The sequence below is a fragment of the Ochotona curzoniae genome, unplaced genomic scaffold, assembly GCF_017591425.1.
Source record: "Ochotona curzoniae isolate NIBS_2020 unplaced genomic scaffold, NIBS_Ocur_1.0 scaffold_4763, whole genome shotgun sequence".
NCBI classification, from domain to species: Eukaryota; Metazoa; Chordata; class Mammalia; order Lagomorpha; family Ochotonidae; genus Ochotona; species Ochotona curzoniae.
In genome coordinates this window covers 15704-159882 of record NW_024467123.1, presented here as the reverse complement: position 1 = coordinate 159882, position 144179 = coordinate 15704, and the positions used below count along the sequence as shown (strand labels likewise).

General features: G+C 45.4%; 3 protein-coding genes and 1 pseudogene across 3 annotated transcripts; 1 reads left to right on the top strand and 3 right to left on the bottom strand.

The window, feature by feature from the left end:
• Positions 1-28712: 28712 nt before the first annotated feature.
• On the bottom strand, positions 28713-29403 carry LOC121149790 (annotated as a pseudogene).
• A 22377-nt stretch (positions 29404-51780) lies between these two features.
• On the bottom strand, positions 51781-74876 carry ZNF248 (zinc finger protein 248). The gene is made up of 5 exons (XM_040970400.1): positions 74538-74876; positions 73700-73739; positions 55930-56056; positions 54884-54979; positions 51781-53637 (listed from the first exon to the last, which is right to left on the bottom strand). Exons 2-5 carry the CDS (start codon positions 73712-73714, stop codon positions 52139-52141), a joined length of 1737 nt encoding a protein of 578 aa, XP_040826334.1. The 5' UTR covers positions 73715-73739; positions 74538-74876; the 3' UTR covers positions 51781-52138.
• Positions 74877-89706: 14830 nt separating this feature from the next.
• Positions 89707-105793, bottom strand: ZNF25 (zinc finger protein 25). The gene is made up of 6 exons (XM_040970426.1): positions 105694-105793; positions 103246-103329; positions 95542-95668; positions 95171-95266; positions 92230-92293; positions 89707-91784 (listed from the first exon to the last, which is right to left on the bottom strand). Exons 2-6 carry the CDS (start codon positions 103258-103260, stop codon positions 90719-90721), a joined length of 1368 nt encoding a protein of 455 aa, XP_040826360.1. The 5' UTR covers positions 103261-103329; positions 105694-105793; the 3' UTR covers positions 89707-90718.
• An 11852-nt stretch (positions 105794-117645) lies between these two features.
• On the top strand, positions 117646-139628 carry LOC121149813 (zinc finger protein 33B-like). The gene is made up of 4 exons (XM_040970402.1): positions 117646-117757; positions 128753-128897; positions 129103-129198; positions 136441-139628. The coding sequence occupies exons 1-4, from the start codon at positions 117749-117751 to the stop codon at positions 138510-138512; spliced, it is 2322 nt and encodes a 773-aa protein (XP_040826336.1). The 5' UTR covers positions 117646-117748; the 3' UTR covers positions 138513-139628.
• Positions 139629-144179: the final 4551 nt, after the last annotated feature.

The window sequence follows — 144179 nt, the reverse complement described above, 5'->3', positions numbered from 1 at the left end:
CTGAAGTGGATAACTAGACTGCTCAATTCTCATCACCATCAAGCATCCTTGACTCAGAACAGGACACACAAGGCATCCCCTGAAGGGACAATGGTCCAAACCACTCCTGCTAGGATGGCACTCATTCATCCTGTACTTGAGGGAGAAAAAACTAACTTACACTCTGAAACAAGAAGGGGAAGTCTGCAGACACACACACCACTGAAATAAAAACTACTGGGAGATTAAGGAAACCTGTGAGGATACTCTCCTGCAGACAAACAGGTTCATACTTAGGATTTTCACTGTGACACAGTGAGGGAAAACATCTGGCAATGATGAGATCTCATAAACGTGCGGGGTTCACGGCAGCAGCTTCCACTTCTGATCCAGTTTCCCGCCAGGGCCTTGAGAGGAGGCAGCAACAGATGACCCAAAGGTGGGTGCCCCTGCCACAATTTTGAGACACCTGCAAGAAGCTCCTGCATCTCAGCTTCAGCCTGAATAAGCCCTCTCCAGTGTGGCCATCCGGAAGTGATTCAGCAGATGGAAGCAGTGTGCATGTGCGTGCATGTGTGTGTGTTTGTGTGTCTTTATTTCTATACATAAAGCTTTCCAAAAAATAATCTTTTTAAAAAATGCATCCTCCTAGGACAGAAGTGCAATAATAGCAGAAACAATAATGGGACATGAGAAATGAAGAAAGAGAACCACATGCTATGTGCCTGGTAAATACCACAATCTCCTCAAGACATTCTGAGGATGGACATAAAAATTTAAGGAATTCCTGACACAAGTTAACTAGAAAGTATCCCAAGAAGATGCTGTCAAACTCTCAGTGCATATGCAATATGGCATACTCAAAAATATTCAACTGACAGAAAGCAACGCAGACTGGGTGGAATGGAGAAATGAAACTAGAACAAAGCATAACTGAAGCTGAGTCCCAAATCTTAATGCCTCTGACGGAGAGAGACTCAGCCACAGTCTTTCTTCCTCAGCACCCATTGCCTCTGTCTCTGAACTACTGGCAATCCTGACTTAAAAGAACTCATTACATTAACTTAGGAGCATAAACACCTCTTGGCCCTAAGCAACATGTATCGCAAGACTCAGAGTTCAACTCTCACCTCTATAATAAAGATCTCAAAGCTACACCTCACTTTCAGCTATTTCTCAAGAACCCTAGGCCCTGAGCAAACTAAGCAATCTCCATCCACCCACATGCCCCAGGCTGATGTATGCTCAGTCTGTCAGCACAGCATCCTCAGAACACACTGGCTATCTGAATGCTGAGAAAAAGAAACTCTTAACCACCGTAGGCCATCCAAAGACACACACACATCTGACGACTCACTGCTCAACTAGGATGTTAATCTAAAAGCCTAATCTCTATGGAGCCTGAGAATTGAGCCACATCTGTCTCTCTGCTAAATACATAATACCATCCTGATGTTCATGACTGTTCTGCTGGGTGTTACCTGAGTTTCTACCATACAGTCAGATACCAGAACGTCCAGTTCAGATTGAACTGAAGATGAATGACAGTACTCAGAACACACCACGTCAAACACAGATGTTATTTCAAAACAACACATCCTACAATTACAGCTCTCCAGGAAAGTCACTTTCAAATCGAAGGTGCAGGTGAGTTAAAAAAAAAAAAAAGACACAGCAGGCAACATCTTTTGAAACAACCACCAAGTGTCTATACTCATATCAGAAACAGTAGATTGCAGGACAAATAAAACTGCTAGAATAAAAGATGAACTTTACACAACAAAACAGGGGAAATTCACCATGAAGAGAAAAACCCTGAATACACATTTTCCTGAAATCCCCTACATGCAAGATATAAAACCAAAACTCAAAAAAAGATATAAAACTGAGGGAACAGAGGGAGGAATCCACAGATTTACAATGGCAATGGAGTCTTCAATACTTTTGCTCAACAGCCAATAATAAGAACACTCCCTGGATCATGAAACCAACTGCTCAACTGAAGGGCTTTAAAATCATACAAACTATCTTCCATACCGAACTGTAATGAAAGCAGAAATTTAGTAACACCAGGAACTGGGAAAACCTCCCAACACTGGGAATTCAGATAATAGAGTCCACTTGTGAATTCAAAACTCAGTAAAATCATAATTCCTACATACACAGTAAAATATATACCTTTATTATATCAATATATATGCATATATACATAATGCTTACACATACATAAATAAAATCTATACTTCATATCCGTATGTTTATATCCGTAAACATACATATATACAATATATACACTGATTTTAGGGCCCGCCGCGGTGGCGCAGTGGTTAAGGTCCTCGCCTTGCACACCTGGGATCCCATATGGGCGCCACTTCTAATCCCGGCAGCCCCGCTTCCCATCCAGCTCCCTGCTTGTGGCCCGGGAAAGCAGTCGAGGATGGCCCAAAGCTTTGGGACCCTGCACCCGCGTGGGAGACCCATAGCATGGGCCGTTGCACTCACTTGGGGAGTGAATCATCGGATGGAAGATCTTCCTCTCTGTTTCTCCTCTCTGTATATCTGCCTTTCCAATAAAAATAAAATAAATCTTAAAAAAAAACAATATATACACTGATTTCATACACACATATGCACAGATACCTCCATTCTTGTCCCGGTTCCCTGCCTATCCACACCTCCACACCCATCCTGCTTGGGTCGGTGTTATCGGTGTGAAAGACAGGAACGTGTGAAGAGACTGTTCCATTGCAGGCAGGGCTGCAAGGAACTTCCTGCTGTTTGGCCATGCCAGGTGGATGTCTCTAAGACCACCTGAATGCAGCTCCGCCTCCCTTCATATGAACACCAGACAATCCCACTGAGATTTCTGAAATCTATTTAGGCATTGTCTGCCTCTGAGGAGTTAATGTTTAGTATCAATGTGAGCTTGGAAGCTGATGTTGCTGATACTGGGTTTTAGTCAAAAAGCCTTTCATTATCTCTGTCAAAGCTGCCTCCTTAGGCAATATGCTGATCAAGGATGCTAACTCCCCCTTTGATCCTATGCTAATCAAGGGTGTTCTGTCTCCAGGTGTAGTGGGAACCTATTCTTTCCTGCCTTCTTTGATCTTTAGGTCCTGCTTCTGTGATACATTTCCTCACTTAGCTGATTCAAGACTAAGCTGTAGAATGAGGATTGTAGGAGGAATGTGTTACTGACTGTATGCGCCTTCTATTGTGAACTTCCTAACCAAGGCGCCAGCATGGATAACATCCTGCCTTAGGTGAAACTGCAGAATTATCCTTAGAAACATCCACTTGACCAAGACTAAAAAGTCTTAGCCAGAGTTTGACTGGGGACAGCTTTCTCACTTTGTCCACAACGATCATGGAATGCCAGTGGTCCCTCTTTCTCTCTCTTTGCGCCTCATCTAGGCACCATCCTCGAGTTCCGAACTCAGCTGCTGCTGGACTCCGGCACTGTCCTCTCTTGTCTCTCCCCTTCCCCATCCCTCTCTCTGATTTTCACTTGAATAAACACATGTTAACCAAAGTATACACATAATTATATACTTTTGAAAAACCATACATGCCTACATTCACAAACCCATTCATGTATAATTACACATACAACATGAAAGCTAACTATACGTCTATAAGCACGTGTATACACACAGAAGCACACATACATATACTTGAACACCCCATTCCTTGATCTGGTTCCCTTCCCCCACCCCTGTCTCGTCTTATATGTCTCATTCCTGTCTCCATCTCTGCCCCTGTGCCCCATATCTGCTCTCTTGCCAAGCCCACTCACACATCCACGCCCCTTCTCCAAATCCAAATACAAGAACACATATACAGACCTATGTAATCTCAGACATGCCTACATTCATACACATAGACCTACATAAATATATACCTATATAATAGACATACACATATATGCCTACATTCACACTGACACACACGAATACCCCATTCCTTGCCCTGCTTCCCTTTCCTTACTCCGACGCTCCTTGTCTCTCCTTCACCATCTCCCTCTCTCTTCCTTCTTCCTCCCTCCTCTCCCTGTCCCCAACCTCCCCTCTCGCTGCACACCCCATCACACACTCACGCCCCTTGCTCAGTCTGCCCTCTGGGCCAGGCCCACGTCAGGCTCCCACAGGCCCAGGCACACCAAGGCCTCCAGCCGCTCCCTGGGACCCTCGTGCACAAAGACACTTATGGGAGGCCCTGAGCGCAGTCCTGCTTTCAGACTGAGGAAAAGAGTTCTGAACCAAGCCCCAGAAGGCCTTGGGAGCCTCTCATGCTCCACTCACACAGTCTTACCTGCTTGGTGCTGATGCTGGCCACACTGCTGCTTCCCAGGCTCGGCCCGCAGTGTCCAGGGTGGCTCTACACAGCCTGCCCAGGTCCAGGACAGCAGACCCGGTGCTCACTCCTGCCAGGCCACCACACACTGTGCTGGGCCCAAGATGGCAGTCATCTGGGTCCCAGAGCACAGTGCAGGTGCCATCCCTAGCAGCGCATGCCCAGGTTGCAGCACACTGCCTCCCTCTCCCAGTTCCATCTTCTGTCAGGCTGCCTGGCACTTGGCAGCCACAGAGGCAGTGGCACTTGACCCAAGGACTCGGGGTGCCGCTGCTGCCCACAGGGGAGACCCCATGGGGTTCCAGACCTCTGGCTTTGGTCTGGCCGACTGCCAGCCAGGGCAGCCATTTGGGGGAGAGAAGCAGGGCATGTGGGAACTCAATCCCCCTCCCTCCTTCCCTAGTCCAGAACAAGACACACATCAACACGTACATACATGTACATACACAGAGAGACACACACACAGATATATATATGCCTTTAGAAACACTTGCATACATACATAAACAACTAAGTGATCAATGCCTACATAAATACATATTTGCATAAATACATAGGTAAGGATATACATATACAGCTGCACACCTCTAACTTCAAATAAATAAATTCTCTGTATAATTTTTGTCATCTATTTATTTCTTCTCTTGGGAAAGATATTTTTAAAGGATTGATCTATTTTAATTTGAAACTCAGATAACAGAGTATAGGAGAGACCTGGAAGTTTTTAGGTCCATTGAATCACTTCCCAAATGTCCGCAAGGTCCAGACTGTGCCGACCTGAAGCCAGGAGCCAGGAGCTTCTTCCAGTTCTCCCACAAATTTGCAGTGTCCCGGGCTTTGGGTCTTTCTGTACTGTTTCCTCAGACCACAAGCATGGAGCTGAATGGGAAGAGGGTTGGCACGATTAGAACTGGCACCAATGTGGGATTCTAGTATGTGCAAGGTGAAGACTTTAGCCACTAGGCTACCACACTGGCCCTGGAAAGGAATATTTTACAGAGATACGGAAAGACAGAAAGATCTTCACTCTGCTGCATCACTCTCCAACTGTCTGAAATGCCTGGAGCTGAGCTAATACAAAGATAGGAACCTAAAGCTTCCACTGGGTCTCCCACACAGCTGCAGGGAACCAAGGCTTCGGACCATCCTAGAGTACTTTCCCAGACAACCAGCAGGGTCTTGGAAGCGATGCAGAGCAGCTGGGACACCAAGAGGTGCCCTCATGGGATTCAGACACATGCAAGATGAAGAGTGGTCACTAGGCTACTGCAGAGGGTCCAATATATTCTCAGCTAATAAGAATAATCCTAGGGCCCGGCACAATGGCGCAGTGCTTAAGGTCCTCGCCTTGCACGCCCGGGATCCCATGTGGGTGCCAGTTTTAATCCTGGCAGCCCCACTTCCCATCCAGCTCCCTGCCTGTGGCCTCGGAAGGCAGTCGAGGACGGCCCAAAGCTTTGGGACCCTGGACCCGCGTGGGAGACCCGGAAGAGGCTCCTAGCTTCGGATTGGCTCAGCTCCAGCCGTTGCGGCCACCTGGGGAGTGAATCATTGGATGGAAGATCTTCCTCTCTGTCTCTCCTCTCTGTATGTCCACCTTTCCAATAAAAATAAAATAAATCTTAAAAAAAAAAAGAATAATCCTAGAGAGAACACAAACCTGACCCTCCTGCTAGGACCCACACATGATTCCCAATGGCTCCATCTAAGAAAAGCTCTGATGTGGAGACACTACATTCCATAACATTTCCTGAACGCATTCCGGCAAAACACGAAACTTCAACAAAATCACCCAGCAGGTGTAGAAGAGCTAAGTGTAGGCGAGCCAGCTCCTTGGCTGCTCTGGGCTCCATTACCTGCCCCAGTAGAGCAGAAAGGGCTCTTGGGCGGGGCAGTTTGTGCAGACTAGGTCACTGATCACCAGGGTGGGGCAGGGTTTGCATCTAGCACAGGAGCTGCGGAGTCTCCACGCTGAACTGGGACTGCTCCATCCCAGCTGAGGCCTGGGCAGGGGCGGGGTCATCCCTCCTCTCCAGGCATGGCAGGTGCACTTCTGATGTACAGCACAACCCTGGAGAGCATGTTTTGAAGCTAGTAAAGACTTGTTAGGAAGGATCTGCCTGGAGGAACTGTATCAGCAACTGAGTTGGGGTGCATCTCAAAAAAAAAAAAAAATGGGGCCTAATGCAGTAGCCTAGTGGCTAAAGTCATTTCCTTTTTTTTTTTTTAAGATTTATTTTATTTTTATTGGAAAGGTGGATATACAGAGAGGAGAGACAGAGAGGAAGTTCTTCCGTCCAATGATTCACTCCCCAGACGGCCGCAATGGCTGGAGCTGAGCCAATCCGAAGCTAGGAGCCTCTTCCGGGTCTCCCGCGCGGGTCCAGGGTCCCAAAGCTTTGGGCCGTCCCTGCCTGTGGGCCTGCTTTCCCGGGCCACAGACAGGGAGCTGGATGGGAAGTGGGGCTGCTGGGATTAGATCCGGCGCCCATGTGGAATCCTGGGCGTGCAAGGTGAGGACTTAAGCACTTCACCATTGCGCAGGGCCCTTTTTTTTTTTTCTTTTTAAGATTTAGTAAAGTCCTTTCCTTGCATGCACTGGGATCCCATTTTGGGCACTGGCTCTAATCCCCGAGGACCCATTTCCCATCTAGCTCCCTGGCTGTGTCATGGGAGAGCTGTCATGGATAACCCAAAGCCTTGGGACCTTGCACCGATGGGGGAGACCCAGAAGAAGCTCCTGGCTTCAGATCAGCTCAGTACTGGCTGTTTCATCCACTCTAGGAGTGAATCAAGGTATTGAGGTTCATCCTTTCTGTCTCTCTTACTCTCTGAATAGCACACTTTTCAAGAAAAATAAATCAATCTGAAAAAAGAAGGCAAGAAGGAAGGAAAGCAAGCAAGCAAACAATCCGTGGCTCAGGTAGACATGGCTGCAAAGCATATAATCATCTGCCCACAGCACGATGTCCCATTTGTGCACCATTTCTAGTTTGGCTGCTCCACTCTTGATCCAGCTCCTTGATCACAACCCAAGAAGCAGTGCAGGACGACTCAATTCCTTGAGCCTCCACACCCACAAAGGAGAACTTGGAACAAAGTCCTGGCTCCCAACTTTGGATCAGCCCAGTTACATCCGTTGCATGCATTTGGGTAACGTACCAAAAAACCAGAAAATTTTTTTTCTCTAAGTAAAACTTCCAAGGAAACAAATCATTTCTAAAGTAAAAGGAAAAAGAAAAGGAACAGGCTGGCTTAGTGGTGAAACATGCGAAACTTCTGCCTGGGGCGCTGGCATCACAAATAGGTGCCCGGTCATGTCTCAGCTGCTCTACTTTCTACTGAGCCCCCTGCTTGTGGTCTGCTAAAAGCCATGGTGGTGACATTGCTTCCTTCACACATAATACATACATATATAACTCAGCACAAATATGTAACTAAATACAAATACATACCTATATTCATACATACTCATGTAAACACATAATGCCTAAATATACATGTAAATACATCATATACACATCATTAATATACATGCATACGTATACCTACATCATTGCATGTGTGCACACACGTAACCATTTGCTGATTACATAGATAGCTACACATAAACACATAGACCTATGTAAACATGTATAATTCTTAACCAAATACATGTAAGTACATACATAAATATTGACATAGGTATACATGTATACACATACATGAACACACACATACATATATAATTATGTAAAACCATATACACTTACGCTCATAAACATGCACACACATATATAATTACATACACCTTTATAAGCACCTGTGTATAAACTGAAGCACACATACATATACACACCCCCATTTCTTGCTCTGGTTCCCTTTCCCCACACCCATTTCCCCTTGACTCTCTCTTCCCCATCTCTCTCTCCCACTTCCTCCTCCCTCCTCTCCCTGTGCCCCTAAGTCTCCCTCTTTTCCCACTCCCCATCACACACACACACCCCTTCTCCATTAACTAAACGCATGAATACACAAACATATACCTATATAAACTCATACATGGCTAATTCACACACATAATTACATATATACCTTTATAATATATACCTATGTATAAGCATCTACATTCATACACATAATTACATAAATATGTACCTTTATACTATACGCATACATATATACACCTGCATTCACACACACATATACAATACCCCGTTCCTTTCCCAGGTTTTCTGCCTTTGCACACGCCTTTTCCCCTTGTCTTCCCCTTCTGCGTCTTCCTCTCTCCCCCTTCCTCCTGCCTCCTCGCCCTGTCCCAGATGTCGCCTCGATAACTGAGCCCCCTCCCACACCCACGTCCTTTCCCTGTATCTAAACACACGGATACACAAATACAAATATAACCTCATACATGGCTCTATTCATACACAATTACATAAATACATATCTTTATAATATATACATATACATACCTACACTCACACACACATATACATGAATACCCCATTCCTTGCTCCGGTTCCCTGCCTTTCCCCATTCCTTGTCCCTCCCTTTCTTAATTGATAAAAACATTTTTTAAATATTTTTATTGGAAAGCAGATTTACAGAGAGAATGAGAGACAGAGAAATATTTTACGCTTCCTTGTTCAGTCCTGAAAGGGCCAGAATGGCCCAGTTGAGTCCATCCAAACCTAGGAGTTTCTTCTGGGTCACCCACACGGGTGCAGGGTCCCAAGACTTTGGGCCTTCCTCTACTGCTTTCCCAGGCCACAGGCAGGGAGTTGGGTCTGAAGTGGAACAGCCAGGACTTGAACTTCCCTCCCATATTGGATCCCGGTACATGGAATGATTGGATTTATTGGCCCCACCCCCTACCCTTCCAGATGGCAGGAGGACCACGCAAGAGACCCCCTTAGCCTGGCCCAGGGAAGGCACCCAATCCCCTACCCCTAACCAGGGCCGTGTAAGGCACCCTGACCCCCCGCCCTTCCAGGAGTCTGGGGGCCTTCCCTAGGGTTCCCCCCATCTGGCCTGGGGAAGAATCCCCCGACCCAGCAAGGAAAGACGACCCCACCCCGACCCTTCAAGTGGCTGGCGTCTGCTAGAGCGGCTGCAGACCTGGGCTGGAAAAGGTGCCCTGACCCCCTTACCCTTCCAGGAGTCTGGGGGTTCCCCAGAAATGAGCTGTGGAAGGCTCCCCCACACCCTACCCTTCTGAGAGGCCCCCTGACCACGGCCAGGTAAGGCGCCCCCCCACCCCCGACCTGGAATGGGGAAGGCAGTCCCACCCCCTACCAATCCAAGTAGCCTGAGTGTCTCCTGACCCGGGCCTGGGAAGATCCCACCATCTCCCACCCTTCCAGGCCGCAGGGGCCTTCCGACTGGCCGCTGACCAGTGCTGTGCATCTAGAGCACCATTTTTTTTTTTTTTTTTTTTTAAGATGCATCCACATGTGAGACTTGGAGGAAGTTCCGGATCCAGGCTTTGGATCGGCTCAGCACGAGCTGGGGTCACACTGTTGCGGTCACTTGGGGAGTGAATCATCAGATGGAAGATCTTCCTCTCTGTCTTACCTCTTCTCTGTATATCTGACTTGGTGATAAAAAATAATAATAATAATAAAAAAAAAACCTTAAAAAAACTGGCTCTCTCCTGACCAGTGCCGTACTTTCTTTCTTCTTCTTTTCTTTTTTTAAAGATTTTACTTTTAATGGAAATTTAGATAGAAAGAGGAAGAACCTCTGTCACTGACTTACGGTTTTGCGCGCCTCAGTCTTTCCCTTCTTCATGCGCTGGGGGACGGCCATTGCTGAGCACGCCGGGGTCACGTTGGTGACGTCCTGACGTGAGCGGCGGGGTCACACACACGCTGGGGTCACGCAAGCGTCAGGGTCACTCTCAGGAGTCATTGGACGCCAGGACTCCGAGGTGAGCGGACGTGCGGAAGCCCAGGTAAGCCGCGGCCGGGATAGTCTGTGTGAGGGCCCCGGGCTAGGGTGGAGGGTGACCGGGATGGGATGGAGGCTCCCGGCTGGGGTGGAGGGGCACCGGGCCGGGGTGGACGGACCGCGGCTAGGACAGAGGGTCAGCGGGCCGGGGTGCAGGGGCACCGGGCTGGGATAGTCAGTGCTGTGGGCCCGGGTCGGGGTGGAGGGTCACTGTCTGGTCCTCTGCTGGGACGGAGGGCTCCCGGCCAGGGTGGAGGGTCACTGGGCCGGGGTGGAGGGTCACTGGGCTGGAGCGCAGGGTCACTGGGTTATGGACGGACTGCTCCTGGCTAGGACAGAGGGTCACTGGGCTGGGACGGGTTGGAGGGCTCCCGGGTGGGATAGAGGGCTCCTGCCTGGGGTGGAGGGCTCGTGGCTGGGACAGTCTGGGACAGAGGGCCCTGGCTGGGCTGCCGTGGTTGGGCCCGGCAACCCTAGGTCACCCATGTCCCTAGCCTCAGCTCCTTTTTCGTAGGTGGTGGTGGTGGTTGTTAGTGTGTGTGTGTGTGTGTTCGCGTGTTCGCGCGTGTTCTGATTCATGTCCAGGCTGCTCCTGGTTTTCTCCCAAATGGAGGGCCGTATGGCAGGGGCACACCAGGTCGTGTGTAGAATGTGGGCACTTGGGCTCCGGGTCACGTTTGTGCAGGACCAGCAACAGCTGTAACTTGGTTTTTGAGCGCTGGGATCCTGGGGGTGGGACGGACAATGCAGCCCCCTGGAAAGGAGTTGAGTAGTCTGGTTGAGATGGTAGAAGTTGGGGAACCGGGCTGGGGCTCAGGTGCTGGACTGGACAGGAGAGCTAGTTTGGGGTTGGACAGGTTGGACCCAGGTACCACATTGTTTCTGCAACAGGACTTTCCAGCAGGAGCCCGCCGGAGTCAAGCTTCAGGATCAGTTTGGCTCCAGATTTCTGCTCTCAAGTGCTGTAGTGTTTGAGCCCTGATGGATAGCACAGTCCTGTGGAATTCCAGGTGAGCTGTGTGGCTGGGTTGGGCTAGAGGGACTTGGCTGGGGTAGTGGGGCTAGACAGGGTCGTGTGGGTGCTGGGGTCTCATGGGCACCAGGGTCACACCTCAGGACCAGTGTGGCTGCTGGTGGTCAGTCGCCAGAACACAGAGGGGACTGTGCAGCTCTCAGGAACTGCTGCTAAAGAATGCCTTCCAGATGGTCTAAGTGGAGGGGCCCTGGGCTGGAGTGAGGGGTGGGGACAGGGCTGAGGGGCTGGCATCATGTGGGTGCCTGGTTCACACCCCAGGATCAGCTTGGCTGCCAGGACCTGATTCCTGGCACACAGAGGTCTTTGGGTAGAGATAGACTGTTCAGACCTGAGCAACTGCAGGTAAGGCCCATGGCAAATTTGGAGAAAGTGTGGGGGGCCTCTCAGGGGCTTAGGGGCTGTGCTAGAATACCTGGCTGGGTCACATGGGCACCGGGGTAGTGTCTCCAAATGAGCTTGTTGGGACTGTGGTTTGTTTTTTGTTTTTAATTTTAATTTTTATTTCATAAGCTTCTTTATTGTTATTATTATCATTTTATGATACAGTTCCATAGGCTCTGGGATTTTCCACACCCCCCTCCAGTTTCTTCCTCCCCCCAAAGTTCCCCTATATTATTACTATACTGTAGTTCTTTATAAACAGTCATATGTCCATCATTAAGGGCACGGACAATGGCAGAGTCCAGCTTCCTATTGTCAAGTTTCACTGAGAGTTCATTTATGGTCTGGAAGTAGAGATGCATACCGCATTGCATCCTCACATCTGGATATGATAAATTTCCATTACACAGTTACTATACATCCCCTTAAACTGTGGTTTGACAAAGGCTGTGTTGCTTGGGTGTGCGTGACAGGGCATGCAGCCTCTTGTAACCCCAGGTGACCCGTGTGGCTAGTATGGATAAAGTGGAGGGGTGCAGGGATAGGGTCAGAGAGGCCAGGCTGGTATGGGATGCTGCTTTGTGTTGGGGTGGCTGGGCTGGGGCTGGAGCAGCCAGGCTCAGCCAGAGGGACCATGCTAGGACTGAGGTTCTGTACTTCACAGAAGGGACTGCATTGGGGCTGGAAATAATATGTCTGGGCAGCCATGGTGTTTTCCTGAATTAGATAGAGTGCCAAAAACAGGGTTCTGTATGTTCTAGGGTCTTTCAGTGCCAGGGTCATGCTCAGGACCAGCTTGGATGCCAGGATTCGGTTCCTAAGAACTCTGTGCTCCTTGGGCATGGATGGACTGTGAAACCCTGCAGAGCCCCAGGTGAGCCGCATGGTTGGGAAGATAGAAGTGGAGGGGCCCAGCCGGGGCAGAGCTGAGATGTTGGGGCCTGAAGGAGTGGAGTAGCCACACTTGGGTTGGACAGGCTGGATCTAGGAAGCCATGTTATTTGCCTGGCAGGAGAACCTTTGAGCAGGAGGGTCCTTGGATCACCAGGATGCTAGAATCAAGCTCCAGTTCTGGCTTGGCTGCTGGCATGTGGCTTTCCGATCTCTGTGGTCCTTGGTACAGCCCTTTGAATCCCTAAGGGAGCTGCATGACTGTGTGACTGCTGTTTCACTGTGCAGGGTCTGGGCCCAGGGTTGAACTCTAGGACCAGCGTGGCAAAAGCAACTGTATAGCTCTCTGGAATCCTCAATAAGCTGGGCTTCTGGGATGGCAAAACTGTAAGGGTGATTGGGCTGGGGTGCAGAGGCAGTGCTGGGGTAGAGGGGCCTGGTTGGTGTTCATGCCTAGATGAAGGGGCCACAAAGGGCCGGACAGGTTGGACCCAGGTGGCTGTGATCTTTCCCCTAACAAGAACCACCAGGCAGGTGTGCACTGAGTTTTCATGGGCACAGTAGTCATGTGAAGGCTGAGGTTCAGCTCTAGGACCAACTTGGCTGCCAGGACTCGGTTCCCAGAATACTGTGGTACCTGAGGCCAGATGGATCATGCAGCCCTGTGTATCCCCAAGTGAACCACATGATGTGAATGGTCAAAGTGAAAGGGGCTGTGCTGGGACAGAGCATCCCTGCTGGGATGGATTGGTTCCTCTAGGGATGGAGGGACCAGACTGATGCTGGCCATGGTCTATCTCCAACAGGACAGAAATTGAATGGAAGTGCACTGGGGTTATGTGGGCATTGGAGTCCCATATGTGGGCCAGCTTGGCTGCAGGGACTCAGAGTACCGATGGCTGTGTTTTCTGGGCCTGCACAAACCATATAGCTTCTCAGGACCCCAGGTATGTCTTGAGGCTGGATAGCAAAAGTGGAGGAGGCCAGGCTGGTTTAGAGGGACTAGGCTGCACTGGAGGGTCCTGGGTTGGTGGATGGCCTTGATTAGGCCAGAGGGGCTGGGCTTGGGTGAAAGGGCTCATTGGGGCTGGACATGGAATGCTTAGATGACCATGTCTTTCCTTGAACAGGATGTCCTGCTGAGCATCAGGAGCATGCCAGGTGTTCTGTATGCAATGGGATAATGGATACTGAGGCCCCAGGCACCAGAGTCACACCCCAGGATGAGCTTGGCCAAAGGGCCTTGGGCCCGAAAGGACTGTGCAGACACATGGAACCCAGGTGAGCCCGGCACAGATGATCAAAGTGGAGGGGGCCCGGCTGGGGTGGAGCATCTGGGCTTGGGCAGAAGGGCTGTTCTGGGGCTGGACAGGCTAGACTCAGGTGCCCTCGGATTTTCCCTCACAGGACAGCTGTCAAACATGAGTGCGCCAGGGTAACCAGGGTGCCAGTGCCTCGTCCATACCAGCTTGGCTGCAGGGTTTCCATTTCATGAGCGCTTTAGTCCCTGGGTCTAGATTGACTGCAGCCACATGGAACCCCCACGTGATCTGTATGGTCAGGATGGCACAAGTTGAGGAGCCAGGCTGGGCTGGAGGATCTGGGCTCAGGTGGGTGGGCCATGCTGGGGTGGAGGGGCTGTGCCTGGCAGGAGAAACTACATTCGGGCTGGATATAGTTGGTCCAGATGGCCATGGTCTTTCCCTGTACAGGACGATGATAGAGCAGCAGGAATGCCCTGGTTTTCTGTGTTTCAGAGTCCCATGTCAGCATCATGCCTCAGGAACAGCTTGGACTCTAGGACTCAGGTTTCAGAGCACTGTAGCCTCTGGGTCCAGTGGACAGTGCCACACCGCAGAACCGCACGTGAGCTGTGTGGCACTGATGACAAAAGTGGAAGGACACCAAGCTGGTTTGGAAGGGCTGGGATAGGGCAGGAGGTGCCGTGCCAGGGCAGAAGGGCCTCGCTGGGACTGGGCAGGCTGGGCTCAGGCTGCAGTTGCCTCCGGGTTCAGTTCCACTTCTGTCTTTTAGGCTACGGAACCAAACAGACACAGGTGTCAGATGCTGTGTGATGTGGCTTTAATCAGTATTAAACATCCGCAGGAGCATCCAGCTGTGGTTATTGCCACTGGACACAGGCATGGGATGGAGGCCAGTGGATGGTTTGGAGGGAGGAGAGAAGCCTTGATGCCCTGTGTGTCAAGGATAATTTGGCATGGGCAGCAACCTTCAGGTACCAAGTGGGGGGACAGGGCTGGTGGGAGCCAGGAATTTGAGGTTGGTGACTTGAAGTGTCCCATGGAGAGTATTGATAAATAGTAGCAGGGGTTCTGCAGCCTGCCCAACTTGTGGCCAACATCCACTGACCCTATCCCGGTATCGTCCAGTACCGCTAATCTTTGCACCCTCTAGAGTAGCATGCAGTGGACAAAGCAGATCCTTTCCTATTGTGAGGGGGAACAGGTGACTAACGACTGATGCAGTGTGTGCTTGCCTTTGAAACAGCTCCTGCAGTTTCTCCAGGAATTCTGCAGACCATGTCTAGGACACAGGAAATCAAGAAGCAGGTGAACAGGCTTATCTGAGGAAACCAAAGTCACAGACTGTCGCCTGCACAATGTCTTCAGTGACTTCCTTTATACTCACACCCATCTCATCGAAAATGTGAGTTGTTCTGTTAGTTGCTTTGATTAGTCACCATTCGGTGGGGAGCCAGTGATAATTGGATTTGATGTGATGTGTTCTGCTCTCTGCTGTTGAAGTTTCTTTTTAGGATTAATGACTTGTTTTTGATCAGTAGTACCTTGATTTTGTTCAAAGCATTTAAAAGAAATCTCATTGTAAGTTGTTCTCGTTGTCTCATTTCCCCACCCCTTTTTGAGGTGGTCCACAGTTGTACCACATTGTAGGGCACTCACACAAGCTGGGTGTGGCATTCTGCCAGGACATCTGTACCTGGTCTGACCCTCTGTTCACCAGAGTGTGGCCTCATCTGTTGGTTGGGTGCATGAGATAACGATCAGTTATCTTGAAGGGCTCTGCTGTCTGCTTGCAGTGTTGTCAACTTCAGCTTGATGATGGTTTGGAGCCTGTGAAGTCAAATTAACCATGGGCAGGCTGCTGAGCTTCTGTCCATGTGTGGTTTTATTTAAGTATGCATTATGTTTGTGCTGGACACCAGGAATCTCTGAGTAGATTTGTCTATGGGAAAATTAGATGTGTGAAATTTCTTTTGTACCCAGTGTGGGTATACAGCATGGGTTCCCAACATCCCCCACATTATTCTTATATTTAGTATTTCTTGTTCTCTTCCATGCCCATTTGCACTATTTGGTGTTTTCATCCAAATGCTGTCATGCTGGTGATCTTATTCCTAAACTCTGTCCCATTATGTACTGACATTGTGCCCCTGTGCAGGCATGTGTGGCTGTCCCTGAGGCCTTAGGGGTGCTTCTGTTGTAAATGGTATATTTAGTGTCACACAGGGAGTTGGCACAGCAGCCATAGATCCTGTGAAGGATGATGCCAGATTCATCTGGCTGCTGACATGGGATTTTTGGATATGTTAAAGGGCTCAGAACCTCTTGCAGGAGTAGGATGAGAAAAATGTGGTACAGACTGCCCATCCTGTTCTTTTTGGGGGTTTGGGTATTGCCCAGGTGAGAAGGTGGAAACTCTGTGGCCTCTTAGGTCTTGATCTTTCCCATAGTGTGAGGTTATCAACTTTGACTTTACCCTCAGTTTCCCTTTCCTGGGCTTTGTTCCATTTTATTTTCTGTCTGTCCATCTCAGTCATGGTTTCCACCTCTTGGGGACCTGTTGTCAAGAGAAGAGTACTAATGTGATTATGTTTTCTCAATGGAAAGATCTTTGCAGGACCCTGGTTTGTCACATTTATGTCAGCTAGGTAGAAGCTGGGTTTGAGAGAGGTTTGAGTGTACCTGAAGCCATGTGGTGGATTAGGGCTCAGGATAATCCTGAGACTCAGTGTTCTGGGCCCCTTCTTACTGATCCAGTGCTGCTCCATGTTGCTGGGGTTTCTTACTGTTGGTATAAAGTTAAGGCACACTGTGTCCTTTGTTGAAGTGGATAGTCCCACCTAAGGTCAGGGCCCTAGCTTCTCCTGCCCTTCATTGTATTGTTGTATTAGTTTCTATCATATGGAATTTCCAGGGATTGTTCAGTTTTGACCTGCAGAAATGTTGTTTACATAGAGTGCCACGTCATAGTTAAGACAAGTGACACATGATGACAAATGTAAGCCAAGGCCTTTTATTTGGGTGATTGCTAATTTGGATAGTTGGTTGATTCAGATGACTTGGATGTGGCATGGATGAACTCAGATTATAGACCTGAGGGCTGTGTAGGGCTCTTGGCCCATTTCCAAGTATGAGCCTCATTGCAAGTGGCCATGCCAGCAGTAGCAATTCTTTGGGGTCTTGTGTGTTCCAGAAGGTAGGTGCAGGGTATGCAGTAGGTCTGCAGGTGGTCCGAGAGGAGGCTTATCTTCATTACAGACTGCATGGTAACATAGAAAATGAAATAACCTTGCAGACAGGTGGGCCCATCTTTAAGTCTTTGATTCTCCTCTTTGCAACTGAGGACTTGGGGAGGTCCTGAAGTTTTCTGGTTTTTAGTTTCTTGTCTTTAAAATAGGAGGAAAACATTTGTCTTTCTGTCTTTTACAAATGTAGCAGCGTAAAGTTTGAAAGTAATTATTAACGCTTGGCTTACGGTAATGAAACCTGTTTCTGAAAACACACTTTACATGATGTAAGACTGGTAAACTGTATGTCACCTTGCACTGTCTCTATCACCTGTTGCCAGTTCATAAATCTCTCCTCTTTGTGTCTGTCTCTTCTGAGTCTTGTGGCTGGCTATGTCCAGGTTCTTGCTAGATACTTGAATTCAATGGATTACAATTTATCCTCCAGGGAGACTCTGTGTTTCCATCAAGGGGACTGAGATCTTTTGGGGTGCACACTGTTTCTACTCCAACTTTGAGTTCATGGAAGGGTCTTGGATGGAATAAATTGTTGAATAAACAAGCTGCGTTGTGGACTCTCAAGCATCCACTGGATAATCCCAGGAAGATTCTCCTAGTGCTGTGTGCATAATGTTCTGTGTCCCAGCTGCACATTGAATGATAGGTGACGCTCACTTAGAGTCTGACACCAGTGCTGTCTGTCCTGTAAGGGGAAACACTGCTTCCATTCATAGATTATTGGGGGATTCCAGCCAAACTGCACTTTCCCTGTGATAACACAGTACTTTGTTTCTGAGCAGGATAAGAACTGATTTCCCTATTAAATAGCATATCATGAAATGAATGTTACTGTTAAGTATAAGGACAGGGTGTATTAGTGGTATCTTATTACACAGTCTTCATTATAAAAGAACAGCTATTACTAAAACAGTCCCCATTTGACAGACAATGGGATACTGTTCTTGAGCTGTGAGTGCTGATTAGGGCTGGAGAATGCCCTGTTCCTGCCTGTTCTGTCTGTCAGGGAACAAGGCAGACCCAGGGAAAATAGACAAGCGTGTGTTGACAGTAGGTTAAAAAGCCCCGTGTAAAGTCCATTAATAATGCTCATCTTTAGGATTTGCTTTCTACTGTACTTACAGAATCTGCAGCATTTAATCTCTTCTCTCTGAGACCAGCGGAGAGAACCTTTTCCCCCTTCTGAGTGATAGGCCGGGTTTTCTGAGACAGAGCATTTGTCTGTAGGGCCCACAGGTGCTGTGGTGACTTACCTACCGTCTGATGATGGTGGTGTGCATTGGTGATATAGCTGTTTGCGTGGGGAAATTTCTTCCTTCAGCGTTAACAGGAACATACTTGCTGATGGTTCACAGAACTGAGCCAACTTTACTGCTTTTGCAGTAACTCAAGCATAGGACTGACTGTGAATTCTTTTTCGTGCATGAACTTCAGTTTCAGTTTTGTTTTGATAAAATTCTGTGTGTGTGTGTGTGTGTGTGTGTGTGTGTGTGTGTGTGTGTGTGTGTGTTTCGTTGTGTTTGCATTTTGGTAGAAAATGCACCCAATTACAGATTAGTCTTCCATAAAAAAAAGGAAAATCCACAGCCAGCCAGTGTTATCCGCGCAAGGAAGAGACATTAAAGCAGAATGGAGGACATGTGTGTGTGAGTGTTTGCGTTTAGGAGGGATGTTGTAGGATGCCAGAGTCAGCAGGCTGATGCTGACAGATGTCTGTCACCAGCCGGGCATCGTTGTGTCAGGCACTCTTCCTGAGAATATGTACGTCCTGGACTCTTGGCATGTTACTTGTGGATTTCCCTTCTGACTGTGCTATCAAGTGATTGGTGTGACAGTGCCTTGTAATCCTGGAGTCTTCAGGGCTTCTCCATAAGAGTTAAAATGATGGAAGAAGCTCAGAGAGTCCCACGGAGATGACCATGTGTTTTAGAGAGCAGTGAGCGGGTCCTGCACTTGGGAGGAAGAAGGGCTTGGGTGGTGTTTGCACTCTCTCTTTCTTTCTTTTGATTTATTTGTTTATTGGAAATTCAGAAAAGAGAAGAGACAGACAGATCTTCAGTCTGATGGTTCACTCTGCAAGTGGCCATAATGACCAGAGTTGAGCTGATCTGGATCCAGGATCCAGGAGCTTCTTCCATGTCTCTGACACAGGTACAGGATCCCAAAGTTTTGGGCTGTCCTCTACTGCTTTCCCAGGCCACAATTGGGGAGCTGGAAGGCAAATGGAGCAGCCAGCATATGAACCAGTGCCCATATGTGATCATGGCACTTGGCTAGCGAGGCTGTGAAACACTAGGCCACCATGCTGGGCCCAGGTGGTTTTCTTTTTTTGTTTGTTTTTTTGTTTTTTTTTTAAAAAAGTAATCTTACTTAGTTGATTAGTGTAGAAAGGGTCAAGGGCTACAGGAAAGTGGGTAAGACCATTGTTTGACCATTGTTTGCACACTAATATAATTTTTTCCCCTGTATCGGGGTTCAGGGGAGAAACAAAGGGAAAAGCCCCACCTAGCCTCACAGCCATCCCAGGTACCTGATGTGGGCCATGCTCTGAAGGTCCTGCTCAAGCAGTTTTGATAGTTCAAACAGTTCTGAATTGCTGTCAATCTTGCCGTTTCAATTGTGATGAAACCTATTCAGAATCCACTGGCTGACAGTCTCTTCATGGTTGGGGTTCTGAGATCAGCAGTTCAGTTGGAGGGATCTCCAAAGAAACTTCATGTGAGATGATCCCAAACCTGATTCTTGTGTGAGTTTGCCAGTGCAGGATCTGGCATAGTCTGTAGCCCCAATCAGCTTATGCACATGCAATTGCTGAGTCAGTTACGTTTCCAGCCCTGTCTTCCACTTGAACCAATGGGTGTTGTAGTTGAGCTTGTTCCTATCCACTTCATACTTGGTCCTCATGGAAACCAGTGGGAGCTGTAGCCTAGTTGGGGCGACTCCCTATAACCCCTACCAGGCCTGCTCTCTACCCTGGTTCCCATGCATGCCAGTATTTACTGAGGCTTGTTCAGTCTGTCCCATACCCCATTTAGCTCTCACACATGTCAGTGGACATTGAAGCCTAGTTCAACCCAACCAACCTACTGTCCAGCCCACACACATACTGGCAGGTGCCTTTCTGTCTAGCCACCCATATCCCTGTCCTGGTTTTCGTGCTTTCCAGTGGGAGTGGTAACCCGTAAGGAGGAGCCCACTATCTCCCTACTAGGCCACTACAACTTCCAGATTATGCACTCTCCAGTTGGTTCTGGCATTTAATTTAACAGAATTAGCCCCCAGTGCCAGTCTCTGCCATCTGATGCTGTGGCAAAGCCCAACCATTTTTGCTTGCACCAGTCGGAACAGTCAGCCCTACCTGGCCCTTCCCTAATCTAGCTCACATGAGGCCTACAGGTGTTGTAGCCCTGACTGGTCAGGTCTGCCCCCATCCCAACTCATGCTCTCCAGTGGGAGTGGTTGTCTAACAGGGGAGCCCACATTCCCCTGCTTTACCTCCTCCTATCTGGTTCTCATGTGTGCTGTTTGGTCGCTGCAACCACATCTGGTACAGCTCACCTCACCTTGGCATTCATTAATGTGCACTGGCATGTGTTGTGTCCGAAACTGGCCTGACCCACACTGTATGCTGGTGCTCGGATTCACCAGTGGTTGATGTGAATGGGTTTAGCCTGGTCTGCTCCCCACCTATGCCATATGTATGATGGTGGTTATCTTCCTCTGGCCTGGTCTGGGTTGCTCCTTATTGTGGTTCTTGTGCTCACCTGTAGGGGCTGTGTTCCAGCAGAGGAGTTTCCCAAGCTCCTCCATCAGAACCTCTCCCTATGCCAGGTCTTGCACATACTGATGGTTCCATGGGCCAGCCCTCATTGCTGGCCTTCAGTCCATTCCATTTCTTGGTGTTGGATGTTTCACCCCAGCCAAGGCTTGTCTGTACCCAGACACTGCTCACACATGGCTCAGTAGGGGCAGAGACTAAGCCTAGTCCGTCCTACATCTACCCAGGTTCTCCAGAGCACCAGATGGTGCTGGCGTCTAGCCCAGCTTGGTGTACCCAGCCCCAGTCCACATTTGTGTGTAGGGAGATTGCAGCCACATCCAGACCAGAATGCAGCCCCCACTCCAATCCCCACACCTTCCTGTGGGAATCTCAACCCAGCAAGGGTATACTCCGACAACTCCACAGCCGAGTCTATTCCCAGCCCTAGATTGTGCACATGCCAGTGGTTGCTTTGACCCAGTTGGCTTAGCCCCTCACCTGTCTCAGCCTTTGCCTTCGATGTTGTGCCATAGTATCCCTGCCTCATGGAGACCAGTTGGGGTAAGAGCCTAGGTCGGAATGACATGTGCTCCATCCTGATTTCTCTTATTTTGTGTGTGTGAGTTGAAGTTTGCTTGGCCCTGCCTGGTCCGCCCCCTTCCAGTTGCAGCTTATCCCACCCCACATCCTATTTTAGGATTCACCTTCAGGTGGTGCTGCCTTGACCTGCCCAGATTGCCATCAGTTCCTTTACCCGTAAGTTATGTCAGGTCCAATGGTCACTGCTAGCTTAGCCCATCACCACCTCAGCTCACAAGCTAACCTGTGGAACTTGTATTTCCACAGAGTTGGGACCACACTTCCCCCACAGAGTTTACCCCCGGACCAAGTTCTCTCACGTGCTGGTTAGTGTCTTGACCCTGCCAAATGTGACCATCCGTTATTCCACTACCCAGTCAAGTAATGGTATCTAGCCCTGCCAGATAGGCCCCCATCCATAGATTTGGTGTGGACTGGTATGTGGCAGTCAGTGATACTCTATGCTAACAGCCCATCTTAGGGTTCCTAATTTGGCTGGTGAATCAGTCTGGCCCAGATAGATCTTATGGACGCTCTCGTCCAAACCATCAGGTCTCAGTCCCATGTTTTCCCTCAAGTTTCATGGCCCTGTTACTGGAAATCACCCAGAATTCATTTCTCACCTACACTAAAACTGGCCTTATTCATCGTTGTCCCTAAGCAGCAATTTCATATCATAAAAACCCCAGAGCTTGCCACTGGGCGACCAGCAGGCAAAGCCTGACACCACTTGAGGCACTGGCAGCCCAAAGCCACGGACTCAGTCACTGTCTTTCAGCAGTGGCTTTGCCCTGAGTCCCCAGCATTGGATCTGGCCCAGCAGGGGCACCCCCCCCCCAAGCCGCCACACTGCAGGGAGCTGTAAGCTGCCCCCAACCCCAAGGCCCGGACCCCTCCCAGACTCATCCTGTCGCAAGGTCCTAGGTGGTTTTCTTAAAGGGAGATTTTGGGCACACCTTGGGGTATCATTTGAGGAAGAGCACTGTTCCATAGCACCTCATATTTCATCTTATTGTCACTACAAGTGCCCCTGAAAAGCTCCCACTTGATGCTTCTCTGAAGCTCCTAATTGGTAGTTTGAGCTGATGGTGTCCAGTGCCTGGGCAAGCGCTGAACAAGTTGACTTTGACCTATAAGGAAGCATGCTTGAAGAAGTCAGAATTTCAGTTCTCTCATCTGAGCAGCTGTAGGCAAGAGTGCTGGTTCTAATCTGCCTTTCTTTCTGTCTTTTCTAGAATTTCACCTTGCCCCAAGATGTCAGGAAGGGGTAGGAGTCCCTGTAAGGGACAGCACTTGAGCATCAAAGAATTCACATATTAGTGCCACTTCTTTTTCTTGGTGTCAGGTACACTCTTGCTGGAAGTCTGGAAGATGCTAGACTCTGGTTTTGCAGCAGAGGGCCCCTGGAATCTTCATCAAAGTATGCTTCTTTATGGTGGGAACTAGATGTTGCAGTTTATCCCTGTGTGTGGGTGATTACAGGTTTTGGGGACTGGGTTTATTCCCCTTCTTTGTCCTCACATCTATTCGGCTATACCTGACTTTCCATCTGTAATTAGTCCCTTATATCAAAACGTGGAGATATATATATATATATATATATATATATATATATTTTTTTAACTAGGTCCATGGGCCAAGCCATATCAGGGAGAGTTGAGACCAGTGATGGCTTGGCCCATGGACCTAGATAAAGAAATATCCACATTTTGATGTATAGATTGAGTGTGAAGGCCTAATGGGTACTGCTCTGGGGTTCAAGGAAGACCAGTTAGGAAATTAATTCAGTATATCCCAGCATTGCTACTGCTACATCTAGTTGGTTATTCAGGTTAATGTCTTTGGCCTATCTTCTCATAAGTGTAAGTATCTGTCAATATTTAGTAATGTACATAAAAATTTCCTTCAATGTATTAAATTGTACATTAGACAATTGATAGCAGGAACCCAGGTTTATTTTTTACTTTGTCACTTTGGTATCAATCTGGCAGACTCTTGTGGGGTTTGAGGAAGACCAGTTAGGAAATTAATTCAGTAGAGCCCAGCATTGCTGCTGCTACATCTAGTTGGTTATTCAGGTAAATGTCTTTGGCCTGTCTTCTCTTGAGTATAAGTATCTGTTAGTAGTTAGTAACATATTGAATTTGCTTCAATATACATTGGATACTTGATGACAGGAACCCAGGTTTATTTTTGACTTTGTCCCTTTGGTATCAATCTGGCATCTTACTTAATGTGAGCGAAGTAACACATTGATGTGGGTTGCACATTGGCTGGTGCCCTTTCTGCGTGACTCATCTTACCTCATGCACCTTCTACCTGTATGAAGATATTGACAACCTTGTTAGAGAAAGCTGTCCAGAGAGTTGGGCTTTTCCTGGTTCTCACAGCAGCCACTGCAGGATAGCATCTGTGTGTCTCCTTCAGTCTTGGGAAAGAACCCAGATTGACTTTCTACTTTGACTTGTGGTGTTTTCACCGTTACCTTTCCATACACCTAGGAGACCTTGTCAGAGTGCCTGGGAAAGAATCCTCGGGAGATTGAGAGCCCCAGGACGAAGGGACTTGTGTTCTAGCCTCAGGTTTTTGGCTCATGAGGTTAATCCAGAAAAGTCATATCTTTGCTTTTTTCTTTCAGTCTTTCCTCTCGGGTGGATTGTGACTGACAGCTGCCTTTCGGTGAGGGTGTTAGGGATGCACACCTGAAGGAGTGGGTGTGACAGAGGTTTGAGAAATCAAAGGCATGGAAGAGATGCCAGGGAGTGTGTGCTACTCCTGTGTGCACACCTGGCATCTTCATCCAGTCCTAATTAAAGACAAACTTGTTAATATGCTAATACGTGTATGACTAATGGTGGTGGGCTTGCTTTTAATCTTTCTTTGCAATAGGGTGTTGCATTTCATTTTCTGATGATGCAGGCATGGTAATGATTGCCGCTGACATTTACCACATTAAAATAAGTTTTATTCAATTTTATTGGAAAGGCAAATTTATAGAGAGAAGGAGATACAGAGAGAAAGATTTTCTGTCTGTTGATTCACTCTGCAAGTGGCTGCAGCTAGAGCTGAGCTGATCAGGAGCCAGGAGCTTCTTCCAGATCTCTGATGTGGGTGCAGGGTGTGAAGACTTTGGATTGTCCTTGACTGCTTTCCCAGGCCACAAGCAGGGAGCTTGATGGGAAGTGGAGCAGCCAGGACATGAACTAGCATCCATATGGAATCCTAGCACGTGCAAGACAAAGACTTAGACACTAGACTATTCTGCAGGGCCCTACCACATTTTATTAATGTTCTTTTTGTGATCCTGCAGGAGATAATTAGTATTGGGTATGTTTTCATTTTTGTATTGTGAAATTTCAGGCTAAATAGTGACATGGTAGGGAAGTGAGAATTCATACAGAGAAGGAATGTGTTAAAACAGACTCACCCAAGGAACCATGTTCAACAGAGATCAACATTAATGTAGCCCTGTGTTCATTATTTTATCTACTCTGTGGGACATATGCTCCTGAAATCTCAAAGCTGGGTGTTAAGAAATGTGTGTCTGGGACCCTGTGTGGTATCATAGAGAAGAAAGTCCTCGCCTTGCACATGCCAGGGTCCATATGGGTGCTGGTTTTAATCCTAGCTGCTTCGCTTCCCATCCAGCTCCCTGCTTGTTGCCTGGGAAAGCAGTCAAGCACGGTCCAATACATTGGGACCCTGCTCCCACATGGGAGACCTGGAAGAAGCTCCTGGCTTTGGATCAGCTCAGCTTCAGCCATTGTGGCCACTTGGGGTGTAAACCAGTGGACAGAAGATCTTTCTCTATATCTCCTCTCTGTGCATCTGCCTTTCCAATTAAAAAAACTTAGAAGACATGTGTGTTTGAATTTGGAAATCATCCAACTAATACACCATCCAGAATGGTGGGACTGGGGCATTGTATGGAACCCTCTACCCCGACTGTCTCCTCTCTCCCCTGCCTCCTGCCAACTCCATGGATATTTCAGGTTAAACATGTGAGTTCTGGGTGAATGATAGACTTGGTAGGCATGCCAGTTATATATTTAAGTAAAAAATCTCTTGGTTGAGGGTGGCTTACTGCCTCTCTATTGTGGGGGACCCTTAGTGTGATTCTGCTTTGTCTATGGCCTTGATGGGTGAGGACAAGCTTGCCTGACAGGGTCAGGCCTGTGAACCATCTTTGCAGGGAGCTCTTTGGATCACCCTGGATATATAGAATAGGGGAACGCAGGTTTGCTTGTATATTTAAAATCTGAAAAAAAAAAAAAGACAAGACCACTGCAGTAGCCCCCAAGTATGTACAAACTGTGGTGAAAGATTTCCAGGATATTGTAGAAGGAACTCATTTTGTAATTCACAGCACAGAGAGTTTACATTCTAGCCTATGCACTTTGCTAAGCCTTACTTGGGTGTTCAGTTAATCCTGCATGGGAGATACCATTGTCATCCACTGTATAGCAGCTGAGGACTAGAGAAGGTGAGTGACTGATGCAGGGTTACCCTACCAGGGAGCATTCAAGATGGGCTTTAAGCCCAGGCCTTTTCTGCTGTGGGCTCTGAACCCACTGACCCATAGGCCTGAGTGTCTCTCTCCTTTCATTTGGATTCAAGGACTCTGACCCTTTCCCAAAGGATGTAAACAAGTATGCCTCTATGGAAATGAGGCTGTTACCTCGTTGATCTCCCTATTTCAGCATCAGTCCTTTAAAAGCCTGTCCAGTGGCCCAAAGCTTTGGGAACCTGCACCCGCACGGGAGACCCGGAAGAGGCTCCTGGCTTCGGATCGGCATAGCATTGACCGTTGCGCTTACTTGGGGAGTGAATCATCGGACGGAAGATCTTCCTCTCTGTCTCTCCTCTCTGTATATCCGCCTTTCCAATAAAAATAAAAATAAATCTTTAAACAACAAAAAAAAGCCTGTCCTGTAAAGCCACAGCCAAGTGTATTGGAGCCATCATTGCTGCTGAGTCACTTGCCTGGTTGCTTTGGGGTGCACCCTGCTGTGCTTTCTTCCTCTGCACCTGCGCTCACGTGGGCCCCTCTCTGTTGAGTGCCAGTGACGGGTTGTCAAGGCTGAGTTGAGTACCGTGTCTTCTGTGTTCTTCACAAAGGGGGAAAAGCCTTGTCTGTGGAGTTTTCTCCCTGCTTGGAACCTATACTTCTGAATGATGCATTTATGCATGTCTGTTACATCCTCTGTTGGTTTCATTTCATGGGTGTTAGGCTGCTGTAACCAGGTACCATTAAAGCTCTCAGAATGGAAACTGTGTCTATTCCGTATTCTGCAATACGCTGCACAGACTGTGAACATCAGGGCTCCCAAAACAGGGGGTCATACTTCAATTCTTTATTTTTTGCTCAGTATCCAACCAATCATAACATCCTTTAAACTCCAGTTCTAGAATGTTGCACGAATCTCTACCATTAGCACCAGGCAAAACCATCATACCTTGCTCGGACAATGGTTGTAGCTTCCAAATTGCGCTCGTGCTTCTCTGTTTAGTTCCTCCAGTGCAGCAGCTTCATCTCACCGAGATGGTAGCTTATGTCCTTGTCAGCGTTTACTCATTCCAAGAATCCAAGAGGAAGTGAAATAAATTTGAAGAAAGCAAGCAGGCTCATTCTCTCTTAAGAGAACTTCCAGAACCTGGCATGGTGCCTCAGTTGGCTGATCCTTCACGTTTAAATGCCTGTATCCCATATGGTTTATGTCCTGGATGATAGAGTTGGTTCCCCTTCATCTCCGTGCTTATAGCCTGGAAAGCAGTTGAGGATGCCCCAAATGTATTATATCCAGCTATATATGCATACTTATGTGTATATGTGTGCATTTGTAGACATACATATACATATATATATACATATACATATAAACATATTTTTTAAAATGCTGAGTTTGGCACATAATTTGACCATGAGCCTCAAGCCAACCACCTTTTGGGGATTTGCTAATTTTACATTCAGAAAGCTGATCACCATTTCACCTGGTGACTTCTGTGCTTGGCACCAATCCCCAGCATTTGTGAAGACTGGAAAGTGTGTTCAGAGGGCAGCCGTTGCTTTTATGTTGCTTGTCATCCTCCACTGGTCTCTTTGTGACTGTGCTCTGTCTGGTGCCTGGTGGAGTGATATGCAGGCAGGGCAGTTTTTATTATTTTTAAATAAAACACACAACGCAATACCATACTCTCCCATGTCCTAATGACTGTTTTGTTTCATTTCAAATACTGATTTGCCCTTGCTGTGAAGGGTGCAATTTCACAAGTCAGAAATGTGGGAGGGAAGAGTGTGGCCATCACTGATGGTCAGAGATTCTGTTGGCCCACCCTGATGCACCAATGTCCCAGGTCTATGGGGCACCACACCTATTGAGATTATTTGTGAGAACTGGAGCAATGCTGGCTTATACGCCCCTTGATTAGAAGAGCCTTGCTCTGTTGTGGGCTATTTGCATGATTTCCTAAAATATCTGGCAAAGAATTCTGCATCTCTGTTTACTGCCAGTGATTACAAAGTGGCTTCTACTGAGTACCATTGCAAAGCCCTGTGAGGGTCTACTGACCAATCACCATTAACATCTGGTACCTGTAAAACACGTTTTTTGTTGTTGTTTCTAGTATTTTTCTTGTATAATTGATGTTCTTTAAAATTGTTAATGTATAACAGGACTTATGTTTCAATTTCATTTCTGTTTTATATTTAACAGAAAATAAAAGGAGTGCAAATTCCTTTGCTCATTTTGAAGTTGCTACCAGTGTATGCAGTAATTAGAAAAAGAAGAAAAATTCAGTAGAACATTTTGTTGCATAGTTGACAACACTGCCTGAATGCTGGTGGTTCCTTCCCTTTGACACTACATGATTTTCTTAATATGTGTTAATGCTATGTGATAAATAAGAAAAAAAAAGGAAAAAGAAAAATGCCGATTCCTAGTGCCAGAGGCTCAACTTAATGTATATACCTGAAAACCCATGTGTTCGTGCTTTTTTTCATGGTGTTTGAAGTAAAAATAGCCCATCCTTTGCAATCCATCTATGTTGTTCCTTAGCCATTCTATCTTTGCTCAGATTGCTGAAGGAAGGTGATTCGTTTCATGGTTTTTGTATTTGACATTCTAACAGGATAGAGATAATGCATTATTATATAGCCATGGTTTTCTGGAGACGTTGATATTTTAGGAATTCCATTTCAGATCTCAAATAAAAATTGTTTCTAAGCTTCAAAGCAAAAACAAAAAAAGGAGTAGAGGTGTATCAACAGATAATCTCATTAACATCTGTGCGTTACATTAATCACTGGGGTTTTTCAGGGGCCTCTCAAAATTGTAGAGCTGTTGAGTGCCCAACATCACGTGAATACTCCTTAATCCCTCCCACCACCTCATTAACCGCATACTCCTTGTTATCGATGTTGCCCTGTGACTTCTTGCAGTTGGCATATTCTTCCAGGATTGCCTCAGCATTCTTCTTAGCAGGGAGTTGAAACAGCTGCTTCTGCCTGGTTACCAAGTCCCAGTCCTCGACAAGCCATGGTTTTAACTCTTCAGGAATCTTTACTTTAACTTGCATTCGATTCTTGAATGCATCCTCGCTCTCAGCAGTGGGATCAGCCTGTGCCCTCTTCTTACGAGGTGCCTGGGGTGCTTCACTGGTACTTCTGCCATTTCTGTTTCCAGGGGTCTCCTGCTTGTTCTTTCTGGTCTTCCTCATTGATCCAGAAGGAGGGTTCTCAGCCAAGTGATCCCCCCATCTTCCTGGCAGAGCTTGTTCAGCATTCTTAGGCTGCTGGCCAGTTGACTTCTTTCCTGAGGAGGCACCTCGGATCTGCATGTTGCCTGTAGTTGGCTTTTTGAAGTTGTCTCCTTCCGCAGCTTGGTTTCCACGAGTTTGAGAGTCCTGATTTCTGGAACTCATTCAACCCCGTTTTTATTACAACCAACGATCTTTCTTCTTTCCAGAATGCCTAGATATTTCCTGAATTTTATAGATCTTCTGGGATGGTCTGTAAGAGTAGAGTAGGAGACACATGCTATGATTCTGTAATCAAGACTGGTTCTGCAATCAGGATCATGCTCCTGATCCTTACTGTATAGGAAACTGAAGCTTTTCTGGCGGTGATCTGAAAGGAGAATCCAGTTCTTCCGGGGAGCCGACGTGTGTTCACTGCTGTCTCCCCAGATGCCATAGTTGGGGTGGTAGTTAAACCCATTTTCTTTTTTTTTTTCCTTAAAATATTTTTTATTGTATTTTTGACATCCTTTACATAGTTGGTTAGGGTAAAAGGGTTCAAGGGCTATAGGAAAGTGGGTAAGACTATTATTTCCACATTGTTTCCTTCATGTATCTGGGGTAAAGGGGAATATTAAGGGAGAAGCTCCCTCAGTCTCCCACCCACCCCAGGTCCCAGATGTGGGGCATGCTCCAAGGGTCTTGCTCAGGTTGTTTTGATATTTCAGCAGTTATGAATTACTGCAAATCTCGCCTTTCTAAGTATGATGAGGTTGTTGAAGAATCCACTGATAGACATAGTCCATCATAGAGTCTCCATTTGCCCAGTTTTTCACTGCAAAGTTATAGCTGAGGTGGTTGATTGACTTGTTCTGTCCTCTGTTGTCTTTTCATGGTTAGAGTTCTGAGTGAGCAGTTCAATTGGGGAGCTTCCCAAAGAAACTTTGAGGTGTTCCCAGATGAGATTCTTGTATGTACTAGCAAGTTCAGGGCCCAGTGCAGTCCATCACCCCAATCAGCTGGTGGTTGCAATTGCTGGGTCAGTACTGTTTCCAGCCCTGTCTTCCACTGGAACCAATGGGTATTGCAGTCCAGCCTGACTCTGTCCAGCACACATTCCGCCTCCTCCCTTCCTGGTTCTCACATGTGCTGTTTGGGCGCTGCGGTCTCATCTAGTACAGGCAACCCCACCTTGGCATTCCATATTATGCACTGGTTTTTGTCACGACCGAACCTGGCTTGACCCACACTCTGTTCTGCTGCTCAGATTTGCCAGTGGGTGAAGTGAACTGATTCAGCCTGGTCTGCCCCTGATCTATGCCAAATATATGCCAGTGGGAAACTTTCCATGGCCTGTTCTGGGCTGTTTCCTATCATGCTTCTTGGCACTTACCTGCAGGGCCTGTGTCCTGCCAGAGGAGTTGCCCAGGTTCCTCCATCAGAACCTCTCCCAATGCCAGATTTTGCACATACCCGGGGATCCATGAGCTAGCCCTACTCAGTTCACCTCCTGTCCCAACAGGAACAGTGGCTTTTCCTGACTGGCCTTCAGCCCAATCTGGCCCTTACTGTTGCATGTTTCAGCCCAGCCACAGCTCGTCCAAACCCACATACAGCTCACATATGGCTCAGTAGGGGCTGAGACCTAGCCTAGTCCACCCACATCTTCCCGGTCCTCCAGAACACCAGATGGTGCTGGAGTCTAGTCCAGCTTGGTGTGTCCAGTCCCAGTCCACACTTGTATTAAGTGAGACTACAACTGTATCCTGATCAGAACGCAATCCCCATTCCAGCCCCGTGCTCCTTGGTGGGAGCCTCAACCCAGCTAGGGTGATCCCCTTAGCTTCCCAACCAGGCCTGTTCCCAGCCATAGATTGCACGCATGCCAGTGGTTGCTCTGACTCAGCTTGGCACAGCCGCTCACCTGTCCCGGCCCCTGCCTTAGATGCTGTGGCTTAGTGTCCCTGGCTCATGTGGACCAGTAGGTTCCAGAGCCTAGTCGGCATGACCTGTGCTCCATCCTGATTTCTAATTTTGCTTGTGGGCTAAGGTTTGCTCAGTCCTGCCCGGTCTACCCTGTTTAATTACCAATTCACACATTAGCCAGCCATTGGAGCTACTTTGCGCAGCTTGTCCGAACCCCAGGTCTGGACCAAGTATTCACTAGTGGGAGCTATGACTTGCCAGTGGAGTTTCCCAAGTTTCTCCACTTGACCCATTCTCAGACCGAGTTCTAATACATGCCAGGGGGTTTTAGACCAGTGCCTGGCATAGTCTGGTCTTCCATTTGGTCTTGTATGAGCTGGTGATTGTTGCAGCCTGGCCCACCCCACACCCTATTCAGGATGCACATTTGTGTGCTGCTGCCTTGATCAGTCCAGACTGTTATCGGTTCCTTTACTTGTGAGTGACAGCCCTTTCCTTGGTCACATCTAGCTTAGTCCCTAAGTACCCCAACTCCTTTTTTTTCTTTTAAGATTTACTTATTTTTATTACAAAGTCAGATATACAGAAAGGAGGAGAGACAGAGAGGAAGATCTTCCATCCGATGATTCACTCCCCAAGTGAGGACAACGGCCGGTGCTGCGCCAATCCAAAGCCGGGAACCAGGAACTTCTTCCAGGTCTCCCACGTGGGTGCCGGGTCCCAAGGCTTTGGGCTGTCCTCGATTGCTTTCCCAGGCCACAAACAGGGAGCTGGATGGGAAGTGGAGCTACTGGTATTAGAACCAGCACCCATATGGGATCCCGGGGCATTCAAAGCAAGGACTTTAGCTGCTAGGCCACGCCACCGGGCCCAGGCACCAACTCTTGAGCTAACTAGTGGGGCTAGTATTTCCACAGGTTTTGGCCTACATGTCCCCCACAGAATCTACCCCCAGATATGGTTCTCTTGTGTGTTAGATATTATCATGGCCCTGGCTAATGAGACCCGTCTCCTGAGGATATGATCCTGCTAGACAAGCCCTGAGTATTAGCTTTTGCATGGACTAGTGTTTGGTGGTTAGCTTTGTTCAGTGATTACAAGTTCTACATAGAATTCATAGGAGGTTGGTGTATCAGATTTATCCATAAAGATCATGTGGTCTCTCTCCACCCTTCCAGGTCTCACTACCCTCACTTGTCTTCGAAGGAAAAGTTACTCTGTCGTTGGGAGTCTTTAGGATTGAATGACTTCCCAGAGCACAGCAGGCTCAACATGGAGCTAGCTAACCAGCAATTCAAAGAACCAAAAACTCCAAAGCTCGCCGGCTCCCGCCCAGGTGTCCATACTTCCCCCTTTGGTGTACTCACCATGAAGGGAGCAGTCTGGAGCTCAGGGAAGGCCCCGGGACAGAAAGCAGTGGCTGGAGTCAGGGATCCGAGCATGGAGATGCACCGGCCTGGCACCCACCTTAAACCCATTTTCAAGAAAGCTAAGAAAGCTTAAAGTTGTGAATGAGTTTAGGAATAACCACCTGGTTTTTAACAATCAAAGAGTAATATGAAATCTTTTCAGAAATTAAGTTATCCAACTAGGAGAGAAGATCTGAAACTAGATCTAGTATAATGAGGTACATGGCACTATGTACCATGAGACAGGGTGACCAGTTGTTTAAGCCTTATTTTGTCTGGACCAAAGAAAATCCCTAGATTCCTTTGTTCGATACGCAAGTTTTGCATAAGGAACATGGCTGATGTAGGAAGCATTAAGTCAGTGGAGCCTCTGACAGGCAGCACTACAGTGACTCTGAGAACTGCCGTGCTGGCTCTGCATTGGACAACGAAGTTCACCTCAGCACAAGTGGCAGGAATCGAGAGTGACCAACAGTGGACCTGGAGGTGGTATATCCAAGGAGTGGATGTGACCACCGAGGGACAATGTGGATTCCTCACAGAGGAACTTCATGGGGCAGAGAGACTTGCCGGAAAGCATTCCGAGGGCAGAGCAAATCCATACCCTCTGGGGAAATGGGGCTCAGCCTGTTCTCCTGCCTTGCAGAATTGTTGGTTCACGAGTGGATCAGCCACAGTGCAGAAGGTGTTATTGAGTGGATGGTAACAGCTGTGCGAGGAGCAGACAACCTTGTCTTAAGAGAAGCAGCTGGGATTCCATTGGCCTAGCATGCAGAAGGGGAAGCTGCAGTGCTGGCTGTCAGATGCTGTGCAGGGGAAAAAATGGCATTCAGTTATTTGCTGGTCTGTGTGCCATGATTAGTGGCTTTGTCATGTGGCCCACACAAAAAAAGGTTTGCGTTGGGTGGGGGGGGCCTGGTGGAGAGGTCCTGCCTGGTAGTACCTGCCATAAAGTGTCAGGGCAGGTTGTAGACCATGTGGGGCTGGGCTATGGTAGTACCCGGCTTGCAAAAGAACCAGGCCTGGGGGAAGATTTTCTAGGAATTTGTGGCATCACCCCTATGGGACTGCAGTGCCTACTCGTTTCCATGAGAGCTGGGGGTGGTGACGATCCAAGCCAGGCAAGACCACAGAACTCACTGGCACTCATCGGAGTTGGGGCTGGGAGCAGGACGGGCTGAGCCAGGCTATAGCACCTGCCATTACACACAAGAACTAGATCTGGGGTGAGCCGAGCCGGGTTGAAGCACCAATCAGCACATGTACATTCCAGAACCTGGGCCAGATTATGCTCAGCAGAGGCCTAGCACACACTAAGACACATGAAATATGGGGATAGTAGGGGAACTTGCAGAACTCTTCAACTAGGCTCTTGTTTCCACTGGTGAGCATGAGAGTTGGGACTGGGGGTGGGACAAGCCAGAGAAAGCTGCATCAGACACAAGGTACGTGTGTGGGATAGGTTGGGTCAGGTCATAGCACCCTCTGACTTGCCAGGCTAGGCAGCCACACCCATGTGTTCATGTAAGAGCCAGGCCTGGGGCCAGGCTGAGCTAGGCTTCAGCATCCACTGGCAAGTGCCAAGACGGGGAGCAGGCCATGTCAGGCTAGGCTGAGGCACCTGAATGCATGTGCAAGATCCTGGGCTATGAGCAGGCCTGGAGGGGGAACTATGGAGGCTCCCCTTCTAGGCTAAAGCTCCCATTGGGGAGCATGAGAGTCAGAGTGAGGGTAGGGAGAAGACTATACTGAACAAGGCTGCTGGGCCTCTTGGTATGTGTGTGGGCTGGGTCCAGGAGGAAGCCACACTGGGATATGTGGCACCACTTGCTGGTTCTCCTAAGAGCCAGAGTAGTATTTGCTGGGCTATTGCACCTGCCAGCAAGAGCCAGAATGGGTGCAGACCAGTAGTGCAGGGCAGCAGTACCCACTGCTGAGTGGTGGTAGGGTAGGCCATGTCAGGGTGGCTAGAACATCCACCAGGTTGAGAGAAATCCAGTTGGGATCAGATCTGATAGGAGTGCTTGGGGACTCCCCTAGTAGGCTGCAGATGCCGGTGTTGGGGGCAGTCCATGCCAGACCAGGCTGGTCCAGTCTGCAGAACCCACTGACATGTGTGAGTAGGACTGGGGGCAGGCCAGACAGAGAAGGCTGCAGCTCCTGCCAGTGAATGCCAGGATGGGGTGGGCCATCCCAGACTGGGCAGCGGTACTCAGCAGCATGTGCAGTGTTTGGGGATTTTATGTCTCTAGGTCTTTGCCCACTTTATGTTATGAATTTGTTGGAACACAATGGTTCTTAATATTTTCTTAAAATACTTTCATTTCTTTAGAATTACTATACCCTCTTTGACCTTGATTTTCATGGCTCACATTCTTCTTTTTAGTTTCTCTAAGGGTTTGTCATATTCTTTTATACATACACACACACATATATATGTTTATAATATATATGTATATATATCATATACACACATATATGTATATAATATATATATGTATATATATATGATATATATATATATATATTTTTGGGCGGTCCAAAGCCAGGAGCCTCTTCCGGGTCTCCCGCGTGGGTGCAGGATCCCAAAGCTTCAACTGCTTTCCCGGACCACAAGCAGGGAGCTGGATGGGAAGTGGAGCTGCCAGGATTATTGGAAAGGTGGATATACAGAGAGGAGAAACAGAGAGGAAGATCTTCCGTCCGATGATTCACTCCCCAAGTGAGCGCAACGGCTGATAGAACCGGCACCCATATGGGATCCCGGGCGTGCAAGGCGAGGACTTTAACCACTGCGCCACTGCGCCGGGCCCCTTATTATTATTATTATTTTTTTTTTACTAACTCCTGGTTTCACTAAGTTCCCTGTTGCTTTGTCTCTTTTTCTGACTCTGCTCCAGACTTTTTTACTTTTCATTCATTTCCACAGTTGATCTTAGCCAAAAGGCCGAGAAGCAATAGCTGGTTCATTTTCTATTTCCTAAGTTTTAAAGTTAGGTAAGCTGATTTGAGATCTTAATACAGATGCTTATCTGTGGCGATAAATATCTTCCTGTGTTACTACTTTAGTTGCATTGCATAAATTTGGTGTATAAAAATTAATCTCATAAGTATTTTTTATGTCTGTGGTTTTTCTTTGATACATTTAAATATACTTCTGTGGATTTATGAATTTTTGCAGTTTTGCTTTTGCTGAGCTCAGAGAAAATACTTCGTGTGGTATCTTAAAAATCAATTGAGGTGATGGGTGTTTGGCATGGTGGTTTAGAATGTCACTTAAGTTGCTGGGATCTCGTATCATAGTGCGTGAATTTGAGTCCTGGCTGTGCCCGATTCCAACTTGTGCTAATGAACACCTTGTGGCAGCACGTCAGCATGGCTCAGCTCCAGCTCCTGTGAGCATTTGCAGAGTGAACTAGTGGATAGATCTCTCTCCCTCTCTTTCAAATAAGTATTCCTAAAAATCCAGTGAGGTTGAATATGTGCACTGTACAGTGTAAAGTGGAGAATGATTTATGTGCATGCGAGAACAGACTATTTTAGTGTACAGAGCTATATATGTCTCAGTAGTTACTTTATTGTATTGTCTGCCTTCCCTTAATGATACAGGACATTAAACTTCCAACTCTTGCAGAACTATTTCTCCATTTAGTTCTGTCAATCCTTGCTTTGTGTATTTGATGTTACATTATATGCAGGTTTTATTGCTATATTTTATTGCGTATTTCAATATCTTGTCTCTTGTAATCTTTTTTCCCCCCTTTTTAATTGTTTATTTTAGAAAGGCAGATATACAGAGAGGAGGAGAGATAGAGAGGAAGATCTTCCATCCGATGATTCACTCCCCAAGTGGCTGCGATGGCTACAGCTTAGCCGATCTGAAGCCAGGAGCCAGGAGCTTCTTCCGGGTCTGCCATGTGGGTGCAGGGTCCCAAGGCTTTCGGCTGTCCTCAACTGATTTTCCAGGTCACAGGCAAGGAGCTGGATGGGAAGTGGGGCCGCCAGGATTAGAACTGGTGCTCATTTGGGATCCTGGCACATGCAATGCATGGATTTTAGCTGCTAGGTTACTGCAATGGACTCTAACATATCTTTTGATTCCACTTTTCCATGAATGTTTTAAAGTACCCTCCCATCTATTGAATACCTAATACATAAGACAGTAATTAGTAGACAGTATGAATGAAAAAGAAAAATAGCTTTTATTTAAAATAATGAAAAAGCTTGTACGTATCAGTTGGTCACTTTGAAACAAACTATTGCTTCATTGCATCACCAAGAAAAAGCAAAACTGAAGTACACATATTTTTCTTGTTTTGATCTGATTTGAAGATCAGTAGGAAGATGCTACCCACATTTTAAAAACATTGACTTTCCTTTAGGGCCTGGTCATAGCAGTGTGACGTCACATCAGCAGTTGTCACATCATGTCTGTGTCACCTGCAGATTCTGGGATCATTCCTCACCCCCTCCAGGTACCCAGGAGAGGATGCTACAGCATAGTTACATTTGAGTTCTGACAGGCAGGAGCAAGAAAGAATACGTTAGGAAGTGTTGTATTCTTTTTACAAGAAATTACAAGAATCACATTCCTTAAATAGTAGCTAATACGGAAAAGATAACACCCAAGAATTATCTTTTTTACATTAGTTCATTTTTACTGCTTGTGATGTTCGTAGCCACAAGACACCTATCATTGCTTCAACTTCAGGAATTCTTCAAGTTTTATACTCTTCTGTACTTCCAGTATGTTGGCGGTTCTTCAATTAAAAAATAATAAACTGAATTAAAACTCTTACAAAATGCAAAATGTTACCTACAATGATGCTGAATAAGGATAAAAGGAGGTGAAGGGGACAAGCAGCCATGTTAATGCTTGGGGAAAAGTGGTGTGTTTGGATTTAAATACACATTATATAACAGAGAAACTGGACATAGCAGGATTTTCATTGCTCCTCAAAAATACCTTAAAAGCCCCAATTCAAACTTTCAAAAGCCATGGTTATGATATGCTGTGACTAAAGCAAAGAAGGAGGAATGCTTTTCCCATTTCACTGTGGCTGGCAACAAGGCTGTAGCTGCTCCATTGCTGGTCAGACAGCAAGAGAAAATAAACACCAAGGTACCAGAAGACTTGGTAAGAGGTGCTAAATATGTTACTTCTCCTAAACCAATAACAAGACATCAAGCTAGGAAAATTTTCTTTATTATAAAATGATCCCAGGGCCTGGTGGCATGGCCTAGCGGCTAAAGTCCTCGCCTTGAATGCACCGGGATCCCATATGGGCACCAGTTCTAATCCCGGCAGCTCCACTTCCCATCCAGCTCCCTGCTTGTGGCCTGGAAAAGCAGTCAAGGATAGCCCAAAGCCTTGGGATCCTGCACCCATGTGGGAGACCCGGAGGAAGTTCCTGGCTCCTGGCTCCTGGCTCCTGGCTTCGGATTGGCGCAGCACCGGCCATTGCACTCACTTGGGGAGTGAATCATCGGACAGAAGATCTTCCTCTCTGTCTCTCCTCCTCTCTGTATATCTGACTTTGTAATAAAAGTAAATAAATCTTAAAAAAAATGATCTCAAGATAAATCTCTCACTCCACAATGTTAAACATAACAGGATTAGCAATAAAGATTTACAACTAGACATAGTAACAACAGAACAAGACAGACTCTTAAGAGAATTGAGACAAAAGTATAGGTTCAACAGTATTCCACAGTGCCAGAAAACCTGTTGATTTTGAAAGTATTTAGCAAAATAGCACTTGTGTTTGTAAATAATTCATCACACGATCACACATTGTATCCTTCTCTTTGCACCTACTGAATACTGATCATTTTTATGCATTCTGCACTTTTTTTTTTTTGCAATCTCATAGTTCAGTGTCTTGTTTCAGTCAATTTTGGTGAGAGAAATTCAGAAGCTGCAAGTGCAGTGTTTTAAATGTGACTGTCCAACAGTGATATTTTTCACTATTTGCTGTCTGATACTAATTTTCTCAGTTTTTAGTTTTTTAAAAGATTTATTTAGTTATTTCAGTGCAAAGTCAGATATACAGAGTGGAGGAGAGACAGAGAGGAAGATTTTCTGTCTGATGACTCACTTCCCAAGTGACCTCCAAAGCCTGATTCAAAGCCAGGAGCCAGGAACTTCCTCCAGGTATCCCACATGGATGCAGGAATCCAAGGCTTTGGGACGTCCTTGACTGCTTTCCCAGGCCACAAGCAGGGAGCTGGATAGGAAGTGGGGCTGTTAGGATTAGAACCGACACCCATATGGGATCCCGACGTGTTCAAGGTGAGAACTGTAGCCACTAGGCTACTGCCTTGAGCCTCTAGGCCACTGTGCCGCCCCCCTCCTTTTTTAAAAGTATTTTTTAATGTTTATTTTTACAGCAGAGTATCAGGGAGGGAGAGACAGAGATTGTCTATTTACTGGCTCATCTCAAAAAATGCTGCAACAGCCTGGGCTGGGAAAACCAAATGCCAGAAGCCAGAAGCTTCTGGGTCTCCCATGTGGATATAGGGGTCCAAGGACTTAGGTCACCCTCCACTGCTTTCCTGATCCATAAGCAGGAAACTGGATTAGAAGTGGAGCCGTCATGACTTGAACCCATATCTGTATGGGATGCCAGCACTAAAGGTGGAGGCTTAGCCACTGCTGTCCCCATTCACATGGGCTTTTAAAGCACAGAGGTGCTGGGGTCCGTGCAGTAGGTATGGATGACACGAAGGTGTGAAGAGAACAGCTCCCTGCTTGGCAGGGCCTGGGGAGCTTCCAGCTGTTTGGCAGGGCCCGGCGATTTCTCTCTGACCACCTTGACGCAGTCTCACCCCCTGTTTGCATGGACACTCAAGTATCCCACTAAGAATTCTGTAATCTATTGAGGCATTGTTTGCCCCTGTGAGATGGCTTTGGCAACTACTGTGAGCTTAAGAGTTAATGTTATTGATAATGTCTTAGTGAGTGGGCCTTTAACTGCGCACAGGAGTACAATTAAACCCATGCCATTTCTGGACACCTTATTGTGTGCCTACCCATTGCCCTGAAATCGGGCCCAGACATATAGCATGCCTTCTGGGAAACGGCTTAACAAGAATCTCACAAACTAATGGAAGTGATGGGAGTATGAGCTGAAACTGCTATGGCAAAAATATAGTTGCTGTGACCTTAAAGGTTAACCTGTCCTTGCAACTCTTTAGAGCATAGAAAATGTAGCTGCTTTAGCTGCTTTCATAATCTTTTAACTAGAGGAAATATAGGATGATTCTATTAACATCACAGAGATATACTTTTGATTATTGTTTGATTGCTTATGAGGCGGTAGAGCCTGCAGTCGTAGGGGGATTTAATGTTTGAAACTTTTTGTCTTAGATCCTTATATTTTTTCTCTTTTGATGTATTTCTCCCATTATGTGATAGATAAAGTTGTGAAAATAAAATGTAGTAAGAATGTTTTACTAATTAGTAGGTAACCATCTGTGCCTTGGCCTTGGAGTTCTGGCTGTCACCTAGTGGCCACTTCTGAAGAATGAATAACGGCTTGCTTTAAAGAAACTGATTATAGTAACTTACAGAATTATCTTTAAGAGCACCTGGTTGACCATGAAGTAAAAATTAATTGAACATCTGTGCATGCTGTCTTAGTTCTAAAGTAAAAGATAAAAAATCAAACGTTTGTGCAGAAGCTTGAGAAGGGTTTTGAGTAAATAAAAAGGACAGTTTTTTCCTGAGCTGTTGTGAGAACGCACCAAACGTCTGTGTCTGTGTCTTTCTTTATCGCCGACTCCACGCACCCTTCCCGAGCTCCGAACTCAGCTGGAGCTGGACTCCGGCACAGAGGATTATCTCTAAGACTTCAGATTACTTCTTCTGGCGGAGGGTCACTTCTTTCTCTATTTTTTCTTGAGTTTAGAAGTCTTCTCCTAAGTAGGCCACTATGCTATGTAACTAAAACTTTATTTTACATCCTTCTGTCTTCACAGATACAGACTGATACAGGTCATATTGGGCACATGCCTGCCTGACTCCTCCCTGAGGAGGCCGATATTGTTTAGTAGTAACTGGAAGCCATGCTTAATAAAATTCTCTTGGAATGCACAAACATTTAGCAATTATGAGTACCTTTGCATCAGACATCAGATCCTTGAACTTAGCCATCTTCCCTCTGCATATTTTCTATAGCTATTTTCATTGCTTAATTTAACATTCCAATTTGAATCATACTAACTTAACTGCAACGTATAAAAACTCAGTTTCTTTATGGCTGTCTCCCTTTTCAGGGACTGATCTCAACAAAATTACTTATGGAGTATCTAAACACAAATGTTTCTTATGAATTAGTCTGTTAGATCGGTAGGGAACAAAAACCAGAATCATAATCCAAGTTTACATAATGCTAGTTTTTAGAACTAACCACATATTTACCTAGACCAGCGTTCGTATGGTCTCAAGTTCCTAATTTCAACCTTGAGAGATTCTCATTAATACTTTCTGCAGGGTAGGCTTAATAGTAACAAACCATTTGTGTATAAAGTCTTAATTTCTCTATTTTGAAAGGCAGTTTTACTGAACATAAGATTTTTGTAGACTTTTTGCTTTTCTTAAATATTTTGAATGTATCAACCCACTGCCTTCCAAAATCTGAGAACAAACTTGTTGAAAACCTTATTGAGGACTTCTTGTATGTAACACCTTGCCTTTTTTTTTTTTTTTTTGAAGATTTATTTATGTTTAATGGAAAGGCAGTTCAGACTCATGGCGAGAAGGAGCGAAAGCTCTTCCATCTGCTGATTTACTCCCCAAATGGCTGATAGGCTGATAGGGGAGTGAGCAAAAAAAAAAAAAAAAGTTGAAGCTGAGCCAATCCAAAGCCAGGAACCAGAAGCCTCTTCTAGGTCTCCCAAATGGGTGCAAGGTCCCAAGACTTTGGTTTGTCCTCTGCTTTCCCAGGTCACAAGCAGGGAGTTGGATGGGAACGTGGAGCAGCCAGGACACAAATTGGCACCCCTATGGAATCCTAGCACTTGCAAATCAAGGATTTAGTCATTGAGCCATTATGTCAGGCCCCGAGTTGCTTCTTTGTTGATGCTTTTTTGATTCTGTCTTTTGGTGCTTTGACTGTAATGTGCCTCAAAGTGGGTACCATGGATTCTATCCTACTGGGAACTTATGGAGCTTTTGGCACATCTATGTTCACATATTCATCAACTATCACTGTTTCAAATCTACATTTTTTGCTCCCTGGGATTCCCATAGTGCACATCATGGTGTCCCACAACCCTCTTGGTCTTCATCAGTTTTCCTCTCATTTCATGTTCTTCATATTGGTGATTTCAGTGGTTCTATCTTGAAGGTCCTGGATTCCTATGCCTGTTCAAATGTTTCTGAATCCCACTAAGCAAATATACGTTGTCACATTTTCATCTCTAGAATTTGTTTTGTTTCCTCTTTAACATTTTTATTTTATTCATACAATGTTTCTCCTGACTTGTACATGCCTTCTTTTAGCATCCTGACCATCTTTAAGACAGTGTTTTAAGTCTACCATGAGGATTTAAAGGAAAAATGAATGGGACCTAGTTTTGACTATACTCTGTGGTTTCTCTTGTCTATGAAAATGGTGTTTTGAATGAACAATTGTGGTGGATATGTAGACAAATATGTGAACAGGTTCCCCTGTCTGTGTAATTGCTTTCAATGTCCTGGCCCTTGTATATCTGGCTCTCAAAGGAGAAGAGCACCAAACTTTCAAATATCCAAGAATTATCTTCATTTGAAAGGGAAGGTGCTTTCAACCATCACACTGTCCATCTGTCTACACCCCTAGTTCTCTGATATTTACAATACAGGGTTCTTTTCTATCCTGTTTTATTGTTAGCCAGTACAAGACCATGCTTACCTTGGGGCTGGAAATAGGTGGAAGATTGGAAATGGATCACAACGAACAGTGTACGACACAGGTCTGGCATGGAGGTTTTGGTGTCAGTACCTGGGATTTGTTCTGATGGGATGGGGATTCCCTAGTTGTCGCTTAGCTTTTTTCATCCCTGGTAAGCCACCTGGCCTGTGGTGTAGCCTGTATCTCTCATGAAGCCACTAGCTACCTATTTAGTTCTTTTCCAATATTTTCCTTGAGTTCCTATGGAGTAGGACTTCTCTGAACAATATTTCAAATAATTCACTGGGAAGAATTTTAGGCCCCTTGACTTTATTCTTTGTCTTGTTGGCAAAATGTGAGCCATGTCCCAGTTTTTGGTGGAGACAATGACACACTTCTAACCCACTTAGAATGTGTTATGTGGAGGTGGTCACAGAGTTCTGCTCTTCTCAGCTTGCCTTTTCTGACTTGGTCTCCTCCCCACAAAGCCAAAGTAAGTGTAACTGGGAGCACGATATTCTTAGATTGTAAAGTCAGAACTCTTGTTAACTGAGTGGAATTGGAGTGAGAGCACCAGACTCCTCAGCTGTACTGGTCTGCAATTCAGTCTCTGACAGCTTGCTCTCAGTGTGATATGAGAAATATTAGTGGCCTGTCTCTCCCAGGTACATGCCACATTCCTTGAGTGAGAGATGGGAGATGAGGGAGCTGTGTGCTTGACTGCATCTGTCTTGTGTTACTGTCATACTGAGACAAGAGGGAGAGACTCAGGTCTGGTTCATATATCATACATTCATTGTTCTTTATTTTTTATTTAAATTTTATTTTTGATAATTTTTACATATTTGATTAGGGTACAAAGGGTCAAGGGCTAGTGGAAAGTGGGTAAGACCATTGTGTACACATTCTTTTTTTTCCTTCCAGTATCTGGGGGAAGGGGAGAGATAAGAGGAGAAGCCATACCCAGCCTCCCAACCATTCCAGGGTCCCTGATGTGAGGCATGTTCCGAGGGTCCTGCTCAAATGGTTTTGACAGTTCAACAGTTTTGTATTGCTGCTGATCCTGCCACTCCAATCACGATGACATCTCTCCAGGCTCAACTGACAGTCCACCTTAGAGTCTCCACTTGCCCAGGTATTCACTGCCAACCCCTGGCTGGGGTAGTTGATTGATTTGTTCTGTCCTCCATCCTCTCTTTATGGAACCAGGTTTTCTCTGCAGGCGCCAGTGTTCTGCCAAATCCTTTATGTGCATGTAGACATGCCATCCATGTTCCGTTTAAGCCACTGAGGAGGCCCAGCTGTGACACATGCATTCCATGGTCAGGCCATGGAACCTGCAGTTTTCTCCATGGTTGGAATTCGGAGTCCAGCAGTTCAGTTGGGAGAATGCCAAAGAAATTTCACCTGAGGTGATCCTACACCTGATTCTGTGTGTGCTTGCAATACAGGGTCCAGTACAGTCTGTCACACAAACTGGCCAATGCACACAGTGATAGTTGCAATTGCTGGGTCAGTTGTCTCCAGCCCTGTCTTCTACATAAACTAATCGGTCTTGCAGTCCAGCCTGATCCTGCCAACTGCACGCATAACTCCTATGCAAATGAGTTGGAGTTGAAGCCTAGTCAGAGCCATAGACAATAACCCCCACCAGGCACCGCTGTCCCGGTTCCTGTGCTTGCCAGCATGTACAGCAGACTGGTCCTGTCTGTCCCACATCCCATTCAGTTCTCATACATGCCAGTAGGCATTGAAGCCTAGGTCAACCCTACTAGCCCCCATATCCAGCCATGGTGGAAACCTAACATAAGAACCCAGACCTGGAGCTTGCTGGGGGAGAGGCACAAGTGACTGCAAACAGAGAGAGGTGTACCAACCATGATAAGTAAAATCAAACTGTAGACCTGTAGGTGACACAGCTTAGAAACCTGCCCTGGGCCAGATGCAGTGGCCTAGTGGCTAAAGTCCTCATATTGAACATGCTGGGAACCCATGTAGCATCGGTTCTAATCCCAGCAGCCCCATTTCCCATCCAGCTCCCTGCTTGTGGCCTGGGAAAGCAGTCGAGGACGGCCCAAAGCCTTGGGACCCTGCAACCATGTGGGAGACCTGGAAGAAATTATGATCACCTGGCTTTGGATTGGTGCAGCACCAGCTGTTGAGGCCGCTTGGAGAGTGAATAATCAGATGGAAGATCTTTCTGTCTCTCCTACTCTCTGTATATATATAACTTTTCAGTAAAAATAAATCTTAAAAAAAAAAAAACTTGCCTCCAAGGAGAAGAATCTGATAACAAGAGCAAAAGGGACAAAGGCACTATGGATATTATTTAAGACTCCCCTGCAAAGGAGCAAAAGCCTTCACCAACCTCAGAATTAACTGTGGAATATATTGAAAACAATGGGGAATAGAGAATTCAAAATACTTGTTATAAAGCTTTTTATCAACAATGAAAAGCACATAAAATAGGTGTTTAAGAAATTTAAGCAATATGGCACACATGAAATGAATCCAATGAAAGCTGATATATTAGAAATGAGTACTATGAAGCACATTGAAAGTACAGTGGAGGGCCCAGCAGCATGGCCTAGTGGTTAAAGTCTTCACGTTGCATGTGCCGAAATTACATATGGGCGCCGGTTCTAATACCAGCAGCTCCACTTCCCATCCAGCTCCTTGCTTGTGGCCTGGGAAGGCAGTTGAGGATGGCCCAAACCCTGCACCTGCGTGGGGAGACCAGGAAGAGGTTCCTGGTTCCCGGCTTCGGATTGGTGCAGCACCGGTTGTTGCGATCACTTGGGGAGTGAATCATCAGATGGAAGATCTTTCTGTCTCTCCTCCTCCCTGTATATTTGACTTTGTAATAAAAATAAATAAATCTTAAAAAAAAAAAAAGTATAGTGGAGAGTCTCCAAAATAGGATGAAGCAAGCAGAAGAAAGAATCTCAGAATTGGAAGATATTTCCTATCACCAGGGGGAAACAAACAGCTGGAAGCAGAGCTGGGTCTAGCTAAAAGAAGCATTCAAGAATTGAAAGACACTACTAAAAGGCCAAATGTAAGAGTTATGGGAGTCCCAAAAGGTGCAGAAAGAGAAGCTGGGTTTACAAATGTATTTAATGAAATAATAAAGGAAAATTTCCCTAATCTAGAGAAAGACTGGCAAACAACATCCAAGAGGGGCACAGATCACCCAACAGAGTTCACCAGAGCAATCTTCATCAAGACACATGATAACCAAGCTCTCTTCAGTCGAACGTAATGAAAAGAGCCTTAAATGAGCATGTGGAAAAAAATCTATTGACATATAAAGGAATGCCCATTAAACTCCTAAGAGACCTCTCACAGGAAACTCTACAGGCCAGAAGACAATGGAATAACATATTCCAGAATCTAAAAGTAAGATTGTCAGTCCAGGATAACATAGCCAGGAAGGCTGCCCTTTGTCTTTGAAAATGAAATAAAATTCTTCCACAGCAAAGCAAAGTTAAAAGAGCGTGCCTCTTCCAAACCTACCCTGCAAATGGTACTTCAAGATGTTCTCTTCACAGAGAAGAGAAATAGCCTCCACCAAAACGAAAGGCAAATGTGAAGGGCACCCCAGTAAAACAACAACAGAAAACTAAACCAATGAACAACCCATTGCTAAGATGACAGGACCAAATTACCACCCATTCATATTAATGCTGAATGTGAATGGCTTATTCTCATCAATCAAATGTCAGAGATTAGCAGACTGGATTAAAAAAAGAACAACTATTTGTTTCCTACAGGAGACATATCTCAGCAACAAAGATCAGCAAACTGTATCTCATGGATTTTGATTTTTAAAATTTAGTTTCACTGACTCATTGATCATACAGTAGCATCATTTTCTTCAAGAAGGTTCTTGATTTTCTTTTACATCTCTTCAGTGACACTAGTCATTCAATAGCATATTATTTAACTTTACGATGTTTTTATTTTCTTTCTTCCTGTTGTTGATTTTGTGTTGTGGCTTTTCATTTAAAGGGATGTATAGTAACTGTAATGGAGACTATCATATCCAGATGTGAGCATACAATGCAGTATGCGTCCCTACTTCCAGATCAAAGATGGACTCCCAATGAAACTGTTAACCATGTCTTGACAGTAGGATGCTGAACTCTGCCATTATCCATGTCCACAGTGATGGATATAGGACTGTTTATGAAGAACTATACCATAGTAATGATACCAGGGAACTCAGTGGGGTAGGGGAATGGGATTTGGGAAGGGAACAGAGTACATCCCAGGGCCTATGGAAATGTATCATAAAATGATAATAATAAAAAGGAAGTAAAAAACATTTAAAATAGAAAAAATTAGCCTGATTCTAGGTTTATAGAATTTCAAGTATCACCTGTAGTTGCCTTGGCAGGGTCAGATCAAACGATTTTATAGGCCAGATGGTTCCTCAGTCCTGAAGTATAGCTGTTAGAAATTAGTAGCAACTATATTATTTTCCTGATTTTCTCACATATATAAGGTTAAGTGGAGGGCCTAGGACTTTGGCATAGGAGTGTTGAGCCTCCATCTGTGATGTTAGCATCCCATATTGGCACCGGTGCAAGCGCTGCCTGCTTTACTTCCTGCCCAGCTCTCTTTATAACCTGGGAAAGTAGCGGACAATGGTTTAGGTCCTTGGTTCCCTTGCAAACTTGTGGGAGACCCAGCGAAAGCTCTAGGCTCCTTGTTTCAGAGAAGCCCAGCTATGGCCACTGCAGCAATTTGAGGAGTGAACCAAGTGGAAGATCCCTCTCTGCCTCTCTGTAAAATCTGCCTTTCTCAAATAAAATCTTTTAAAAAATATGTAAAAATAGAAAACCTGATTTTCAGGGAATATTAGCTTATTTCTGTGGTAAAGTCATGTCAATGATTTTAATTAGTATTTTTGGAGACTTCAGTTTCTCACCCTCACTTATTAAACTCCCTGCATGGTATTTCCTGTTTAAAGTATTTCACAACCTCCTATATCCTGTTGTTCTCAACTTATTGATATTCAGATAAAACATGCTGCTCATCACCACCACAAACATTAAAATCTGAAAAACTTAGATATGAAGATTTGTTTTTTTTCCAATAAGAAAAAAATTATAGCTTCTAAATTTCTAGCCATACCAGTTCTACCCTGATCTAATTTCAGTAATAGTAAGTTGCAATTCATATCAGTACAATTTTGCATGTAATAAACATTTTATTAATATCTGAAATATAATTGACTTAAAATTCAAATGCCCATTGAAACCAAGATTTCAGTGTGTGTTAGTCAACAGTATACTATGTGTTAGCCAACGGTATACTATGTGTTAGCCATAGGTATACTACGTGTTAGCCAACGGTATACTACGTGTTAGCCAACGGTATACTATGTGTTAGCCAACGGTATACTCTGTGTTAGCCAACGGTATACCATGTGTTAGCCAACGGTATACTACGTGTTAGCCAACGGTATACTATGTGTTAGCCAACGGTATACTCTGTGTTAGCCAACGGTATACTCTGTGTTAGCCATAGGTATACTCTGTGTTAGTCATAGGTATACTCTGTGTTAGCCAACGGTATACTCTGTGTTAGCCAACGGTATACTCTGTGTTAGCCAACGGTATACTATGTGTTAGCCATAGGTATACCATGTGTTAGCCAACGGTATACTATGTGCATGTGTTAGTGTTGTGTATGAGTGTTACAGTGTGCATGGAAAAAAGTCCAGTCTGGATAAGCCATGAACACAAACTTAACCACCAAGTAATTCCTGTTCTGGTTCTATCCCACCAGTGCCTGGGAGAGGACCCATTGGTTCTATTTTTTTTTTTAAGATTTATTTGTTTATTGGAAAGTCAGATATACAGAGAGGAGGAGAGATAGAGAAGAAGATCTTCCATCTGATGATTCACTCCTCAAGTGAGCACAACGGCCGATGCTATGCCGATCTGAAGCCAGGATCCAGGGACTTCTTCCAGGTCTCCCACACGGTGCAGGGTCCCAAAGCTTTGGACCATCCTGGACTGCTTTCCCAGACCACAAGCATTGAGCTGGATGGGAAGTGGAGCTGCTGGGATTAGAACTGGCACCCATATGGGATCCCTGCGCGTTCAAGGCGAGGACTTTAGCTGCTAGGCCATGCTGCCGGGCCCGGACCCATTGGTTTTAATTAGTTTAGTTTATGGGGATGAGTATTGTTTTTAAAAGAAGGTAGTAGTGAAAAAAATAAATCAAAATTACAGATAACTGTTAAGCACTGTTTCATTACACAGAATCTCACATAAAACTATTGTTACACATGCTTGTGTATTAAAAACACACCAAATACTTGCACTTACTCCTCACATCCATTGCTCTTCCCTCAATGTAGCCCTCTCAGTTAAGTCTTTCCTCTCCATTCTACCCCAAAATCACACATACCTCTATTTGTATTATTCTTTTATCACCATCATTTCTTTTGCAAATGTATTTTTGTGTGTGTATTGAAGGCTTGATTTTTGCCAAACTACAGCTGAAATATACTTTCTCGATGTGATTGCTGGCAGCAACAAAGACACAAATAATCTCATCTCCAATAAAAATCCTAGGATAGGATCTCACTGGCTGATTTTGCAACCACTCACCACCTCCTGGAATACAAAGGCAGGACTGGTCAAGGGTCAGCCCTGTGGGCACAAGTGCAAATTTTACCATCAGAAGAAGGTAGAAAAGTTGCAAGGAGTAAACAAAATCAGCTACCACAACACATTACATCAAATGCATGATTCTGTCATCAAATCAGTAACAAAGGGAGTAAATTAGTGCCAGAGACAGTTGACTATTTACCCATAGAAACATCAGGGAGGGGCCAGCACAGTGGTGTAGTGAGTTAATTCCCCGCTGGTGCCACCAGCATCCCATATGGGCACCGGTTTGTCATGGTTGCTCTACTTCTGATCCAGCTTCCTGCTGGTGGCTCCAGAAAGCAGTGGAGAATGACCCAAATCACTGGGTCCCTACACCCATGTGGGAGACTCGCCAGAAGCTCCTGTCTTCCAGTTTGGACCAGCTGAACTCTGGCTACTACAGCCATCTGGAGAGTGAACCAATGCACAGAAGATCTATTTCTGCCCCTCTGTCTCTCAGCAACTCTATAAAGTAAAATAAATAAATCCCTAAAAATGTATATGAACACCATGAACACATGAATAATATAATCTGACACATTGTCCACTCATACACGTCAGAGCAGATGTACCTGCCACAGTCCCTGGTTCTGAAAGGAGCTTAGTTATACTGGTACAAAAGCACAATGAAGCAGAATTACTTAATTTTCAACTATAGAGTAACTTTATTTTTCATACTCTTGAAAAAACATAATAACTTACAGAAATGAAAACGCAAGTTTACTTGTGCTGCTTTTTTGTTCATTTTCTCTGCCCAGACTCTTTCCACCCTCTTCACCCATAGGGGCTCACCTGCAGACACATCTGGTTGGCTTCTCCAAAGGAAGGCTGGTAACCTGGAGCCCCAATTCTCTAAGGACAATCTCTGCTCCACAATGGTGACTCAGTGGACTCTGGTACCATCTACCCTTGCCCCTAAGGTCTCAGAGTGGCAGTGGCCTCCTGCTGATGCCAGCCTCTGGGTATTAGAACATCCCTTGTTTCCAGCCCATACCTCTGTACTGTCTGTCATTAAAATCCTTTATTTGAGAGCCCCTTATTTTCCCCACCACAATCACTCATGATTGATACAAATAGTTAAGCCTGTATCAACTTGTCAAAACAGTTCTTCCCCCCAAACACTGTATAGAATACTAACTTATAAAAAGGTTCCTGTAAGTCAGCTGGATTCTTTAGACAGCCCATTATTATCGCAGGTAGAGAGGAAGTGCAGGCAGCTCAGTGACGTCTCCTCTGAGCCAGCTTTCTCCACCTGTGCACTGTTGTCTTGAGTTTCCTGTCCCTCAGGGTCTCAAACATCCGTCAACGTTGCAGACATGAAGTGGTCCAGCACAGGAGGGACAGTCCTCTCGTGTCTTGGATCTTCTTATGCCTGATAACATCTAACCGCTGAGCTCTTCCTCAGAATCACTGGAGTATTTTCCAAACGTGCTCACCCTTCAAAATCATTAGAATTCAATTTCCATGATTTACTTTGAGTCATTTTGGTTTACCACCTAAACTACGCAGGGACAGGCTGGACAAGAGGTAAGCTTAGCTCAGCAAGGAAGAAGTAGGTCCAGTGAAGCCCAGGAAACCACAACAAAGAAGGCAGAGACATTACATTATGCTCTATGGCACTAACACACACAAATATTGGGTTACACGTATGTTTACAAAGACACTAACTACAGTGAAATATCACAAATACAAAATGGACATTTCATTCCACACACGACTCTTTATTTGTAGAGTGCAATGAGTATCACTGCTTATCACTGATGCTTAACTCTGCACAATTTATGTCAACGCCAATCTCATTAGTAGCGATTACATTATTGGCTGACCTAGAGGTAGCTTAAAGACCTTGGAAAAATATATTTGACTTCTCTATCGAGAATAGTTTGGTAGTTATGGCCATATTCATTCATCTTTGCCAGGCAACAGAAAAGGCAGGTGACAGCTGTGAAATGTCATTTCACTTTAAAAGTACTGGCCAAGTTACCAAGTCTGATGCGCCAGAGAACAGGACTGATTCAGAGGTAGTTAAAAACCTCCCAAAAACATTGTTTTGGCTTTGCTAAAGAGGCAGTTAAGTAATAATGGCCATAGCCATGTCAGGAAATAGAAAATGGGGCATGTATGCTGTACTTTAAGGCTGCCAAATATATTTTCACGTGCACAGAGAGAGGTGTGTTGGCAAGTTTTGACAACGGGTTCACTAAGAAAATAAAACCCATAGTATGTCATGTTTGCCAATTTCCATGGTGTAAATATTCCCATTAAGGCCAAGCCACCAGTGAATTGGCACTGACTAATGAAATGAGGAAGAGAAATGCTACAGCATAATAGTTATACTATTTTGACAATACAGATTTGGTAATAAACAACAGATAGTAATAGTGACCTACAGTCAAATACTTGGGAAGTGATTGATGACTGTTGAATTCTCATTACCTTTGTTTTAAATATAACTTAGTTATAAGTCTATATAATTTTGAATAATGACTGTTTAACTGGCTCACGAAAATCGTGAAAATTTATCAGCAGCACTTTTATGTTAGTGTTAGATCATGCTAGCACATCACTCACTATGTTTAATTATGTCAGTACAAATAATATTTACATATAATATGCATATATACATACTCATATACACACATACATACACACACATATCAAGCTAGAAAGATACTGGTGTTATCTAACATGGAAAATATTAATAAATACCATAGTCAGCACTCAACTAGGGTTCATATTTTTTCCTCACATAAAGTCTTTCCACATGTATACTTCATGCTGTTGTCATTCAATTTTTTTAAACTTCGGATTCCACTGAGAACATGGATATGAATAAATATTGCCCACTGTGTGTATGATACAATTTTGGTATCATCTGGAATGTAACACCAAATAACATAAATTCCAGATAAAAGTGTTTTTGTTTTTTTTAAACTACATAGCTTAAATGAACAGATTTCTCCTCAGCACGCATTAATGACAAGCGTTAATTCTGGAACACTCTCGTATATTCCAACAAGGTGTCATTTTCTAGTAACTTGTGACAATCTTTGGTTTTCTCTCATTTGTAAAAACTACACGTGACAGACTGTATGAAGGTGTCGCACGTTCAGGATGCTGAAAGAGCTTTCACTCTGGTGTGAATTCTCTGATGTTTTGTGAGCACCGATCGCTGGCTGAAGGTCTTGCCGCATGCAGTGCACTCATAGGGCTTCTCCCCTGTGTGAGTCCTCTGGTGTTTGGTGAGAGCTGATTTTTCACAGAAGGTCTTCCCACACTCATTACACTTATATGGCTTCTCCCCCGTGTGGGTTCTTTGATGTACAATGAGATTTGACTTCACACAGAAGGATTTCCCACATTCACTACAGATAAAGGGTTTCTCCCCAGTGTGAGTCCTTTGATGGACAGTTAGGGCAGACCTGTGGCAGAAGGACTTCCCGCATGCATTACACTCATAGGGTTTCTCCCCTGTGTGTGTTCTTTGATGCTCCGTGAGGTTTGACTTCACACAGAACGTTTTCCCACATTGCTTACATTCGTAGGGTTTCTCTCCTGTATGGGTTCGCTGATGGTTGGTCAGGTGTGGTTTCTGGCAAAAGGCTTTCCCGCATTCGTGACATTCATAGGGCTTCTCCCCGGTGTGAGTTCTCTGATGCTGGGTGAGGTTGGACTTCTCCCAGAAGGTCTTCCCACAGTCACCACATTCAAAGGTTTTTTCTCCCGAGTGGCCTCTTCGAAGGTGGCTAATATGTGACTTTTTCCTGAAATTATTCCCATTTTCTTTGTAGTCGTAGGCCTTTTGCTTCATAGGTGCTATCTGATGTTTAAAGAGGGGTGATTTTTCCCAAGTTTTGTCACTCACTTTGTATTCTTGAGAAATCTTTCTTGAGTAGGCTCCCTGGGGGATAATAAAAGTTGAATCATCACAGAAGATTTCATCATACTCATTATAGTCGTAGGGACTGTGCGCTGTGGGAGCCCTCTGATGTCCAAATCTTAAATCCACGTAGGACTTCCCACACACGCTGCATTCGTCTGGCTCCATTTCCAAGTGGGTTCTCTGTGACCCACTGAGTTTTAAATCACCTGTGAAGGTTCTGCCACATTCACTGTACTTACAGGCTGTCTCCCCCAGCTGAGATCTCTGACTTGTCACAAAGGCTGCCTCCTCATGGAAGCCTTGTCCGTTTTCACCATACTGAAAAGGCGGGTCCAGGACTGGCTGAGCGAGAGCATGGCGATGACTTAGGACGTTTCTTTTTTGTAAGTATTTACAAGATTTTCCTCCAGCAGCAATTTTCTCATGCTTAATATCAAGGAGTAACTTCTCACATACATTAAATTCATTGGGCTTCTTTCGGGAATAGTTCTTTTTACCGCCAAGTAAGCCTGAAATATTTTTCAAGCTCACTTCACATGAGTCACAGATTTTACAGGGAAAATTTCTGGAAGAAACAAGGTCTGTGCCCAGACTGGAAGTTCTCCGTACTCTCACACCACTTTCCACACTTCCGGCTTTGTTGGTGGTAAATACGAGCTGCCAAAAGTGTTCATTTTGATTTTCTTGGTTGCTTTCTTTTGGGTCATCAGCTTTCCATTTCCTTTCTGGAAACAAGAAAAATAACCACATCTGATGTCTCTTAATACATTTCTGACAGAAATGCACTTTCACACAAACTATTTAGTTTTAGTTTGCTGGCATAAACCTAATCCAAGAATGTATTTCCTTTACCCTTTTGTTCTGAGAGAAACACAAACTTGCTGCAGTGAAAACCAGGAGGAAAAAACAGCAAAGGTATTTTTGCGTGTGAAATATATAATCTTCAAAACTATACAGAAAAGACAAAATAAGGTTTCAAAGCACAGGAAATGGAAATAATTGATTCGGAAATAGGGTACCTCATAGAGTCCAGGGATAGCCTCGCATAGACAGTGAGCACTGAATAAAGCAACAGTGAAGCCTGGGAAATAAGCATTTCTTGTTTAAGGATGAATGACAGCGGATGGAAACAGAACAGTGCGCATACATCACTGGGGTGCGAGGCTCACCAGGGGAAAGAGTTTTCTTCAGTTCTACATAGAAACATCAACTTCGGGAAATAAAAAAAATTTTTTAAAGTTCAAAAGTAGCCTGAAAGCCCAGGATTGGTTTTGTCTTTATCGACAAGGAATAATTCTTTTTAAAGACTCTAGAAAAAAACAAAGAGACCAAGTAAACTTAGGACATGATAAACAGAAGAAAGGGGTTTTCTGAGAGTTGCTCAGGAACAGCGCAGGGTTCTCCTCAGGACTGGCAGAGGCAGACCATGACACACACACACTCGGCTTCTCACGGCCTCACTACTGCCGGGGAGACACGGCTTACACACTCAGTGTTTCCCAGCCTGACTACTGTGGTGGAACTGCACACCTCTGTTGACACCTAGGCTTTGAAATCCGCTTTTGCAGCCAGGTTCTCCTTCAATATCTCAACTCATGCTGGGTTTCTGCTTTCTTTGAGGCTCTTGGCTCTTGCTTCTCTAGATGGCAGAGACCTTCAGATATCTTTTACCCTAAACGCTCTTGCTACACTTCAATTTTAGACAGAAAAACTAACCAACAAAAAGTATCTACAATGAAGCTAACTAGGTCTAAATGAACTCTAAAGTGTCATACACACACACAAAAGAAAAGCATTTATGAGTAGGACTAACATATGGAGATGTGTCTGAGGCTGTGAGAAAATGTGTCATTTCCAAAATTTTGGAGTTAAATATAGAAACTTCTAAAAATATTCTGGAGGTAAGCAAACCGTAAACCAGTATGTTGTTATTCCCTTTGCCTTTCTTATGCTGTGAACTCACTAACTCACCTGGGTGGCTGGGACCTGGGAAGCCCTTCTCTAGCATCCAGGGCTCTTCTCCTTGCTCGATCTTGAAGATCACTTCTGGTTTATTAATGCAATACCCTGTTAAGAGAAAATAACACAGAACTGGGGCTACATAGCTTGGGTTCAGGTGCTGAATAAATGAAGGGAAAGGAAGGTATCATTTCAAGAGCTGCTCCAAAAACCAGTCACCATTGGGGTCAATACATTTTTTTGAAGATTTATTTATTTGTTTGTTTTTATTGGAAGGTCAGATGTACAGAGAGGATGATCTTCTGTCTGATGATTCACCCCCAAGTAATCACAATGGCCAGAACTGAGCCAATCTGAAGCCAGGAGCCCAGAACCTCTTCCGAATCTCCCACATGGGTGCAGGGTCCCAAGGCTTTGGGCCGTCCTCGACTGCTTTCCCAAGCTACAAGCAGGGAGCTGATAGGAAGCAGGGCTGCCAGAATTAGAACTGACACCCATATGGGATCCCAGCACTTTCAATGAGAGGACTTTAGCCACTAGGCTACCGCGCTGGGCCCAACAACAGATTTTTTTTAAAACTTCATTTTAATGGCAGAGTTACAGAAAGTGAAAGGGAGGAAGACATCCAGGAAGAGAGAGGCAGAGAGGGGCCTTCCATCCATTGGTTCACACCCCACATGGCCCAGCTGGACCGGGCTGGGCCAGGCCAGGCCAGGCCAGAGTCAGGAGCTCCCTCTGGATTTCCCAACACAGGTGCAGGGGCCCAATCCCTTGGTCCATCCTCTGCTGCCTCCCTAAGAACATTAGCAGGAAGCTGGATTGGAAGCGGGGCAGCCAGGACCTGAACCACAGCCAACAGACGATGCCAGCGGTCCAGGTTATAGCTTAGCCCCCCATACCACAGCACTGGCCCGAGAACACACTCTCAATGGTAAGCAAGAAGAATCTCAGTGCCTTGAATCTCAAGCTCTATCAACAGAAAATAAGAGGACACTCCTATGTTCCAGTAACTAAGAAACACATGCTTTAGGTAAGCACGGGGAGAAGCGCACCATTACCTATGGAGACAAGGTTGTTGTAGTTTTCCAGGATCACATCTCTGTAGAGTACCCTCTGAGCAGGGGCCAGCAGATACCATTCTTCCTGGCTGAAGTCCACGCACACATCCTTGAACGACACTTGTTCCTGTAAGAGTACAGTCCTTTGCTAAATCAAGTGCTCAGAACTTCACGCTGGAGGAAAGATGTTAAGAGAACTAAGCTCTTCAGAGTTGTCAAATAACATCATTTAGGCTATTTCCTTTTTTTGCTAGACTCTGTAGAATAACATAAAATATCTTGTACAAACTAAGTTTCTACTAAGGACCTGGAATTGTCCTTGTAGCTGCAAATAATATTGACAAAAACAACCGGACTTCCTGTTGTTAAGACGCCAAGCTCTATTAAGGAGATAGTAACGGTGAATAAAGCAGACACTCGGGGAAGTAGTAATGAAAGCATATTGGCGTTACGGAAGGAAAGTTCCTTCATGTTATCTTTTAAATTACCGAGCTAATTTTCATGAGAAAATAAAACTTTGTTGTTAAAGAAAAGGGGGATTAAAATTACAAAGGTGCACATTTTGACCAAGCTTAGCCCAAGACTGACTGATGAAGCTGACTGTCCTGCAGCCCAGCTGACGGCTGAAGAAAAGCATCTTTCTCTGTTTGAATAGCTCATCTGGGAACCCCTGCCAAGCCTTTTGTCACAGGATGTTTAGCATCCAGTAAAAAATCATCCATGATATGTGAGAAGACAGGAATGAGGACAAAACTAGTAAAAGCAGCCCACTGGTGAATCAAATACAGGAATTAACAAGAACTTTGAAATGAATTGTGATTAGTATACTCAATGAATAGAAGAAAACACGAACAAAATGCATGAGAATGTGGGAGAAATTTAATAGGTGTGTTGCATGCAAGCTGTGCTTATTAAACAGGCCCGAGACGATAAGACGTAGTTTGAATCACCCTTGAATAGCATCGGGAATCCTGGGTTTCAGCAGGGCTTTCCCTGTATCGTTCCCCGAAACCAGTTGTTCCTGAGCCCCAGTGAGTCCTATACACAACACAAATGAATGCATGTATTCCTTCTGGGAGGCTGGAATTTTGGTGCAAGTGAGATAGAGTGTCGTTACATCAATAGTCCTATCCTACAGGAAATGTTTAATGGGTGAAATGATTAAAGTTGTTTTAAGAAATAAAGAGCTTGGGCCTGGCGGCGTGGCCTAGCAGCTAAAAGTCCTGGCCTTGGACGCACCAGGATCCCATATGGTCGCCGGTTCTAATCCCGGAAGCTCCACTTCCCATCCAGCTCCCTGCTTGTGGCCTGGGAAAGCAGTCCAGGACGGTCCAAAGCCTTAGGATCCTGCACCTGTGTGGGAGACCTGGAAGAAGTCCCTGGATCCTGGCTTCAGATCGGCATAGCATCGGTCGTGGTGGTCACTTGGGGAGTGAATCATCGGAGGGAAGATCTTCCTCTCTGTCTCTCCTCTTCTCTGTGTATCTAACTTTACAATAAATAAATAAATCTTTAAAAAAAAAAAAGAAAAGAAAGAAAGAGCTTTAATAAATTAACTGTATGTGTGGTGAGGTATGGGTTTGTAAATACATATCTAGCATTTTGTGGCTTTGGGTTTTTTTTTAAACCCTATTTTTTTTTTCCTAAATTAATTTTTTTAAAAAGATTTATTTATTTATTGGAAAATTAGATATACAGAGAGGAGGAGAGACAGAGAGGAAGATCTTCCATCTGATGATTCACTCCCCAAATGAGCGCAACGGCCGATGCTATGCCGATCTGAAGCCAGGATCCAGGAACTTCCTCGAGGTCTCCCCCAGGGGTTCAGGGTCCCAAGGCTTTGGGCCATCCTCGACTGCTTTCCCAGGCCACAAGCAGGGAGTTGGATGGGAAGTGGAGCTGCTGTGATTAGGACTGGTGCCCATATGGGATCCCGGTGCATTCAAGGCGAGGACTTTAGCCACTAGGCCACTCTGCTGGGCCCTCCTAAATTAATTTTTAAGATAGAGTTATTTAGTTACACAGAGAGAGGGAAAGACAGAGACAGAGAATCGGCTGATTTACTCCCCACATGGTCAGGTCAAAGCCAGCAGCTTGCAACTCCATCCTGGTCTCCCACCCATGTGCAGGAGCCCAAACACCTACTGTCCTCTGCTGCTTTCCTAGTTACACTAATAGCGAACTGGATCAGTAGTGGAGCAGCTAGGATTTTAACTGGTGCTCATATGGGATGTCAATGGGGCAGGCAGTAACAATCCAACTGCGCTGTGACACCGAGCCTGTAAAGGAATTCAGGAGAGAACGGTCTTCCATCCAGTGCTTCATTCTCCAAATGACACATCTAGCTGATCCAGGCAGAAACCAGGAGCCAGGAACTCTACCAAGATCTCCAGGCACAAACACTCGGGCTGCCATCTGCTGCCTTCCCAAGTGCACTGGCAGACAGATGGACTGGAAGGAGAGTAGCCAGAACACAGACCAGCACTCTGATGTGAGACGCCAGCACCACACTGTGTTCCAACACTAGCTACTCAAAGTATTTTTCTCAAGCAGAAATTAGCAGAATAGATTTAAGAAAAAAGTCACCTTCACATAGTTCAGTGACTCTCAAATAAGAATACAGTTATTAGTTAACAAAAAATAAATTTTAAGTAGCTAGACAAAAGAGGCTGCCAGTATGGGTGCAGTGGCAAACCAGATAAAGCCACGGTTTGGGACATCTAACTTTCCTATGGGTGCTGGAGAGCCTGGCTGAAGTCTTGCCTCCATTTCTATCCAGCTTCCTGCAGACGCACTTGAGAGGCGGTAGATGATGGCTCAAATACTTGTGCCCATGCCACCCACGTGGGACAGCCACACAGAATTCCTGGCTTCTGGTGCTGGCTGGTCCATTCCAGGATATGGTGGGTGTCTGATCACTGAACAGCAGTCACTGTGCCTTCCAAATAATATATCAGTCTTTAAAAAAGGACTGCTACATGGGGTCTTGAGTGCAGTGAGCTAGGACTCTGCCTGTGACACTCACATCCTGTAACGGCATTGGTTTGAGCTGCAGATGCTCCACTTCCAATCACACTCCCTGGGTATAGCCTGGGAAAACAGTGGAAGATGGCGTAAGGCCTTGGATCCCTGCACTCAGGTGGGAGACCCAGGAGCAGCTCCAGATTGGCTCAGCTCTGGCTGTTGTGACCATTTGTGGAGTGAAGCAGTGGATGGAATATATATCTTGACTTTCCTCTCTTTGTAACTCTGCCATTTCAATAACAATAAGTGAATCTTAAAAAAAAAGTCTGGGGCCCGGCGCAGTGCAGTGGTTAAGGTTCTCGCCTTGCACACCCGGGATCCCATAAGGGCGCCAGTTCTAATCCCGGCAGCCCTGCTTCCCATCCAGCTCCCTGCCTGTGGCCCGGGAAAGCAGTCGAGGACGGCCCAAAGCTTTGGGACCCTGCACCCGCGTGGGAGACCTGGAAGAGGCTCCTGGCTTCAGATTGGCATAGCATCGGCTGTTGGGCTCACTTGGGGAGTGAATCTTCGAATGGAAGATCTTCCTGTCTCTCCTCTCTGTATATCCGCCTTTCCAATAAAAACAAACAAATAAATCTTTTAAGAAAAAAAGTCTGCTACCCACTCAGTACAAACATGGACAAAAATAAATGACTGCCCAATGTGGTGGCTCAGTGGCTAAATCCTTGCTTGCACATGCTAGGATCTCAGATAGAGGCCAGTTTGGGTCCTGGCTGTTCCACTTCCCATCTAACTCCCTGCCTGTGGCCTGGGAAAGCAACAGAGGACAGCCTAAAGCTTTGGGACCCTGCACCCATGTGAAAGACCCAGAAGAAGCTGCTGGCTCCTGGCTTCAGATTGACTCAGCTCCAGCCATGGTGGCCATTTGAGGAGTGAATCATTGGATGGAAGATCTTTCTGTCTCTTCTCTTTTATAAATCTACTCTTTTATTACTGTAAATAAATCTTTTTAAAAATGACTATTTTAAAATAATCGGAAAAAATAGACTGAAAAATAGGCCCTATGTTTAGCAAAAATAGAAGAATAAAACTATTCAGGAAGTTTTAGACAATTACTACCAATAGGTATGCACTGTAATAAACACAAAAGAGATTTTTCAGGTAGAAAAATGACCCAAGCTAGAAAAAGGTAGGATGGACTGAATAATCTAGAAAGACTATGTAGAATTACAACTCATGACAACACCAAGACCCCAAAGCTAAGCAGGATAAAGTGGAGCAAACACCTTTAAAGGTTTAAGTTCCAGGTAGTGGAAAGAATCTCTCATACGTTATACGTTATTGTAGTAAGGGAAAATTGCTTCTAGGATAACCACAAAAGAATATCACAACAGACCCAACAGAATATTCATGCACTGCTTTTGGCAAAGTAAACAGTACAGTCATTTTGGAATTCTTAATTGTAACTGTCAAAGCTGAACACCCACCTATGTGTGAGCAAAAACCCTTGTGTACATTCCTAGAAGTAGTGCATAAATCCTAAAACTGTAAAAATTCCAAATTGAAAGTATCCATACACTGAAAACAGCCTTGATAATCATTCCACAGAATATTCAAAGATGAGAATGACTGATTTACAATTACATAAAATAATACAGATGGAGCTCATATTAATCTAACAAGCCTAACACCAACAGGAGCCAGATGAAAAAGTATATTCTTTTTCTTTTTTTTAAAGATTTATTTTTATTATTTTCTTATTGGAAAGGCGGATATACAGAGAGGAGAGACAGAGAGGGAAGATCTTCCGTCCAATGATTCACTCCCCAAGTGAGCACAACAGCCGATGCTATGCCGATCCGAAGCCAGGAGGCTTCTCCCAGGTCTCCCACGCGGGTGCAGGGTCCCAAAGCTTTGGGCAGTCCTCGACTGCTTTCCCGGGCCACAGGCAGGGAGCTGGAAGGGAAGCGGGGCTGCTGGGATTAGAACCGGCGCCCATATGGGATCCCGGGCGTGCAAGGCGAGGACTTTAACCACTTGCGCCACCGTGTCGGGCCCCAAAAAAGTATATTCTTATAGAACCATTCATGTTGATAAAGCTCAACACCAGCCAACACTGTCTTCAGAAAAGTGAATGGAAGGGCACACTTGAGGTGTCTGGATTCCTGACAGCATGCAGCTCTTCTCCCTGGTACTAATCATGTACCTGTATTCAGCTTACAGGCAGTTGTTGACCATACACTTCTGATTTATATATGTCTCTGTATGTGAATTTGATAAAGAGAGGGGAAAGCTGAGACGTTTTTCCTACCCCACACTATGGATGTCAACCCAAATCCCAGGTTACGACCTGTCCTTCTAACCAATTGGCTGTAAGTGGGAAGGAAGGATCCCAAGATTCCCTCTTTGGGTCCGATCAGTTTGCCAGAGTGGCCTGTACAATTCAGGTAGACACTTAGCCATGTCTATCAGTGATCATAGACACTTTAGAAGGAGACATATGAACATCTTTTTTCCGGCTTAAGAAGAGATGCACTGGGTAAAGCAAGTGGGGAGGAGCCCAGAGCTTGTGCCCTCTCCTGGGCATCACCATCAGGTACTGGAAGCTCTCTGAATAGTATCCTTTATGGTCTTCATGGAGGCATCACTGCATGGGCATGAAGGATTAGCTTACTGCCTGCTGGTGATCAACAAAGCCTTCCGTCCCTCTTCCCCTCCACAGAGGCTTAGAGGTACAGCCCAAAGCCCCAACCCTCCAGACATGCCAATCTCCATCCTGAAGCTATGTGCAGACCTCAAGCCAACTCGTCACTCTGGAGATTCCCATATTTGGCCCTTCATGAGGAAGGGATTAGGGGAAAGCAATGAAAACATTTGGTTCACAATATCACAATGCTACAGTTATCAGAAAGCTGCTCTCAGGCACAACACCCAGACTATGGACCGCAAATATTTTTTACTGAAAAGAGAATTCTATATGGATGGGAAATGTACATCATGAGGTTGCAACATCAACCTATATCAGACAACTAGTTTTCACATCATGAATTTACAAGTCTATTTAACAGGTATCAACCTGTCCTAAATGGGAAACTTAAAACATCAGTAAAGAAAATTACTATAACAAATTAATATGTATAAAATAATATAATGGCCTTGAGTGCATCATGATATCAACAAAACACTGTCCAATGTTAGGGAATGTCAAGGGACCAATTCATTTGAAAACTATGTTAAGTTAAAGAATCAAGCATGTATACTTTTTTCCCTTTTACTAACTCCAATTATGGTAACAAAATAAAAGCAGGCTCCCCTGATCCTTAGAGGATCCATTCCATTCCAGCCCTGACAGCAACAAATCCTACATATGCTGTTTTCTCCCATGCATACCTATGATAAAGCATTATTTATAAATTAAGCACAGTTAAGAGGTTAATAATATTCTAACAACAGAGTAGAACAATGATAACATAGTATATAATAGACTGTAATAAAAGTTATGTGCACATTATATCCTGCAGACGCCACAGGGTGGGTCCCACATTCAGTGTGGATTTAACCATGCTACTCAGAACAGCATCCAGTTCAACATGCATCAAGTTTATCTCTGTAATTTTCCATTACCGTCTGCAGACACTGCCTCATTCAGTAGAAACTGAAGAGACGAACTGTGGGAAATGTGTCAGCTACTGTAGCTGACAACACTTCTTAGTACAAGCACTGCAGCAAAGAAGAGGAGTGAGAAAGCCATCATTTTTCAACCCTCAATGAGTTAGTGAATCTAGACAGCAACCAACAATGGTTTTCAAAACATTACGAAAGATCAGTCGGATCTTATGTGGCTCCTGACGACAAAGCAAGACCTGTGATCAATGCTTAAAACAAAACCTGATACCCAGTCCTGATTAAACCTCCAGGTCCAAATATTCACAGGAAACACAGGGAGCACAGAAACAGACTAAACAGCACAGCAACACTACAAATGAAACCTTCAGTAATCAAACTGCAAGTAGAGAAAGATGTGAAGAAATTATTTTTTAAAAAAAAGAGGATTATTTATTTATTTGAAAGGCTGGGCCAGGTTGAAGTCCATCTGGTCTCACATGAGTGCAAGGACCCAAGCACTTGGGCCAGCTTCTGCTGCTTTCCTAGGATTAGCAGGGAAGTGGATAAGAAGTGGCGCAAGCAGAGCAATAAATTGGCACCCATGTGTGATGCTGCACAGGCAGTGGCTTAACCCTTTAGACCACAACACCAGCCCCTTGAAAGATATTTTGTCATATTTGAATACAGATTCAAATAAATGTTTTGAAAAAGAAAACACCACCTGCTGAACCATGACTAAGAGGAAGCGCTGGTTCTCCTTGTGGCTGTTGTGCTTCTGAACTGGCTCCCTGCTGATGTGCCAGGGAGAGCAGCGTGGAATATCTCAAGTGTTTATCCTCTGCCACTGTGTGGGAGAGCAGGCGGCTACAGCCTGGCCTAGCTCTCGTCACAGAGGCCATTTGAGGAGGGAACCAGCTCACAGAAGATCTCTCTTATTCTTTGTCTTCCAAATCAATCAATCTTAAAAATAAAGGTATAGATTTTCAACTTTTAATTTTTAAATGCCACAACTGGAGAAATTTAATTAGTGATTAAGGAGCGATGGTCCTGTTTGACATCCGATGACTATCTGAAAGGCATAATTAGAGAGAGAAACACACGAAGAACAGAGCTTCTATCTGCTGGCTCCTTCCCCAGATGGCTGCAATGGCAGATCTGCCTAGAAGCCCAGGCCTCCATGCACATCTTCTATGTGGATGCAGGAGTCTGAAGACTTAGGCCATCTTCCACTGCTTTCCCAGGTGCATCAGCCAGGGAGCCAGAGGGGGAGAAGAGTAGCTGGGACTAGAAGTAGTACCCATACGACAAAGACATTCTATCAAATAAGGGGTCTGGGCCCAGCATCGTCAAGCAGTTTGCAAAAATGCCCAGCACTCAGCAGTCTGAGTAGCAGGCCCTGCAAGAACAACCTACTGGAAACCAATGGCCTGCCTGGCGTTGGGAGGAACAAGGTAAGTCTGTTTACCTCTGTTCTGACAGACAACACACTTGGGGTACAGAGGTGCTAAATGCAGGAAATAAACAGGAACAATGTATAATGGTAAGTTAGGAATCTCTCCCAAATTCCTCTCCGTAACTCAGGATACTAAAACACCCTGCTGCTGATAACAGCAAATACAGCAAAGATACAAGAGGTGGTCCAGTGTACTGCAGCGCGAACGCTTGACAGAACTAAATGGCACAGGCCTCTTCCGAACATTCCCATTTCCTAAGCCAAGCCATAAATTCACCCTTGCCTAGGATGGGGATGACACAGAGGAGGCATGTCTTCCACCCTTCATTCTGGGCAACCCAAAGGTCTCCTCCTCACCAGTGCTGGGGCCTACATTGGTGCAGAGGTTAGGCAGCTACCAAGGATTCCTGCATCGCAGATGTTGGAGTGCTTGGAGTTACCTGTAGTTTACCAGCTGGATACAGGTCTTGGCTGTGCTCCTGATTTCAACTTCTTGCTAATGCACACTCCAGTGGGCAGAAGGTGTCAGGTCCCTCCCACCCCAAGGTTGGCCGGCACTGAGTTCCCAATTTCTCATGTCAGGCTAGCCTGGCCCAGACCAACAGTACAGTTTCCAGGGAAGTAATCCAGCCACTAGGAGCCTCTCCCTGTCTCTCTGCATTTCAAATAAAACTTCCTTTTTCCAAAGAAAAGACTGATGTCACCTTATGTGTACATGGGTAACGTTTGTATTTGAGTGGAAATGGCCTTTTAAGAAGCCAGTTAGCTAAAAGAAAAGGCAGAAGGAACATGAAATAATATTTTTTTGTAGCTATCAGTACAATTGCTGATTCAGACAGGTACCATCAATAAATGCTAAAGAACATGGAGGAGCCAAAGTTGTCGTAAACAGTTTGGTGCACACTTAATAACACTGTCACCCTAATACAAAGAAATGGCCTTGTTCTTAGGAAAAACAAGCTGAAGTATCATGATGCTTACACAACTTCTCTTTCTCTTTGAAAGATTTATTTTCACTGGAAAGGCACATCCACAGAGAGAAGAGACAGAAAAAGATCTTCCATCTGCTGGTTCACTCATCAAGTGGCCACAACCGCGGGAGCTGAGCCTATCTGAAGCCAGGAACTAGGAGCTCCTTCTGGATCTCCCACATGGGTGCAGGGTCCCAAGGCTTCAGGCCATCCTCCATTGCTTTTCCAGGCCACAAGCAGGGAGTTAGATGGGGAGTGGAGCAACCAGGACATGAACTGGTACCCGTATAGGATGACAGTGCTTGGAGGGAGAGGATTGGCCAGTTGAGCTATTGTGCCAGGCCTAACGCAACTTATTTTCAGACCAACTTGCAAAGAGGAGCACTAAGGTATATAAGCAAAAGAACTAATATTTGGTGCTTAGACTAACTAGTTAGTGTAGATGAAGGGCTGACTGCTGGTTTTTGTGTTTTCAACTTTCCTGCAAAGTAAATGATGAGGACTGAGATATTAAAAAAAGATTACCACATATATGGAGAGATACGCTCAAGATGTAGTTCATCATCACAACCTCCCCCAATTTAGTTATTTAGTTATTTCTTATTCTAAAATACTGTCTCATTTTAGCAAAATTAAAGTATAGCACAGATTACATGATAAGAATTAACACTAATTTTCTTAGCATAATAATGGCTAAGTAAACAAATGTCTTTATTTGCAGAAATTCATTCTGGGACAGTAACATAATGTGTATAATAGGTTTTCAAATACACTTCTGACCAAAAAAACAAAAAACCATACAACATATGCAGAGAGGAATTCAAACAAGGTGTAAATGTTGGGCCTGACAAGATGGCCTAGCAGCTAAAGTCCTAGTCTTGAATGTGCTGGGATCCCATATGGGCGCCGGTTCTAATCCCGGCTGCTCCGCTTCCCATCCAGCTCCCTGCTTGTGGCTTGGGAAAGCAGTCGAGGATGGCCCAAAGCCTTGGGACCCTGCACCTGTGTGGGAGACCTGGAAGAAGCTCCTGGATCCTGGCTTCGGATCGGCACAGCACTGGCCGCTGCCATCAGTTGGGGAGTGAATCATCAGATGGAAGATCTTCCTCTCTGTCTCTCCTCCTCTCTGTATATCTGACTTTCCAATAAAAATAAGTAAATCTTTAATTAAAAAAAAGATGTAAATGTTTACAGTTGCTGAGTCTAGATAAGAATGACCAAGATGTGTATTTTCTGATGTTTTAGCTTTCATATTAAAAGTTGAGAAGACCTTGTTTATCACTCAAAATCCCCTCAGCAGGAATGGTACAACTATGAGTTAAGACTACAAATGTGTGTGTGAAGGTCAGTACATTTTTTTTACTTTTGTATAAGTTTGCAATTTTCCAAAATAAAAAGCCTTTAAAGAAGTAAAATTTTAGGTCCAGCGTGTTAGCGTAGTGGCTAAAGTCCTTGCCTGGTGTACGCCAGGATCCCATATGAGCATGGGTTCATATCCTGGCCACTCTGCTTCCCATCCAGCTCCCTGCTTGTGGCCTGGGAAGGCAGTAGAGATGGCCCAAAGCCTTGAGACCCTGCACCCACGTGGGAGACCCAGAAGAGGCTCCTGGCTCCTGGTTTCAGATGGGCTCAGCTCTGGCCGATGTGGCCACTTGGGGAGTGAATCAGCAAACGGAAGATCTTTCTGTTTCCTTCTCTCTCCGTAGTTGACTTTCCAATAAAAAGAAATAAATCTTGGGGAAAAAGAAGTAAAATTACTGAGAAACATTTTTCTTTCTAATTCCAAAGATATCTAAAAATATTTAGTCAAAATAGGGGGAAAATCTTTGGGGCATAGAACTGGGCGAAAGTTCTTACAGTTGGTAATAAAAGTTGGGGTTGGTGCATTAGCGCAGCAAGCTTACTCTCTGCCTACAGCATCAGCATCCCGTATGGGTGCTGGTTCTAGTCCCAGCTGCTCCACTTCTGATCCGCCTCCCTATGACCTGGGGAAGCAGTGACAGACGGCTGAAGTCTTTGGGACCCTGCACCTATGTGGCAGACACAGAAAAAGCTCCTTATATAGGAGCTGCGGACTGGCCCAGCTTCGACCATTGCAACCATTTGGGGAGTGAATCAGCAGATGGAAGATCTCTCTTCCTCTCTCTAACCCTTTCAAGTAAAAGTAGAGTAAAAATAAGCAAATCTTTACCCAAAAAAGCATTCATAACAAGGAATACGAGCAACTTAAATATGATCAAAATGACAAGGTTCTGCTATGTGAAACTCGCTAAAAATACGAAGATAGGGAGAAAATACAATCCCCAAGTCAAACCAAGACAGATTGCTATCTAAAATACACAAAGAATGCTTGGAACTCAACAACGCTTTAAATTCCAATTAGAAAGCACTAATATTAAAAAACACTCACATGGGATATGAGAACTGTTTCATCCCAAGAGAGGACAACTTGCCGAGCTTGAGGTGACTGAGGTGAAGCAGACACACAGGTTTCTAGGTTCCTAACAGCAGGGCTTGCTCTGCAGAGGGAGATGCTCTCCCTGCCACCGGCGAGGACCAAGGGGATCCTCACTGAAGACTCCAATCTCTAGCACGCCAGGATGGCAGCAGAGGAATGTACTCCAACATGCTTTACTGACAGCCTTCGCTCCCACTTACCAGCCTTTCCAGAACCTGCTGTCCCCTTAGACTCACAGACCAATTCCTTTGTCTGTGTCACGTTTCTCCCTGGAATTCAGAGCCCTTTCTTTCAACACTATGTACTTCTCATATATGAAATGCATGTACAAATAAACCTAACTTGTTTTTATCTTGTTACAGATAGGAGTCCGTGCAAAATAAGAACCCATGGGGTTGAAGAAAACAGTTTTCTTCCTTTACAGCTCAAAAACACAGGTAATTTCAGTGAAGTGAATACAGGAAGAGACGGGTATGAGAAGATTGTTCTGTAAATCAAAGCTTCAGTGAGTGTTACGACATTCCCAGCAGAGTGGAGCTGACCAGACATGCCAGAACTAAGAGAGCAGTACCGTAAGGTGCTCCAGAGGTCACTGCGGTCCCACAGACATAGCAGTGTGCAAAGGACAGACATTTGAGTTCCTGGGATTCAAGAAGAAAGCGGACATCCCAAAAGGAGAGGAAACACATCCAACGAGATAATGGCTGGAAGACTGGTGCAGTGCTGTCACAGGCTAATCTCCCGCCTGTCGTGCCAGCATCCCATACGGGCACCAGCTGGTGTCCTGCCTGCTCCATTTCCAGTTCAGCTCCCTGCTTATGGCCTGGGAAAGCAGCAGAGGATGAACCAAGTCTTTGGGACCCTGCACCCACTTGGGAGACCCAACGATGTTCCCGGCCTCTGGCTCTGGATCTGCTCAGCTCTGGCCATTGTGGGAGTTTGGGGAGTAAACCAGCAAATGGAAGATCTAGCTATCCTTCTCTCTGTAAATCAACTTTTCAAATTAAAAAAAAAAAAAATTTTGAAGAAGAAGAGATAATGACAGAAAATCTCTCAGAGAACTATCTAGGTCAAAGGTTATCAGCTAACAGGAGATAGAGTTAAGCTATACAAGTTTAAGGATAGGATTTCTCAAAACTGTAAGAGAAAAGAAGCAAAAACCATATAGGGGGTCCCAATCTGCCTGACTGTAGAGGTGTCAATGGAACCCTTATTGGCCAAGAGAGGGTGGGATGAGGATTTTACAATATTGAAGGAAAACTGTGTGCCACGAATGTTAACCCAGCAAAGCCATCCTTCAGATCTGAGGCAGAGATTCAGGATTTCAGGCCAACAGGGGCCAAGAGAACTCATCACCTCCAGAGCTACCTTAAAAGACAAGGGAGTTCCTCAAACTGAAAAGGCACTATCAAGAAAGAAAACTCAGAATGCTGTAACATTTCAGAATGCTATAGTATTGTAAACACATCCATATCTTTACCATGAAATTTAAATACTGTAATTACTGCATTAAAAATTTTAAGAGACAAATAAAACAAGATGATGTCAAATATAACGTTAAAACGTCAAAATGTAGCCAGCATCATACCACAGCCTGCAACGGAAGACATCCCATTTGGAAGCCAGTTCCAACCCAGCTCCCTGAGAATGCACTTGGCAAGGCAGCAGGAGAGGACCCAAGCGCTTGGCCCCCTGCCCATTGCAGACACCCAGACGAAGCTCCTGGCTTCGGCCTGGCCCAGCCCTGGTCACTGCCCAGCTCTTTGGGCAGTGGAGCAATGCATGAAGAAATACCGGAAGAGAACACTTCTGAACAAAAACTGTTGACCATCACCACCACCAAGAAATAGTGAAGTGCTTTGGGCATGAACAGCTCGGAGAGCACATGTGTGAAAGCACAGCAGTTGTCTCAGTCCATAACACTAATGCAATTCTGCAGTGAGAAGAAAACCTACAGCAGCAGCACACAGAGTGACAGGTGGTACATGGATTGAGTACCGTACTCGAATGGTATGTTTCTGTATACCAAGATAAGTTTCAGATGGACTGAAGATTTAAAGATAAAGCAATTAAATGCTAGGGTACATAAGCAGAGCGGATCCCTTATAATGATCAAGTGGTAAGGGCTTTCAGGTCCCAAAGCATAAAAGATCTGTAACAGACAAAACAGCCAAACATTTCAGCATGGGGGATAAACTTCATGGATAATTATTAAAAGACTAATGATATGCCAGAAAAGTAATTGGCAACGGTTCACTCAATGGGAGGAGCTGCGAAGAGACAAACATTACCCACAGGGATACAAAACGATACTGCCATACACTCCAGCTAACTCTGACCCAATTCCAGGAACCCATGTCATAAATGAACCCCGACAGTGCCTGAGTATCTACATGAAGGATGATCTTTAAAAAATGGTTTGTCACAGCAAACAGTTGGAAGTAGTTTAAGATATCTGAACATTTACACTTGAATTATCTTGTGGTTGTGACAAAGAAGTTAGAAGCAACACGTGGTTTGTTTTAGAATTTCTGAACCCAGCTGCGGGCAATGGCTTAGGTTGCCTTGTTCATATGCAATTGTTCAAGACTGCTGAGAAAAGCAGCCGATAGCTGGTGGGCACGTTGGGCCCAGTCAGTGTCAAATTTGTGTTAACTTCACCAGAGTGCTAGCATAATTACCTATTCCATATATTTTTTTAAAGGTGTGGGGGGCGTGCGGGGACAGCACAATGGCTCTACTGTCTAATCCTCTGCCTTGCAAGTGCTGGGATCTCATGTGGGTGTCAGTTCATGTTCTGGCTGCCCCACTTCCCACCCAGCTCCCTCTATGTGGCCTGGAAGGAGGAGAGGATGGCCCAAAACCTTGGGAGACCTGAGAGAAGCTCCTGATCGGCTCAGCTCTGGCCATTGTAGCTATTTGGGAAGTGACCCATTGGAAGGAAGATCTTTCTGTCTTTCCTATTCTGTATAAATCTGCCTTTCCAAAATAAATAAATAAATCTTAAAGATAGGTGGGGAAAGTGGGAATGCGGGCTGGGATATGCCATCCCAGGCCTCAGGCAGGAAGACTGGAATTGCTCCGGGAAGTGGGTGTGGGGACATATTGGACTTCCACTGACCAGACCACTGCATTCATAGGTAGGCAAGGGAGCTGAGGTGGAGTGGTTTAGAGGGGGCAAACCAGAGGGCATGCCTGGCAAGTCTCCCACTTATGTGGGAGACCTAGGCTGGGCTAAATAGCATCACCTGTCTCCTGTTTGCACACACAAAAGTAGTAGCTGGGAGGCATGCCCGGCTGGACTAGGCCTCAATACCTGCCCACAAATGTTAGAGCAGGGAGTGGGCCACATCAGACTGGGCTGCAGCACCCATCAGAACATGAGAGAAACCAGCTCTGGCAGGGACAGATTCTGTAGGGAGCTTGTGGGCTCATCTCTGTGGGACTGCAGCACCTACCAGTTTGCAGAGAGCTGGGAGTGATTATGGGCTGAGTCAGACTGGACGGCAAGAAATCAGAGTTGGGGGTTGGCCTGAGCTGGGCCAGTTTACAGCACACAATAGCATGACTGAGGGCCAGGATGGGGCACACGCCATGCCGGGCTGGATGGCAACACCTGCCAGTTTACATGAGAGCTGGGGCTGGGCCAGGACTGGTGAGGTTATTGCTCTGCCTATGAGAACTGACATTGGGGGGCAGGCAGGGCTGAACTAGGCTATAGCAAATGCTATGGATTGTTGAGACTGAGGGAAGGCCATCTCAGATTAGGCAGCCACACCCATTGGCATGAGTAAGATCAGGGACTGGAGGTGGGCCTGGTAGGAGAACTTGAGGGACTCCTTTATGCACTGTTACTTCCAAAAGCCAGAATGGATATGGGGCAGCCTGGCTAGGTCATGGCACTGGCTAGTAAGCACTGGGACTGGGTGCAAATCACATGAGGCCGGACTGCAGTTTCTCTTATAAGGTGTAAGATCAGAGGCTAGGAGCAGGCCTGGTAGGGGGAACTCTGCTCCTGCTGGTGGGCATGAGAGCCAGGGTGGTCAAGGCAGCAGCACCTGTCCGCATACGTGTGGCCTGGGTCTGGGGCAGGTCTGCTGAGCTTAGCAGCAGCACCCATGGGTGTGTACAAAGGCCAGATGAGATGCAGGACAGACCCTGTTAGGCCACAGCACATGCTGGCACATATAAAAACGGGGCTGGGGACGGGTCTGGTGCAAGTTATTGAGAGTCACCCTGACTAGGCTGCAGCACTTCCTGGTGTCCATGAAGACCAGGTCTGTGGTGAGTTGGGCTGGGATAGGCCACAGCGCTCATCAGTTTGCTTGAGAGATGGGGCTGATGGCAGAACGGACCAGGCAGCTGCATCCACCAGTATGTGCGTTGACCAGTGTCCATGACAACCGAACCTGATCCTGCACTAGCAGGCACACACAAGTGTAACATCTGAAGTCACCTCGGACAAGGTTTCTTGTGGGACTGCCCAGCTATGCGGCTGGACTCAAACCTGACCACAGGGAAAATCACAGTGTACGTGGGCTGACTTTGGAGTGCATGTGTTGGAACTGGGCTTCCTCAGTTGCTAACGCCTGTGCAATGAACACCATGCCCACGTGCACATGGATGACATGACCACTCTTCCCTCCCCCCCCCATCAGGGCCTCTAAAACGTCATCAAAGTACTGGCCCCTGTCACCGAGTCCTGATGTAGTTTGACAGCTAGGAATTGCCTCGTTCCCTTCCCCTCCTCAGACATAGGAGGAAAAATTCAAACATGTCCCACCCACCTTTCTCCATACCCTTCAGGAGACCAACGTGTGTGCTGTGCATCCCTCTTAACTATGTACACAATATTAACATTTAAAGGGCAATCTCCGACACAGCTAACTAAAAATAAAATTAAAAAAAAAAAAAATCTGCATGGGCTTGCCACTCAAAGGGTAGACCCCCTGAGCAGCAACAGTGGCTGCTCCTGGGAGCTCATGAGACTCAGTAACAGACCTGAGGCCCTCAATTCTGAGTGAGACTCTGTGTGTTAACAAGAGGCACAGGCACATTCAAGAAGCCCTAAAGATAATGGAGTCCCTCTCAAATAATAAGAGAGGTACATAAGAATATGCATATACATTTGAAGAAACCACTTGGAGAAACACTGGAAGAAAAAAAAAAATGAAGACTAGGAAAACAAATGGCCGAATGCAGTAAAGAGCCTACACTCTAGTTTACCTGAGACTTTCCCAACAGACACCGGTTGTCCCAGCATAACGAATTTTGAAACTTTCACACTCAGTGAAAATCTTGGTTTGCAGTAGGGGAGGGGAACGCCACGAGCTGTAGAAGGCCCACAAAATCACTTGGTCTGGACTTGCCAAGGCAAGGCACAAGTGGGAATAGAAACGCAATAAACATACAGCAGGTTAATTTTTCTGTTGATTATGCAAAGGATATTATAATTATCCAAATGGCCCTGCCAGGAAAAGCACTGTCCACCCGTGGCTTGAAGGATAAGTAAATCTCACCCTATCAGAAGAAGGGGGCAGGGAAGGAGAGGAAGGGAGTGTCAATTGCTGTGTACACCTTCTGCATCAATCATTTTTTAAAACATGTTGCTGATATATCATAAGTTCAAAAACGTAAGTGTGGTGTCCCAGCAAAGGCACCATTCACAGGCACTCAACACCAGATGCTACAGCAAGGTCAGGCAGGCTGAGAAAAAACACCTGCTGGCCTTGACTATGGCGGCCTTGCTGAGAACACATCCGGGTGAGTGGCAATGATGGGACAAGGCTGCATTCATGAAGCTGGAATGTAAGTGGGGAACACAAAGCCAGAACTGCGTGTGACCCGACCAGCTCTGGGGGAACCTGCCAGGCTCCTTCCTGCATCCATCAGTCCTGTGGTCTATGCTAAGCAAACCTGAGGTTGACTTGCGCAGCGCTGTCTCAACGAAGACACCCTCACCGCAACATGCCACGGGTCTGGAGGAAGCTCAAAAAAACTGCATGGATTTCGAAGAATTTCTGTATCAAAATAAACCTACGTCTTTATTCATTTTCCCCTGGAATCTTCCCAAGCAACCTTACATGGGCATTTACTTCAGGGTTTTATTAAGCAGATCAGAGACGATCTCATGATAACTTAGAGAGCTGAGTTAAAATTCAAGTGCATGCACTGCACTGTCTGCTGCTCTGGAACTGCATTTTCTTCGATGTCCCTATTTCTCTTCATCCTTTTTAAAATAGAGACCCTTGGCAAACCTCATGCTGATCCATTTTTGAACAAAGTGTTGGGGGGAGGATACAGGAACCAAACACTCACCTGGGATCTGTTCATTTTCTCCTCGTAGTGGAGATGAGAGCTAAGGGAGAAGGAAGGAAAGTGTGTCAGGAGCCTTGGCCTGCCTCGTGGTCCCTGGATTCACCTGCCTACACAGCTACACACAGAGGAGCCCTGCATGTCCACGTGCAGCTAGTGCACAGACTGAGCATACAGACATGAGACCTTTCACATGCAAAGGCAAACAGCCAGTCACCCTCAGGGTATCTGTTGACCTTCCAACACTCCTGCTCCCCTGAGATCAGGTAATCCAAGAAACCTCAGGGAAAACGAATAGGGGTGTTCAGGGCGGGAAGCAAAGTTCAGTGCAACTGTACACTAAACTAAAGGTACAACTGTCCCCAATTGCCTAGCTTTTTTAATGAACTGTGAGCTGGTTAGCAGTGGCCGGCCTAAGGACGTCTAATTCTGGCTCTGGCACTAATCAGCCGGCCACCTCCTCAGATTCACTTACTTCTTCCACCTTTAAAATAAGGTCAACACGCAACACCCAGAGATGCACCCGCCGGCCCGGAGTGCCTGCCCAGCCTGTCCCTGGGGCTGGGACCTGGAGCAGCACGCTCGCTGCTGGGCCCTGGGTACGTGCCCAGCCGTCCCTGGGGCTGGGACCTGGAGCAGCTCACCTGCCCACCGCATGCTGGGCCGCGGGTGTCCAGCACAGCCATCCCCGGGGCTGGGACCCGGAGCAGCTCGCCTGCCCACTGGATGCTGGGCCGCGATCCCCGGGGCTGGGATCCGGAGCAGCACGCTTGCCCGCTAGGCCCGCGGGCCCGCCAGCTCCTTCGCGGCCAGGCGTCCACCCCTCGGGGCTCCAGCTCACCTCGCTCCTGTTAAGCGTGCTCCAGGCCTCCCGTCCGCTCACAGCCTTCGCCGGCTTCAGGATGGTGTGTCATGACCATACACGTTGCCAGCGACGTGTGCCCTGGGGTGCGGCGTGTCCGGCCAGGCTGCTCACGCAGCCCCACAGAGGCCGAAGCTCCGCCCCGGGATGGGCAACAGGGACCCCCGCCTCACAGCCACGACCGACAAGCTCGGCGGAGGCGGCGGCGAGCCTTGATCCCCGTCAGGTCCGGGTGCCGGGAGCGCAGCCCCGCCTCGCCGACCCCGTCCCAACGCGCCATTCACCGCGCACCAAGCGCGGCGTCTCACCCCGGCAACCCCACACACACGTCACAACGCCTGGAGCGCGCACGCTGGGCACACGTCACGGGCGCCACGCACAGCCGGCCGTCGCCCCGCCCCGCCCCGCCGGGCCGCGCACGCGCACTCCCACCCCCGCGACCGCGGGACGGCTCTGCCCGCACTGGTGGGGGCTCCGCGAGCCGGGCACCCGCGCCCCGACACCCGCCCCGGGCCCGCGCTTTCCCGCCCCTCCGACCCCGCGGACGCCGGGCTCTCCCGCGTGGATCTCCGCCCTAGGCCGGTGAGGGGGCTCACTGCCGCCAGGACCCGAGTCCCGGGTTCCTCTCCAGGAGGGACGGAGGCCGGGGAAGGCCGAAGCGGCTGCGGGAGGAGCGGTGCACATGCGCAGAGCGGGCAGTGCGGTGCCCGGCTGCGGTGTCCCACAGGGCCCGCGGTGCGGTGCCCGCTGCGGTGTCCCGCACGGCCCGCGGTGCGGTGCCGGGCTGCGGTGTCCCACACGGGCCGGTAGTGAGGTGCCCGGCTGCGGTGTCCCACAGGGCCCGCGGTGCGGTGCCCGGCTGCGGTGTCCCACAGGGCCCGCGGTGCGGTGCCCGGCTGCGGTGTCCCACAGGGCCCGCGGTGCGGTGCCCGCTGCGGTGTCCCGCACGGCCCGCGGTGCGGTGCCCGGCTGCGGTGTCCCGCACGGCCCGCGGTGCGGTGCCGGGCTGCGGTGTCCCACACGGGCCAGTAGTGAGGTGCCCGGCTGCGGTGTCCCACAGGGCCCGCGGTGCGGTGCCCGGCTGCGGTATCCCACAGCCCTCTGCTGTGGAAGAAGCAGAATGAAAAGAACGAGGACCACGCACGGATTTGAAATCCTAAACACAATTGGAGTTAAAAATACCAGCATCTGTGAAGAAGGGAAAAGGCGGGCTACTCATGCAAAGCTGAGCAGTAATACAAGAACACAGAACGTTGCTTCTGTTGAAAGATAAAAGTAAATATCAGAACTCTTTGAATCTGCCTTACCAATAAATATTAAAACGTGCAGCTTTTTTACTGCAAGTTTGAATAAAGTGCTCCACTCTTCGTACCAAGCACACGTTTCCAAGAGAATATCGATTCTGATATGTACACGTCTTCCTGATTGTGCTCAGATGAATATTTTGTTCCTAAGTTTTTATTTTAAAAAATCAGGAATTCTTGGGCCCGGCAGCATGGTCTAGTGGCTAAAGTCCTCGCTTTGAACGGGCCGGGATCCCATATGGGCGCCGGTTCTAATCCCGGCTGCTCCGCTTCCCATCCAGCTCCCTGCCTGTGGCCTGGGAAAGCAGTGGAGGATGGCCCAAAGCCTTGGGACCCTGCACCTGCGTGGGAGACCTGGAGGACGTTCCTGGCTCCTGGTTTCGGATCGGTGCAGTACTGGCCTTTGTGCTCACTTGGGGAGTGAATCATGGGTCGGAAAATCTTCCTCTCTGTCTTTCCTCCTCTCTGTATATCTGACTTTGTAATTAAATAAGTCTTTTAAAAAAATCAGGAATTCTTGAGCCAACACCTTATTTAGAAACTTTTTGTGATTTTAAACTTGAAATGTATGGATCAGCCAGATTCCACTACTTGTAGCGTTTTATGTAATTGCTACAGTTAGGACAAGCTAGAAGGCTACAGAGGTGTGAAGCATGACTCAGCAGATCATGCTGACAGACTTCCCTTGTCCTGGATCCGACCCAGAGTCCTGCAAGTACTTTTAGTCAGCCAGTTCTTGGCTTCTCGTTCTGGCATGTGTCCCGGGCTTCAGATGGGTGAGGGACAGTGGTCACACGCTTGGATGACTGTCCCTGAGTGAGTTGGGGCAGCGTTCTGACTTCCTTGAGGCGCAAGAAGAATTGCTAAGAAGGTTAGCATCGTGGGGATAAGCCCTTCCATGGTGTGCTGTTAGCAATGTGACTCTTTTAAAGATGGATCTATTTTTTATTGGAACAGCAGATGTACAGAGAGGAGGAGGGACAGAAAGATCTTCCATCCGTGAGTTTACTTCCCACGCGGCTGCAATGGCCAGAGCTGAGACCATCCAAAACAAGGAGTCAGGAACCCCTTCTGAGTCTCCCACATGGGTGCAGAGTCCCAAGGCTTTGGGACATGCTGGTCTGTTTTCCCAGACCAAAAGCAGGGAGCTGGATGGTAAGCAGGGCCACAGGGATTAGAGCTGGCACCCATGTGAGATCCTGGCAAGTGCAAGGCGAGGACTTGCTAGGCAACTGTGCCAGGTTCCAGCATGAGTTACTAAAAAATTATATATATTTTTTTTTATTGGAAAGGAGATATACAGAGAGGAGGACAATCAGTGCGGAAGATATTTCGTCCGATGATTCACTCCCCAGGTGACTGAAACAGAGCTGAGCTGATCTGAAAACAGGAGCTTCTTCCAGGTCTCCCACAGGGGGGCAGGGTCCCAAGGCTTTGAGCCATCCTCGACTGCTTTCCCAGGCCACAAGCAGGGAGCTGGATGGGAAGTGAGTCTGCTGAGATTAGAACCGGCACCCATAATGGGACCCTGGTGCATACAAGGCGAGGACTTTAGCCGCTAGGCTACCACGCTGGGCTCCCAAAATGACTTTTGATGCTTTATACAGACTGTTCAGTTTGTCTGGAGGCTGCCTCTATATCAGGTCTCCGTACAAAGAGTTGCAGCCTAACCAGTGTTTAGACAAACCGAAAGCCTCACCTGGAAGCACACTTCAGTACAAACCCCTGAGTGCCAGCCCTAGGAGTGAGGCTGATCCAGCTGCCAGCTGATCAGATCCTATCCAGATGATGCTGAGCTCATTGACAGCCGTGACACCTGCGTCCGTATTGGAGCCCTGTCTGCTGCAGTTTCCATCCAGCTCCCTACTGATGGGCCTGGGAAATCAGCTCAAGATGGTCCATGTGCTTGGGGCTTTGTCACCCACACGGGCAAGCCCTAGGTTGCGTTCTGGGCCCCTGGCTTTGGCCTGGCTTTTGTGGCCATTTGGAGCGAGAACTAGCAGATGAAAGATCTGTTCTCTTACACGTATGCACTTGGTCTTTAGTGGCAAATCTTAATTACTGATTCCATTTCCATTCATGTTACATGTTGGTTTTCTTTTTCTTCGTGATTCAGCCTTGGTAGATGGTATATGCCTAGCAATTTATTCATTATTTTTGGTTATTCCATCTTTTCTCATGCAATTATTCATAATATATCGTTTATCTCTCCTTTGTGGCATCAATTGTGATATCACCTTCTTTTACTTCTGATTTTTGTTATTGGAGCTTTTCTTTTTTCCAGTTAAATCCAGGTAAGGGTTCATCAGTTTTCTTGATCTTTAAAAAAAAAAAAACTCAATTGTTAATTTCATTTTTGAAAGATTGGCTTGTTTGAAAAGCAGATTTACAAGGAGAGAAGGAGAGACAGAGAGACACATCTTCCATACACTGGGTCACTCCCCAAATGGTTACAATGGAGCCGGAAGCGGGACCAGTTTTAAGTCAGGAGCTTCTTCCTGGTCTCCCATGAGGGTTCAGGATCCTAAAGCTTTGGTCCATCCTCCACTGCTTCCCGAGGTCACAAGCAGGGAGCTGGATGAGAAGTGAAACAGCCGGGACAAAGGCTGGTTCCTGGAGGGGATGCCAGGAGCTTGCAGGCAGAAAATTAGCCCATTGAGCCACCGTGTCCTTTTTTAACACAATTTTTATACAATTTTTTGAAGCACCTGTGTGTGTATGTATATACAGGTCCATTTTAACATTATGTGATAGCCTTTTTTGTCTCTCATGATAATTTTTGGCCTAAAGTCTTATTTGTTAGTTTAGTATCCAGCTCTCTCTTGCTTGCTGTTTATACGGAGAATCTTATTTAGGCCTCTGTGGGTCTTTGGGTATAATGTGAATGTCTTGTAAACCGCATAACCTTGGCTCGTTGCTTTTTCCACTGCATTCAGCTAACCTGTGCTTTTGCGTAGGGGGTTTATGAAGGAACTCAGTGTTCTCATTTCATTTATTGCTGCCTGTATGGCTATACTTTTTTTGTCCTTCATTTCCTCTTTCTCCTTTGTGTTTCTTTGATTGTATTTCCTTTTATGTATGTAGACTCTATAGATATTTACTTCATGGTTTCCAATGAGATTGATATTAAACATCTTGAGGTTATAGCAGCATTTCAAATTGATAATAAACCTAATCTTTCATGGTTTCTCTTCTTCTGTGTTGTAGAGGTAAAAAGTTACATTGAATTGTAGTTGCTTTTATCATTTTGCTCATTAATTCAACAGTTTTAAAATGAACTTATATGCTTTATTTATGATATGGATACAGGATTCTCTTCCACAGGCTTACTTTCCCTAGGCAGTTCTGTATTTTCACATGGTTTGTTCCAGGGCCCAGCATTCTTTCATTTCACCTTGAAGGAGCACGTTCAGTAGTAATTCATTTCTTCCGGTTTATCTCAGGTCTTATTTTCTGACTCGTTCTTGAATCATCCCTCCACCTCCTGGCCTACAGGGTTTGTGTTGTAAAATCTGCTAGCCGTCTCAAGAAGCTCCCTTGGATGTGACAAGTAGCTTTTCTTGGTTTCTGCTTTTTGCAGATCTCTGTGACTTTGTTTAGAGTGTTTTCTTTCCCTCGGGCCTGGAAAGTTTGGGCAGTTGGCTCTTCACATGAGCTCTCAGCCCCTTCCCATGTCTCCTCCCTTCTAGATCTTCCATAAGGTTCATATCAGTCCACCATGTTTGCCCTCTCTTATTTTTCTTTGTCATTTTTTCTTTTGGCTCTCTGACACATTTCAGATGGCCCATCTTCAAATTGGTTGATTGTTTCTCCTTTCTGTTTGCAAATCTACTGTTGACACCCTCTGATGGATTTCTACTTTCGGTATTGAATTGTACAGCTCCAGAATTTGGTTCTTTTTAATAGTATCTGTTGCATTGTGGACATATTTGTTTTGCATCTGCATTGCTTTTCTGACATTATTTAGTTGTCCATGCTTTCTGTTTGGTTCACTGAACAAGTCAAAACCATTGCTTTTGATATCTGTGTTTCAGAAGAATAAAGATGGCAGACTAGGATAAGAACAGGCCTCTGTGGGTTTAAACAACAAAAAAATTAGTGTAAAGCAGAGAGGGCACATTCCAGGAAAGGGAAGAGGGCAGAACCACAGCACAGGGGCACATTGAGACTGACAGACATGGGAAAGTGTGGACACAGTGGTGTGGTGTTGCAGCAATTGATACCCAAGTGGCATTCAGCGAGTGACAACAAGGTGGGAAGGGACATTCACTGAGAGCTCAGGAGGTGAACCCAGACAAAGAACTACCTGTCCTGCTGGTCTGTTTGATTTGACCAGGAACAGAGACAGAGAGGCAGGTCCCAGATGGGTGGTGCGGGAACAGGCTGGATTTCATAGCCCATTCCACCTACTAGAGCCGAATCAGGTGTCATTTTGTGTAGGGATGCAAAGGCTATGAACAGGACTGTGCATGCACTAAGCTGGGAGTGAACTTATTCCTGGCTCAGTGAATAGAAACCTACAGGTTCTACCCAAGATAGGTTCAGGTAGCCCTCACACCTGACAGCCAGCAGATCAAGAAGCTAGTAGTGGCACATCAGACACCATTTTGTATTGTGCGGCAAAAGCGACAACAGTGAGCTGTGTATGCGCTGAACTTGGTGAGAACTCACTGAGTCCATTGCATTGCACTGGCCACACAGGGAAAATAATACTGACTTAGACATTACATAGTTCAAAATAAGTCCATGTGGTCCTCAGACCTAACGTCCAACAGGTTCTGATAAGATTATCACCAACAACAACCTAGCTATTTAGGACACCCTGGTGTCTTCCCTAATCCTGGGAACTGTTTGAACCGGAAATAGGCAAAAGGTTGTACAGAGAATGGTGCAGCCTCAGCATGGTATCACAGGAGGTGGAAACCAGTAAGCCAGGAGGTGGGGCTGCAGAGACCATGGTGGAAGTCTAGCATAAGAACCCAGACCTGGAACTCACTGGAGGGAGTGGCACAAGTGACTGCAAACAAAGAGCCGTGTACCAACCGCAATAAGTAAAATCGAACTGCAGACCTATGGGTGACACAGCTTAGACACCTGCGCCAAGAAGAATCTGCTAACCAGAAATACAATGACCAAGAGCAAAAGAAGAGACAAAGGCCCATAAGCATTACTGAATACTCCCCTGCAAAGGAGCAAAAGCCTTTTCAAACCTCAGAATTAACTGAAGAATAAATCGAGAGAATGGGGGATACAAAATTCAAAACACTTATTATAAAGCTTCCTAGCAACAACGAGAAGCATGTAATAAGGTGTTTACAGAATTTAAAAAATATGTCACAAAGGAAATGAATCCAATGAAAGCTGATATATTAGAAATCAAAAGTACAATGGAGCACACTAAAAGTACAGTGGAGAGTCTCCAAAATAGGATGAAGGAAGCAGAAGAAAGAATCTCAGAATTGGAAGATACTTCCTATTACCAGGGGGAAACTAACAGCTGGAAGCAGAGCTGGGTCTAGCGAAAAGAAGCATTCAAGAATTGAAAGACACTACTAAAAGGCCAAATATAAGAGTTATGGGAGTCCCAGAAGGTACAGAAAGAGAAGCTGAGTTTACAAATGTATTTAATGAAATAATAAGAGAAAAACTCCCTAATCTAGAGAAAGAACTGGCAGACAACATCCAAGAGGGGCACGGATCACCCAACAGAGTTCACCAGAGCAATCTTCATCAAGACACATGATAATCAAGCGCTCTTCAGTCGAACATAACAAAAACAGCCCGCTGCTTCTGAATGTAAACTGCCCCCCCCCCAGTGGCTGCAGGTGGACTTGTTCTGGAGCCGGCTTTTCCTCTATGGTAAATTCTCAGTTGTGACTCTGGTGCCTCTGGCAAAGATGATGATGCGTTCCGTCTGAACAACCCCTGAGCTTTAGGAGATGGGCATTTGGTGAAGATGCTCCCTTTGGTCTCCTTTATTCTTTGGGCGCTGAGTCCTCCTTCCTGGAGTGAGTGAGCTTAAGACTTTTCCTTGGCCTATGTCAGCCAGTGGATTCTGAAGAGATTTCATCATGCTTGGAAAGGTGAGAGTGGCAGTAATTCAGAACCGTTGAACTATTGAAACCTCTTGAGCAGGAGGATGCGAGCGTGCCTCACATTGGGGACCTGGGGATGGGTGGGAGGCTGGGTGGGGTTTTTCCCTTTGTTTCTCCCCTTACCTCAGATACAGAAAAAAATGGTATCAGTGTGCAAACAATGGTCAAACAATGGCCTTACCCACTTTCCTGTAACCCTTGACCCTTTGTGCCCTAATTAACTATGTAAGAATATCAACATTTAAAAAAAATCCTCCCTTAAAAAAAAAGAATTTTCCTTGGCATAGACCCTCTGATGCTTAACCCTCCACCCCTCGCTCACATGCAATCAGCAGTGGGGAGCTGGGGCAGGAGGAGCAATGCCTGATTCCTCCTCCAAGCAGAAGTGTGGGTGCTGGTGGGGCAGATGGGGCTCTGCGTTCTTGCTTGTGCCCCGTTCTGACATGAGTGAGGGGATGGGTCTCTGTGCAGACAGCACAGACTCCTACTGCTGTGGATCTTCTTGAACAGATGTTTCATTTGTACTTCAGAAAATTTCTTTAGACTTTGCGTGGCTATTGGTGGAGTTCCCTACTTCCTGGGGAGCAGGTCGTCAGAGCTCCTGACAAGTGTCATGTCAGAAGTGGAAACTTCCACACCGTATTGTCATGTTTCTGACACCTCAGTCACTCTAGCCTTGTCATGCAGCATCTTTCCTGCCTTGGTCTAAGACCAGTCATTTCTCCCAAGGCCTTTTTTTGTTTTGTTTTATTTATTTATTTTTGGTTTGCTTGCTTTTCTTTCTTTTTTTTTTTTTCCAATATGAAAAGTGATATTAGAATTTGGGAATGGAGGCCTGGCACTATAGCCTAGCAGCTAAAGTCTTCACTTTGCAGACACCAGGAGTACATATGGGAGCCTGGTTTAATCCTGGCTGCTCCGCTTTCCATCCTGCATGTGACCTGGGAAAGCAATTGGGGCTGGGCCAAAGTCTTGAGACCCTGAGCCTGTGTGGGAGACCTGGAAGAAGCTCCTGGCTCCTGGCATTGGGTTGGCTCAGTTCCGGCAGTTGCAGCAACTTGGGGAGTGAATCATTGGACGGAAGATCTTTCTCTCTGTTTCCCTTCCTCTCTGTGTATCTGACTTACCAAACAAATAATTCAATCTTTAAAAACAAATTTGTGATTGTGCTGTTAACTGCTTTTGTTGTTTTTTGATAAATCATTATTGTGGCCCTTGGCAAAGCAAGCAAATAATGTTTATATATTAATCTTTTCATCAGATGTTATCCATAAATATTCCTCTGTGTGGCCATCTATATTGTTAGTATTAATCTTGGGCTGGGAGAGCACCTAGGACCTGAGTTTCTGGGCTGTTCAAGGGTGAGGTTTGTCCAGGGATGTTACTTGCTACTTGTGGCTCACCTGACTAGGGAGCACCTGGTGCTGGGCTGTGCAAGGGCGTGAGTCCTCCAGGGATGTTGCTACTGTTGCTGTGCTGGCTGGGGGAGTGCATGGCACCTGGGTACCTTGGCTGCATATGATGGGTGGGAGGCCTCAGGGTCCTGCTGCTGTCATTGGCCTGGCTGGGGGAGGGTTGGCACCTGGGTGCCCATGCTGTGCCTGGGTTGGCGTCCTCAGGGATGTTACTGCCTGTGGCTGGCCTGGCCGGGGGAGTGTTGGTGCCTGCGTGCCCAGGATGTGCCTGGCCTTGGATTGTGAAGGTTGTTGCTTCCTTTGGTTGGCCTGGCTGGGGTGTGGCACCTGTGTTCTTGGGCTGTGTATGCACTGGGGTCATGAAGGGGTATTGCTGTCTGTGGCTGTCCCGGCCAGTGGAGCGTTGGCCTCTGGGTGCCCAGGGTATGCCTGGTCTGGGGCTCTCAGGGGGTACTGCTGCCTGTAGCTGGCCTGGCTGGGGGAATGTTGGCATCTGGGTGCCCGGGCTGTGCCTAGGCTGGGGTCATGCAGGGGCATTGCTACCTGTGGCTGGCCAGGCTGGGGAAGTACTGGCACCTGGGTGCCTGTGCTGTGCCTCGGCTAGTGTCCTCAGGGGGTATTGCTGCTTGTAGCTGGTCTGGCTGGGGGAGCAGTGGCACCTGGATGCCCAGACAATACCTGGGCTGGGGTCATGAGGTGTTGCTACCTGTGGCTGGCCTGGCTGGGGGAGTGCCTGCTGCTTAGGCTAGGGTCGTCCATGGGCGTTGCTGCCTGTGTGCCCTCCATGTCCCTGCATCCAGTCACCTGAGCTTCCCAGGAGCCCTGGGCGTTTTCAGATTTGCTCTCATCCTGTGATGGCCTCTGGCATCAGCATGCAGCCTGTGCTTTCATATTCACTAGGCTTCTGGGAGCCTCATGATCTCTGATCTCAGGGAGCAGAGCCTGTGTGTGTGTGTGTGTGTGTGTGTGTGTGTGTGTGTGTGTGTGTGTGTGCGCCCTGACCTCGATGTACACAGCAGAGGAACACACCCAGGTGCACAGGAAAGATCAGCTTGCCCACTCGAGTGAACCAAGCAAATACCACAAATACCTCTACCAAAAGGTGAAAGCGATCCAACAACGTGTCACGGTAATAAGGGCCACAGGTATGTAAAACAGGCTGACAAACCTGTTCTATAAACCCAGATCCCATCCCACCAGAGACCATCGTGCCACAGTGGCTCAGCACTGCAATTCTAGTGCTGGCTCCCAGCTCCAGACTCAGATGGAGTGCTTGGATCCCGGCTTCATCAGTGGCACTGTGGCTATCTGCAGAGTGGATCTGACAGGGAAGGGGAGGGGAGAGGAGGGGAGGGGAGGAGAGGGTAGGGCAGGGAAGGGAGGGGAGGGGAGGGGAGGGGAGGGGAAGGGAGGGGAGGGGAGGAGAGGGGAGGGGAGGAGAGGGGAGGGGAGGGGAGGAGAGGGGAGGGGAAGAGAGGGGAGGGGAGGGGAAGAGAGGGGAGGGGAGGGGAAGGGAGGGGAGGGGAGGAGAGGGGAAAAATTCTACAATTAGAAGCTGGGAAGTGAAATGCAGGTATTTTGATGTGGGACTTAAGCATTATAGCTTAACTTAACCCTTAACTAGGCCAAATGCCCATCCCAAGTGCAATTCTTTGTCCTTAGTCCTAAATGTATCACTGAATCTATATTGGCTTAGCTCAGCACTTTATTCTTTCTTGCATGGATGCACATTCATACATTTGTTATGCCCTAAGAGCAGTTTAGTATATTCTGAATTCCAAGCTGGGTCCCTGGCCATCTGAAGATCCACTTCTGGCGTTATAAAGACCTGCACTTGGGCCCGGCGCGGTGGCGCAAGTGGTTAAAGGTCCTCGCCTTGCACACCCGGGATCCCATATGGGCGCCAGTTCTAATCCTGGCAGCCCCGCTTCCCTTCCAGCTCCCTGCCTGTGGCCTGGGAAAGCAGTCAAGGACGGCCCAAAGGTTTGGGAACCTGCACCCGCGTGGGAGACCCAGAAGAGGCTCCTGGCTTCGGATCGGCATAGTATCGGCCGTTGCGCTCACTTGGGGAGTGAATCATCGGACGGAAGATCTTCCTCTCTGTATATCTGCCTTTCCAATAAAAAATAAATCTTAAAAAAAAAAGACCTGCACTTGACAAGTGGACAGTGTGCCATGCGCACCACCGCAGTACCCCAGAATAACTTCCACTGTGCTGAGCACACTGCTTCCTCCCAGGACATTAGCAATCACTCAGATACTATTTACATTAGTTTTGATTTTTCAGAATGTCAGATAACTTCAATCGTAACCTGTTTATGCTGGGTACTTTCACTTAGTAATTAAAATTTGTCTTCATCTTCATATTAATTTTTTTCATCATTGATTATGTGCCCGATTGTACTCAAGGCATTTTGGACACCAAATGAGAACTTTTATTCTCTCCCTCTGACACCAAGTACGTGGTTCTTTCCTAACTTCTGTAACATGAAGCACATATTGAACAATTCAGTTCTGATATTATCAGCCTAGATTTAGCATTGTATCCTGGAAATGAAAGGACCTAACCCTACAAGACTACCCCACCATATCACTAATCACCAGCCAAACACCCAGTATGATTCCCATGACCCCTTTTCTGAGTTTCGCATCAGTTAGGATGACTCATTGAACTCAAGAAAGTGCTTTCCTAGTTGCTACTGATTTATCATCAACGATAAAACTCTGGAGCAGCCAGATGGAAGAGACCCACTGGGCTAGGCAAGCGGACTGGTAGCTCAGAGCTCCCAGGCCCTCGGGGGGGTTCTGTTCTTCCAACACCTCCATGACCCACCAAGCCAGCAGCTCTCTGACCCCATCATTTTCTTCTTTCCTTCCCTCCCTTCCTCCCTCCCTTCCTCCCTCCCTTCCTTCCTTCCTTCCTTCCTTCCTTCCTTCCTTCCTTCTTTCCCGATACCCTCCACATCCTACTTTTTTACTGTTACCTGTTCAGCTTTCCTATTTCCTTTCCTTTCCTTATCCTTTATCCTAATTCAGCTTTCCTGTCCTTCCTTTTCCTTTCCAATTTCCTGTTCGACCCCGTTGCTTCCTGTGGACCCTTCCCTTCCCTTCCCCTCCCCTCCCCCTCCCCTCCCCTCTCCTCCCCTCCCCTCCCCTCTCCTCTCCTCTCACTTCCCTCCCCTCCCCTCCCTTTCCCTTCCCTTCCTTTCCGTTTCCTTTTTCCTCTCCTCTTCTTTCCTCTCCTTTCTTTTTCTTTCCTTCCATTCTTTCAACATATTTATTCTTTTTGGAAATGTGGATTTACAGAGAGCAGGAGAGGCAGAAAGAGATCTTTCATTTGCTGATTCACTCCTACAATGGGCATAATGACTGGAGTTGAGCCAATCCAAAACCAGGAGCCAGGAGTTGCTTCCAGATCTCCTATACAGATGCAGAGTCCTAAACATTTGGGCCATCCTCTGCTGCTTGTCCAGGCCATAAGCAGAGAGATAGTTTGGAAGTGGAGCTGCTGTGACATGAACCCCCCCGCCACCAAGGCTTGATCTTTCCTGGGAACCAGAGAATAGGCTGAAGCTATTGGGAGTTCACCAACAGTCACTTCACTAGAACAAAGACGCTCTGGCATCCAGAGGATACTATGGGTTTAAGGGGGTTCTGTTGCCAGGGACCAGAGGCAAAACCCTTGTATCTCCACCATACACCCACAATTGTGCTCATTTCCCTGTTTAAAAATCTTGATTGCTTCTAGTTTTTGGTGATTTGGAAAAACTTACTATATATATTCTTTTTTGTTGTTTTGTATAGTTTTACATTTAAAAAATCATTTAATTTTTTATTTTTCTAAATGATGATTACATGGTTGATTAGGGAGGGAAGAATCAAGGTTTAGTGAAAATTGGGTGAATTCATTGCTTCTAAGTTTATCAGCAATCAGTAAGAATCTTGATCTTCTGTATCCTCATTAACAACAGCTATGGAAGTTTAAAATCATTTTAGAATTGTAGTTGGTAGAGCCAGGGTATGGCTCAATTGGCTAGTCCTCAACTTTCAAACACTGGCATCCCATATGGGTATTGATTTGTGTCCTGGCTGCTCCATTCCTCCTACAATTCCCTGAGTATGGCCTGAAAAATCAGCAGAGGATGGGCAAAAACAGCAATGCATGGGAGACCTGGAAGAAGCTCTTGGCTCCTAGCTTGGGATTGGCTCAGCTCTGGCTACTGAGACCATTTGGAGAGTGAACCAGTGGATGGAAGATTTTTCTCTCTATATCACCTTTTCTCCACTAATCTGCCTTTCAAATAAAAATAAGATCCTAAAATCAATTCTAGCAAGTGTGCCATTTTAAATTATTTTTGGAAAGACTTATTTATTTTTCAAATACATAGTTACAGAGAGAGGGAGCATAGAAAGGAAGAGAGATCTTTCATCTGCTGGTTCACTCCCCAGATTATTCCAATAGCTAGATCTAGACCAGGCCTCATGGTGACAGGGCTGACTGGAAGCTGACTGTGTCCGCTAGTGCCTAGCATTGCCGGAGAACTGTACCAATATTGGTAAAACAAGAAAAAAAAATCAGAATCCAAAGAATGGCTTTTAGTGAGTACATATTGCTTTTGCACATCATTAAGCAGAAAAAATCATTACATCAAATCATTGTAAGCTAGGCCCACCTGCAGATGTAATACAGGCAATATTCATTAGTCTATAGCTAAAAGATCTAGTGTTGGAAACTTCTTGTTACTGGGTAAGGTTAAACATGCCAAGATGGCGCCTCATACTGGGAAAATGAGAAAATCACAAGACAAAGAAAATTGGCCATAGATTGAAGCAAAACAGATAACTAAATGGCACTTTAATTTAGACAATATTTATTTCCTATATTTACTACACTTCTTCAGGAAATTCCCTGTTCGGGCACGATGACAATTCAGCAAGTAAAAAACACACTTCTTTGGAAAAATACTTCTAAGCTTAGGCTTTGAGACATATATAATATACAAAATAAACACTGCATGAAAACATGTACCACAAATTGCTGTATCCACAATTCCTGAAACATATAACATTCATAAAAGTATACATTTACATCGGTTGTAATGTTTTCACAAGAAGCCACAGAAATTTTTTTTCTGCATTGCCACATAAAAATATCTTAGGTTTTGTGGACCATATGGAATCTTACATAAATTTACAACTCTGCTGGTAGAGAGGGAAGGCAGCCACAAACAAAATGAACATAATGAAAAGAAACTATTTAAATTTGTATTAGTGTTTTCAAAAGTACTTCTTTAATGTCTTCAACCATTCAGAAAGGTAAAACCATTCCTAGCTTGTAAGCCACAAGAGGGGCAGTGGGCAGATCTGATTGACAGGCTGCAGTTGCCAGCCAACCCCTGGATTAGCATAAACACAATCTGCTTCTGAATCATCTTGGAGGAAAGTCACAATCAAAGCAAAGCAGATCAAGGCACTAGAAGCAATAGGGTTGGGGATGATTGGTGTAACTGACCCTTTTAAATATATTGACAGCATAAATCATTAAATGTATAAATAGTGTTGGTAAGACCAAACGTAACAGCTTTTTATATCTGACAATCTTCTAAGCGTGTTAAAATATTAACATATTTAAACTTCAAATAAATCTTAAGATGTTGCTATTGTTTATAGGAAAGGAGCAGGGTACACAGAGTTTGAGTGGCATGCCCGGGTCCCCTTCCGGGCCTCCACAGCAAGAGGTCTCGAGTCCACACTCCTGGTCACATGTCACATTGCTTGGGCCAGGGAACAAAAACTCTGAAGAACATTTAGGACTCCCGTTACAACAGAGGAATGTACACAGCTCTACGTTCAGCTGAAACACCAACAGCAAGATGACATTTCCACATGGTCCTAACTGCTTTTCTTTTGGAAAGTGTAACAAATATCACTGCTTTCAGCTGCTTCAAAAGCAGCTCACACTTTTCTTACAAATAAATTTCCTTGCCCACTGAAATGTTGCTGAAATCATTGCTAATTTTGCAAAAACATTTCAGTTGACTTTTGAGTGGTTATTTCAATGAAATGCTTATATCTACTTAAAAATCCCAAGAAATAGGATAAAATGGATTTAATTTTTAAAAATTCCACCACAATAAATATATAACACCATGAGTCACTGAGAACAAATGGCATGTTTCCACACATAGCAAGCATCAAACCAAGTTTACAAATTTTCTCTACATGATTGTGGATGGGCTCCACACACCTGATCAAAGATGCGCAAATTGTGATTACACACACACAACACACACACACACACACACACACACACACACACACACACACACACACACACACACACACCCTACAAGTGCTAGAGGACACTTCAGGTGTGTTTAATGGTTTTGCTTAATTATTCAATTGACCTGCACTATTTTATAGCTTCATAAATGTAGATATTTTTCTAGATTTCTTAAAAAAAAATTCAGACTCCATTATATAACTTTTAGTATAACTGGTTCCTTCAGTACAAACTTCAAACTTTTCTTACAAATCTCAGTTTAGGATACTTACAAAGGTTGTACCAATATCGGTAATGTGACATTTGCTGACACAGGAGTTCTTGAGAAAGGCTTAGCTTCCTGCTGCCATCTTTGCACATATAAATGCATGGAATGAGTTACCCCGTCTGAGTTCTCAAAGCCTGTGAGTTCTACCTGTGTCCGCAGGATGCTGAATACTCAGGAAACCAGAGGTGTTTCAAACTTGTGTGAGCTTCTGGGTGCTTAGTACTGGCTTCCCTAGCAGAACGTTCCTTGACAATCATTCTAATGATGGAATTTCTCACCTGTGTAGCTTTCATTGCTGTAAACTTCTGAAGGAGAAGCATCCCTCGTGTTCTGTAAGTTTTTTGGTTTCTGCCATCTCATGCTGACCCTGTGGTGAAGTGGTGGCACAGGGGTAAAGATTTCTCCCTAATGAATTCATAGAACTTTCCTTTCTAATTATTGATAGTCTATGAGTAAAGATTGTGGCTGAAATGGTTTCCATAGTGATGGTATTCATCAAGTTTCTCTCGTGTGAAGAGGAGTTACAGAGATTTGTTTTTTTCCACCCAACACAATCGCCTGTTGTGCTCTGTTTGCCTTCTGATGGGTGGGGACCTGTGACGTCTGGATAAAGGTTTCCCACACTCCCTCTGCTCACAGGGCTTTCCCCTGCGTGTGCTACCTGATGCATGATGAGGTGTAACTTCTGAGAAAAGGCCTCCCCTACATTTTCTGCATGAATAGGGTTTTTCCCCTCCGGTGTGAGTTTGCCTATGTACCCTTAGGCCTGAACTCTGGCAGAAGCAGTTGCCACATTCACTTAGGGGATTTCTGTCCTGTGTGAGCACTCTGATGTGCTTTGAGGTGTGAATTCCTAGAGAAAACCTTCCCACACTCCTTACACTTATAGGGCTTCTCCCCTGTGTGCGATCTCTGATGGATGACGAAGTGTGACTTCTGAGAAAAGGCCTTCCCACACTCCTTGCATTCATAGGGTTTCTCCCCCGTGTGCGTCCTTTCGTGTAATCTGAGGACTGAATTCACAGCGAAAGATTTGCCACATTCCGTGCATTTATATGGTTTCTCCCCTGTGTGTTTTCTCTGATGTTTGGTGAGGTCTGATTTATAAAAGAAGTTTTTGCCACACTTATTACATTCGAAGGGTTTTTCGCCTGTGTGAGTTCGCTGATGTACCGTTAGGGCGGATTTCTGGTAGAAGCAGTTCCCACACTCCTTACACTGAAACCGTTTCTCTCCTGTGTGAATTCTCTGATGGATTTTGAGGTGTGAATTTCTAGAGAAGACCTTCCCGCATTCCTTGCACTTATAGGGCTTCTCCCCCGTGTGCGATCTCTGGTGTACCGTGAGGTGAGACTTCTGGGAATAGGTTTTCCCACATTCCTTACACTCAAAGGGCTTCTCCCCTGTGTGTGTTTTCTGATGAACCATGAGGTATGCTTTCATATAAAAGAACTTTCCACATTCCGTACACTCAAAAGGTTTCTCCCCTGTGTGTGTTTTCTGATGTTCCGCGAGGTGTGGCTTCTGATAGAAGGATTTTTCACACCGGTTACACTCATAGGGTTTCTCCCCGGCATGGGTTTTCTGATGTCTAGTGAGAGAAGACAGATGGTAGAAAATTTTCTTACACTCTTCGCACTCATAGGTCTTATCTCTGGTGTGACTTTTCTGATGCTTGGTAAGGTCTTCAGTCTTAGAGAAGGATTTCCCACATTTTTCACAGTCGTAGGATTTGTCCTTGGAGTGAGTTTGTTGATGCACTGTGAGGGAAGACTTTTGACCGAAGAACTTTCCACACTCTTTACATTCAAAGGCTTCCACTTTGGCATGAGTTTTCTGACGTTTGGTGGCTTCTCCAGTCCTGGATTGAAAGTTAAAAGTTCATTCAGGCATTTGAGTTTTAAGGTTTTGCTTCTAGGTATCTTGGGGGGTACTTCACACCTGTTAAGCTATCCCCACTGTGAGGGTTCCCTGACATATGCTATGTCTTGCATGACTATATGCATGAACCAGTTTACAGAAAATCTTACTGTTTGTAATCCACCCTTCACTTGGCATTTTACTCAAAGGATCTCTCAACTGCCTGGACTCCACTTTTGAGCAGTAACACCTCTTTGGTGGTATAGTTCCAAAGAGTCAAAAGACTACTTCAAAGTTTCGGTCTTCGGATTCTGACTACGTTCTCTACTACGGAAAAGGACATACTCATTTGGATTATATTCTTTGGGGTATAACTGTCTCCCGTTTCTAGTAACCATACAAGGTATTACAAAACTTGTATCTTAAATATTAATTCTTGAACTTGCCTTGAAGTTCCCGTTTGGCTTTTACGGTGTCTTGTTCCAGGTTCATGAATAGCCCATAGGTCTTCTACAAAAGAATCGAAATTGAATTCTGTAGAAATCTAACACAACAGTTAGGTCATATGATTGGCTCTTAAACTTTAGGCCAATCTCCCAAAATGAAAAGGCTGTTAAATGCAAATTTCCTCTATCCCACTGTTTTGGGGAAAAAAATATAATGAACATTAAAAATCGTCATAGCAGAGAGGGAAATGAAGGTGGTTATAAATTCAAGACATTAGAAGAGAAAGTTAAAGACAGAGAAAACAAGGAACTATGAGCAAAAAAACCCCAAAAGATATTTAAAGTGCTTCCTAAGGAGGAATGCAGGAATCCTAGACAATCCTGTGACCTAACCAAAGAGCAAGTAGGATAAGAAAAGTCAGGAGATACCAGGGAAAAGACTGAATCCGATGAGTAAGCTAAAATACAGGTTTTCATTCTCTCAAACTCAGACTTCTGTGTTATGATTCCTGGTACAGTCATCCTGTTTCATTTGCAAGAGATCTGTCTAAAGATCTCCAGTGAATATCTGAATGGAACATAATACTAGATCCCATGCATACTATATTTTTTTGCTCAACACAGACATCTACGATAAATTTTCACCTTCACTTAAAAGCAAGACTCTAATTTTTCTTTGCATATTTCTGAATTGCCAGCATCACCACTCCAGTGCTTTGGGATCATTATGAAGGGGAATAAGGGCTGCACTTCCATGACAGTTGATCTGGTAATAGACAGCTGCCAAATGACAAACGGGTGGGTAGCATACATATCATGGACACAGCAGGCAATTCAGGTCCCAGATTTCACCCTGCTACCCAGAACAGCGCCTTATTTAAAACTTGTAAATTATGTTTCTGGAATTTTCTGACCACGGTTGTAGCAGGTAACTGCAGCTACACGGAGTGAAACTGTGGAGAGGGGAACAGCACTATTAGACTACAAACTTGTATTTTACTTCCTCTTTATACATTTAAAACACTAAAGTAACTTTCTGAGAACATCAGTTTCCTCATGCTTAGAACACTTCCATACCTTGGGCTCATTTCCTAACCTTACTTCCAATGGTACAGGAAGACACAGAATATGTGTGAAAGAAAGAATTTTTCTAAAAGCAGATGGCAAGCTCGAATACCAGGTGTTTTCACCCTTGAACATCTCCTGACTAGCAAATCTTCAATTCCTTCACACTCACCTCCAGTTTTCCTTTCACACACTAGATTCCTACATCAGTGCTTCCAGTTGATTCCAGGATCCTTAAGGAGTAGATTGTCACCATTGTTCTAGAATATTTACTGATCTTCAGATTTATTGATATATGAAATGTATGAACTCAAGTGAGAGATAAGAAGGATGGGAATATTGGAGATGTCAATTTTACAACTTATCAGCATAAAAATTAATGCTTTGGTCTCAAGGATGAGGAACCCTTGCAAGAGTTATTACAGAGCCCGACGGTGTGGCCTAGCAGCTAAAGTCCTCGCCTTGAACGCGCTGGGATCCTATATGGATGCTGGTTCTAATCCCAGCAGCTCCACTTCCCTTCCAGCTCCCTACTTGTGGCCCGGGAAAGCAGTCGAGGACGGAGCAAAGCTTTGGGACCCTGCACCTGTGTGGGAGACCTGGAAGAAGTTCCTGGCTCCTGGCTTCAGATTGGCATAGCATCGGCCGTTGCGGTCACTTGGGGAGTGAATCATCGGATGGAAGATCTTCCTCTCTGTCTCTCCTCCTCTCTGTATATCTGACTTTCCAATAAATAAATAAATCTTTTTTTAAAAAAAGAGTTATTACAAAAGGTACAGAGTAAAAAGGTAGATGGTGTCTATTTCTTGTTCATCAAAACCATTGTTTCAGCAAGTATTTAGTGAACAACCAACACATACCAGGCACCGTTTCTGATCCTGGCAACACATCAGCACTTACTTCAGTCAGAACATTTAAGGATGCAAGGCTAGGTTATTATCTCAGGGCCACAAAACACATTTAAGAAGATACAGTGCGCTTTAGGAAAGATACATGACACTTCACCTGAACGGGAGAACACTGTCCAGGGGGAAGCATAAACTGTTCAAATAATGACGTGATAAGCAGCACAGCCATGCAAGACCTGAGGAGTTCAACATAATGCCAATTATTTTATTGTTAATTAAAGGAGAGTAGCGCGAAGTCATTTGAAAAAGTTTGTAAGTCAGATTTACAAATAACTCTAAGATTACAGTTGCATACTCCAGTGGCAGGTAGCAACTGGCAATTCCAGAGAAAAAGGCAAAAATAAGTTTCACGTAGGTTGGGTATAGATTAGATCTTGTATGTAGGCAAGAGAAGTAAACCTATTACAAGAATATTGAGCAAAGGAGCAAACAAAAAATTAGAAATTGGTTTAGGTTTTATTTATTTATTTATTTTAAAAATTATTATTATTATTATTATTATTTAAGATTTGTTTTTGTTTTTATTGGAAAGGTGGATATACAGAGAGGAGAGACAGAGAGGAAGATCTTCCGTCCGATGATTCACTCCCCAAGTGAGCACAACGGGCCGATACTATGCCAATCCGAAGCCAGGAGCCTCTTCCGGGTCTCCCACGCAGGTGCAGGGTCCCAAAGCTTTGGGCCGTCCTCGACTGCTTTCCTGGGCCACAGGCAGGGAGCTGGAAGGGAAGCGGGGCCGCCGGGATAGAACTGGCGCCCATATGGGATCTTGGGCATGCAAGGCGAGGACCTTAACCACTGCACCACTGCGCCGGGCCCATAGGTTTTAAATATAGACAGATTAAGTATCCCAAAACGACCTCCAAAACTACAGGGTATTTAAAAGGAGATCACTAAAAACTATTTCAAAAGGCAAGAGACACCAAGCACTTCGCTACCAAAATGGGGTCTAATTTCTTGTAACTTACCAGGGCGGCTCTCACGTGGAAATTCAATTTCTAATCTCCATGGCTCTTTTCCTTGCTTCAACTTGAAGACTGTATTTGATTTACTCGCACGATGGCCTAATGATGGAAAAGACACAGGAAATGATGCAACTATCTGGAAGCTTAGAGACATAAGTTTCTGAACAAAGTCCCACGTAGGCTTGGCAAATTTAGATTCCGCTACTGGGTTTGTAGGGTCAAATATATTTTTCTGATTCCCCAAACTGACCGTTTTAACTTAGACTCCTGCAAAAAGCTAATATCATTTAACATCATAGGGAACTTCCGCATTCTAGTAACCGGGAAAGGAAATGGAAACCACTGGGAAATACATATAGAGACGTTTATCTCACCCACTGCGACCAGCAGGTTGTAGTTTTCCAGCATCACTTCCTTGTACAAGGTTATCTGAGCAGGAGTCAGCAATTTCCACTCGTCCTTGGTGAATTCCATAGTAACATCCTTAAATGTCACTGGTTCCTGGAACAACATAGTTCACTTCAATATAAAGGAACTAGAATAGAGGGTCAGTGGAAAGACACTCCGAACTAATCTGGATGTGCAAGATATGGAACTGACTCTGGAACGTTAAGCTATACTGTTCCACTGGCTCTTTCCGTACAGATACAGTTCAATGCGCATTTCCTGAGCACTGGCTGTGTGCCCGCAATGCTGCTGCAGTAACTTTTCCTGACATCAAACAGATTACATTTGGGCAGGGAGACATAAAAGTAAGTGCTTAAATGCCAAACACAGAGCCGGTGCTATGACGAGAGTACATACAAGATAATAAGATGGTCACAAATTGGATAGTTGTCTGCAGTACTCATCGGAGGTTTCCAAATGTTCATGGAAATACATATTATTTTTTAAAAAGTATGCGAGGATTTCAATTTTTTGTGTGTCAAATAAACATCCTTTTTTTTTTTTTAAGATTTATTTTTATTATTTTTTCATTGGAAAGGCGGATATACAGAGAGGAGAGACAGAGAGGAAGATCTTCCGTCCGATGATTCACTCCCCAAGTGAGCCGCAACGGGCCGATACTATGCCGATCTGAAGCCAGGAGCCTCTTCTGGGTCTCCCACGCGGGTGCAGGGTCCCAAAGCTTTGGGCTGTCCTCGACTGCTTTCCCAGGCCACAGGCAGGGAGCTGGAAGGGAAGCGGGGCTGCCGGGATTAGAACCGGCGCCCATATGGGATCCCGGGCGTGCAAGGCGAGGACCTTTAACCACTTGCGCCACCGCGCCGGGCCCTAAACATCTTTTAATTCCATAGTTCATGGGCTTATTGGCGTATCCTTGTATAATTATAGCTAGTAAAGTAGACGAACAAGCTTGTCAAAGTTATCCTGCTGAGACCAGAGTGCGTAGAGGGTCAGCTATTTCACACTAGGTGGATTGCTTCGTGTATTCTGCGTTGTTTCCATCTTCACTGGGATGTGAATACTGACCGTGACAGCCATGAAGTGCTCGAGTTATAGAGTAGTTTAGAAGAAAACACTAATGGAGAGATAATAAATGGCATATCAAAAAGAAGGCACAAATGTGACCAAGACATATACAATAAATAGCAGCAGTGAAGGAAAAGAAGGCACATTGGTGTAACTAACACTGGGGGACAGCTCTCATAGTATCTGTAGGCTTGGGTCACAATGCCAGACATTTTCTATCTCCCATGAAAGACTTACTTATTTGAAAGGTAGAATTAGAGAAAGAGAGAGAGAGAGAGAAGGGAAGAGAGTGCAGAGAGAGTTTCCTATTCACTGGTTTAGCTCCCAAATGGCCACAGTGTTCAGGGCTGGGGCAGGAGCCAGGAACTTTGTCCAGCTTTCCCATGTGGATGCAAGGGCCCAATAACTTGGGCTCCTCCATTGCTTTCCCAGGCAGAGTAGCAAGGAACTGATAGGAAGTGCAGCAGCCAGGAACTGGCACCCACATGGTATGCTGCTATTGGAGTTTTACCCACTGTGCCACAATGCGGGCCCCTGGATTGAAAGTAGTATTTAAGGCTGTAACATTTTCTTGTATATATTTCATAGGATCTGAAATGTAGTAGTTTTGGGGCCAGCACATGGCTCAACTGGCTAATTTTCCACCTCTAAGCACCAGCATGCCATATGGGTGCCAGTTTGTGTCCTGGCTGCTCCACTTCCTATCCAGATTCCTGTTTATGGCCTGCAAAAGCAGTGATGGCTAAAGCCTTGGAACCCTGCACCCATGTGGAAGACACAGAGGAAGCCCCTGGCTCCTGATTTTGGATTGGCTCGGCTCTGACCACTGAGGCCTCTTGGGGAGTAAACCAGCAGATAGAAAACCTTTCTCTTTGTCGCTTCTTCTCTCTGTAAATCTGCCTTCCCAATAAAAATAAATATATTTTTAAAAGACCCAGAGGGCCTTTTCCCTTTACTTTTAAATAAGTTTATTTGTTTTGTTAAAGACTCTCTTGGCACATTTATCATTCTGGTCGGTTCTCTGGCACATAGAGGTCTATAGAGGTTCTTTTAAACATGTACATTCTTGGGGTGAGTTCCATGGCATAGTACATAAACCTATGCCTGCAGTCCTGGCATCCCAAATGGGTGCTGGTTTGAGTTGCAGCTGCTCCAGTTCTGATCCAGTTCCCTGCCAATGTGCCTGGGATAGTAACAAAGGATGGCCCATGTTGGGCCCGTGCACCTGCCAGGGATATTTAGAAGAAGCTCCAGGATTCTATCCTTCCCTTCCCTTCCCTTCCCCTTCCCTTCCCCTTCTCTTCCCCTTCTTTTCTTTTCTTTTCTTTTCTTTTCTTTTCTTTTCTTTTTTCTTTTTCCTTCCTTCCTTCCTTCCTTCCTTCCTTCCTTCCTTCCTTCCTTCCTTCCTTCCTTCCTTCCCTCCTTCCTTCCCTCCTTCCTTCCTTCCTTCCTCTCTATCTCTGTCTCTCTCTTTCTCTGTAGCTCAGCCTTTCAAATGAAAATGAACCTTAAAAAATTCAGAACTGTACAATCTGAATATCTTTTCTTTATGGAAGATTCCCAAGAGCCACGTTTTTCAATATCACAAATCTTTGATTTAAAAAAATTTAATTCTTTTTTATCTTTGATTATTTTTACATAGTTGATTAGGGTCATTAGGGTCGAGGGATACAGGAAGGTGGGTGAGATCACCATTTCCACATTCTCTCTTTTTTTCTTTCCTGTATCTGGGGTAAGGGGGGGAGACAAGGAGAGAAGCTACACCCAGCTTCCCAAATACCCTGGGATGGAGAATAGCCACCCGACATCTCCCCAGGGTCCCCGATATGGACCATGCTCTGAAGGTCCTACTCAAGAAGTTTTGATAGTTCAACAGTTCTGAATTACTGCCAATCTTGCCCTCCAAGCACGATGAAATCTCTCCAGACTCCACTGACTGACATAGCTCACCTTAGAGTCTCTGCCCAGTTATTTACTGCCAATAGTTGGCTGGGGTAGTTGATCAATTTGTTCTGTCCTCCATCCTCTGTTGTGGTACCAGGTGTCCTTTGCAGACTCCAATGGACTGCAGATCCTCCTGGATTTGCTTTGCACTGCTCCATCTAAGCCACTGAGGAGGCCCATCTCTGACACATGTACTCCACGGTCAGGCCATGCAACCTGCAATTCTCTCTGAGGTTGGGGTTCTGAGTCCAGCAGCTCAGTTCAGGAAATCTCCATAGAAACTGCATCTGAGGTGATCCCAGACCAATTCTTGTATAGGCTTGCCATTAAAGGGTCGGCACAGTCCATTGCCCCAATCAGCTTATGCATATGCTGGTGGTTGCAAATGCGGTGTCAGTTTTGTCTCCAGTCCTACCTTTTACACAACCAATTGGTGTTGAAGCCCAGCCGAATCCTGCCCACCACATGCTCAGCCTTCACATACACTAATGGGAGCTGCAGCCTCGTCAGAGTGACCTGCAATAATCCCCACCAGGCCCACCCCCTGCCCTGGTTCCTATGCTTGCCAGTATGTACAGCAGACTGGTCCAGTCTGTCCCACATCCCATGCAGCTCTCATACATGTCAATGGGCATTAAAGCCTAGTTCAACCCAACCAGCTCCACTATCCAGCCCATACATGTGCTGGCAGGAGCCCACTGTTTCCCTACTTGCCCGTTCCCAATCTTGGATCTTGCACTCTCCAGGTTGTTCTGAGTTCAACTTGACTCCCATGCCAGCATCTGCCAGATGCTGCTGTGGCAAAGCCCATCCAACCCACACTCTGATTTATGCATGCACCAGTAGGAGCAGTCAACCCAGCCTGGCTTTTCCCTGGTTCAGTTCACTAGGCCAACAGCTATTGTAGCCCTGTCTGGCCTGATCTGTCTCCATTCCAACTCATGCTCTCCAATGGGAGTGGTGCTCCAGCAGGGGTGCCTCATGCAGCCCCCTACTGGCTTCATCCCCTCCCGCCTTTTGTCTCATGTGTACTGGTTGGGTGTTGTGGCCCAGTCTGGCATGGCCTGCCTCGCTTTGGCATTTTCCAGTGGTTACTGTAGCCTGGCTGGGCCCAACTCCAGCCATGTGATGGCCAATGCCACCCCAGGACTCTGCTTGCTTCTCAACTCCTGCCATGTGAAATCCTACGCTATCCTAGGACTCTGCCACCCAGAGGGTCACCACCAGGTGTCACTTCTGGACCATGCATCTCCACAACTATGGGACCAAACAGAATTCTTTTTGTAATATGGCAGCCTGCCTAAGGGACTTTTGGCCCTCCTACCACATGAGAACTTAGGGTTTCAGGCCAGAACTTGGAAGCAGAAACCAGGGATACAGAATCTATGGACAATCTGATCTTGGATTGCCTGATCTCCAGAACTACAAGTAAATTTCTGTTCTTAAAAAAAAAATTACTCAGTCTCAGGTACTTTTCTGAAGCATCACAAATGGACCAAGACAATTCTCATACACTTCTCGCTCAGTTTCAGTTTCCTCTAAATATAAATGAAGCCACCGGTACTGGTACACTAACAGTAACTAGATGATAATGAAAGACAGAGGTTTTCCATCTACTGGCTCTCTCCCCTGGGACCTGTGACAGCTGGGGCTGAGCCTGACTAGTCAGGGACTCATGGACTTGAGGATGTACATAAGAGACCCAGCTGGAATTCAGGTGGAAATAGCGGGATGCAGGCATCCCAAGTGAGGTCCCAACCACTCCACCATGCGCCAGCACCGATGCCCTCTTCTTAGTTTTTATTCCATAAATCACCCAGTCTCAGGTATTTTGTTGTAGCAGCACAGACGGATCAGAACATTTGTGCTTTGGTTTCCTTTATCTGTTCGTTTTCTTTGGCTGTTATCTTGATGATTTGAGGAGTACTATTCAAATATTTTGTAGACTACCCTTCAATTCGAACTTTGGAAAATTTTCTGAAGATTAGACTAAGATTTTTAGGTTTAGGAAGGAATAGCACAGAGCCCTTATGATTGCAAGGTAACAAGGATATGTTAATATCACTGGTAATATTAACCGGGATCACTTTGTTACCATGATTTTTACCTATTTTCTCCACTGTATAGTAATTATTTTTCATTTCAACACTCTAGTCTTTAAAATAAATCAAAGTTCAGTACATCCTTAAGGAGAGGGGGAATAAGCTCCAACTCCTATGGAAGACAGAATCTAAACATCTACTTGAGCCAACACCTACTATCTCAAGTTGTGGGCCAGCCAGTCAAGATCAAAAGCTCCTGAAAGTTCATCTTTGAGCACTCACTTCAGAAATAGGGTTCAAAAGCTGACACAATTTGTTACATGTATTTACTCATCATTCTTAATTAAAAGGCAGAGAAACACACAAAGAGGAAGACAATGAAAACTGTATATTAGCTCATTCCCCAATGGTCTACGAATGCCAGGGCTGTCAGGATACAGCTAGGTGCTGGGGACTCAATCCGTGTCTCCTTTATGGGTAGCAGGGACCAATGGGATTCAGGGGCAGAACAGGATTCATATCAGTACTCCGATATGGAACATGGTCTTGGGACTGGTACCTGAATTGTCCGGCCAAATGTCCTCCCCTATATATTATTGAAATCGTACCTGTTAATATCACACTACTCTTTCTGGATGTGTTTATTTATTTATTTGAAAAGCAGAATTACAGAGAGAGGGGGAGGGAGAGAGAGTCAGAGAAGAGAAAGATCTTCTGTTGCTTTTCCAGGCACATTACCAGGGATCTGGATTGGAAGTGGAGCAGCTGGGACTAGAACTGGTGCCCACATGGGATGCCAGCTCCATAGCAGTTTTACCTACTATAACATAGCACTGGTCCCAGGATCATCATTACTCTCTCTCTCTCTCTCTTTTTTTTTTTTTAATGATTTACTTATTTTCATTGAAAAGGAAGATTTACAGAGAGAAGGAGAGACAGATAAAAAGACCTTCTATCTGCTAGTTCCCTCTCCAAATGGCTGCAATGGCTGAAGCTGAGCTGGGCTGATGGTAAGCCAGGAGCTTCTTCCAGGTTTCCCACATGGCTGCAGGGTCCCATCCTTTGGGCCATCATCCTCCATTGATTTCCCAGGTCATAAGCAGAGAGCTGGATGGGAAGTGGAGCAGCTGGGACATGAACACACCCCCATATGGGATGCTGGCATTTGAAGGGAGAGGATTAGCCAATTGAGCCATTGTGCTGGACCCCATGATTGCTCTTACAGAAAAATGTTTCAGTGTTGGGAAACTGTCATTTTCTAATATTCTCATTTTCACTCTAATTTTTAAAAATGTAATTTGAAGGCAAGGTAGAGAGAGGGAGAGAGAAGACAGAAATCTACTGGTTCACTCCCCAAAAGTGTACAACAGCTGGGGCTGGGCCAGGAGCCAAAAATTCCACCTGCCTCTTCCACCTGGATGGCAGGGACCCAACTAGGTGGTTCCCCAGGAAACTGGAAGCAGGAACAGAGGCAGACCCCTGTGTGGGGTACAGATATCTTGAGATGTGTCTTCATTACTGTGCTAAACGCATTCCCTCCATCTTCACTTCAAATGTCAGGTTTTAACACTGGCAACACACACACACAAACTACAAATGCCTCCTTGAAATGACAGGCTTATTTTTTTTTGAGAAGATGTAAAATACCCAAGCCTGAAAAATCACAGCTTGTCTGCTAGCTGTTTCTAGTAAAAGGTCACGTCAAAGAATTGTTTGAAGCATTTCCGTCAGACAACGATCACACTTCGGGATACAGCTGAAGCTGCATGACCTTTCCTTGTCTCACACTGGATATTGAACCCTTATGTTCCCAAGGGTCAAGATTTAATGAGGTTAATAATATGCACGGTCGCTTTAAAGATAGCCCTAATCTCCTTGGCAATATTTTGTCTCTAAATCCCCTGTGGGAAAACAGGAAAATCACAGATTCGGTGCCGTTGTCTTGGTTCATGGCAGTTGGGCAGCAGGGTATCTACTGCCGCTTTGGTAACTCAGTCCAAGACAATCCGCATTCAGTGTCGCAAGCCTCGACCTCGGAGACCCCTACAGAGACAGGTGGCTCCTGATTTTGATAACTGGTATTTGATTCAGATAGCACTTTCCCCAAAGGAGATTTTTTTTTTAGGTAGGTCACTTAACCCTTCTAATTCTTTTGTTCCCCACAGATTTATTTATTTATTTCAAAGTCAGAGCTACAGTGAGAGCAAGAGAGAGAGAGAGAGAGAGAGAGAGAGAGAGAGAGAGAAAGAAATATTTTCCATCTACTGGTTCACTCCCCAAATGATTGCAACAGCTAGAGCTGGGTAAATCTGAAGCCAGGACCGTGGAGCTGCTTCCAAATCTACCATGTGAGTGCAGGAGTTTGAGCCCTTGGACCAAACTCTGTTGCATCCCCAGGCCCATTAAGCATGAACTGAATGGGCAGTGGAGCAGCCGAAATGCAAGCAGGCACCCGTGTGGGATGCCGGCACTGCAGCGAGCGGCTTTCCCTGCTATGCCACAGTGCCAGCACTGATTTTCTTTTTAATTTTTTCTGCTTTTCTGGTTTCATATTTGTGTTTTCTCTCATAAAACCCATAACCACAGAATGACCAAGGTGTAGCTAAATAAACAACTCACCTTGGACTTGCTCATTTTCTGTCGTTCTGAGTCAGAAAAGTTGAAACACTGAAGTCACAGGAAGCCAACGGCTGCGCAAATCCCCTGCGAGACATGGCCACACAGGATGTTAGTAAAACGAAGCAGGAAGTGGCATCCACCTGCCCACTGGTGATCCAAATCCTGATGAACCTGCGGCATTTCTGTGCCAAACTAACTAAATGCATCTCTCCTATTGGCTGCTTTGAAGATTGCGTGTCTCTTTGCTGAAATAACAGAAGAGACTCAAACATGTAAATGTCAAACAGCAGCATTTTTCCATGCTTTCATAACATCCACATATCCGCCCTACGCTGACAATATAGCACAAGGACACAGTTTTACTGATACAAAAGAGACATTTAAGTTCTACATTTTTTTCCTACTCACAGTATAAATGTCATTAAATTAGGGAAGTCTTTTTAAACATAATGATTTTTTCCTAAATCATAGTTCCTTAAAAACTGCTTCCCTATGAACTTGCTTTCAATCAAATAAGATAGAGTGAAACTGGACACTTCCTTTCTACGTATCTGCTGACCATGAACGTGGCAGCTGTCTAGCTTTTGAGTTTTGAAGCTATAATTTCTTCCTTCCTTTGTTAAGAAGCTACGTATTGCAAAGAACAGAGCAGGAAGCCCGGCGGCTATTGCTTAATTCCTCGGCTCCCTGAGGGATTAGGAGTGCAGGTGCTTAGGGTCAGCCTGTGTTCAGGCTCCTGGTTGGTCAGTGACTTTTCTGACCTTCCCGGATTGGTCAGCGATGCCCTGCTCTTTAAGGAGTTTCTGCTGGCCAAAGGCGATCCAGTTGGTCTGGGGGTTAAGTGAACGCAGCAGTTACATTCTGCTCAGACCTGGAATTCCACTGTGCAAATAACTCCAGGACAACTGGCCACTGGGGTTCTTCCCTGTTGGAGACGCATAGGACTCGGTGAGTTTGGTGTTTAAAACAAGCTATCATCTTTCAAGCCAGGAGGCATGAGAGAATGTTCAGTCAGCCGTAACGCACCCATGGGATTCCATACAAAGCCACCCAGCACCACAAAGTCAGTCAGTCAGTTCCAGGGCAATCACCATCGCCCTGGCTCCTGGACATGTTGCAGGTAACTACGGTAAAGTTAATCGGGCCAGCATGAACTGCCACACAGCCATCTGATCTGTCGGCAGTATCAGAAGTCTAGCTTCTTAACGTAAGCATTTGGCACAACCCCCAACCAGGCACTCCATACCCGCAGCAAAAAGCAGCTGGAGAGTTCAGATTCTTTTTATAAGCATCAGCACCCAGTTGGAGCCAGCCCTGTGTTCACACAGAACCCAGCTGATAACCTAAGGCACCTCCCAGCCAATCAAAGGCACTGTGCAAGTTTCACCTATTTTAACACACACACACACACACACACACACACACACACATACACACACGTCCCAGTTTCCCTCTCTAGCCTTTGGCTTGAAAGGGCTTCCCAGCTGCTAAGGAACACTACAACATCACCAAGCAACAGCGTCAATTGTGGGTTCAACTGACAGGCAGAAACACCCAGAAGAACCTTCACTTACATTTGTCCTGAGGGTGCTGACACATTCCTACAAGTTTTGGAAACAGCACTCCACCCTAAGCTTTGGGAACACTGCACAATCCCTCCTGTTGGCGCTCTGGACATGCAAGTTAGGGCCGTGGACGTCAGGATAGGGATCTACGGAGCACACCCAGGGATAACTGATCTGCCACCTGCTGATACGGGGTGTGGGGAGGGACTCCCCAGTGGGCAGGGTCAACCCCAGCCTGGTGGGGTCTTCACTGCGTCCCAGCAGGGCCATCCCAAGCTGCCCTCATCCCCAGCGGGGCTCCCACACATCCCAAACTTGGCCTGGCAGACTCCAGCCTGACGTCAGACCCCCGCCACGCTGGCCTAACCTAAGACTCTTGCCCATTCGCCCTGCAAAGCCAACACCAGAGAAAAACCAGTTTCTCTCTGATCAGGCAGGACCCTGGTTTAAACTGAAGCAAACGACAGCGCTGGCGAAACTGACCACCAGTGGCTGCCTGGAGTCCTCCCCACGCATCACATTGTTCCTCCAGGCAGCTCCTTGAGGACCCCACCCCTGGCTGCCCGTCACCCCACAAGAGGCCCAGCTACCCGTCAGCCAGCCACCCCACGCGAGACCCTTGGCCCCGCCGTGCCGGGGGGCGCCTACGTTGCAGCCTGAGGCTCCGCATCACCACAGCACGCTCGCCCAGACCCCCACCTACACAGGTCGGGATGCAGGCCAGACCCCCACCTTAGGCCTCCTGCAGCCCCAGGCACACAGGTCGGGTCCAGGCCAGACCCCCACCCTGGGCCTCCCGCCAACAGGCCCCCCAAACCCTGCTTCCAGGCAGCTCAAGGCGTCATTCGCGGACCACCCGCCTCTGCTGAGGCCTCAGACACACCTGCAGCGGCTCAGCCTCCGCGCCGAAGCCGCACCAGGCCCAGGGGGTCCTCTTCTGCTCTTTGATGATTCTCAGTCCTTAACCCCCCGGCGTGTGAGACAAACCTTTGCAGCTGCAGGGATGAGCCACTGCGCGTGCGTGGTGCTCCCTGGCCGCACTACTGAACTACGTTTCCCAGAAGTCTACGCGACGACGTCATTTTGAATGGCGCCGTGCGATCCGTCGCCCTCTAGCGGCCAAAGGGATTACTGCTGGGATTCCCCGGCTGCCTGGCGTGATCACGGGCGGCGGCGACTGACAAGATCCAACACTCCCACTGCGTGTTGAAGACCTGAGCGCACTCCCTTAAGGAGCCAGGAGCTTCTTCTCAGTCTCCTACGCGGGTGCAGGGTCCTAAGGACTTGGGCCCTCCACCGCGGAATAAGCAGGGAGTTGGATGGGAAGTAGAACAGTCGGGACACAAACCGTCTCCATACAGACGCAGGTGTTTGGACATGGAGGATTAGACAATTAAGCCTTTGTGCGGCCCCTGTACTTCTCCTTTGTTTAAATAAATTCCGTATCCCTGTTTCATTTCCCCCATCTCACGGAGGCATGTCTCCCCGGAGTCTCTGCCCCCGGCAACACACTTGGTTTGATGAATGCCACGCTTTTCCTTTTACATCTGGTCTGTGGTCTCTGGCCTGCGAGTGGCTACCCAGGTGTGCGCTGATGAGGCGCCTCTTGGAGCGGATGCGCCTTCCACGCCCTCGTTGTTGGTTTGTATCCCCGTGGAGAACTGGAAGCCAGTGCTTCTCTCACAGGAAGCTTATTCCTACTGACAGCTGGCCTGTGACCCCTGTTTGACCCGTGAGCAGTTACTGATGGCAGGAAAGAGTAAGGATGCTGGGAGCCTCCGGGGCCAGGAAAGGCAACAAAAGTTCATTACACCAGGGAGGGTAAGCCTGCGGTACCTGCTCCTGCCAAGGGGATGTTACCATGGAAACTCCCAGCAGGAGGCCGGCGCTTTCCTTAATCCCACTTAGGTTATTTGTTGTTTGACCTTTGAACTGTCTGTTGTTTAGCTTTACCCGGATGCCCGGGTGAACCGGCCTGCGGGAGCCCATTGCTGCTGCTGTTATGAAGTGATTTAGCTTCTAAACAAACAAGCAAACAGACTGTCAAAATGGATGGAACTGCCTTTGTCTCAGCTTCCCTGCTGAATCCCTGCTGGCCTCTTAATCCCGGCGCGTCTCTAGCCGCAGGGACACTATTTTATTGAAAAGCCACAGCAGGAATTCCTTTGGGAGAAAGGAGCATTTTAGAAGAAAATTGTAACAACCCGTTTTTGAAGATGGAATTTACATACTTCATGTGATAAAGACCTCTTAAGTACGTTGTTGTCCCTCCATGGCTGCCCTGCTTCGAGCTACAATGACGAAAAGTACAAACAAATGGGTTTCTCAAGATTCACCCGAATCAGCCATTTCCTTAGTAATTTTGTTGGCAGTCCCTGGGGTGTGAACCTGTACAAGCAGGTGCTGCCCCAGTTTTAAAGAAACTCCTCTCCACCTACTCCCCTTCCCCACCCCCTTTTGGGATTTATTTATTTGGAAGTCAGAGCTACAGAGAGAGAGAGAGAGAGAGAGAGAGAGAGAGAGAGAGAGACAGACAGACAGACAGAGAGAGAGAGGCAGAGAGATCTGTTCCATCAGCTAGCTCACTCAGATGGCTGGAGCAACCAGCACTCAGCTAGGCAGAAGCTAGGAGCTTCATTTGAGTTTTGCGGTAGCAACCGAAGCACTTGGACCATGCTTCCCTGCTTTCCCAGGCCATTAACAGGGGGCTGGCTCAGAAGTGGAACTGCTGGGACTTGAACTCCATCTGAGGTGTTGATGTTGCAGATGGTGGCTTCACTTGCTACACCACAACCTTGGCCCCAAAGCAACGTTTAAATGGAGAACAGGGGGTAATTAGTAAGTTGGAAAGCTCTCAGTGTAGGCTGTCTTTTCTTTCTGACGTTTGCTTTTGATGTGAGATGAGAGCATTTGAGTCTAGTTGTAGTTTCCGTTTCCAGATGCTGGCAGCCTGCACAGCGAGACTGCTCAGGATTGCTGAAAGCCCAGCCTCAGTCCATGAGGGTTCACCGGAAGTTCAGGAAGAGTCACAGAGTGAAAGAGTCCCTTGTGGCGCTGTATCTGCATACATTCTCTCTTTTTTTTATTGAAGAACAAAAATGCAAGCACGCATAGTATAAGTGCATCTTTGTATAACTGATGCAAGAATCACCAAACCGACTCAAACAAGCAGAAAATAAAGCAATGAACACAACCACATAAACACCAACAAAACAGTCCCGATTCCTGGGGTCTCCAGGGCAGGTCCATTCTCCGATATCATGCTTTGCTCAAAAGTAGCCCCATGCTGACTTTTTAGCACGATGGCCTAATTTTGTAATTTATTATTTTTTCATTGATTTTGCGGTGTTTTGAAGCACTTGAAAAGTTTCAAAAAACAGGAGGAAAATGTTCTTATGAGAGTCCCTTAAAAAGTGTGAAAACTTATAGTTAGAATACTCTTTGCAGAAACATTTTTGAAAAGATGTAATTTAGTTGGAAGAGTCATGGAGAGAGAATGAGGTAGAGGTGGAATTAGAGTGTGGGTTGGGGTTTCCCATCCACTGGTTCACTCTTTAAGTGACGACAGCAGCCAGGGCTGAGCCAAGCGGAAGCCAGGAGCCAGGAACTGTGTCCAGACCCCCCACATTTACAGCAGGGACCTAAGTACCTGGACCATCCTCTACGGTTTTTCCCAGACCATTAGCAGAGAGCTGGATAAAAGTGGAACAGCTGGAACATTAAACAGCATACCTATGGGATGCTGGTGCTATAGGCTGAAGTTTTACCTGCTGTGGCACAACGCCAGCCCTGGTGTGTGTGTGTGTGGGGGGGAGGGGAATATAAATCTTCACATCATTTTCTCATAATAAATATCTTCCTTTTGGAAAACCCCTTGTATAGACGAATTTCAAAAGATTTAGTACGAAATAAACTTGTGCTTAAATTGCATTTTCAAGGATAAACAAAAAAAGAAACATCTAGAAAGCAAAATGGAAGATTACACTTGTAAAAATAACGGTATCAATAATGGTGAATATGAATATATTGCCCGGTTTAATCAAATGCCAAAGACTATCAGACTGGAATTTTAAAAAAATGATGGACAGGCCACAGGAAGCATACTTCACATTTGAAGATACAAATAGGCTGAGAGTAAAAGGCTGGGAAAAGATGGGAGAGCAGCGACCTGAAGGGTGTTGGCCCGGTTGTCACTTGTTCGGGATAAAATGGACAGATAGTGTTAGCATAATCAAAAGGAATATTTTACAATGCTAATAGGCGAATTCACCAGGACAATGTAACAATTATCAACATCTATGCATCTAAAAACGCCACCAACCAATAGCCTTGAACAAAGCGAAACCGACCATCAATAATAACAGGTGGAGGATGAAAATCTGGGTTTCAATAATCCAGGAGAAAAATCAAAGCAGAAGTGGAAAACATCAACTCCAGACACGTGTCAGTGCACAACACTTCACCGCGTGACAAAAAATGCACGTTCTTACCACGTGCAAATAAGACACATCCCAGGATAGGCCGGCCATGCGAGAACCTATAATCCAATCTTGCTACATTTTAGAGGCTTCAGAATCTTTCCAGTATGTGTAACAATCACAATGGGAAGCTTCAGAAATAAATAACGAAAGAGACATTTCAGAAACTGACCAGCATGCGGCTGGTACTATGATGCAGTGGGGGAAGGGACTGCTTACGATGCTAGCCTCCCGTGTCAGAGTTCTCTCTGAGTCCCAGCTGCTTCTGCATCGCTTCCAGCTTTCTGCCCCTGTGTCTCAGAAGGAAGACAGCCCAAATGATTGCGATTGGGCCTTGCCACCCATGTAGGAGACTGCATTGGAGTTCCTAGCTCCTGGGTTCAGTCTGACCCAGCTCCGGTTTTTCCAGCTGTTTGGGGAGTGAATCAGCAGATGGAAGAACTTTCTGCCTGGATATTAAACAACAAGCCAACACATCTTCAAAATGAAACTTTACAACCTGGGTCCTTCATTGAAACCACCATGAAGTTGAGAGTCTTTGTCAGTGGCGGCCCTTTCAGTGTGTGTGTGTGTGTGTGTGTGTGTGTGTGTGTGTGTGTGTGTGTGTGTGTGTGTGTATTCCTCTAAGTGAAAATGCAAATCCTAAAACCTCTACACTGGATTTTAGACCAAGAAGAGTTACTTGACTTCCTGGCATCATTAAAAAAAACTGCTCAACATAGGGTACCTTGGCAGGCACCAATGAGTTGAGCCTTGGGGATGTTACGAAGAGGGTTTGGGATCACACCACATCCTGCTTCTGACACCGTGATATGCCAATACAAATCTACTGAATAAGGAATGAAATAAGATACTTAAGATTACTTGAAAGACTTTAAACCCCACGCTGTTATTAGCAGTGACGTAGAACAGTATGCAAGCTGGGTCACGCCTCTGCATTCCCACTCGTGTTTATTCCCCAGGGGAAACACTCTCAGAAAGCCCTCAAGCTGTCTTCCAAGTGCGTGCGCAGTTTCTCAAAGGAAGAGTCCTCCGGGCCTGGTCCTCGCGAGTCTACAAGCTGGTGACCTGAGGCCCAAGCGGTATGAACAGAATCAAGATTTGAATGATGGGGGAATAGTGGGGCATCAGGAAAACCAAGGACCCCATCTGCTCATACCAGTACAGTCTGCACAGCACCACGAACATAGAGTGTGCATCAGGCCTGTAGTGTTCTTTTAGGCCAATGTCTGGCTTTTGCCTCCAAGTTCAGGAGAAGGCCCTGACTTCCTGGCCCTTGGTCTGTCCAGATGTCCTGGGATGGGCAGAAGGAGCTGTGTGGAGCCTCAGCTGGGCCTGGAGTTTGAGCCAGAGGTGCATCCTCACTGACAACCCTAGCAGGCCTGCCCCTGGGATTGTAATTTCTCTTTCCTTTATGTGTTCATTCTATCTCCAGGGAAACGAGGGAACTCCAAGGGCTGAGGAATTCTGAAGGTAAGCTTCTCCCTGGCCTTGCCTGGACAGGTAGGCTTTGTCACCAGATCAGGGTGTCTTTCCCTTGGGTCTGACCCTGCCAGTGTTCATGACCTGGTATGTGGCCTGAAGCCACGGAAGGCTTGTCTACACCGAGTCTGGGTGTGTGTGTGTGTTGTGGGAGGGTGGTACAAGGGTGCTCTGTTTCCCAGGGCCTCCAGAGGAGCCCAGGAAAGCCTTGGGCTCTTCTCACTTCAGGAGTATGTGTGTGGGTCACATGCCCTGCTTGTGAGGCCTTCATGCAGTATGGGTCGCAGGCTCTTCTTGGGGGGGCCTTAACTTAGGCCTCCCCCTTCACTTTTCTGTTCTCTGTCCCTTGTATAACTGTTTTCACAGGGTTGTAATCTGCTTAAATCTTAAGCACGTGTACATTGCTTTATTGCGATCATGAGTCCCCTACCAGATGAACTGGGATCTCTGTATGATACAGAAATAAGATCTTCCATCTGTTGGTTCAACTTCCCAGTTGCCACAACTGACAGAGCAGAGCTGATCCAAAGTTGAGAGCTAGGAGGTTCTTCCCTGTCTCCCACAAGGGTAAGGGGCCTAGGGTCTGGGACAATCAGTTGCCTTTCCAGATTAGAAGTAGGGAGTTAGATAGCTAGTGGAGTAGGTGGGGCATGATCCCATATGGGTTATTGAATCATGCAGTCAGGTTAGTGTGTGACGCCACTGCTCTGGTACCCCTTTTGTGTCAATCTCAAAGGTCTTATTTCACTGTTTAAACTGTTAAAGCACAGTTTGACATGCACTTATTTTGCAATTGGCCCCAGGGAACAGAAGAGGCAGAGATGTTGAACAGCTGTGTTTCCTCAGGCCTGGCCTAACAGGATCTACAGTCTGATGGCTGAGACCCAAGAGGGTAGGAATAGAACTGTGCTTTGGGTGGGGGTGGGGATTCCACCACTGAAGAACCGGAAAAACCTCTGACCCCTTTCCTCACACCATATCAGCCTTCCTGCAACTGTGACCTCCTACCTGGGACATTCAGTCCACATCAGGCCTGATGTGGTTAAGACCAGCTGTCAAGCCTGGGCTTTGTCTGGGTCTTATATTTTCGTCCACGTTCAGAAGAAGGACCTGACTTCCTGTTCTTTGGCCTGTGTGGAGTGTGCTGGGGACGGGCAGAAGCTGTGTGGACTGCAAGGTTCTGAGCTGGTGTCTGGCCCAGGCAGTTCTAACAAGGCAGCGCTGGGGCCTGCCAGCATCTTGTCTCTGTGTGGTCATCTGGTCTCCAGGGCAACCAGGGAACTCCAGGGGCCCAAGAATTCGGCCCTGTTGCCGTTAGGATCTACGTAAGTGGAATCGAACAAGGGAATGTGACAAGTATGTTGAAGGTAAGCTGCTCCCAGCCTGGACAGGTGGCCTTTGTTAGCAGGTTGGGGCGTCTTTCCCTTGGGCCTGACCCTGCCAGTGTCCATAACCATGGTGTGTGGGCTGAAAGGGAAGGGAAGGCCTGTATACACTGAGTCTAGGTGTGTCCCCGAGCAGAGTCCCAGGAAAGCCTCCAGCTCTTCTCATGTCAGGAGTATCTGTGTGTGGGGGGGGGTCACATGCCTTGCTTGGAGCTGGCTGGGAGCTGGCCCCTTGTTCTTGCTCTCCATACATTCTGTAACTGTTTCTATAGGAGACAATCTGTTTAATTCTTAAAGGGGTACACACTGATTTATTGCGTGAGCCCCCTGTGAGACGAACCAGGTTTTCCTTCTATGCATGTTTGCCCACTATGTCTGGATATTCCTTCTCTCTATCCCAGGCTAGGATGTACTACAAGGCCAACCCAGTCCTGTGAACTTCTCACTGTGTTTGACGGGTACATGTAATTGGGGGGAGCGGCCTGTATCTCTCAAGAGTGGACTTGAGAGATCTGAGAGTTGTACGCTTACAGGAAAGCTTGTGTGACTTTGGTGTTGGTGTGGATGAATCCCACATATATGACTGGGTTTCTTCCCACTTGGCAAAATTCAGTTTTTCTTTCCTGATCTTATTGTGAAGAATTCTGAAGGGACACTTTAAGGGCATATGGCTGTGATGGCTCAAGACCAGGCTTTTCTGGAAGCTGTCTATTCCTGTCCATCCTGTGGACTTCTGGTCCCTTGGCCTCAGTGTGCATGCAAGAGAGAGAGAGAGAGAGAGAGAGAGAGAGAGAGAGAGAGAGAGAGAGAATATCTTTCACCCACTGGTTCAATCCCTAAATGAGCATAATAGCCAGATCTGGGTCAAGCTGGAACCAAGAGCCAGAATAGTCTGCCATGTCTCCAACTGGGTGGGATAGGCCCATGCATTTGAGCCATCTGCTTCTGCTCCAGGCACACTAGCAGTTCCCTAAACCAGATGCGGAATGGGCAGAAATCGAGATGACACCCATATGAAATGCCAGTACTGTGTGTGGCAGCTTAACCCACTGCTCCCCCATGCTGGATGTTGAATCTTTCATCTGTATGAATGTATTGATATGATCTATTTCTTTCCCCCCCTCCTTTCTGTTGATGTGATATTGTTTATTGATTTTTGTGTGCAAACCGTTTAACATTTTGGAATTCATCTCACTTGGTTATAATGCCTCTAATGTTAAAATCTCATACTACATTTAATATATAATGAATATTTTTGCTTGACTGTTTTTGAAAATGATTTTCCAGTGATACTCTTACTTCATTCATGTATTATTTGCTCAGTTTTTCTTATTTTTTTCAGTTATTTGGGATAATTGGTTTAAAGTCATGGTCTAGTAAGTAACTGTATTTCTTCAGAGATAGCTCCTGGTGATGCAAGGATAGTTCAACAGACACAAATTAGCAAATACAATAAGCCAAATCTAAATAATGAAGGATAAAAATCACAATTTTCTTACTAGATACAGGAAAGCCATATGGTAAAATCTAGAATTTATTCATGATTAAAAATCTCAGCAAATTATGTATAGAAGGAATATCTCACGTCATAGTAAAGGCATAATAATACTGAATGGGCAAAAGCTAAAATGTCGGACAAGAGACACATGCCTATTTGTGTCCAGCTTAGTACTGAAACCCCTATCTGGAACAATTAGGCAGGAAAATGAAAGAAAGGAGATTCAACGTGGAAGGGACAAAGGCAAGCTGTGTAGATGACATGATCTTATTTATAGAAAATCCCAGACTCTGCCAGAAACCTATTGGAAGTGATAAGCAAATTCAGCAAGTTTCCATGACACACAGTCAACATATGACAACCAGTTGTGTCATTATCCACCACAGAAATCAGGAAAGCCATCTCATTGCAACAGCTACCAAAAACGTCACTATGAATAATCTTAAACAAAGATATGAAAAATCTCTACAAGAAAAATGATAAAGTATTAGTGAAGGTTATTGATGTAAACACAAAGAACTGGGAAAACATCCTATGTTCATGGATTGGAAAAATAAGAATATTTAAAATCTCCATAATATCCGAATAATCTACAGATTCAATGCAAAATATCAGAAACACATTTCCTGAGAGCTACAAAAACTGCTGGTGTTTTTCTTAGAACCATTATAGACTCTCAATAACCAAGTGACTTGGAACAGAAAAAAGAAAGCAAGAGGCATTCTACTTTCTGACTTTCAAATATATTACAAATTTAGAAACTGCAGTAGTTAACAACAGTATGGTATTGGCAAACAAACAAACAAAAAATAGACCAATGCAATAGTGTAGAGACCTTAGAAGTACGCTTACAGCGAACTGCTCTATCTACAGCTAACTGAGATTTGACAAAGGTGCCAATAGCATGCTTCGGGAAAGAGTCCCAAGTGGTGTATTGATCTATCTTTTTTGTTGTTGTTGTTGCTGCTGTTTTTTAATTACATGAAAGGAGAGAGAGAGATCTCTCATCTGCTGGTTTACCCCTCAAATGCCCACAATGGCTGGCAGTGGGCCAAGCTGAAGGCTGAGAGTCCAGAAGTGAAGCCCCACCCACATGACGGCCAGGCTGTAATTGCCTGACCATCACTTACTGTCAGCAGCGCCAATACACACACCCAGACACTCTGATGCGGATGGAGTCGGGCAAGCAGCATCTGAATGTGTGCACCAAATGTCTACCCCAAGACTGACTTCATTTTAAAGACGGCAGGGGTGGACTGGCTCGTAGGGAATGAGCCACTCCACTCCTGCTGTTGCCCTTGTGGTTTGCCAGGATTGCGATATTCTTTATTGTTTGATGCTGTCACAGGTGTGGAGTGCATTGTTCTGTGGATAAGTGTAAAACTCCCTTGACCAACAGAGTTGCTTCACAGAGGTAATGGTTGGTACCAGTATTTTTTTTTTTTTAAGATTTATTTATTTTTATTGCAAAGTCAGAAAGAGAGAGAGAGGAGGAGAGACAGGAGACAAAAGAGGAAGATTTTCTGTCCCCTGATTCACTCCCTTCCCCAAGTGACCGCAACGGCTGGATCTGAGCTGATCTGAAGCCAGGAGCCAGCAGCTTCTTCCGGGTCTCCCACATGGGTGCAGGATCCCAAGGCTTTGGGCCAGGTCAGTACCAGTATTTTTTTCAGTCCTTCCCTTGCATTTCATGTTACATATGAACCTACATAAAACTATTTTCTCATAGAGTATATGTTTTTTTTTAATTTATTTTTTTAAAGATTTATTTTTATTATTATTTTTTTTTATTGGAAAGGCGGATATACAGAGAGGAGAGACAGAGAGGAAGATCTTCCGTCCAATGATTCACTCCCCAAGTGAGTGCAATGGGCCGATACTATGCCGATCCGAAGCCAGGAGCCTCTTCTGGGTCTCCCACATGGGTGCAGGGTCCCAAAGCCTTGGGCCGTCCTGGACTGCTTTCCCAGGCCACAGGCAGGGAGCTGGAAGGGAAGAGGGGCTGCCGGGATTAGAACCTGCGCCCATATGGGATCCCGGGCGTGCAAGGCGAGGACCCTTAACCACTTGCGCCACAGCGCCGGGCCCGAGTATATGGTTTTAAATTATGTCCTATTTTAAGGGAGTTTTACATAATACAGTCACACTATGCTCAAAAGTTCAAATTATGCAAATTATGACCCACCTTCATGTAAAACTGTCTGGTGACCTGTTAACCTTGTCTGTGTCAAGAGCCTTAAAAAGTGTGTTAGGTGCCTTGCCATGTTTTTGGATGTGCGAACAAAGCGCTGTATTTTAACATCTATGATCATTCTAAACATTTATAAACATGACAGTAGATTAGGTGTCTGGAGTCCCGTTGGCAGGATGCTAGCTTTAACATCCCTCCTGCTACGGCCTTCGGTCAGCAGATAAAAGTTACTCCTGCGGGAAACAAGACAATTGGGGTTTCCTGCACATCCCCAAGGCCGGGCAGCCGGCTGCAGGTCTGGTCACGCCGTCCGCCAGGGAGGACCAGCGCCTGACGGGGTCCCCGACCCCCGATGGCGGTCTCGCGGTCGGCCCTGCAGCAGCAGCCCGCGCCCTCTCCCGCACTCCGCGCAAGTTCCGGCGACGTGCTCAGAGATGCCAACGCCGGGGTCTCCCTGGGGTCTCCCTGGGGTCACCTGATCGCCGCTCGCAGGCCGCGGCGACCACCTCACACCCCCTGACGCGCACCCGGAGACCGCAGCCCCCTGCCCGCCTCGACGCGCACGTCGCTGCGCCTCACGGGAAACGTAGTTTCTGCCGACCACGCAGGACGGCGAGCGCGCGGGCTCTGCGCATGCGCCCTTCCACTCGCGGGCCCGCCTCTGCCCCCCGGGCTGTGCCTCCTGCTTCCCTCCGGCCCCGCGTGGGAAGTGTCTTGCAGCCGCCCCGCGGACACGGTCTTCGGGGGCCGCAAGGAGCGGCCGGTCAGGCCTGGACGGTTAGGCCAGCACCGAGAGGGCCCTGGGCGCTTGATGACGGGCGGGCGGGAGCCGGCGGGTGGGTGGCGGTGGACAGAAGCCCCGCGGCCACGGCGGCCCGGGCGGCGGGCGGTGAGGCATGGTGGGCTGCGGCGAGGCATGGTGGGCTGCGGCCAGGCATGGTGGGCTGCGGCGAGGCATGGTGGGCTGCGGTGAGGCATGGTGGGCTGCGGCGTCGTCCCCGCAGCGCGGGAGGCGGGATGGGGCTGCGGGGCGTGCGGGGTGTGCGGGGTGGGAGAGGGGGTCGTCAGCGGCCCGGGGCTGGAGAGCGGCCCATGTAGGCCCACCCCGTGCCCTTGGTTCTCAGTGGTACTTTCGGGTTCTCAAGTTTGCACTCTTTAGGATTCACAAGGGTCTCATTTAGTAGAGAGAGAAAGTGAGAGAGAGAGAGAGTGTGTGTAAATAGGTGCTATAAAACTTGTATTCCCTACTCCCAAATCAGTACCCTTGATTTTCACAGAAGTTGTTTGGCAGGGACAACGAGAAACAGCAAAGAAGTTAAAGATACTGAAACATTTTCATGCCCCTAAAGCGCACCTTTTTCTGGCTCTCTGTGGAGTCGCTAACCCAAAATTTAAATAGCATTGGTAAGAAAGGTGATAACCCTGAGTATGTTTTACAGTACCAAGTATTGTTTTAGAAATACCGTCGTTTTACATCGTGAGTATCAAAGGAGATTGACACTATTGAAATCCTTAGGGAGCAAATGTTTGTATTAACTCCGGGACCCGGTTCGGTTCGTGCAGTTCCCGAGTCAGATCCTAGCTGCCCTGCTTCGGATCCAGGTCCCTGCTCCTGTGCCTGGAAGGTGGTCAGTGACAGCCAAGATGCTTAAGTTCCTGCCACCCCCATGGGAGACTCAGCTGGAATTGCTAAACGGATCTTGAAAGAAGCTCTTTGTAGCTCAAAAGCTGGGTAATTATGTTAGCCCTACTGTGTGGTCTCACACCCTCCCCCTGCACTTCTGCCTGGTGTGTGTGTGTGTGTGTGTGTGTATTCAGGGACAGCCAAAAACTTTTGTGACCCCCATTTCTCTTCTAATCCAAACTGTAGCTTCAGAGTTGTCCGTGTTCAAGAACAACACAAAATGGATAAGGTAAGCGTGTTTATTCCCCCCAGTGTGTTTTATAGTGGGTTTTGTGAGTACGTAAGAGTCAGTATGTTAAAATGAGAAGTTAATAAGAAATCAGACATCCCAAGAAGTTGAAGCAAGTGAGCAACAGCAGGGTTAGGTTGACGTGTTGACTGACGGGGATGCCTTTTTTAAAAGGATATGTTATTTTTAGTGAATGGGATGGTACGATTTTCAAATCTTCTGGAAATGAAGATACACGCCTTTTGAGTGTGGTGTTGTATTTATGAAAGCCAATCAGGGTTTTTTAGAAATGTTAATATTTTAGGGGTTGGTGTTGTGTAAAATTGCAGTGCCGGCATCCATATCGATGCTGGTCCTGCCTGCTTCACTTCCCATCCAGCTCCCTGCTGAGTGCCTGGGAAAAGCAGTGGAGGACGAACCAAGGCTCCTGGCGCTTGGCGGGAGATCCAGTGAAGCTCTTTTGTCCACTGTTAGCCCCTGTGGCCATCAGGGGCGTGGACCAGTAGGGGGAGGATGTGTCTCGCTCCCTCTCTGTGTCTCCCCCTTCTCTGTAACTGACTCATTTCAAATAATAATTTTTTTTAAAAAATTAGAATTTTAAAAAAGTTTTCTGATGTGTTTCATAGATTGGCTTCATTAATTTTTTTATTTTGTTTTTATTTTTTATTTTAATTTATTTTTTTATTGTTATTAACATTGTATTATGTGATACAGTTTTATAGGCACTGTGGATTCCCCCCGCCCCTCCCATACCCCTCCCCCCATGGTGGATTCCTCCACCTTGCTGCATAACCACAGTTCAAGTTCAGTTGAGATTCCTTCCTTGCAAGCACATACCTAGCATAAACTCCAGCGTCTTATTGTCCAGATAAGTTCAGTGGCCTCTTGGGGAGACCTTCTCTGGTCTGAAGATAGGGCTAACAGAGTAAAGATCCAGTCAGTTAAAAGCCCCAACAAAACCTCAGTATCAATATACAACCTTATGGAATTAATTGACATAGTATTGGGTAAACAATATGTTAAAAATAATGCAAGTTCCATTCTTCGAAACATCTGGGTTGAGACAGTATCAATGACAGGTTCAAAAAATAACCAACAACCAAACAAAAATTACAAGTTAAATCAAGGCAAACATTAATTTTTGAATTTAACTGTACATACTTGTGCATTATGGTGTGACATACACTTCTGTCAGTGTTGAATCAGGGTAATTAACATTTCCCGTTATTTTTTTTTTTGGATGGGAGCCTTTGAAATCTCGAGTGCTCAGAGAGTATATAGCAGGTTTGCGCACTGCTGTGTAATGCAGGGAACTTAACTCCTGTCTGATTGGCATCCATTATTTAACCACTATCTCTTCCAACCTCTAGTGGTTAGGGTCCCAGGTTCGGACCAGCTTCCTCGTGTGAGGGGAGCACATACAGAATTTGATTTTTTGGGTCTGGTTTGCTCAAGTTAACAGTGTTCTTCAGGTCCATCCATGCTACAGATGGCAGTGTTTCCTTTTTTTTATGGCTGAATTACGTATATCTATGTGCAACATTTTCTTTATCCATTTATCATTGATGGAATACATATCTTGACCAGTGCTTTGGTAAACCTAGTTTTTGCAAATCTATTTTTGATGTAGCAGTTTCAGTTCTTTCGGATGTATCCGCACGGTGTTATTGCTAGCAGTTTTGTCTATTTTTTTTTGTTAAAGAAATCTCACTGTTCTCTAGGTGGCTTTACTAAACTATATTCTTACCAACAGTGTGTAAGAATTTCTCTAAGTGCTCCCTAGCATTTGTTACTTTTTTTTTGTTAGACAATTACATAAGGAAGTATTTATTTGAGATTTAGCAAGAAATCATACAAATAAAATCTAGAAGCACACATCCACATTGGGTCATAAAACATGGCAAAGGACAAAGCAGATACAAAGAAAACTAATTGGTGGCTATAAGCAGTTGGACACATTTGTGCTTTGCACACTAAAAAGTCTTCTAGAAAATGATCATCTTAGATCAATGGAAGACCAATCTTCAATGTCCTCCTGCAAGGTGGGTTTTGTACACATGGGAAGTTCAATATTTTCAGTCTCTTCAAAGTCTTCCAAGGTGCCTGGGTTTAGTCCACCCACAAAAACCTTCTTAGAGAATTCTTTCCCTTTTAAAGCTTTGGTCCTTTTCAGATCTGTCTGTCTGCCATGCAGTTGTGTTCTTTCCGTTCTAAAGCCTTATCCACACTAGCAGCATCTTGGAAAAGTGTACCTCCAGTTCCTCCTGATCCTCCAGTGACTGGGTCTGTTTGAATTGTATAGTCTACAACTTATCCAAATTGAGACAAATATTCTGCCAGGTCTTTCTTGCTCCTTTACAGATCAAGTCTCCAATAAACGTTTCATCCTGCTGATTCTTGCTCCCTCTGCGGACTCCTCCGTGTTGCTGTGCTTGCTGACATTCTCCATGGCTGTGGTTTTTTTCTTTTTTTAGAAATGATTGTTCAGATGATTTATGCATTTCATTATGGGACTTTTTTTTTTTCTCTCCCGGTTGGTGAGTTTCTTAGGTTCCTTATGTATTCTGGATATTATTTTGTTGGGCGAGTAGCTTGCAATATTTTCTGACATTCTGTTGTCTCTCCTCTCTGTTGATGGGTTTCTTTGCTTTGCAGAAGCTTCTTAATTTGATACAATCCTATTTATCTAGTTTTGCAAAGATGCTAAGAACATGTATTATAAAAAGGACAGTCTCTAAATGCTGCTTGCAAAACTTGATATACATATGTAGAAGAATGAAATTCTAATCCCGAACTCTCATCTTGCACAAAAATCAAAATGGATCAAAGCTCTAAATTTCAGTCCTGACGCAGTTAATACCAAAGACATGGAAGAATTTTTAAAATATTGGTAGAGGCAAGCATTTTTTTGCAGGTAATTTTTTTGTAAATGTGCTGCTGAAGTCAGCACTTTGGGAGATACCCTTTTTGTTTAGAACATAGTAACGCGTATGATTAACTTTCCAATGTCAGCTCTGAAGTGCATGTAGCCTGTTATCTCCAGTTTTCCTCTGTGATAGGTTGAGATTAAAATATGGCGGAAGTACTCAAAATTTCTGATGGTGTTGTTTGATACGAGCATAATGAATGGCCTGAATACCTGTAATAAACTCCACAAATGACTTTATGTTAGCTTTTATATGTATGCACAGCATACATAGGATATATATGTGCATAGTGTAAATAGGTTATGCAGGATTAGAAATGCAGATAGTGTACATAAGTTATGAAGGGTTAATTATGTGCGTGGTGGGCACAGGTTATGTAGGGTTGTGTATTTGCATGGTGTGCATAGGTTATGAAGGGTTATATATGTGCATAGTAGGTAGAAGCTATGATTTCTGTAACTGTATAGTATGTATAGGTTATGCTCAGATGATTCAGTGAATTTTTCTGGTAAATGTCACAACTTCTGAGTCATATTTCATCTTGCTAACATGTTGTCTTGGTCATTTGCTTTTGGTTTTTGGATCTGTCCGGGTAACAGGTACTCATGACTCTGGCTGCCCTCTTGAGTAACTAGGCCATGCTGCTGCTGACTGTTCTCTCCTGGAAGGTGTCCTTGTCGGCTTCTGGTACCCCTCTTCTGATGTGTTTCTTGGAATTCCTCCTTATGCCCCGTGGTTCAATTCCAAGTTTGTATCCTTTGTTTAGGTATCTTTTTATTTTATCTATATGCGTATGTGGAAAAGAAATAGAGATAGTGCAATTATACAGTTTATTGTTTTGGGTGATTGTGCAAGTATATGAGTTATCATTTCCTCCCAGTTACCAATAAGTTGCTGACTTTCCACATGTAGTTTTATTTCTTTCAATGTTATAGGATGTTCCATGATATACCTACAGTCTATTTTAAATACTGAAGTTTGCTGATGGATGTTTTTATTTTTCATCGGATAATTTTGTGGATATCGTTGTCATTTTCTCTCTGCTCAAATTCAAGTATGTCTCTTGAATGGAGAGCGTTGCAGCAGGATCTGCAGCAGTGGCGTAGCAGGTTAAGGTGACACCTGTGATGCCAGCATCCCATATGGGATGTCTTAGCTGCTTCACTTTTAAAAAAATATTTATTTATTTGAAAGGTAGAGTTACAGAGAGGGAGAAACAGAGATCTTCCTATTGCCAGTTGACTCCCTAAAAGGTTGCATATGACACAGCTGGGCTGGTATAAAGTCAGGAGCCAAGGACTTCCTGCATGTCTCCCATGTGAACACAGGGGCCCAAATACTTGGGGGCAGTCTTGTACAGTTCCCAGGCCCACTAGCAGGAAGCTGGATTCCAAGTGGAATCGTTGGGACATGAACTGGAGCTGACCTGGAAAATGCTAGAAGTTGAACTACTGGGGGCCAGCTCTATGTCTTAGCCGGTAGAGCTGCCACCTGCCATGCCAGCATGCCATAAAGGTGCTGAAATGTGTCCTGGCAGGACCAGTTGATGATTCATCTCCCTGCTAAAACACCTAGGAGAGCAGTTCAAGCTCCAGCTGCTCCATTTTCCATCCAGCTGCCTGCTCTTGGACTGGGAAAGCTGTGGAAGATGGCCCAATTGCTTGGGCCTTTGCCCACATGGGAGAGCTAGAATAAACTCCTGGCTCCTGGTTTTGGTCCAGCCCGATACTGGACATTGCATCCATCTAGGGGTTGTGAGCCAGCAGATTTAGATCTCTCTCTGTCTCTTTGTCTCTGTTTTTATGTGATTCTGCCCTTGAAATAAATAAAAATAATGTCTTTAGAAAAAAAAAGCAATTTGGATTGCTGAAAAACTAAAGATGAGAGGCAGGAGGTAAGGACCCTTAAGGAATTCCAAGAGGTAAACTCACTCAGACCTATAGACAGGTCCTAACTCACCGCCTTAACTTTGGTAAGTCAGCACAAGAGGGGAAATGTTGAAAGTCTAATTATGGAGCAGGTCTGGGGCAGGGCTAGTGAGGGCAGGGCATGCCTGTGTGCCAGGTCTGAGACAGGGCCAGAGAAGGCAGGGCATGACTGTGTGCCAGGTCTGAGACAGGGCATGACTGTGTGCCAGGTCTGAGACAGGTCCAGTGAAGGCAGGGCATGCCTCTGTGCCAGGTCTGAGGCAGGGCCAGTGAAGTCAGGGCATGCCTCTATGCTTGTGTGCCAGGTCTGAGATGGGCCAGTGAAGGCAGGCATGCCTGCGTACCAGATCTGAGAGAGATAGGGCCTGTGAAGGCTGGCATGCCTGTGTGCCAGGTCTGAGAGAGACAGGGCCAGTGAAGGCTGGCATGCCTGTGTGCCAGGTCTGCCCAGTTGTACAGGTGAGACAAGGAACAATGCACAGGAGCTTCAGATAGCTCATGGAGAATGAATGTTATGGACGAACTATGTATAGATTTTAATAAATTTTTAATCCAAAACTTATCATAATAGTTTTGAACAGGAAGTAGTTTCAGGCACCTGGAAAGGTAAGGCAGCAGTTTGAAATCAGCCCAATTTGCAGTGTCATAAACTCTGCTAAAATTGAAGCAAGAATAAGCTTCAAACATGGTAAAGCTTGGGTGGAAAAATGGCAAACTGATCAATGCTTTGTAAGTAGTTTATGGGGTAAAGTCCAGAAGAAGTCAATTGGGATAACTTCTTTTAATTTTTTTTCATTTTTTATTATATTTTTGACAATCTTTACATAGTTAATTAGGGTAAAAACGTTCAAGGGCTATAGGAAGGTGGGTAAGACTTATTTTCATATTGTTTCCTTCACGTATCTGAGGTAAAGGGGGATATTGAGGGAGAAGCCCCACCCAGTTTCCCACCCACCCCAGGTCCCGCATGTGGGGCATGCTCTGAGGTTCTTGCTCAAGTGGTTTTGATAGTTCAACAGTTCTGAATTGCTGCCAATCTCGCCACTCCAAGCACGATGAGGTCCTTGAAGAATCCACTGATTGACATAGTCCATCATAGAGTCTCTGTTTGCCCAGTATTTAGCTGCCAACCTATAGCTGAGGTGGTTGATTGACTTGTTCTGTCCTCTGTGTTAGGGTTCTGAGTCAGCAGTTCGATTGGGGGAGATCCCCAAAGAAATTTTGTCTGAGGTGCTCCCAGGCCAGATTCTTGTATGTGCTAGCAAGCACAGGGCCCGGCACAGTCCATCGTCCCAGTCAGCTGATGGTTGCAATTGCTGGGTTGGTTCTGTTTTCAGCCCCGAAAACAGGGAAGAGATGTTGTTGATGATGAAGACCACAGTGGCAGATCATCTACATCAATACACACTAAAAATTATTCTTGTTTGTGCCTTAATCGAAGAGAATTGATTAGCAGCAGAAGCAGGCGCCTACGCCATAGATACATCAGTTAACTGAACTTAGCCAATTCTGACTGAAAAACTGAAGTTGAGCAATTCTACTCAGTAGCTGCCATGATGGCTGAAGACCAGGGCCCAGCTGTCTACGGGCGTTTGAAGCCGGTGGGGCCAAAATTCTGAAGCATGGCTTTGCCGGTGTGATCTGTAGGCAGGGCACAGTCAGAGCTTTGGCCACCGAGAGTTGAAGTGGCCCAATCAAAGCCAAAGCAGACTTGTCAGGAAGAAAGTCACTGTAACTGAGGCATTTAGTTGTGGCCCAAAGAATGATACCATCTGCTTCTTAGGAGTGTGTGTGGAGAAAGCCAAAGCTTTGACAGAAAAATACCCAGGAAGTTCACCAAAGAGGCCTTCTCCACCATGGCAGTGCACTTGGCTCCATTCCTTTTTTCAGACAAGGTCCTTTTCTCTCTCTCTCTCTCTCTCTCTCTCTGGAAAGGCAGATTGATAGAGACTCTTCCATATACTAGTTCACTCTCCAAATGTGTACAATGACCAGAGCTAAGCTGATCCAAAGCCAGGAATCAGGTCTCCCACATGGATGCAGCGTCCCAAAGTTGTGGGCTGTCCTCGACTGCTTTCCTAGGCCACAAGCAGGGAGCTGGGTGGCAAGTGGATCAACCAGGAAACAAACTGGTGCTGAAGATGGAGGATTAGCCAGTTGAGCCATTGCGTCCTCCCCTTAAAAATGAAAGATCTTTAAAGGACTTTTTCCTTCAGTTCATGTAAAATGGACTGCTTTTCCTGATGCTATGGAGATGGACTCAATGGCTGATAACCAACTTTATGTGCAGAAATGAAGTCTATGGTTTTCTTAAAAAAATTTCTTGTTTGAAAATATTACTTGACCATCATTTCCCCTGATCAGTCCATTTTTTTTCCAGGTAATATCCTTATGTCCTCTGAAATGTGTCTTTCTGTAGATTTCTTCAGTGTGTTAGTGGTTCTCTTTACTTGTGCCATGGCCTGTGCCTTAGCATTCTGTAGTCAGTGTCTGTATTTCTGTAGTGAAACACCACATAGTAGCAATTTTATCCCTTAGATAAAACACTCATTCATCTTCGTGTATTTTCATTTTAGCATTTGCAACATATGTTCAGATTGCACGGTCCTTAAATGTAAGAAGATATTTATTAATCTTAGCATTTCTTCTTTTTTTTTTTTCCTTTTGATTTTTGATTATGTAGTTTTTCAGGGTGGGAAGGGTCAAGGATCAGGGGAAAGTGGGCAAGACCCTTGTTTACACATTTTCGGGGGGGGTGGACACAATGGGAGAGACCAGACTCGGCTCCCAACCGACTCAGTACCCAGTGTCATCCCAGGTCTCCTCTTGAGCATGTTCTGAGGGTTCACCTCTAGCAGTTTCAGTAGTTCTGAGATCCTGTTGGCATCACTGCTCCAAGCATGGAGGAATCTTTCCAAGGTCAATTTGGCTGCCACAGTCTACTTCAGAGTTTCCATTCACCCAGAAGTTTGCTGTTAAGTTTCACCGGGGTAGTTGATCAGTTTGTTCTGCCCTCCTTCCTCTGCAAGCCAGCGGGTGCTGCAGCTCAGCCCAACACTGCCCAGCACACACTTGGCCCTTACATACACCAAGGGGGAGCTGACATTCAGAGTGGCCGCTTATATGCCCCACTGGACCGACCCCAGCTCTGGTTCCTGCACCTTCTGCCATGTGCAGTAGACTGGTCTAGTCTGTCTCATACCTCTTTCAGCTCTTGTTTATATTATTGGACATTGAAGCCTAATTCAACCCAACCAACTCTACCCTCTAGCCTGCACTCATGCCTGTGGGAGCCAGACAGGCCTGCCCTCAGTCCTGGTTCTCATGCTCACTAGTGGGAGCTGCAACCTGTCAGAGAAGTGCTCACAGCCTTCCCAAAGGACCCATTCCTTACCTGGCTCTTGCACACTATAGGTGGTTCTGTAGTCTAACTCCACAGGACTTGCCCTTGGTTCCAGCACTTGCCAGCAGATGCTGCAGCAAAGCCCAACCCACCTGTCCTTACTCCAGCTCATGCCTGTACCAGTGGATATAATTGGTTAGCCCAGCCTGGCTCTTCCCCATTACTTCGTTTGCATATAGGCCAAGAGATGTTGTATCACTGCCCCCAGTCTCAGGTCTCACGTTCACCAGCAGTGGCCCAGCAATGGAGTCCCCATTACTCTCCTATTGGCTTTGCACACCTTCTTCCATCTCGTGTGTGCTACTGGGTGCTGCGGCCCAATCTGGCATGGCCCGTGTCACCTCAGCATTTGCCAGCAGGTGCTGTAGCCAGACCCAGCTTGGTCTGCCCCCCATTCCAGCTTGCATTGGTGGGTGCTGCTGTCCAATCTAGCGCACTCATCCCCCAGTCCCAGGCCTAATGTGAACTGATTGGTGATGTGACCAGAACAAGCATGTTCTGCACCCCATTCTGGGTGTCTGATCTGCCAGTGCGTGTTATAAACTGGCACAGCCTGGCCTTATCCCAGACCTGAGCACACGTATGCCGGCAGGTAGTGTAACCTGGTTTGGGCTGGGCTGCTCCTTGCTTTGGTTCTTGTGCTCACCTACAGGGACTGCGCTGTGATAAAGGAGTTCCCCAAGCTCCTTGTTGGGGCTCCTTCCAGTGGCAGATCTCACGCACATGGATGGGTCCTTGGCCTGGATGTGGTCCTTGGTTCTGGCAGGAACAGTAGTCTTGCTCATCTGGCCAACACCCAATACGGTTCTTACTGTTGGATGTTTGAGCGCAGTGACACCTTGTCTATACCCTGATGCAGCTCTCATGTGGCCAGTGGGAGCTGAAACCTAGCCCAGCCTGTTCTGTACTCTGGCTCTCCTGAGCACCATTGGTTGCTGGAGTCTAGCCCAGTCTGGCAAACCTCAGACCCAGTCCATACCCATGCCAAGGGACAATGCAGCCATGTCCAGCCCAGCCCAGACCATCCGCGCCCCCTCCATTCTGGCTCCCATGCTTACCAGTGGGAACCATAACCCAGCTGGGGCATTTCCTTAGTTTGCCAAGCAGGCCTGCTCCCAGCCACAGATTTTGCTCATGCCAGTGGTTGCTCTGACCCAGATTGGCATAACCCATCTGCTGTGTTGACCTTTGCCTTCTGGTGCTGTAGCCTGGCCTTCCCTGGCCTACCCTTGCTCCAGCTAGCAGAACCAGTAACGTGGACACGGCGAGGGCCTGGGAATGAGGCACCAAGAGGTGACCAGTGATGGTGGAAGTCTCCCTGAAGCCTCCCTTTATTACTCCTTATATACTCTTTCCCCCAAGTGCTTTAGCTCCTATCCCTGACTCATGCAAACCTATAGGTGTGATAGCCTAGCCCAGCATGATCTGCACTCCAGTCTGGCTCCTGCATTTCCAATGAGCTTATTTACCAGCTGAACCCTGCTTGGTCCACCCTCTTCCAAAACCAACCCACACACTTGTCAACAGGTGGAGCTACCCTGCTTGGTCTGACCAACATTCAGGTGTGAATCACATGCTCACCAGTGGGAGCTGTGGCCTACCATGGACATTTCTCAAGTTTCCCCACCAGGCCCATCCCCAGCCTCAAATAGTGCATGTGCCAGTGGGTTTTAGGTCCTTACTGATCAGAGACTACCCCCTCCATTCCGGCCTGTGTATGAGCAGTGAATGTGTGGCCCGGCCTACTCCACACTTTGTTCTTGGGTGTGCTTGCGGATGTTGCAGCTTGTACCAATGCAGTCTATACCCAACACCAGTACCCATGAGTGTTGGAGGGCTCCATGGTCATGCCTACCTTAGCCTGGTACCACCCCCAGCTGCCAAGCAAACCAACTGAAATTGTAGATCAAGGGGTGGGTCCACATATTCCTCAGGTCCAGTTCTCTCACATGCTGGTTAGTGCCATGGCCCAGTCTAACATTTTCCATCCCTGTTCTGACTCACTGGCAGGTACTGTGATCTAGCCTCCTGCCTGGAGGCTCCCAGCCCAGGCTTTAGTGTGCACCAGTGGGTGGTATTTGGCATTGGTCAATCCTAACTACCCCAGCCCCGATCTCCCACAAAGGCTGGCGCTTCTGTCTGACCTCTGAAGGTCTTTGCATTCTCTCCTCAAAATCACACCTCTGGGTGGCCAGTTGTGCCTGGGCCACCCAACACAAGCTCTGCTGGCCGGGACCCCACCCCCAGGATGAACTGACACATGTGGCTCTGAGCAAATGGCTGCTCAAGCCTCCCACCTGGACCCTGCTGCCCGGGAGCCAGCCCCTTGGGGAGGCCGGCCCCCTCTGGCTTCCTGTACCTAACCAGCTTCCCAGGGGAGACTGGTCCCCTGGCTCTGCACACCTAGCTGGCTGATTGTCCCAGGGGCATCGCCCAAGTCTGCAGTCTCGGGCCCAACTGACCCAACAGGCTCTAAGTACATGGCTACCCAAGCCTCCAACCTGAGCCCTGCTGCCTGGGAACCAACCCCTGGGGGAGGCTGTTCCCCAAGCATTTCTTACAACTATAATTGTCTAAGGTATATCCTGGGGACTTACTAATTCCTTTTGAACATTCCTATTAGGATTTCTCTTTCCTCCCCATAATATAAAGCAAGTGAAACATTCTGTAAACAACGATCGTTGTTAAGAATTAATTCCATACGCTTTTCCCTGTCTTCCAGTTTTGCATATTTCAGATGGAACACACATGCAAGGGAGCAGTATCATTTAAGGATGTGATGGTAGGATTTACCCCGGAGGAGTGGCAGCACCTGGATTCCAGTCAGCGGTCTCTGTATAGAGATGTGATGCTGGAGAACTACAGCCACCTTGTCTCAGTGGGTAAGTGTAAGTCCAGAGTGTTTGAGGACCGCTTCAGTGATATCTAGCACTGGACTCCGGGAGTCTGTGTCTGTTGATCAGTTACAGGTACAGCCAGAAGATATCTGGGTCCGCGTCTCCAGTGAGTTCCCCGAGGTCACTGTTTGTCAGAAACTGTGACGTATAGGCTGCCTGGTCCAAGTCCTTCATTATTTCTGGTTCACAGGGTTTTGTGTTTACAAACCAGAAGTGATCCTCAGGTTGGAGCAGGGAGAAGAGCCGTGGACACTGGAGGAAGAATTCTCCGACCAGACGCTCCCAGGTGAGTTCATGTGCACTGCACAGATGAACAATTGGGGCCACTCATGGAGTGAATCAGCGGGTGAGAATGTCCTGCTTATTTGTTCCCTCCCTGATGCTTTGCTTTTTCACAGAAAGAAATAAAAACAAAGAAATATAAATTTCAGGGATTAGTGTTGTGGTGTAGTGGGTAAGGCTTCTACCCAGAATGCTGGCATCCCATATGGGCACTGGTTTTTGAATTTTAAATCCTGACTGCTCCCCTTCTGATCTAGCTCCCTGTAGCACCCACCTGGGAGACCAAGAAGAAACTCTTTTTTTTGTTAAAGATTTATTTATTTATTGGAAAGTCAGATGTACGGAGAGGAAGATATTCCTCTTCGGCTTATGCTAATGCCGATCCAAAGCCAGGATCCAGGAACTTCTTCCAGGTCTCCCACACAGGTGCAGGGTCCCAAGGCTTTGGGCTGTCCTTGACTGCTTTCCCAGGCCACAGGCAGGGAGCTGGATGGGAAGTGGAGCTGCTGGGATTAGAACCAGCGGCCATATGGGATCCCAGCGTGTGCAAGGCGAGGACTTTAGCCACTAGGCCACGCCTCCGGGCCCCCAGAAGAAACTCTTGTCTCCTGGCTTAGTCTTGCCCTAGTCCTAGGGATAAACCAGGGGATGGAAGATCTCTATCTCTCTCCCTCCTTCTCTCTCTCCTTCCCTCTCTCTCTATCCCTGCTTTCTCTCTGTGTTCATTTGTCTTAGTAACTCAAATAAAATAAATCCTTAAAAAACAAATTTCAGATTGTATAAAACAAAGTAAGTTATTCATAGAAAGCTCTGCTGTAACTATCATAGTTATATTGGTATACAAATAAAAACAAGTTAAAAATAACCTTGTTAACATCAAATAAACTTAAGAAACATAGTCAACAAAAAGAGGAATATTATCCATTGGTGATAGGATTAATCTGTCAAAAATGGAATGATTCTAAGTGAGTCCCTACTGAACCATACAACCTCAAAATAAACAAACAAGGGCCCGGCGCGGTGGCGCAAGTGGTTAAGTCCTCGCCTTGCACGCCCGGGATCCCATATGGGCGCCGGTTCTAATCCCGGCAGCCCCTCTTCCCTTGCAGCTCCCTGCCTGTGGCCCGGGAAAGCAGTCGAGGACCCTGCACCCGCGTGGGAGACCCGGAAGAGGCTCCTGGCTTCGGATCGGCATAGCATCGGCCGTTGCGCTCACTTAGGGAGTGAATCATCAGATGGAAGATCTTCCTCTCTGTCTCTCCTCTCTGTATATCCGCCTTTCCAATAAAAAAATCATAAAAATAAATCTTTAAAAAAAATACACAAACAAAACTTACTCAATTCAAAGGAGAAACAAATCCTTGTTTGCATCAGTGCTTTTCATAACATAGAATTACTGGACATTAAATTAAGGGCGGATATTGAGGAATTGGACAGCATCACCCATTGGTAATAGAATTGAGACAACAATGGAATAGTCTTTCTCGCAATCGCTCATGGTACGTTCAAAAAGGTAGACCATTTTCTAGGTCATAAACAATCTCATCCGATTTAAGAGGATCAAAGTAACAACAGTTATTCTCTGAGAGAATGAAATCAAATTTTGACTCAGTACTAGAACATAGAAAAATATCTGATTACTTTGAAATTGAGTGGTTTACTTTCTAAATGCATACATCAAAAGAAGCTTTAAAAATTCACTGAATGAAAATGAGAACATTGGCTATCAGTGTATGTGAGACACAGGTAAAGTAGTGCTGATAGGAAAATTAATAATTCTAAGTAGAAAATATGAAAGGTCTCAAACTTGTGCTTAATTTTCTACTTTAAGAAACGATAAAAGAGCAAAATATACCTTATATAATGAAAAAGGTAGGAGTAGACATTTGTGTAATTGGAGATTGGAAGGCAATAGAGAGGACTGTTGAAATGTGGTAAGTTTTCTTAAAGATTTATATATTTTTTATTGGAAAGGTGGATGTACAGAGAGGAGGAGAGACAGAGAGGAAGATCTTCCATCCAATGATTCACTCCCCAAGTGGCTGCAATGGCTGGAGCTGAGCCAATCCGAAGCCAGGAGCCAGGAGCTTCTTCCAGGTTTCCCACATGGGTGCAGGGTCCCAAGGCTTTGGGCCGTCCTCGACTGCTTTCTCAGGTCACAGGCAGGGAGCTGAATGGGAAATGGAGCTGCCGGGATTAGAACCGGCACCCATAGGGGATCCCGGTGTGTTTAAGGAGAGGACCTTAACCATTACGCTATTGCACTGGGCCCAAAAAGTGGCAAATTTTTGAAAAAGTCAATAATTGGGTATACCACCAGTAATATTGACAAAAATAGATAGATATCAGGAAAGAGTCTGGGATTGTTATTCCCACATTTGTACAGGAATGAGGAATATCTGGCCCATAAAATCATTAAGTCTGCCCTGTCAAGTTAACCACAGACAGCAGTTGAAATTCAGTAAACCTATAACAAGCTAATTTTTTATGTTGATAGTTTTGTATGGACCATGAATTATGTGATAAATATCTAAATGGTCCTTGGTAGAAAAAGCTTTCCATGCATCCACATAAGAAAATGGTAACAACTTTATGTCAGTAATTTGACAGCATAAAGGAATGGACCACAAATTGCCAAAACTCAGTGGTGGTCATGTAGATAAGCTGAAAGGTCCATGGATTAGATTGTCATAGGCAATCACATGGGTGATTTGAATTCGCGAAGCTGTACTTCTTAAAAAATCTCCAAAATAAAAATAGCCCCCCAGCAAAGAAGAATTATAATCATCACTAGAGTTCCATCAAATGTTTAAAGAATTAATGATTTTTTTGGGGACAGGCATTTGGTGTCTTGAATAATTCACTTCTTGGAACACCAGCAGCCCACATCAGAATGCTGGCTCTGTTTCCAGTTGGAGCTTCCTCCTGATGCATACCCTGGGAGGCGACAGATGATGGCTCAAGTCGTTAAGTCCATGTCACCCATGTGCAAGATTTGGATTGAGTTGCTGGCTCCCGGCTGCCAGTGTCGTAGGCATTTAGGAAATGAACCAGTGGATGGGAGAGACTCTTCTTCATCCGTCTCACTTCCTTCCTCTCCCTCTATCCCGCTCTCCTTTCAAATATGCATTTTAAAAAAGAATTAATTATTTATACAATGTTTTCACAAAGGATAAGGGACACTTCGTGATGCGTTTTGTATCACGAAGACATGTATCTCCCATAAGCTTAGGAGCAAATAGGAAGTATCCAGTTATAAAAACGTGTCCCTACTGTGAACAAATGGTGTCCATGTGAGATAAAGAGGGTTGACTCAACATCCAAAATGCAGTTAATGTAATCCATAGGAAATTATTGAAGAAAAATTACATAATGGCAGTTTGACTAGAAAAAAACATTTCACAATATCCACGTAGAATACTCTACAAACCAGTAATAGAGCGACCATCCCCAGTTTATGAAGCCCACAGCAGTTATCATCTTCAGTGGTAAAAGGCATCTTCGGCTTTCTCTAAAGCTGGGGACATTGCGATGGATGTTCACTCCCACCATTATATACAGTACCTTGCTTTTCTGAATAGTGCTATAACTTATCTAGCACAATAAGGTAATAAAAGGAAATAGAAGACATAGATGCACAGAGAAGAAACAGACTGTGCATATATTGGGGTACTAAACCATGGAAAATATTTTTCTGTTTGTATCTTTTCCGTTTATATGAGAAGAAAATTTAATGAAACATCATCACAGCTGCAAAATTCCTGTGGCCTAGTGACAGCGTAGCCAGTTCAAGTCCTGGCACAGCACATGCTTGCGGTGACGCTGCAGGAAACAGGCCTGTGTTACTAGTTGCACAAAAGCATAGCATAACATTCGATACTGGTGATAAACAACCGTTTGCTAGTTTGTGTGTTTGCTATGCTATACTTTCTATTTTTCGTTTAGACTACGCTCCTTATATTTACAAAAACAAAAAACCAAAAAAACCCTGACAAACAGCATGCTGTATTACCCCGGCAGATAGAGCATATACTTCGCAGTTATTACTGTGCCTCTTGATTGCATAAGGATACTGTGGTCATGCATGTGGAATCACCTAGGGATGCATCCTCGTAATGTATGGTTGCTGTTAGGAGGTGCATAATTGCTGGAGTAAAAATGAACAGAAATGTGTAAGGCTCCTGACAGTTGCAAAATGCTGATGAAATAAAGGATGCTTAAGTGAAGGAAGACAAATGACCTCTCCATAGACTCAACGACTCTGTAGTAAACATGACACTTCTTTCCAAATGGATCGGTGTAATGGCATTCCTGTCTAAAAGCCAGCAAGGTGTTTTAGATTTAAATAAGCTTTATTCCACAATTTATATTAAAAAGCAAAGTAAATGTCTAATGTACTTTTGAAGAAAAATGATTGACTACTATATTCTAAGCAAATGTTTAGGAACATGTCAGCCGTGAAAAGACATTGTTTTATTTCTTCCTTTCCAGTAGATGCTTTATTTAGTATTTTTTAGCATGTGGTGAAAGTGAACATCTTTGTCTTTCTACTGTTAGGAGAAAAGCCTTCATTCCCATTGAGTATGATGGTTACTGTGGCAATTCTTAGGTGCCTGTTCTGTTGAGGAATTTTTCTCTTGTTCCCTCTTTTCTTTAGTATGTTTTTTTTTATATGGGATTGGGTTTTGTCAAATCCCTTGAGTTTTGTTGTTTTCTCTTTGTTCTGTTGTAGTGTGTTGTGGTTGTATTCTGTTGTACTGTGTGTTATATACACTAACATTATTGGGATAAATCCTACTTTTTCGTGGCCTATAATCCTGTTGGATGGGTTTGGTTATTACTTGTATGGTCATTTGCATATGTAGTTTTGATTAGGGGATATTGATCTGTAGATTCTTTTTAATTATGACCACCTTTATCTGCTGTGTCAGGATAATAATGTTGACTTTCTAGAATTTATTGAGAATTCTTCCCTCTTGTAATTTTTGGAAGAATTTGAAATGAGTAGGTGTTAATTTTTCTTAAGTAACTGATAGAATTTGCCTGAAGGGTTACCTGTTCCTGTTGAGAAATTTCCAGTGACTACTCAAGTCCAGCTACAGGATTTTGGAATTCTCTTTGTAATTCTAATATATATAGTACAAAAAATATGAGTGAAATTGACATTTTGAGGTTAGATTATTATTTATAGCCCTTGCCAATATTTTTGAGGTACAGTGTTTTTTAAGACTTATTTGATTGAATTATTTGTTTAGTGGAGGATTGATTAAGCTTGTGATTATGAAATAAACAAAATACATCATTGTAAAATTCCAAAAAAGAAAAAAAAAAGTGGAGGGAAGGGGATGGGCAGGAAGGGAGCTAGGATGGAAGTGTTATGTTCTTAAACCTGTAAGCATGAACCATGAAACTTGTTCTTTTTATACAAAAAAGTCTACGTTATAGTAAAAATAAACACATTTTTGCATGTGTGCTGGGAAAAAGATGTGAAAAGACCCACTAAAAAATGTAAATAATTGCAGAGAAAAATTGAAGACCTAATTAAATGAAAATTTCTATTTAGGTACCAATGCATAATATTGTTAACATGTTTTTGTCCTTAAAATAACATAGAAATTCAGAATTATTTCAACCTTTTTTTTTTATTGTTAGAGAGCAGCTAATGATAAATTTTCCTTGGAAATGTAGAGGAACTAAAGTAATGTTGTATGCATAATACTGCCTGATTTCAAGATTCAAGAAGAAACTGCAGTAATGTTTTGGAGACCCAGTACTTTTGTCTATGGGGTTTTTTATTCAATTTTAAGACCTAGTAGTTTTATTTAGTTGCTGTAGGCAAATCTGGCAAGTTTTTCCAGGTTTATGGTGGCCACTTTGAATACTTGGATCAGGTCCTACTTTATTTGTGGAGAGTTTCCTTATAATTTTTAATATTAGAGTTGATTTTATTTATTCATATTTAGGAATTTTTTCATCTTGTGTTTGTGTTAAATATGCTAATTTTATTTAATTGGAATTATAAGAACTCTTGCACAATTCTTAATTTTCTTATTTATATTGCCTTCTTTTTTCATGTCCTAATTCAATGATGTTTATTAAAATTTTAGTCAAGTCTGGTTTCTCTTTCAGCTGTTTTTTTTTTTAAATTAAACTTGGGATAAAAATATAATATTAGGACTGGGTTGCCTTAGCAACATACATTTATTTTCTTACAAATCTGTAAGTTTAGACTCTAAGATTAACATGCTAGCACTGTTGCTTTCTGGTGGGGCCTCTCTGTCTTAAAGAAGATACGTTCTTGTTGTGTCAGATAAAGAGAGAGAAGTCAACCATACACTCTAGAATCTTTATCTCCTAATGCTGTTAGTCTTCTCAGCATTCTATTCTCTGACCCTGATTACTCCCCTAAAGACCATATCCAATTGGATACAGTCACATTGGATGTTAGAGTTACAACATATGAGTTGGATATGGATACAATTTTGTCTATAATGGTTTTCTTGTAACTTAAGTACTATTTTCTAAGATCACTTATTTTCAAAATTTTGTCAGTGATGTTGATCAGCTTTTGCCATGTCCCATATTCCCAAGGCACTGCCGTTTGCTCTTTCTGGACTCACACATCTTAGTACTTTCCCAGTCAATGCAGCTTTGTCTTTATAGGAGTAGACTTGCTTGTGTTGCATCAGTTTAAGGTGTATTTCCTGTTTTTCTTATGATTCTTACAGTCTCCAACTTGCTTTCTTCAAAGATATGGGCACTCTATCTTCTATACATGAGTATTTCTGTACTTAGTTGGAAATTTCAAGCAAGTGGGAATCTGTCTGCTAGTCATAATAAGACTGCAGATTTTTAGAAAGTGATTTTATTTGCTCTCATCATATTGATTCTTATAGTCTTACTTTGGAGGATACATAGAGTAATTTAGATTTTAGTATTTACTATTACTCATAACATTTATAAATTGGGAATCAAATATGTATCTTTTAACATCCACATTCCTCTCCCTGTTTCATCTGTACCAGGTCTTTATTTCTAGTTTTTGTGTTTTCATCTCAAACCCATGAAATTCTGTATTAAGTATATGTGTATCTATGTGTGTGTGTGTATATAAAATTTGGAATTATTTTCATTCCTGAAAATTTGATGAAAAGCCAGTATCTCCAGGTAGTACATGTATTTAAATTCTCATTCTCCTAAGAAATGAATTAGTATTTGTGGTGCAATTAACTTTTCTTATTTCTAGAAATTTGGAAGGCTGATCAACTAAATGGAGGAAGCCAGGAAAGCCAGTTGAAACATATTTGGGAAGGTGCAATACTCAGCAACAAAACATTGACTAAGGAACAAAGTAGTGTAACAGAAAAACCATTGAACTTGGGTGTGAATAATGTTCCTTCTGAAAGAATACTTTGTGAACATAACTCAGGCGGAATGAATTTTAGTAACAGTTCAGAACTGGTTATCAGTAAGAAAAACTATTTAGGAAAAAAGCCCGAGGAACTTAATGCCCGTGGAAAATGTCTACTCAAAATTGAGCAAGAAAAAACCCAAGCTAAACAGAAAAGTGAGCCTTTCAAAAGTGGGGAAACTAACAACCATCATGAAGACCCAGCTCAACATGAGAAGATTCAAACTTTTCAACACAGGATACCTCAGGAAACTTGCCTTGAAGAGGAAATAGCCAATACACACAGGAGGGAGATTACAGAAGAAAATGATTGTGAATTACAACAATGTCAGGAAACTTCGTGTGATAATTCATGCGTGTTGCTGCATCAAGTACTCCCTTTAAAGGAAAATCACTGTGAACTAAGAAACTGTCAGAAATCCTTAGGTTCAAAGTCTAACCCATTGAAACAAGGGACACAAATGAGACACTATGAATATAATGAAAGTGGGAATACTTTCAGGAAGAAGTTGTCTTTCTCACAACTTCGAAGACTTCGTAAAGGAGAGAAACACTTTGAGTGTAACGAATGCGGGAAAGCTTTCTGGGAGAAGTCCCACCTTACTCGACATCAGAGAATGCACACAGGAGAGAAACCTTTTCAGTGTACTGAATGTGGAAGAGCTTTCTGGGAGAAGTCAAACCTCACTAAACATGTGAGATCACACACAGGGGAGAAACCTTTCAAGTGCAACGAATGTGGGAAAGCCTTTGGCCACAGGTCAGCCCTCACATTACACCAAAGAACACATACTGGGGAGAAACCCTATGAGTGTAATGTATGTGGGAAGACGTTTTATCAGAAGTCGGACCTTACCAAACATCAGAGAACACACACAGGACTCAAGCCCTATGAATGCTATGATTGTGGGAAATCCTTCTGTATGAATTCACACCTTATGGTACATCAGAGAACTCACACAGGTGAGAAACCTTTTGAATGTCCAGAGTGTGGGAAATCCTTTTGTCAAAAGTCACATCTTACACAGCATCAGAGAACTCACATAGGGGATAAACCTTATGGATGTGATGCTTGTGGGAAAACATTCTACCACAAGTCAGTACTCACTCGCCATCAAATAATTCATACGGGATTGAAACCTTATGAATGTTTTGAATGTGGGAAAACCTTCTGCCTGAAGTCAGACTTGACAGTACATCAGAGAATTCACACAGGTGAGAAACCCTTTGCATGTCCTGAATGTGGGAAATTCTTCAGTCATAAGTCAACCCTCTCTCAACATTATAGGACACATACAGGAGAGAAACCTTATGAATGTCATGAATGTGGAAAAATCTTTTACAATAAATCATACCTAACTAAACATAATAGAACCCATACAGGGGAGAAACCCTACGAATGCAGTGAATGTGGGAAAACCTTTTGCCAGAAGTCACAGCTCACTCAGCATCAGAGAATTCACATCGGGGAAAAGCCTTATGAATGTAATGAATGTGGAAAAGCTTTTTGCCATAAGTCAGCTCTAATTGTACATCAGAGAACGCACACACAAGAGAAACCCTATAAATGTAATGACTGTGGAAAATCTTTCTGTGTCAAGTCAGGGCTTATTTTACATCAGAGAAAACACACAGGGGAGAAACCCTATGAATGCGGTGTGTGTGGGAAATCATTTAGTCACAAATCATCCCTCACAGTGCATCACAGGGCTCACACAGGAGAGAAATCTTGTCAGTGTAACGAATGTGGGAAGGTCTTTTACCGTAAGTCAGACCTTGCTAAACATCGGAGATCACATACAGGGGAGAAGCCCTATGAGTGTGACATATGTAGAAAAACTTTCTCTCAGAAATCAAATCTCATTGTACATCAGAGAACACACGCAGGAGAAAAATCCTGTGAGTGAGATTGATGTTAGAAATGGTGTAACCTCCACTTCATGACATAGTATTCACCTACTAACAGAAGTTCTATTATGATCTTGAATGTTCACAAACTTTTATCTAAAGGCTGGCATTATTCAACAACATTGATAGGAGATTAACTCATTTGCAGTTGTTAAGTGACATCCCAGTACTGGCATTGGCTCTTAGAGATTACTGGCATTTGTGAAGGGTTTCAGCAAAAGCTGCAAATTAGTTTCAGTAGTAATATGGGGACAAAGGGGAAATTGTAAGAGATACAAATTGAAGATTTTTCTTAGAAGTACTAAAATATTACAAGTTTTATGATATGATTGTTTTGAAATCATTGGAGATTATACATGTACATTTGGAACCATGAAGCTTTAGAAACTTAAAACTATTTAATCACGAGAAGGTGCAGTAAGGCTGTGGAGACCTCATGTGCCTGTCATCAAGTTATTTGTGATGATAAACTCTTACATGACCGTCATATATTAAGAAATTGATGATAACTAGATAAGAGTTTAATTCAAAATTTACTGTTTTAACTATTCACTACAATTACTAGATGTTGCCACTTCCTAATTTTAGTATCCATTAGCACAATTAAGGTTACAGAAAAAGGAAGCCTTTAATCTATAGCACATCTGTGTTATGCAGCAATGATGATTTATTTATTTAAAAAATTACTTACTTTAAGATTTACACATAGAGAGAAAGAGGCAAAGTTATTCCATACTCTGGTTCACTCCCCAAATGGCCAGAACAGCTAGAGCTGGATCAGACCAAAGCTCGGACCCTGGAGTTTCTTCAGAATCTCTTGCCTAGGTACTTGGCACCCAAGTACTTGGACCTTCTGCCACTGGTTTCTTGGACACATTAGCAGAGAGCTGGATTGAAAGTGGAGCAACTAACACTTAAATAGGTGTGATATGGGATGGCAGCATTGCAGCTTGCAGCGTTACCTGCTGCTCCACAATGCTGGCTCTGGAATCAAGATTCAACTTTGAGAAGTCCCCTTGTGTTAATCATGACACTCTCTCTGTTATCCTGAATCTGGTGGAATAACCAAGGTTAATGGGATCTGATTTATCCATAAAATATTCTGTGCATTAGGAGGAGAAATTCCTAATCCTTGGTGGTCTTTTTTTCCTCCTCAGATGAGGTCCATGCCCGGTCATGATGGGTACTCTTTGTAAGCAGCTGCCCTCTGGGACAAGATTCAGGGAAAAGGTCCACAAATGCACAGCAGATGCTGCTCTGCTTTCTGGTTGTTTTTGTGATGTTGAAAGAAGGGGAAGGTGTGGACAGAACCAGAATCATGCTGGGATGGGACTTCTGTTGACAGGTTAAAGACTATAGACCTTATACACGATCGGATTATATTGATAAGATTATATGATCCAGTATTTTTAGATGGTGGAATGATTGTGGAATGTTTTGTTTTTGGATACTGCAAAAATAAGCACAGCCATATTCACTGGATCTTAGCCAAAAGGCCGAGAAGCGATAGAACAGGCCATTTTCAAAGTCAACAGAAAAATAAGTTACAAGAAAAATTACTGAAACAAACAAAATCAATAAAACCCAAAGCTGATTATTTGGAAAGTTAACAAAATTGCTAAATTCTACTTGGGCAAATAAAAAACAATTGTTCATACAAGTAAGGAAAATCTGTTGCTGTTGATCTCATGGACATTTAAGGGAATGTGAAATATTATAAACAATTGTGTCCATAAATTTGGTAGCTTAGCCAAAATAAGTTCCTTTAAGGATGATAGTAGCACCATTTATAAATCTTAAATATATTGAAGAAATTGTATAACTCATAGAAAACAAACAAAATTCCAGGACCAATGTGTACATTGGCGAGTTCTTACTAAACATTTCAGATAGAAGTGATGCCTGTTTTCTGTGGTATCTTTCAGAAAGTAACTAGCAAAGGGAACACTCCTGAGTCCATGAAGCCAGCATTTTTTTTTTCCTAAAACCAAACCATCATTACAGGTTAAAACAAAAAATACAGACCAGTGTCTCCTCTGGATACAGAAGCAGAAATCCTCAATAAAATAGAAGCAAAACAAGTCTAACAATGCATGAAAATATTATATACAGTGAGAAAGTGGGACTTACTCAAACCACAGAAGGTTTATTTAACATTTGATAATCAGTGTAACACTATTAGGTCAAAAATGAAATACTGTAATGTCAATAGATGATGAAAAAGGATTTGATGAAGAGCTAATGTCTGTTCAGTATAAAAACCTCACAAACTCGGCACACAACATCTTTCTCCACTTGATTAAGAACTGCTACAAAACTTACAAGCTAAAGTTATACTTGAGGTCCAACATTTGATGCTTTTCCTGCTAAGGTCAGGAGCAAGCTAAGCTGCCTTCTCTAGTTACTGTTTTGCAAAATCTTTTTGAAAAACCCATCTAATGCTGTAAGACAGGTAAAGGAAAAATACATACATTAGCAAAGAAGAAATAAAATTCTGTTCCTAAATATCGAGGTTTCCTGTGTAGTAAATTCTGACAACCAAAACCTGCTAGTAATAAAATTATAGGATATGACATGAGGTGGCAGTAAACGAACAGTTCAGCCACAAAAAGTCATGAAGGATCCTAAATGGATCATATTAGCTGAAAACCATTCTGAAAAGAATTCTCTCCTATACTTAATGACATTTTGAAAAGTAAAATGGGATGAATTGGTGCAGGGGGCGGTCTTAAGGATGTTGAGTCTTTGGGGTATATAGAATGGTGGTAGCGTGTCATACGTTTGTCAAAGTAGAGTGAATACTGATGGAAACCATTGGGTCTAGGCAGTCATGACATGTTATCCTACCAAGTGTAGCATATTGATGCAAGGTGTTAGAGAAAGCTGAAGAGATGAAACGTTATATGAGAAGTTTTTTTTTGTACTTTTTGCTGAGCCTTTTTGTAACTATATATTCTGCTTTAAAAAGTGTATTAAATAAATGAATAAAATATAAAGCAACCCACTGTCTGCATACAGTCATATGGATATATTTGTGTGAGATGGCTTTCTTACATAATTTACAAAAAGGAAATATGCCATGTAGTACCTAATTTTCCATGGAGGAATTGCAGGGTTTCGGGCAACTACTAAGGACAGCTTTTTACTTTCCTAAACCTCATCTTTTTAGAATTATCTTACAGTCTTCATTTCCATTTGCAACAGCTTGTTTCTGTACTAAAGTATTTTTTTTTTTTTTTTGGTCAGCCATGTTTCAGCACTGAAAATGTCATCACAATTAGTACAAATTGCTTTTATATATCTTAATATATTAACTGGCTGAGATTAAGTTCTCCTAACATGAAACTGAGAATCGCCTAGTCACAAGTTTTCTTCCCCAATCTGCTCCTGCATATAAGGTCCCTAGCCACACAGCTGTCCTTCTCAGTTGAACCAGGCAGTCTCAGTTGAACCAGACTCTCTGAGGAGTCAGTTACACGTGTCTGTCAGCCCATGGGTTATTGGAAAAGCAGCTCTTGTCTGCTCCCTCCAAACAGTCCATTGTACACAGTTTAGTACTATGGAGTTGCTTCCTATAGCTTCCCAGCCCTCTTTTTCTTTTTCCTACTCTACTATGTGAGATTCTTGTGGACCCTTGTTATAGCACATGGTGTCCTTACCTAGTTACCTGGTATTTTAGTTATTTGTAAACAATACATTCATGTCAGTCTTTCCATTATCATGTGTCATGTGTTCAACTATTCTGTAACCCCATAGGGAATCCCTTTCTCACCAACAGAATGAATAGGGAGCAGTTAAAACAATGAGCATCATAATAACCAGGGTGGTCCATCTAACAACTGACCTCTCAGTCAGCTTCTGGTTGCCACTGGCTAAATAATTCCTTTAATGAGAGGTAAGTTACCTGGACAGACCCACCAAATTGCTGGCAGAATTAGTTTGGCTTGCATTGAAGTGTTATTTGGAGGCGGGGTGGCGGTTCTTCACATCCTATAAGGGGCTTATTCCCAAGAAAAGGATTATTAATTGGCCATATAGAAGCATGACTTGGCATTGGGTTCATCCTCATTCATAGGTGGTCTCTGACTCATCTTTAAAGGCAGTAACAGTACAATACCCTAAGTAGCACTTGAGTTCCACATATCGCGCCCGACTCTCTCAGAGCTGTCTGATTACTGCTGATAATCCAGTGACCATTTCTGACAGCTTGGGGACATGGATAGACACCATTGTTACCATGCTCCTCTGGGATGGGCATGGCATTTGTGGAGGGTTAGGCGACTGTCACTTAGGGTGGCAGTCTGGCTGCCTAAGAAATCATTCAGGTTGGGATAACAGCCTCATACATCTTTGTTCCACCTTCCCTTGCTGCCGTCCTACAAAACTCCTGACCTCCAAGGGTATTAAGCCAGTATTGCTGGGCAGAGAGAAGGGAACTCAGTTCCTTTCCCGGTGCATATCCCTGAGTGAGTGTGTCTGGGCTTTGCCAGTCACTCCTGTTTTTAGCAGTATGTGCAGTTAAGGGTCTTGATGGCCTTCAGCCAGGCCACAGTTAAAATGCTTTTAATTGTGTGTGCATAGTTATCCTGTCTACAGATAAGGTGATTGAGTTATACTCCCTGGAAATGTGACCAGTCACTTATGAGATTGGCCCTTGGGGTTTTTCACCTTTCTTACATTCACCCAGAATGTGCACAACAGAAGAGATTGGACCTAGGCAGAAGTCAAAAGCCCCAGTTGTACAACACAAAGTGGACCATGTCACAAATCAGCATCTGCACAGCAGGTGCCAGTTTAATGAAACAGCGAAACCACAACTGGCCCAACAACAGCAGTTGTAGTTGCCGTGTTTCTTCTTTGAATCCTTAATTGGAAATTGTCATGATTGATTGACAGAGAGCAAAAAGATGCTTTATGGAGAAATGGTCTCATTAATCTACACTGCTGCCATCATCCACACTTTAAGGATGATGCACTTTGGAAATCTCTACCTGGCCATCAATTGGCTGTGTTGGGTGGCCCCCGCAAGGGCCTGGAAGGGGACCGCTCCCCGCGCATCAGGTGGCTGTCTTGGGTGCCAATGGTGCCAGGTGAAGCCCTCATACTGCCTGCTCTGGGAACTTGGGAAGGGGTGTGGGCTTCCAAGGGATCTGGGAGAATGGCACAGGTGCAAGAGTGGGAACCTGAGGGTCATGTCCAGGTGAGGAGTTACTATTGAGGGACTTCCACACAAAAGGCCGCTATATGTGCAGGTAAGTGAGGGGATTGAGACTGAGCAGTTTGGAGGGTGAAATGGGAGGACCCTTAAGGGTTAGACCGAAGTACCAGCACACATGGGGGACCTTAGTTAGAGTTGTTAGCATCAACTATCACTGAACGTTCACTGGCATACAGTAAAGCTAGGGCTGGGGGCCTACCTGGCAGAGCTAGATCACAGTACCCACCAGTTAGAGTTGGAACAGGGGTTGGGTAATGTTAGGCTGGGCCATGACACTAACCACCACGGGAGAGAAATAGATCTGAGGGCAAAATTTATGTGACTCATCTACATCCATAGGCATACGTAAGAACTGTGGCTGGGGACATGCCGGATTAGGAAGCTAAGGGGACACCCTGGCTAGGTTGGGCGGTTCCCACTCGTGAGCACAAGAACTGGAATGGGACAG

Excerpts from the sequence above, each read along its gene's own strand:
- ZNF248 (XM_040970400.1), bottom strand. Across the intron at positions 54,980-55,929 it reads CAACAACCTTGTCTCCATAG|GGTATTGCATTAATAAACCA; the intron begins GTAATGGTGCGC and ends TTCTCTTAACAG. Across the intron at positions 53,638-54,883 it reads CCCAGGTCCCAGCCACCCAG|AAAGGAAATGGAAAGCTGAT; the intron begins GTGAGTTAGTGA and ends TCTTGTTTCCAG.
- ZNF25 (XM_040970426.1), bottom strand. Across the intron at positions 95,267-95,541 it reads CAACCTGCTGGTCGCAGTGG|GCCATCGTGCGAGTAAATCA; the intron begins GTGAGATAAACG and ends TTCCATCATTAG. Across the intron at positions 92,294-95,170 it reads TCCACGTGAGAGCCGCCCTG|AAGACCTATGGGCTATTCAT; the intron begins GTAAGTTACAAG and ends ATTCTTTTGTAG.
- LOC121149813 (XM_040970402.1), top strand. Across the intron at positions 128,898-129,102 it reads CAGCCACCTTGTCTCAGTGG|GGTTTTGTGTTTACAAACCA; the intron begins GTAAGTGTAAGT and ends TCTGGTTCACAG. Across the intron at positions 129,199-136,440 it reads CTCCGACCAGACGCTCCCAG|AAATTTGGAAGGCTGATCAA; the intron begins GTGAGTTCATGT and ends TCTTATTTCTAG.